The 140,798-nt window shown below is 37.2% G+C and overlaps 3 protein-coding genes and 1 pseudogene across 3 annotated transcripts; 3 read left to right on the top strand and 1 right to left on the bottom strand.

Moving 5' to 3' along the window:
- The first annotated feature begins 35,344 nt into the window (after positions 1-35,344).
- LOC149819233 (AT-hook motif nuclear-localized protein 23 pseudogene) lies at positions 35,345-36,223 on the top strand (annotated as a pseudogene).
- Positions 36,224-56,421: 20,198 nt separating this feature from the next.
- LOC149819232 (AT-hook motif nuclear-localized protein 10-like) lies at positions 56,422-89,189 on the top strand. Its single transcript, XM_089985343.1, has 5 exons — positions 56,422-57,943; positions 58,034-58,086; positions 86,114-86,245; positions 88,201-88,362; positions 88,598-89,189. Exons 1-5 carry the CDS (start codon positions 57,529-57,531, stop codon positions 88,892-88,894), a joined length of 1,059 nt encoding a protein of 352 aa, XP_089841469.1. The 5' UTR covers positions 56,422-57,528; the 3' UTR covers positions 88,895-89,189.
- A 546-nt stretch (positions 89,190-89,735) lies between these two features.
- Positions 89,736-110,814, bottom strand: LOC149819231 (AP-2 complex subunit mu). Its single transcript, XM_089984537.1, has 13 exons — positions 110,433-110,814; positions 107,216-107,393; positions 106,547-106,637; positions 104,283-104,377; positions 104,100-104,189; positions 103,980-104,028; positions 103,759-103,897; positions 103,020-103,136; positions 97,843-97,933; positions 97,617-97,759; positions 96,487-96,601; positions 90,242-90,286; positions 89,736-90,149 (listed from the first exon to the last, which is right to left on the bottom strand). Exons 1-13 carry the CDS (start codon positions 110,513-110,515, stop codon positions 90,069-90,071), a joined length of 1,317 nt encoding a protein of 438 aa, XP_089840663.1. The 5' UTR covers positions 110,516-110,814; the 3' UTR covers positions 89,736-90,068.
- A 13,383-nt stretch (positions 110,815-124,197) lies between these two features.
- On the top strand, positions 124,198-137,366 carry LOC149819230 (uncharacterized). The gene is made up of 2 exons (XM_089984027.1): positions 124,198-124,528; positions 137,020-137,366. Exons 1-2 carry the CDS (start codon positions 124,304-124,306, stop codon positions 137,254-137,256), a joined length of 462 nt encoding a protein of 153 aa, XP_089840153.1. The 5' UTR covers positions 124,198-124,303; the 3' UTR covers positions 137,257-137,366.
- The last annotated feature ends 3,432 nt before the right edge of the window (positions 137,367-140,798 follow it).

Genomic DNA, 140,798 nt, shown 5'->3' with positions numbered 1-140,798 from the left:
TCTTAATATTAATGGTAAAGCCTTTGAGGTCCACCTTGCTCACAGGAAAGTACGACCAGGTTCAAACCGAGGGAGGATCAGGTGCAATCACATTGCACACCAAAAGTGTGCCGCTGCACCTTATTACCCTCCATCTCACTCATCTCACACTAGCAGTGCCTGTCAGTGGTGGAGCCAAAATTGAGATTGAGAGCAGTCAGGTGCAGCAGCATACTTTTGGTGTGCGATGTGATTGCACAAGATCGGTGCTCCTTCAAGGCAAGAGACACATACACTTCAATGGGTTTCGAACTCAAAATGTCTCATCCCATGTTTACAAGTCACACCTATCTGACCAGGGGAGCTCTTACAGGTTAGAAAGTTTTTTTTTTTTATGAAACACGAAATATGAAAGAGCGGATCCCATCATTTGCCATAGGATATGTTCCATCTTACATTCAATCCTAGCCATCCAATCAACCACTAAAATTTGTCTACATTTTTACCTGGATGTGAACTGATCCTATCCGTCCAAATGCTTCAGCTGGAAGACTAGGATTGACATAGGATTGGACCCATCTTACGTCAATGGATAGGATCCTTTTTTGAGAAATATTTACCTGTTCTCAACAACAAGGAACTTTTTATTCAAGAGAGAGAGAGAGAGAGAGAGAGAGAGAGAGAGAGAGAGAGAGAGAGAGGACGTGGTTTAAATCTCGACGCTCCATGTTAGTGAAAGGTGATCATTAAATGTGTGTGGAGACGTGTTGCAGGCGAGCATAGATGTCAGGTCGTCTTCCCTGCATGGGTTTATGTACCAGACTCTGCATCAGTTGCAATTGACCTCTCTTGCTATATAGTGTCTGTTAGTGGAGTTTGTCCTTTTGAGTCCCCCCCCCCCCCCCCTCCCTGACCAACCAATCTGCTCCTTTGTGGAAAAAAACGAAAAAAAAAGAGAGACAAAAAGTAGGGAATCTTTGTCTACTGACCACAATCCTGTACATGCACCCTGGAGTGCCAAGCTATGGCCTGAAAACTTATTAACCTTTTCTTGCAAGGTGGCTTTTACAATATTAAAGTTTGAAGAAATGCCAGACCTGGTGGCTCAGCTATGAATAAAGTTTTATAGGGTTAACTAAAGGGAGGATTAGGTGCAATGTGATTGCATACTTTTAGTGTGCTGCTGTACTTCATCACCCTCCATCTTTGGGACACAGTGTCAGCTGTAGAGACCAAGCAATGATGAAGGGTGATCCGGTGCAGCAGCATACTAAAAGTGTGATTACATTGCACTTGATCCTCACTCGGTTAAGTAGGATACCTTAAGAAAAAAAAAAGTTAAAGTGGTATGGGATCAGGCCCTGCTGTTAAACCAGGAGTCACACGAGCTGACATGGATATAATCTCTAAAATATCGTGATATATTCAAAATAATGCCTGTTTTAAACTATTGCCATATTAATGGGTAAACCCCATTTTTAACCTTTTTCATATTATTTATACTTTTATTTTTTGGTATTTTATATTTTACCATATTTTTACTGAGATTTTCTCAATAGACATATTTTACTTCATCACAAGATTTTCCTAGACAAGAAAATGAGATTTGTGACATTGAGGCCCTTCAAGCCCATACCTTGATCCGTGCCAGCACCTTAAGTTGGCTCGGTCCTTACATGAGAGAATCTTGCTCAGTTCTAATCCGATGGCAGTCCTAGTAGGAATGCAAAGTCCATAATGGCCACAAGCTAACAATGATACAACTATGACCTTACACGTGATGTGGATTCTACTCGCAAGTTTGATTTTTTTTTTGGAAAATAAGACACATGGATATGGAGTTTTTTAGCTTTTTAATCACTAAAAACTAATTTTTGGTATTTTAATATCTTAAATGTGTTTTTATTGAAATATTATTAAAAGTATTAAACATTAATTAAAAATATTAAAATAATATTTGTATGTGTCAGTGTCTCTAGTCATGCCAGGTCTAGTCATGTGAGATAAGCTGCCAAAATGGTGTATCCCTATGGCATATATGCTACAAGCATAGTGACAAATATCGCAAGATTTGCAGTAATATCGTGCGAAATTACCTGAAAGTTTAAAACGGCAATTTCTCGGGAGATTTTCAAAATATTGCAAAATTTATGAAAAAACATAAATACTGTTATTTAAATGCGATATTTATGTTTTAAATGGTTATTTATTGTGAAAAAAACATGATTTTTTATTTTTTAAACTATTTTATTATTTTTATTATAAAAACATTTTTTTATATTTTTTAATTTATTTTTTATTGCCGATATTTTGCCAAAAATGCAAGATTTATGAATTTTTTTCAAATTCTAGTAAGTTTTTTAAAAAACAAGATTTTGCTGTTTTTAACATTTGTCACTATGGCTACAAGCAAGAATTAGTGACTTAAAGCTAGTTCAAGTTTTAAAAGCTTTCCCTTCCAAACGGTTTTGGATCAAATGATATTGAAAATCACCATTGATGGTGATTTTCAATTGTTTCGTACCAGACACTAAATCCCCCAAAACTCTTTTGTATGGGAGATTTGGCATCTGGTCCTTGATCCACCAGGATGGGTGGCGGATATTGAAAATCATCATAAGTGGTGATTTTCAATATATTGATCGTTAGCGACAAACTAGCGACGAAATTTTTTCGTCGCTAGTCCGGCGCTAATCAGCGAGAATTTACAGCAGCATTTAGAGACGGAATATTTTCATCGCAAACTAGCGATGGAGGTATTCTGTCGCTATCTCCGTCGCTGCTAAGCGTGATGGGTTTTGCGACATAAAATTTTAGTCGATAATCCGTCGCTAAGTAGCGACGGAGTTGACGACGAAAATTTTTTCGTTGCTAATTTTGTAAATATTTATGAACTTAGCGACAGATGGTTTTCTCTCGCTAATCCGTCGTAAATTTGCGACGGAAAAAATTTATCGCAAAAGTCTGTCGTTATTTGGCATTTTTCTTGTAGTGATATCACCTGATATATGGAAGTTGGGTTGCAGATTAATGGAACAAATAAGGGCATGATGTCGTGCTATATATGAGGGCTAACGCTAGTAGTGAGTGAAAAAAGTTCATCTTCATCGTGATGATGGACTAAATCAAGTGCCCTGGAAGGCTTACAAGCATAATGACAATATATTGGTCTAGAATAGGGTCTCCATGCCTATTTTCAGGCGTGGCTTTGGAATAAAAAAGTTGGGTATTCTGAACCAAGCAATCTTATGTGGCTGGTGGTGGTGGCTTGCCACCGAAGAGTCACCAATGTTGGATTTTATCATGCACAAATATCACATTGATGAAGCCTCTACGTCATGGCAACCACATACAAGTGCATCGCGACCAATGGACAGGAGCTGATTTGGACCCTCTGCAGCAATGGTTGTTACTCCATCGCGTCTGCCTACAGGGCCGGACTTGCGCACGGTGCAGAATGGTTGCCACACAAGGCGCTTTGGTCGAGAGACCACTCCCCCAGGCACTGTTCTTCTCGTGGTTGCTGCTCACTAGATGCTTCAACACTCAGGATCGACTAAAAAAGCTGAGACTCCATCTTTGCAAATCGATGCCCACTGTGTGTCTGTGATGAAGAAGTACCCATCTACATATTCTGGTCTTGTTGCTGTACCCAAGAGATTTTTTGCATGTCCTGGACAGACATCTCATTCTCCCCAAAAACTGATATTACAACCTTGCTGCTTACTCCACCCTCTCTCTAACATTCTGGGAAGTGGTTACAAATTTGGAGATGGTGGATCTGTGCAGCCTGGTGGCGTATCTGAAAGGAAAGAAATGGCAGGATATTCAGTGAACTGATGCACAACCCATGTCAAGTTGCTCGGTTAATTAGGACGGACGTTGTGGATGCTATCAGCGTTTGTTGGCTGAGGGAGGGGTTGGACTGGGTGAAATTTCATGATCACCACCCTCTATTTGCACAAATAAATAAATCATGTATTCGAACAGTTCTGTTTGGTTTTTTTTTCTGTGCTTTGTTGATCTTTAAACACAAACTGTATCGCATGTGTTGAGGACTTCTTGTCCTCTTCACTACATATTTTCTTTTAATTTCATTCACTTTTCTCCTAATAGAAATCATAATAACAAATATCACTAAGATTTTGGTGCTGACAGAGTCACATATTTTCATGAGAAAATAGTAATTGCATCCGCTCTGCTATCATTATCTTGTTGTTTTTTTTGGATAACTGAAGAAAACAACACATCACAGACCGCATATTGGCTGGCCACTTGTTGGTAAAACCCTCGAAATACCCCTGCCCACACAAGAGTACACCTAGCTTCCACCTTGCGGCAAGAGATAACAACTTGAGGGTCAGTATCCTCTTACATTGTAATGATTACAGTGTTGGAGAAGCGTGGAACCTATTTCTTTCTTGAAATACATTTTTAATTTTCACGAAATTGTTTAAAAGGTAGTTTTGTAATTTTACTTCAATAGGTTGTCCTATCTCAATCTAATAGTGGAACTCAGTGAGGGGGTAGACGTAGACAACTCGTGACAAACTATTCTTTGTATGGTTAATATTCTTTCTCTTTTTACTGTTTTTTTTTCTTTGATAAATCTATCGATATGATAGGTTGTTGAGTCATTTTCCTAACATGTAGGACTTCTGAGATTCATTTATTTGGCATGTGATTTATTTCTTGGAAATGTTTAGTTGGTTGGGCCTCCCAATCCAATCATTGTTGTTACTGAAGAGTTAGTTGGCAATTCCTCACTAACCAACTCTTCAATTGTAACTCAAGTTGTTCTTAATTATGCTTCTTGGGTTCGCACTCGCCATGATCTTCTTACCAACTTAATTCTAAAGTTGGATGTTGCAGACTTAAGAATGAACTGCTGATCTGGTATGAGCAACTCGTGAACATATATCATCAAATTGACAAGACATCACGAGTTTGAAACTCACCGTTGCGAGTTATTTGCCGCGAGGCTAAAACTGGGTGCACTAAAATCAATTCAATTTTTAAGGTGTGTTTGATGTATTCGCGTGTTAGAAAAGTCCTTATCCTATCTAGTTGTTTGTTATGAAAAGGACTATCCAGCCGTTGGTTATGATATGGTTACGATAAGGAAGGGCTTATCCTATCCAGATGATTTCCCAAATGGAGATCATGTCTGGATAGGATAACATCAAATGGAGAATAGGTAAGGTCGATCTCCTTCCTTGTTCTTTGAGATAATTTCCTAACTGCGTCACACAGTTTTCTAATCCTCAATCTTTTATGTATTATATAAAATGTATAATGTATCAAGCAAGTCAATGATATCAAAAACATTTTTTTCTCTTTCCCTGGTCTCTGAGCATTCTTTTATGGTATCAGAGCAAGAGTTGGATCCAATTTTTTTGTTGTTTCAGAAACAGTGCATCGTGCACAACAATCATATCACATCAATTTTTCCCTGTCGCATCGAGATTCAGTCTGCAGAAACTTGAGGCTCGTCATTCATGGCTTCTAGCAATCAATTGCAAAAGGATGAAGATGCAGCAGATTCGAATCCCTTTTATACACATCATTCCTATAATCCAGAAGCGTTGTTTGTATCGCAAGTTTTTATGAGAGAAAATTATTCAATGTGAAAGCAGGCGATGACTATGGCGCTCAGTGCCAAGAACAAGATGGGTTTCGTCAATGACACCATCATGAAACTCGCAAACCCACCAAAAATGGTAGCCGCCTGAGAGAGGTGTAACAATATGGTCCTCTTTTGGATTCTCAATGTCATTCATAAAGATTTATCAAAAAGTGTTATATATGCTCAAAGCACCACCCAGGTATGAAAGGACTTGGAGGATCGATTCTCTCAATCAGATGCTCCAAGGATCTATCAGATCCAACATCAAATAAGCAATATGAAGCAAATACAATCTTCAGTGGCAGAATACTTCACAAAACTAAAGGACTTATGGGACGAACTTGATTCACATGCCCCCCCTTCCTGAATGTGCTTGCGGTGCCATGAAGATCGTGCATGACCGTCAATACTTGGATTGCCTCATTTAGTTTCTAATGAGACTGGATGACAATTATGACACAATTCGTAGTCAAGTCCTTCTCATGCAACCACCCTCAACCATATCAAAGGCTTATTCTCTAGTCATGCAGGAAGAGTGACAACATGGCATGCACATCATTCCTAATGTTGTTACTGAAACCCCTCTTGTCGCGACAGTCGAGACACAAGAGAAATCACGTCAAGGCCAGTTTTGACCGTACTGCGATCACTACAAAAAAGTCGATCACATCAAGGCTAAATGTTTTCACTTACATAGTTTTCCTAATCAACAAAATGAGAGGGCCATGAATCAATTGAAATCAAGTGATGGGATGCCCAATGCAAAACAGAAATCCTTGGCTCATGCAAGCATAGTCAATGAAACCACACCAAACTCATCATTCACCAAAGATCAAGCAGTTTTTTACTTTTATTAATCAAGATAATCAAGCAAGTCCACAAGTGCATTTAGCAGGTAATGTTTCAAACTTCACTGTCGTCGCCTCTCTTTCACAACAATGAATTCTTAAAAATGGTGCAATATATCATATGACCAAATTTTTTCATAATCTCACCTCACCAATACTAGCATCTTGCTCTCCTGTTAACCTTTCGAATGGGATCCTAACTCATGTCTCTTATATCGGAAATGCCATAATATCTTTCAAAATTAATCTTTCAAATATTATGCATTCTTGAATTTAAGTTCAACATAATCTCCATAAGCAAACTCACTCAAGATCTGGATTGTATAGCTATATTTGACAATGACCATTGTTTGTTGTAAAATTGTGTCTCAAAACTGACGATTAGAGCGGGTAGAAGGCAGAATGATCTTTATATTTTTTAGAATACCAGTGAGATAGCCTTGGCTGCCTTAACACCTGCCCACATTTGGCATTCTAGACATTGTCACATTTCTAATAAATGTTTACAAACTCTCATTAATTTCAATAAAATAGATGCTTGTTCATTTGATTATCATTGTGATATTTATCATTTTTCTAAACAATCTCATTTACCATTTCTCATAAGATCCACCTCAACTAGTGCCCCTTTCTAATTGGTACATTGTGATTTGTAGGGAGGATACCAAACCCCTTCTAATTTGGGTGCTTATTATTTTTTAACCATTGTTGATTATTTTTTTAGAAGCACTTGAGTTTATCTAATGAGATATAAATATGAAACCTTGTTGCTTATGCAAGATTTTTTTCTATGATCAAAACTCAATTTAGTATTCAAATACAACATCTTCGAAGTGATAATGAAACTGAATTTTTTCTAACAACATGCAGTCTTTCCTTTATAATCAAGAGGTAGTATATCAACATAGTTGCATCTATACACTAAAAAAAATGGAGTGGTAGAACGCAAGCATTGTAATGTCTTGAATATGGCACGTGCCTTATGGTTCCAAGGTAATCATCCCATAAAACTTTGGAGAGAATGCGTTCTCATGACTGCATATTTACTTAACCGAGTTTTTACCAAAGTCCTAGTTGTTAAAACTCCTTATGAGGTCCTTTTTGACAAAAAAACTACCTACAACCATTTACGTGTATTCGGATGTTTATGCTATGCTCACAATATTCATCATTCGCATAAGTTTGACATTCATACGAAGTTATGCATGTTCATTAGATATCCTTATGGCCAAAATACTTATCGAGTATATGATCTTAACAATCAAACTATTTTCACCAATAAGGATGTGATTTTTCATGAAAATATTTTTCCTTTCTGAAAAATACTTGATGCATCAGAAGATGATAAGGGCGTGGTTTTACCTATACCAATTTCTGATGTATCTCAAGAATCCAATAGAGACCAAATTTCGTTAACAGACACCATGTCCCTTCACCACAATCCAACTTCAGATCCAAACAACATTATGCTACCTGACCAAGCCCCTACGCAAGACTCACCTCATGACCCAATCCAAGAACTAAATACCGATTCAGATCTGGACCCAAGGCGTTCAACCAGGACAAGATATCAACCTAGGTATCTCAAGGATTATAGATGCTGCACCATCATACAAGCCCTTCCATCCAGGACAGACACGTTCAAAGGAACTTGGTATCCACTCACTCATTTATTATCTTATGATAAATTTTTGGATTTTCACAAAGCCTTCTTAGCAGCCATCACCTAAACCATTGAACCTAGATCTTTCCTTCAAGTGGTTTAAGATCCCAAGTGGAAAGATGCGATGATAGTTGAAATTCAGGCATTAGAAGCTAATAATACTTGAACACTTGTTTCCTTGCCTGTTGATAAAAAGCCCATCAGATGCAAATGGGTTTATAAAGTTAAATATCGTTCAGATGAATCCATCAAGCAATATAAAGTCCGCTTAGTCACCAAAGGTTACACTCAGATTAAAGGGCTCGATTACAATGAGACTTTTGTACCAGTTGCTAAACTTGTCACTATACGATGCTTCCTATCTCTTGTCGCCATCTTCAAATGGGCTATCTACCAATTTGATGTCAACAATGCATTCCTACATGGTGATTTAGAGGAGAAAGTATATATGAGTCTTCTTCCAAGATTTTTGAGTCAGGGAGAGCCGAAAGTTGGTTGCTTAAACAAGTCTATTTATAAACTCAAGCAATCTTCACGCAATTAGTTTGCAAAGTTTTCATCATCCCTTAAAAATATTGGTTTTACATAGTCAAAGGCAGACTACTCATTGTTCTTCAGAAACACTCTTGTTGGCCGTGTGTTCATCATTGTTAATTATATCAATGATATCATTATCGTCAGGGATGATGTTGCATATATTGAGAATCTTAAAGTAACCTTGAACAATTTATTCTGTATTAAGGACCTTGGAAAGGTAAACTACTTTCTGAGACTTGAAGTGCCACAATCTAAGCACGGTATTTTTTCTCACAACAAAAATATCTTTTAGATATTCTCAATGATAGTGGTTATCTTGAAGCAAAACCACTAACCACACCAATGGATCTATATACTAAACTCGACAATGAGCATGGCGACGTTCTGCATGATGTCATCACATATCGATGACTTGTTAGGTGACTTATTTATCTCACCATCACCAGGCCTGACATTGTTTATTTAGTGCATATTCTCAGCCAATTCATGAATCATCCCTAGAGTCCCTCATATGCAAACAACCCTCTATGTGTTAAAATATCTTAGAGGGATGCCTAGCTAAGGTATACTCATTTTTTCTTCTTCGCAGATCCATTTGACTGGTTACCATGATTTAGATTGGGCGTTCTGCCTGATGATCCGATGTTCCACATCAGGCTATTTCATCCTCCTTGGAGAAAGTCTCATCTCATGAAAAATGAAGAAGCAAACTACAGTTGCTCAGTCCTCGACTGAAGCAGAGTATCGGGCCATGGCTTTGGCGTGCTATGAATTAACCTAGCTAATATCACTACTTACTGATCTTGACATTCATTATTCACAACCCATGATGATATATTGTGATAATCAAGTTGCCCTACATATTGCAGTCAATTCAGTGTTGCATGAACGGACAAAGGACATTGAGATTGATTGACACACCATTCATGACAAGATCCAGTGTGGTGACTTATGTACCCAGTTTGTTTCGTATGTTTCACAATGTGCAAATATCTTCACCAAACCACTGGTGTGTGATCTCTTTCATCGACTCAAGCATAAGTTGGGGTAGTTAAACCTACACACCCCACCTTAGGGGGAGTGTTAGAAAAGTCCTTATCCTATCCAACCATTTGTTAGGATAAAGACTATCCCGTCGTTGGTTATGATACGGTTATGATAAGGAAGGACTTATCCTATCCAGATGATTTTTCAAATGGAGATCACGTTAGGATAGAATAACATCAAATGGAGAATAGGTAAGGTTGATCTCCTTCCTTGTTCTTTGAGATAATTTCCTCACCGTGTCACACAATTTTTTAATTCTCTATCTTCTTTGTATTGTATAAAATATATAATGTATCAAGCAAGTGAATGATATCAAAAACATCTTTTTCTCCTTCTCTGGTCTCCGAGCATTCTTTCATATCTCAATGACAAAAGTTAAAAATGGCAAAAATGTCATTTTTTAAAAACTCATGAGGATTTAAATTTTTTCATAAATCTTGCATTTTTTGGCAAAATCTCGACAATAAAAAAATAAATTAAAAAATATAAAAAAATATTTTTATAAGAAAATATTAATATAAATTATTTAAAATTTAAAAATATATAGTTTTTTCATGATAAATAGTTGTTTAAAATGTAAATATTATGTTTAAATCATGATATTTATGTTTTTTAATAAATCTCTCATTATTTTGAAAATCTTGCAAGAAATTGTCGTTTTAAACTTTCAGGCAATTTCTCACGATACTATCATCAGATTTTCATAAATCTTGCAATATTTGTCACTATGATCTCGATTAAAGATTCTCGAATTTCAAAGATCTCTAGTATGAACATCTCCCCCTTCTTCCAAAATGGGCATGCCTGCGTGCACACACACACAATGAATAGAGATCTAATTAGGCCTAATGTCTCCCAGATCCAATAATCGGGTCTGACTTGGATTGCTAATTAAAGCCAGCAAATAGACTAAAGGCACCAACACTCAACTTTGTTAATGTCTTGAACATATATATATATATATATATATATATATATATATATATATATATATATATACATATACATATATATATATTAAAATAAAAGATTAAATTTAATATATGATCATCCTTCCAGTAAACCTTTGACAAATTCTAGCTTCTTTTCTTTTGTCTACTTAAGTATGAGAATAATTAAAACGTATAAATCCATGATTACATTAATCAATAAAAAATAGGAAATTTTCATTTATGACCAACCTTTTGCCCCTAATTTCGATGATGATGGTCTCACTTTTCTGAATTTTCTGATATGGGCCTCTATTTTTCTGAAAGCTGTCAAAAAGGGCCTACCTTTGTTATTGTCTATTAACTCAGGTTATATCTCTTGATCTTAGCCAAAAGGCCAAGAAAGGTATTAACTCAGGTTATATTTTAAGTCAAATTTGAGTAATAGCCTTCATAATTAAATGTTCAAAATACTTGCCTAGATGAGTATTTTCAATGTCAAATGACAATATGGGAAATAAAAAAAATCACATTACTCATGATGGACTTTAACTTAGGCTTCTATTTTCCTACACAAAAAAATACAAAAAATACAAAAAATACTTGAGGCTCTTATTTGATAGTTTTCACGAAACCTGTAGCCCACATCAAGAATTTCAGAAAAGTGAGGCCTACATTTGAAATTTTGGGCAAAAGGTTGGCAGCTAGGGATGGCAGTGGATCGGGGCGGAGGCGGGGGACTAGGTCCCCACCCTGTCTCATCTCAAAATTCCGCCCTCAATCCCCGTCTTCATTCCCTCACCGGTTTTGATTTAAACCTCCATCCCCGGTTTGAGGTAGGACGAGAGCCCATTTCTCTCTGATCCACTGCCATCCATAAAGGTATTTTAGTTATTTTACTAATGGAGATCGATGATGGGGTGGGGGAAAGCATAAGTCCATCCCCGCACGGGTTTTGATTTTTACTTTCATCCCTGTTTCATGTCCTCTATCCCCGGTCCAAATGGAGAGAGGCGAGGTGGAGCTGCATTTTCCCCCAGTCCACTGCCATCCCTATTGGCAGCATAAGGTAAAAGTGCTATGTTGTGTAGATAGAATACTCAGTTTCAATCTTGTTTTTTTTATATGAGAAGTATGTCATCCTTGTGCCATCTTTCATCTAGCTTTTTCTTCTGGGATAGCAGGAAGAAACCAATGTTTTCAGTATCCGTGCATATCGGCAGAATTTGGATACATTGCAGGCCTGAATGGGCTATTTCTTTATAAAATTTTAAAAATACAAAAAAAAATCTTTAATATTTTTTTAATGGTTTTAGCATGTGTCATGTCATGATTGACACAGAATAAGTTTTTATTTATTTTTGGGCTGATACAAAATGATTCAGTTGAGTATCAATATCAGTCGATACAGCTGAATCTGTGGCCAAACCATTCAGGACCGATACTGACAACATTGGAAGAAACCACCACTTTGGTTTAGACGTTCCATTACAAGTTGAGAAGAGCTCCATGAGCACTCCCCTCTTGGCTTTGGTCTTGTTGTAGGGAACACATACCCTGGTATTGTACTCACCATGTCCTTCAACTTGATTGAAAGCAGATTCAATGATCGGGACCAAACACCTATAAGATGTTCTGCTCAATCAGGTAGTGCCATGTAGTGACTGCACGTCCATTAAGAGGGGCTCCACACCTCACCCTATTCAAAAGGGACATACATATTTAACGACCCGATCTCACTGGGGTTAAATGATGTCAATCACTCACATTTTTCTATTGGGGTTGATAAGTTTTTTCCACTTTTATTGGATGGTATTTTAGTTATTTGACACTTATTAACAATAGAAATAGAAGGTGGGGCACCTTAAAGATTAGGGCTAACTTTTTCTCATTTTAGAAGCTAAGAATAGATTGGGTTTTGCTTTCAAAAGTTGTTCACATCCCTACCCTAAGGGCCTAAAGTTTTTAAGGGTTTTTGCCCACCTTTCTTTTCTTTCTTTTTTTTTGAAAAAAGTTAACTTGTATTTAGATCATAGCTACGGGTGATGAGATATCACTTGCAGTGTGTACGGAGCAACAAAAAACATAGAGAAAACTGTAATAAAGAAAGACAAATCATGTTCTTTGGTTCGCCCAACCAGTTAGCATTCTTGTCGAACCATTTAGTTATAATTATTTTCTTGAATTTTCATCCTTTCCAACCAAATGCCTCACCTGATGAGTTGTGGAGCCTGATTCAGAGTTTTTGCCCTTAGAGGAAGGGGGGTCCGGGGGCTCCCCCCGACGCAGGTCCTAGGGGGGGCCGCGCCCCCCGAAGAATTTTTTTTAGGCTTATGTTTGAGACCAGTTTCTTATGTATCAAACCCATTTTGTTTAGTTTTAGGGTTGTCGCTCTTGCCTTGTATAAATACTTTTTTTTCTCTTATAACAGTCGAAAAAGAGCAATAAGATTTCTCTTTGGGCGGCCATGGTTTTTTACTCTCTTTAGTTTGAGGGGAGTTTTTTTTTACGTAAATCTATGTGTCCCTCTTCTTTGTGATTTGATTGTTCTTGTTTCTTTGTTTTCTTGCTTGAGCGTTTCCTAACAACTGGTATCAGAGCGAGGTTCAAGTTTTTCTTTTCTTGTGAGAAAGACTCGTCGACAGTAGAACATGAATTTTTGTCGTTCTGTGGCCTTGAGTCAAAGCGGTTTGTGAGTACATGAATATCTACCATACTATGATCTCACTAAAACAGGAAGACATTTATCGAAACAAGAATGAAAGAAGGGAAGATAAAGATCAATCGGTTCGATGGCAAGGATTTCGATTTCTGGAAGATGCAGATTGAGGATCTATTGTATCAAAAGAAGTTGTATCAGCCTCTATCGGGAAAGAAACCAGAAACAATGGGGGAAGAAGAATGACTATTGTTGGATCGACAAGCTTTAGGTGTGATTCGTCTCACCCTGTCTCGCAATGTTGCATTTAACATTATAAATGAAAAGACAATGGTATATTTGATGGCGACATTGCCAAACATATACGAGAAGCCATCCACCTCTAATAAGATTGTACTAGATGCACCGGTTATTCAATCTGAAGATGGCCAAAGGGGCTTCTGTGACCGATCACATCAACGAGTTCAACACCATCATGAGTCAGTTGAGTTCTATGAGTATCGATTTTGATGATGAGGTAAAAGCCCTTATTTTACTCTCCTCCTTACTCGAGAGTTGGGGTGCGACTGTAACCACGGTTAGCAATTCTTCTGGGCAAAAGAAATTGAAACTTCTAGAAATCCAAGAACTAATTCTTAGTGAGGATATTCGCAAAAAAGAGTCAGGAGAATCCTCAGGTGTTGCCTTGAGTACCGAAGGCAGAGGAAGACCCTTTCAACGGGGTCAAAATTCAAACCGTGAAAAGTCGAAGTCGAAAGAAAGGAGTAAGTCAAGACCTCAAGGTGATCTTTTGTACTGTAACTACGACAAGAAAGGTCACCTAAAATGAGATTGCAAAGCCCCAAGAAAGAAACAAAACCAGAACCAGAACCAGGAGAATGATCAGTCTGTAAATACGCTGGTTAAAGAAACGACATTTGAGGAAGCTCTGATCTTGAGCGTGGATAGTCCGATCGAGTCGTGGATTCTAGACTTAGGCGCCTCCTTTCACTCCACTTCGTGCAAAGATCTTATATACAGCTTCGTGGCCAAAAAGCTCGGTAAGGTTTATTTAGCTGATGATGAGCAGTTAGATATTATAGGTAGGGGTGATGTACATATTAGGACTGCTTGTGGGTCCAAATGGATATTGCATAATATTCGTTATATACCTAGTTTAAAGAGAAATTTGATCTCAATAGGTCAGTTGGATAGTGTCGGATATAGAACGGTATTTGGTAATGGCTCTTAGAAAATTATGAAAGGAATCCTAGTTGTTGCATAAGAACGAAAATTGGGGACCCTTTACATGACTGATAACAATAGGGACATTGTTGTATCCTTGAGTTCGGAAGCAGATGCTAAGTTATGGCATTGTAGACTTGGCCACATGAGCGAGAAAGGGATGAAAGTACTAGCATCAAAGGGGTTACTGCCAGATCTGAAGTCTGTACATGTTGGTTTCTGTAAGGATTGCGTGCTAGGCAAACGGAAACGGGTCAGTTTCTCTAAGATCGGAAGAGAACCGAAGGTAGAGAAACTGAAGTTGGTGCACACTGATGTTTGGGGGGCAGTCCCTGTTTGCTCTCTTGGAGGTTCACGATACTATGTGACCTTCATTGATGACTCCACCAGGAAGGTATGGGTTTATTTTTTGAAAAATAAATCTAATGTGTTTGTCACTTTTAAGAAGTGAAAAATGAGACCGGGTTGAAAGTCAAGGGCTTATGGTCTGACAATGAAGGCGAGTATCACAGTGCAGAGTTCAAAGCATTTTGTGCGGAGAATGAAATCAAAATAAGCCAGACTGTTCTGAACTGACCACAACAGAATGAAGTTGCTGAGAGGATGAATATAACTCTCAATGAGCGTGCGAGGAGCATGAGACTGCACGCAGGTTTGCCCAAGGCATTCTGGGCAGATGCTATCAATATTGCAGCCTATCTGATCAATCGAGGTCCCTCAGTCTCGTTGGATCTGAAACTACCAGAAGAAGAATGGATGGGGAAGAAGGTAAATCTATCTCATTTAAGAATTTTTTGTTGTGTTTCTTATGTACACATTGATTCTACAAATAGGGATAAGCTAGATGCTAAGGCTCAGAAATGTTATTTTATTGGATATGGTTCTAATGACTTTGGTTATCGTTTTTGGGATAAATAAAACTGAAAAGTAATAAGAACTAATGATGTAACATTTAATGAGAATGTATTTTATAAAGATAGGTCTAGTATAGAATCAAAGGAGACAGGAAAATATGGAGATATGACAAGAGAGATTGACTTAGAGGAAATCTCAACAAATACCCCTATTGAGAATTCTGAGACAGTCGAGGTAGACTCTAACACAGAATCAGTCACTCTTGCACCTGAGTTGAGGAGATCTGTTTGAGTACCTATACCTTTAACTCAGTATTCCCCATCTTTACACTATTTACTATTGAATGACTCTGGTGAGCCAAAATATTTTTTTAAGGCAATGCAGGTGAAAGATTCAGTTAAGTGGGAGTTAGCAATGCAAGATGAAATCAAGTCTTTGCAAAAGAATGAGACTTGGGTGCTAACCAAATTACCAAAGGGAAAAAAATCATTGCTGAACAAATGGGTGTACAGAGTGAAAGATGAGCCTGATAGCAGCAAGAGGTACAAGGCAAGATTGATACTTAAGGGATTCTTGCAAAAGGAGGGGATTGACTACACTAAGATATTCTCCCCCGTGGTGAAGTTGACTACCATCAAAACAATTCTTGGTATTATGGCTACAGAAAACTTGTACCTAGAGCAGTTGGATATGAAAACTGCTTTTCTCCATGGGGACTTGGAGGAGGAAATCTATATGGTGCAGCCGGAAGGGTTCAAGGCTCTGAACAAAGAAGACTTAGTGTGCAAACTAAAGAAGAGTTTATATGGCCTAAAACAAACTCCTAGGCAATGGTATAAAAAGTTTGACACCTTCATGTGTAACTGTGGGTTCACCAGATCCGAGTTGGACCATTGTTGTTACTATAAGAACTTTGGTGAGTCTTACATTATTTTGCTTTTGTATGTGGATGACATGCTTGTTGCAGGTTCTAGCATGCAGGAAATCAACATACTTAAGTGACAATTGTCAAAAGAGTTTGAGATGAAGGACTTGGGCCTAGCAAACCAGATTCTTGGTATGCAGATCACTCGGGATAGAGAGAAGGAAGCTCTAAACCTATCACAGGAAAAATATATTGAAAAGGTGGTGGAGAGGTTTAGAGTTCAAGATGCAAAGCCTAGGAGCACCCCGCTAGGAAGTCACTTCAAACTCTCGAAGGAGCAGTCACCAAAGACAGATGAGGAGCGAGAGAAAATGGCTAAGGTCCCATATGCCTCCGTCGTTGGCAGTCTCGTGTATGCCATGGTGTGCACTAGACCGGACATTGCTCATGCAATGAGAGTTGTGAGCCATTTTATGGCAGATCCTGGACCAGAGCATTGGGAAGTTGTGAAGTGGCTATTGAGATATCTGAAGGGGACATAAGGTATGTGACTTTGTTTTAGTGGAAGAAGTGCAAACTTGCAAGGTTTTGTAGATGCAAACCTTGGTGGAAATATGGACGAACGGAAGAGCACTTCTGAATATGTGTTTACACTTGGTAACATAGCGATCAACTGAATGTCAAGACTTCAGAAATGTGTTGCCCTCTCAACCACAGAAGCTGAATATATTGCTATTTTCGAGGCTGGAAAGGAGATGGTGTGGTTGAAGAATTTTCTGAAAGAGATTGACAAGGAATAGGACATAAATGTTCTCTTCAGTGACAGTCAGAGTGCTTTGTGCCTTACAAAGAATCCAGTATTTCATTCAAGAACAAAGCACATTCAATTGAGGTATCATTACATTCGAGAGATGATAAATGATGGGACGTTGTCATTAGAGAAGATCCTTGGTGCCAAAAATCCAACAGACATGTTGACAAAGGGTGTGATCACTGAGAAACTGAGGTTGTGCATTGCCTCAGTTGGACTCCTTCATTGAGCATGAGGGAGGGCTGCCATTCCAGAGATGTAGATGAGAGATTGGGAAGACAAGGTAGATAGAGGTCTTTTTTTGTATCAGTCTCCAAGTGGGAGATTGATAAGTTGTGGAGCTTGATTCAGAGTTTTTGCCCTTGAAGGAAGGGGTGTCTGGGGGCTCCCGTTGGCGCGAGTCCCAGAGGGGCTGCCATTGGCGAGGGGTCATCGGGGGCAGCGCCCACCAGAAGAATTTTATTTTGGAGGGCTTATGTTTGAGACTCAGTTTCTTATGGATCAGACCCGTTTTGTTTAGGTTTAGGGTTGTTGCCCTTGCCTTGTATAAATAATTTCTTTTCTTTCTCTCTTGTAACAGTCGGAAAAGAGCAATACGATTTTTCTCTGGGCGGCCATGGTTTTTTACTCTCTCTAGTTTGAGGGAAGGTTTTTCCACGTAAATCTGTGTGTTCCTCTTCTTTGTGATTTGATTGTTCTTGTTTCTTCGTTTTCTTGCTTGAGTGTTTCCTAACATCGCCATGTAAGGATGCACCAACAATGCCACACAAGCAACTACTTGTTGCCTTTGTCTGTCATAACTTTGGTTATAATCAAATCCATTAGTATTGTATTGATTTTCCAAAATATTATTATGCTTGCCTAAACCAATTGATATACAAACACTGTGCAAATAAGTGCATATTTGACTCGTTTGATTGCCCATACAAATAACATCTGTTTGCATGTAGAGTTCGCGACTCTTAGTAGCTAAACTGTTTTAACTCCCTCATTCAATATCAGTCATCCAAATGAACATACTCTTGTAGGTAGACCATGTCCCCACAAGGCATTAATAGGCCATGAAACGGCGACTGAGGTGTTTGCCATCATGAATCTCATCGAATTGTGTATACGGTGGCCATGAAATGGCGACTGAGGTCTTTTCCATCATGAATCTCATCGGATTGCGTATACGGTGGTGGGAATATGTTGTGGTGGCCTCTTTTGGTGGAGTTGTTGGTTGTGGGATGTTAGGTGTTCATAGGATTGTGGAGGTAAGGTTGTTAATTTTTAATTTTATATTCTTCTTGTGATCTCTTTATTGATAGTGAAATCTTGTTTGTCGGCTTTGCCAGTGGATGTAGCTCTTTGTGTGTGAATTAAATCTTGGTGTTGTGGTTTGTGCTCTCTTATTTCTTTACCACTTTTATGTGCATGTGTTTACGATGAGTTGCTTAAATTGATTTGCTGGTATTAGAATCGATTTGAACAGTCAAATTAGTGATAGTTTAGCCAACACTCATACCCACCTTTAAACTTTGATGGAGACTTCGTGGGGGGCTCATCTTTCATCAGACTTAATTGTTTATATTCTTGTTTTTCAATGGGATTGGTTTTCTTGATATTAGAGGGAACGAAGAAAAGTGAAACGCATGTGACCTCTGCTACATATGGCATATATTTAACGTAGAGTTAATAAATGTTTAGCTTTAAAAATAACTAGAGCAAGGCAACCGGCGAGAAAGGGGCGAATCCATTGTAGGTCCGTCACCGGCCACTTAAGAAAGATCTACATCAGATAGGACATGGATGAGCACGAAGAAGCAAGCCAACTCCGACCCTCAACTTTAAAATAACTAGAAAAAGAAAAGGCAAACTTGCCCATATGAAAATGATGATGATAAATGATAATTAATGATTATTATGATCATATATGCCAAGTATTTATGATCCGTGATTGAGAATAGGAACAAAAATGGGCTTTATTTTAAACATCAGTTTGGATGCCTTTGTTTTTCTAGGTTGAACTAACTTTGGACCACATATATCATTGTCTTCGTCGTTCCAAAGCATATCAACACCATCTGCAAAATGTGAAATGTGGTCTAGATAGAAAAATTAAGTGCCACATGCAATATGTTCAGTTGTCCAAATTGAGCCCCATCTTAACCAGGTTTACCAATGGGGGATAATGCCCTTGTCTGGTAGGAGCAGCTAGTGCACGTCACCTTGTGTTGGGACGTTGTAGGTTCAAAACCCAATGGTATAGTTGTATAACTGGTAGGGGTCTGCCTAACCCCAGCTCACCTTTCAAAAAAAAATGCTCCACCAACTTCAAGCAGCCTGAGGAAAAGCTCCCACTACAAGACCGGCCAGTGCACATACGTTGTTGGACTTGTAACTTGTAAGCGTGCATGCATGCAACCCTCTTGCCATGTTCAGCTTCTTCTTTTTTTTGATAATGAGGACAAATCACTGTTGGACATCCCCTTCGGGTAGAAAGGTGTCACATTGACCATGGTCTTGTTTTTATGTTTACGGTGTAAAATGACCCCAAATCAGTTATGACATCGATCCCAGTCTTCATAACCTTCGTTGGATATGATTTTATTGATGCAAGTTGTTTTGATCCAATCGGACTCTATAAAAGTGATCTACATGATTCATTTAGTGAAGATCAACATTTAAATCACTGAAATCGAACTTGTGTGCTGGTTTTTTTGGTGATTAAAAAATAAATGGTTGATAAATTAGTAAACTTTGCGATTTAAAAAATCATATTTTTCATTAAAAATTATGATCTGAAAGTTGATTCTTACTAAATTGACCATGATGAATCCATCTACAGAGTCAGATTTGATCAAAACAACTTGCATCATAAGAGTTAAGAGGGTGTGACGATGGGGGGATGCCACAGAGGATGAGTGAAAATGAACTGCAAGCACGCTCTCTTTACCAATCAGAGAGAGTTTTTACTGGCTTTAACCTTGCTACAAGGTACTCTAGGTTTCGAGTTCTCAACATCTAACTATAGGTGCGCAGAGCCCTTGTGGGCTTGCCATCTGAGACATTTTTTGTTCCCATATATATATATATATATATATATATATATATATATATATATATATACATATGGGTAATGGGTCGAATTGTATGGTACCCTTGATTCACATACATCTAAGCTCCAAAAGCAAAATCTAACTATTTGATCATGTTTAACAAATTTTATTTGCTCTTTTCATGTGTTAAATTTGACTCAAATGTTATATTTTATACAATTTCTAAACCACCCTTATTTTCATGAATTGAGTAATTGATTTTCACTATCTCAAAAATAAAATCTTATGATAGTAAATAAATCTTAAACATTTAAAAACCTAATATAGTAAATAAATCATCCTAAATACATCTATATGTTTAAATTTACCATTTGGTGGCTAGATCTATGCAATGATATCATAGTGCAAAACCACTATAATATATATTTATTTATATATTTACATTCCTCACCCAAGCAAAGGAAACCCCAGGTGTGGCCCACATCTGAAAGTGTGTGTATATATATAATGACAAAATATGAGCACTAATGTGTGAACAGTGATTTCATGGATTTTTTGTGCTTTTCTCTTGAATTTAAGAGCATGGATGTGATCTACAAGCTTGGCTTTATAAGAACCCACTCTTGAATCATCCTATTTTGATGCATAATCAAGATTTTTTTAAGGCTTTAAAATCAATGGCTCATAATCTTCATAAATATTCAAGCATTCAAAAAACTTATTTTTTCATGGAAAATACATGATCAATGGTTGGTTCTTAGCTAATTCACCATGCCAAGCACATTCACACGATTAGGTTTGCAAAAAAACTATTGAAAATGCTCATATATATATCTAGGACCTTTAGCAGCAGTCAAAATACCGTCACTAAAGCCCCAGTTTTTCGTTGAGGATGCGATGGAGGCAGCTGCACACCTAAGGGTTGCACCACTACCACTATATATATATATATATATATATATATATATATATATATATATATATATATATATATATATATATATATATATATATATATATATACCAGGAATATCTACCAAGAATCTTCTTTAATATATATATAGTGGTAGTGGTGCAACCCTTAGGTGTGCAGCTGCCTCCATCGCATCCTCAATGAAAAACTGGGGCTTTAGTGACTGTATTTTGACTGCTGCTAAAGGTCCCATTTTCCGTTGGGACCTTTAGTGATGATCAAAATCATCGCTAAAGGTTCTAAAACACCAAAAAAACATGTTTTAGACTCTTTTTCACTTTTTTTTAAGTGTCTATCAATGCTGTGATGGACGACCAGCAGATAATACAGGAAATTTGTGTTTTACTGGCGCACCTCTGTAGCGCCAGTGTAAAACGTGGTTTATTGGCACTCTATAACTTTGATGCCAAGATTTACTGGTGCAGTGTAGATCTGCGTCAGAGAATGGTTTCACTGGCGCAATATCTATTTGCGCCAACGATTATTAGATTTCACTGGTGCAGTATATACTTGCGCCAGTGAAAATCCTATTTCACTGGCACAATCTTAACCTGCACCAGTGAAAATCATATTTAAATGGCGTAGTCTTAACTGGCACCAGTGAAAACCTAGTGATTTTTTTCTCGCCCTTTCTCCCTCCCTTTTTTCGTTTAAAGATCAAGCTCAAGTCCCCTTTTCTCTCTCCTTCTTTAGGCCTCCACACAGAGAGCTGAGGACGCCCCTTAGCTCTCCCTCTTTCCCCTGACAACTCCCTCTCCCTCTCCCTCTCCCTCTTTCCCCTGTCAACTCCCTCTCCCTCTCCCTCTTTCCCCCAATGACTCCCTTCCCCGCTAGTCTCTCCCTCTTTGCCTCTTCCATGACTCTCTCTCTCTCGCGCATTTTAGGAAGGTCACACTCTCCCGTTCGTGTTAAGAAGGCCACAATCATTCAATTGAGGGTGAAAAAGGTATGCTTTTCCCTCTAGTTTTTCTCTTATTTTGGTGATTTGGTAGGGTTTCATCTGTATTTATTCTTGATTTAGGTTTTTTCTTTCTTTTTTGCACTTGGACTGTTGTCTACTTAATAGTTGCATTTTAAATTTATGTTCAATTTATAAATTTGATTAAGCACTTCTCAAATTTGTTTGACATGAATATAAAACTCTCCAAACATATACAAATTTAGGATACAATATAAGATTTGGGATATCTTAATGTTCTGATAAGAATGTGTGTATAGGGGTATGATCGAGGAACAAAAATGTAGTGTCCATGTTACACATATCTAAAAAGAGATTGTTTGATTTTATGTTCTTGTTCTAGTAGTCATCTCTGGCAAGCCGTTTGATTTTATATTCTTGTTCTGGTAATTATCTCTCGCAAGCCTAATACCTGACCTCCTCTAACATACTCTGATTTTTGTTGGACTTATTTTTTTCCATCTTTTTTGTTTGTCTGTTGCAGATGACTCTTCAACAAATGGAATTGATTACTAGTACACATGTTGTTTGGAATCTTTGCAAGGAAACGACTCCACCTTTAGTGACTCTTCTTTCTGCAGAACCAGAAATACAATATGTTGCTTTACGAAATATCAACCTTATTATTATTCAGTGGCGGCCTACTATTGTTGTACACAAAAATCAATGTCCTTCAATTTTGCTCCACTGAACGAGGTCAATTGGTCAATTCATCTTATTTATAATAAAAGCTTGAATACTGGCAGGTTTTCTTTTGCAAGTACAATGATCCAATATATGTGAAAATGGAAAAAATAGAAATTATGATAAAGCTTGCTTCAGATCGGAACATACACTAGGTATTTCCATTATAAGATACCAACATAATATTTATTTCCCCTGAATATGTAGGTGCAGAAATTTGGACTAAGATTCTCGACAACTTTTGAAGTGCAATATTTTTTTATTGCTTTAAAAGTGAGGATTCTTTCCCCATGTTCTGTAAAACTGTTGTCAAAATAGCAAGTTCTTCTTGGCCTAACCTTATTCAGGATAAAAGTCAACTTCAAGAGCAAGTTCTTGTCAAAATATTACTTGTAATAAATGTTAAAATCTTCTTGGACAAACCTTGGTGGATGAGATTATGTCCAATCCTATAATTAATTTTTTGATCTTTCATATACAAACTCTTTCTCTAATAATTGAACTTTTGTAGTTTCTTTAGGTTAATAACTTCTTATATTATTTCAGGAATGCTCAAAAGTTGTTAAGGATGCCTTAAATGATTTTGTTGGAGGGAGCAATCTGCTATGTGAAAATTTTGTCAGTCTGAGTTTTCTCTTTCTACTAGAACAAGCTATAGGTGAAGTTGTCTGAAAATTTTAGCTTCAGCCTTTTGTTCTCAAGATCATTCTTTTGCATGTGATACTATAAAAAAGACTTCTTGATAACTCAATACCAATGGGATCTTCTCTCAAGCTCTTCTTTTATTTTTTTGTGTAAGCCAAGGATAAACCCGTTGTGTTGGTTGTTTCCCTTTTACAAGTGATAACTTTAGTATTTGTTCTAAGTGGGAAAAATTTCCATGTTGAGGCATGAGCTATGAGCTTCCTATCAGAAATTGTATTTTAAATTCTTCCTTTTTTCTGCTATTATGTCATTGACATTCTTAGATTTTATGGCTTCAAAGTTGTTACAGAATAGAAACTTTTTCCTTTTTTGTAAAATCTTTGTTTTCTGTTTTTGTGGAACTAAGTTATATTTGGTGGTTGATAATGAGTTGTTGGGGATCTGCAAGTGTGTTCTGCTTGCTCATGGGATTGTTTCTAGACTTTCTACATCCTTAGGTGATTGGTCTTTTCTACATTTTGTTGGTGGAAGGGATATAGATTTGAATTTGGGGTTTGATTTGTGTGAGTTGGTTAATCACTTTGTAGAATATTATGGATGTTTTTGATGTGATACATTTAAAGTTTTTTTCGATTGAACATTTTTTGCACTTGGTTTTCTACAGATTCATGTACTTGTGCCACAAATTTCTAGTGATATGCACTTGTTTATTCTTATTGTAATTGGTGTTTGAACGTGAATCATTTCTTGTGATCTATGTTGGCCTTGGATGTTAGAATGTAGAAATATGGTGGCTTTTATTTTTCAACTTTACATAACTGTCATGCACATTGATATTCTATAGAGGTACACTTCATGGTAGAAGAGTTGGGGTGTTTCTTGTCAAAATGAGGGAGTAGATAAATTAGTGAATAGTAAAGGGGTTTGAAAGTGTTATATGGTTAAAGAGAGATTAGAGCATGATGAAAAGAGATCACTAGGAATGGGAGATGAAGTGCATCTTCAGTAGACATAGAAAGTATTGGTTGGGGAGCTTAAGGTGTGCTAGGGTTGGGTATTAGACATAGAGGAAGACAAAGAGAAAGAGGTTGTGGGGGCATGGAGGGACTCGAGAAAGCAATAAGTTTGAGATGCTCACTAATAGTATCAATAGCTTCCTGCAAAGGATTGCAAATATAGAGGAATGAAAGAATCCAAACAAAAACTTTAATTTTAAATAAAAGGTAAAAAATTAAAATTTGAAAAATGAAAAAAGTGTGTTTTCTTGCTTTTCAAATATTATATGTAAAAAAAATGTTCTTGGTAATTTTCTTCCTAGGAACCCAATAGGGCTCACATTTCATCTAGATGGTGAGTCACCAGGCCAACCTAGGTTGCTTGTGTGTGTGCTTTTATCTTCCTAGGTAGGTGATCAACAAGTAGCCATGAGAGGCCAATATTTTATAGAATTGGAAACTAAAAACTTTCATTTTGATTAGAAAGAAATCTCTAAATTCATGATCCGCTTTTTCATTATTACATATATGAATTATGTTTGTTAGAACTTAGATTTTATATTTATTTATTTATAAATGATATGAATATTAAATATGAGGTGGCACAAGACCCGATGTGCAACCGATGAAAATATACTAATTCATCCATCAAATTTTGCAGCATGTCTCCATCACAAGCGGAGAAGGAAGACCCTATGTTGCCAGAAAGTCCTAATTGGTTGAAGGACTCATGGCTAGACCCAGAAAATCTACATATTGAAGAGTTGACAAAGCATCTAAAGTCAAAAAGGTAGTGTAATATAAGTGCATGTGTTATTACTTTATTTTCTACCTTTGTATTTTTTTTCTCTTTTAAAAACGAGTTCAAAAATATATATGGTCTTTGTTTATATTTCATAATTCTGTGCTATCTTTACTCCATGATCTTGTTGTTGTCGTTCATTTGATATATCTATAATTTATGAATCACTTCTTCATAATATATATCAAATTTAACATTCTTGTATGATAGTGAATATTCTTGTATGATTCTATTTTATACAATGTAGTCATATCGATCTAATATTATTTGCATGAAATTAATAGATGTTGATATATCAAACACGACAAGGACGTGGGCATTCTTCCTCCCCGTGGTTTTATTCACCACCCGCCAGCAAAGGTGAACACTTAGACGGGATTAACTTCATATCAGAGGTGGGTGATACTTCAAGAGGGGAAAGAGGTGACCCCCCACATACCACAGGTCACTGTAGCTCCAGAGTCGTCCATGACGGCCTTAGGTAAATATATTAATCTAGTATTTTTTTAGTACAATTAATTAAAATTTTATTATCGTTATTTTTATTAATATTTGTTTCTTACTATAAATTAGCAACTGCAAAATCTTTTCAGCACAAATGTGGGAATAACAAATGTATAGGTCATCATAAGCAAATCAAGCAACAAAAGGCTTCAGTAACTATCAAGCCTGGGATGTAAGGAGTCGTAGGCGAGGACTCCTCCATATTCTCTAAGAGGCTTTTGTGTATCATCAAGGAGCAGGCCATACTCACTCACAACTCATGAAAAAAGGTTTCAGACGATAAAAAGATGGTGTTGTGTGAGGCGATTTATGTAAGTATATTGCCTAACTATATTTTGATAAACATATTAATCAATAAAATGAGTGTTACTAACTATATTTTGATAATTTGGTGCAAAAAGAATTTGATTTAGACAAAGATATACCTAAACACTAGTGGTGCATGGAAAAACAACTTCAGCTATCATACTCAAGGGTGCGAGAAGGTTTTCACAAGCATTATCAGAAGTTTTAAAACCATGACGTAGCAGAACAACATACTCTCAAGGGAGTCAATTCTGTGTGGAAAGAGATTTGCAAGTTTTTCACTGGAGACTATTGGATGATAAATATTAGATATATATATTTATAAGTAAATAAATATTCAAATTTTTAGATTTTGGCGTTGAAGAAAAAATTGAGGAATAGAGCAAAACGGACAGTCCAACATACAAGTGAATCATCTTCGTACCTTTAGAGGTTTCATACAAAGGTAAGTTTATTTTTTTTATATAATATAGTGCTAAATATGTTTGATCTAATAGATTCTTAATAAGGAAGAACCGATGGCGAGTGCATTCTACAAAGATATTCACAGGCATTCAGATCACATGGCATTTATCTGTAGCAAAACAGAAGACACATTTGTAAGTAACTCACACTTTTTTGTGTCACATTCATTTATTCTATTTTATACATTATTGTTAGTTACTAACAACCAATTATTAACGATTTACAGTCGAAGTTGCAATATGTGAAGATTGAAAATTCAACTTCTTCACAAGGAGTCTCGTCGATAACGCGACAAGATAGCTTTGCCAAGGTCTTCGAATGGGTGCATTTTTTCCTCCATCGAAACAATTCTACTCTAGTCAGACCCAAATTTTGCAGTTATCTTTTCAGCTAGAGGCTATACAAATGAAGCTCCAAGAAATAAAAGAGAAAACGAAGCGAGGAAGAAGCAATTAGATAGAAAATGGAGCAAGAGGTAAGCAACTAGGAAGCTCAGAGAAGAGATGCATGCCTTCATGGATGCGCACAGACAGAACCTTCCATCCTAGATCCAAAATTTTTAAACTCTTTGTTTATATGAGAAGTGTATATATTTTGATTTTTAAACTCTTTGTTGTAATTGCTATAATTAAATTTTGATTTATGTGAATATTAAAAGTGTAAATATTTGTTGCAGGCTTGGAGATGATGTAAAGAGTGTAAGGGGTTTGTATTTGAAATGTGTTTGTTGCAGGCTTAGAGAAGATGTAGTGGGTTCGCATTTAAAGTATGGTTGTTATAGGCTTGAAGTGGATATAGGGAGATTATATTTTTGAAGTGTACGTTTATTTTTTGAAGTGTATATTTGAAGTGTATTTGAAGATTTTGTTGAATATATGTTTAAAGTGTATTGAATGTTTGAGGATGTATGTTTGAAGTTGAATATTTGAGGATGTATGTTTGAAGTGTATTTGAATTTTTTGTTGAATGTATGTTTTAGTTATAAGTTTTTTAATGTAAAAATAATTTTTTAAAACTAATTTTTTTAGTTTTCAATTTGTAGGTTTATAGCCTATAACAGTGACATTCTTGTCTCGTGGTTATAGGCTCTAAACCTATCTCGTCATTATAGCCAACCTATAACAACAAGTTCATTCTTCCTATTATAGCCTACAATTAATGGTGAGTTAATGCTCATTGTTATAGGCTATAATAGTGAGACTAGAATGTTATAACCTATAGGTAGCTTATAATGGTGACTCATAGATCTCGTCGTTATAGGGTATCTTGTCGTCAAAATAATCTCGTTGTTATAGGCTACCTCACCGTTATTATTGTTTCTAGTTTCAACGAGTAATCTCGCTAGTGTTGGGTCACCTTTAATGGCAACCTATAAATGTCACAGTTATTGGTCAACAAAGGTCATTTCTTTATGGCAACTTATAGGCAAGAAATATTATCGTTATAGGCCAATAATGGTGAGAAATAGAGCAATAGTGGTGAGAAAATTTGTTGCTATTGACCTGCATCCTTGTAGTGAAATTTAAGAAAAAAAATATGAAAATCTCATTTCATACTCTAGATGACTGTCCAACCAAAGGAAAGTCTTAAATTTACAACCGATGATAATCGACAATGTTCCTTCTATAACGATCAAGTTTTTCATCAAGAAGACTTTACATATTGGATTTTTATCATTCATTTAATTGAGTGACATGTTTTGCATTATGAATTTTCGATGTTTAGATGCATTTTTATAAGCTTTAAAAATCAACTACCCACAGTATTATATATATATATATTAGGGTATGCTTTCTGGCACTTTGCAAAAGCCATTTGGAATCACTTTTTAATCTCTCTGGAAACAGAGTCACTTCCTCCACCACGTGACTCCCTTTCTCTCAAAAGTGGGGAATTGTTTTCTTTTTTTATGCATTCCCTCTTGCAATCACGTGAGAAAATGGTCCTTCTCAGAATCATTCTCTCAAAACTAGAGGGAATGATTATCCTTTGATCTAAGCAATTAAACGCACCCTTAATGTTTGAAAATTAGAGGGCCAAAAATTTTCCGTGCCTGTAAAAAAAGAAAATAAAAGCTGTATAAAGTTGTCATGGTATTTCACGAGGAGCTACTTACTCCAAAGGTTTTTCTTAAATATCTCTCCAGTACTTATGCTGATATGAAATTCTAGTTGGCTCAATTTGAGTTGATGTAGATCATAAAGAGACAATGCTGGTTGTATTTTATGGTCATCGCTTATGTTTTAAAAATTATTCGGTTTTTTTTTTAAAGAAAGCAAGTATTCGGTATTTTGATTTTCTGTAATTTTGGTGTTACAGTTTTCTGTTGCCACTGTTTTGTTTGTTGCTAATCCTGTAATGATTTCGAAAAAAGAAAAACAGTTGGCTTGAATCATAGTTACAAATCTCGTTACTGAGATTTTCTTTGGAAAGGAAAATCTCGCAATAAATTAAAAAAATTCTCTTTCTCAGAAAAATCTCTGGAGATATCGATATATCTAAATTTTAAGTGTATAAGAAATTATATATTATATAATAGTATAAGAAAAAAACATTAAAATTATATGAAATATACAAATCTATTGTTTTAATAATGTGGTAAGAACGTCATAAAAATAGGATATTTTCAACATAGGCGATATTTTGAAAATATCACATTTTCTCATTATTTTATTGGTTTTTTTGAAAATTTTGGCATAAAATCACAAGATTTTCAGAAAAATGACTGATTTTTAGAAAAATGACTAATATTGTGACTATGGTTTGAACAAAATAACAGCTTTCTCACAATAACAAATCAGTGCTCCTCTACCTCATGACCATAATGATGATGTTGATCATCATTATCACACAAGCAACCAAAATCCGTTCATCATCAACCAGATAGGTATGAGAGAGAGAGAGAGATTACTAATTTTTTCTTCCAAATCAATTAAATGTAGTCAGAAGTCATCGGTTACGGGGTGGGGTGGGGTGGGGTGGGATGGGTTGGGATTGGATTAAATTATGATAGCAAACAAGTTGGACCAACATGAAGATTAAAATAATGATCCAGTCAGTATCGATCACGTGGCACATCCTAATCATGGTTGCACACCCAATGTGCGATTTTCTTAACCTCCCCCTTTTATTAATTTATGTCCTTCCTTAACCAAAGTGATGCCTTAGTTGTAGCCTTTCTTTAGGCACACTTGATGTGGTCCCTTTATAAAGTAGATGGTGCCTTCTTGTTTTATTGAATATTAAATGCAAATTCCATATTGGTCATGGCATATGATACTTAAAAGTAGGTCCAAAGTGCTTGTCAAGAAACTGCAGATAAACCCCAATCCCAAAACTGAACCTATAAATGTGAGTCTTAATAGAGAATCGGTTTCAGTCCATGGTGATGAGTTCTAGTTTTGAGAGATCTTGTTATTTAGTATGACTGGTTCTAATGGTACTTAAGGTGCTTGGTTTTAATTAACAACCTGCAGTACACTTTTGGATCAACCATTTTGGTTCCTTAGTCAGGATATTTGTTTTGGAACTCAAACTCATAGTGGATACATTCACCTTTTTGAAGATAACATTGTGTGTGATATTATACTGTAAGTTCAATGAAGCAAAACCGGCAACTTTATGCATGCAATTGGATTCAATTATGAGCATTCGCGTTATAGTTTTACGCGTGGTTGAAATGATTAAGATGGTAATGACAATGCACTTTGCACAATATTACTTTTCTTATGTATGATTGGGCGCAGTTTCGAAATTCACAGACACCCTTTTATGTTTTAATTTAAAGTTTTAAACTATGTACCTTTCATTTTTCTCTTGTAGACAAGATTGGCTTCTTTCAGTATCTAATTTATTAATGACTGAACACAGAAATTTGAAGGTGATATGAATTCTCACTTGAATGCCAAATGTGTAATTTGTTACTGTTGTCAATTAAATAATAAATGGTATGTGTTTTCCTTAAACTTTATCATCATGCAATTGAATTGACTATGTAGATGAGCATAAAGTTTAAGGTTCTTTGACAATAGAGAAAGTATTCTGGAGCTGGGGGTTAACCCCGTTGGGTTCATATACTTGGTTATTTGGAAGTTCATGTAAAAATGCAGGTGTTAAATGTGAACAAGATAAAATGTGCATACGAATCTTATCTTGTCATGCACTAAAAATTGATTTTCTCTTAAAACTAAGTTTACTTTAGATCAGTAATAATCAAGGAAGAAAATGAAAACGAAAGTGATCAAAAGTTACTCTTCGCAATTCAATTTTTTCTTCCACATATAAGTGATAAGCCAAGTAACATTGATAAAGATTTAGGATTTCAGCTCTAGTTTTCTTCACAGTTCAATAATTTCATGCAAATAGTTGTTTTGCCAATTGTAGTCTACAATCATGTGATTCACTTTCACTCTTCATATGGTAACATCTTACATATCAGAGCATGCCTATAGTATTGATTGGTGCCTTGTGGAATATCTCAACCTACTGTATCACTTCGGGATTTTATGATCAGGATTTTTCCTTGTAAGAAAATGTCTACTATATCCATAACCCTGATGTAGGCTAGTCGTAATTGTTGTATTGCTGAACTTAATGACATACGAATGAACGGTGAGTCCCGACCAATAGCATAAATTACTTTGGAACTACTGACCTTGATCTACATAGGATCTCTCTCTCTCTCTCTCTCTCTCTCTCTCTCTCTCTCTCTCTCTCTCTCTCTCTCTCTCTCTCTATATATATATATATATATATATATATATATATATATATATATATATATATATATATATATATATATATATATATATATATATATATGCTATTTCATGCAGAGAGTCCAATTTAGCTCAAAAACATTTTGTTCAATGGAGATGGGCCATTCCTTTTGCTACGATGTTGATTGCATTTATTGTGTTTTAGCTGCATGATTTTTCTAAATCTTCAAGCTTGTGGGGATAGAAAGGCTAAATTCTTTTATATAATACAACGATTTTGCTTCCTTCAAAAAAAAAAATACAGCGATTTTGTTGTGGGACCATAGAATAGGAAATAGCTATTTGATTTAGGAGCCCTTTTGTATATATGAACTACCTGTTCTAAAGAGGATAAGATCATGTAACAATGAGAATTAAAAACCTAGGTTTTTGGTCCTTATAATAATGGCTAATTTAGCTTCTTGTCATACCAAAATTTATGTGGTTTTTTATATTTATAAACTCTAACCAACAAAAATATGCATATCATATCCCAGCCTGTACCTGAGGCACCCAAAAGTGTCCAACATCAAATGATTGAGGAAGAGAATCTTCTCAAGGTTTAAGGCCCTTATGTTATTTATAGAGTTTCAACAGGAAGCCCTAGAGGACATGCAATATAAAAGGGTTGAAAATTTTAACAGAGATTTAAGTAATATTCAATACTAAACGTTACCTTGTAGCTTTTTTTTTATGAAACAATAAAATTGGTCTTTGGTCTATGTGATACCTTTTAAAGTGTAAAACAAAAGAGAAGAAATCTTGAGAATTCTATTATATTGTTCGTTGCATTCAAGAATGCTCAAATTAAAACATAGCCATGTTTTAACGCACGGCTGTTTAAATTATGTTAGTCACCTTTTAAATTGTGTATTTGATCCGAAGATTGTTTCTTTTATTAAAGATAGACTGCACTACTCAAAGAATTCCATTGGGATGTAAAGAAATGTGAAGGATTAAAAGAACATGTTAATTCTACTTGATCTATGCATGAAAAGCCTAAGAAGAATCAACAGTAATGTTGAAAAGTTACAAAGTAAAAGCAAAATGATGATTAGGAAGACAAATTAGAGAATGGATTCCATATGCAAGTAAACTCCTTTATGCCTACTAACCCCTTTCTTAGTCAACATACCCTTTTTTGTAAGGACAATCATAATGTTTTTTAATAACGATGCTATTTTTTCAGTGAAGAAAATGGATTTAGGAGTCTTTGTAATGTTGTTAAAATCGGTTTGAATAGGCCTATTCAGATCGAATCGGCCCTTAGCTGATTCAAAAGGGGCCAATTCATATGTCATTTCAATTCATATTTTTATTTTTTTTAAGAGGTTAAAAAATTGTTAAATATTTTTATTGTGTAATGACACATGTCATCTGATGATAAAAGGTTGTTGATTCACAAATGATTCGATTTGATTCTTAGGTTCTTTTAAGAAACCCGATTCTCATAGTGAACCAATTTTTTTTTTTTTGAAAGGCAAGCTGGGGTTAGGCGGACCCCTATCAGAACAACAGCCGCCCCCATGTGGCAGAGGGATTCGATCCTGGGCCTTCAGCTTGACAGAGGACCCCGCTTACCACATGGGATACCACCTCACTGGTAGTGAACAAATATTAACAACATTGTTTTGTGCAAGCCGTATGCTGTGAGAGACACACTATTTCATTCCTCAAAAGAGGATTATTAAAGTTAATCACTATAATTTTCTCCTTTTTAAGAGTTGTGATATCGTGTTAAAAACAAAATAAAAGAACAAATATCAATCTCTTTAGAACTGCATACACGATTTCTATTTTTAGATTTCTTTTGCTAAAATAATTACAAAAGAAACAAAAGCTTTCTGAAGAAAGATGGTACATGTTAGAAGAATTTTATAAAAAAAAACTTCATTTTTAGTGAATTTGTAATTTGTTCCTCCAAATGACAACAAGCGAGTTGACCATAAGCTCAATGATCTCTTTCCACTAAATCTTTAAAGAAAACAAAAAAAAAATCTAACTTCCTATGCCCTAATTCCTAATCAAAATAAAATAAGAAACAATCACCCATACAAAAACTATTATATTTAGAAACATCATACAAGCTCATGCTTGCATCCTCTCCCCACAGTGTCTCACTACGTTCAAAAATTAAACCAAGCTAAATACAAGAGAAAACATTGAAAATAACCCGAAATGGCGAGTCCAGATCGGGTGCAACATGATTGCACAAAAATTTGTGCTTTAAGCGCCTGATCGCCCTCCATCAGGTCTTGGGTCCCATACCTGACAGACCCTGTCCCAAGATGGAGGGTGATCAGGTGCTTAATGTACAAATATTTGTGCAATCATACTGCACTTGGTCTTTTCACAGGATTGGCTTGTGAAATCATCCCGTAATTTTAGGCCTCCCACGCATACACATACACGAATACAGAGATACTCTCTCTCTCTCTCTAAGGGAGAGGACACCTTTGCCTTAGGCTGAGCAACAAAGAGAAAAATTTGGTGATGTGATCTTCTTGGACGATCCACTAAACCTCATTCCCTACCATATCAATATCCCACGTCAGATCTCTCTCTCTCTCTCTCTCTCTCTCTCTCTCTTTGACTCTTTATGGGAAGGGGGTGGGGGCACAATTTGGACAATGGGTGTTTATCTGTTTGTGGGTCTCTGTTACCAAACAGGACCGGTGATCTTTTCAGGTTACGAAGTACAAGCTCTGTGCCTGCGTGCAGCGCCCTCCCCGGAGAGGGGGGACTCGTGGGGAAGGACAGCCTGCCCAGGTTTTCCGGGCAGGTTGACCAATTTCCGATGACAACGACTGCTGGCTCGTGGCCGACACTTCTAGCTGGGCCTGCCCCTCTTTGACTTGTAGACTACACGTTCCACGAGAACAAAGCAGCAGGGAAGGGAACCCTTCCTTCCCCCCCTTGGCCTTGATTCATCAAAACCACCCTAGCACTTGGGACATGTCCATACCCCTATATTCATCATTTTATTAATTCAAAGCATTCACGTATGAGTTTGACATCTCTAGAGGTGAGTGTTCAAGTCATGGGATTCAGATTTCAGTCCCTACCCGGTTCATAATCATCATCAAGTATAAAAGTTCAAAGAACTATTAAAATTAATCAGTAGAATATGGTAATAGTGCCCTTGTGGATTTTCAAGTTATTGATTTTCTCTTTTCCTTTTGCAATAAAATTAGTGCTTGTGAAAGAACACGTACAGTGATGGTATTAACAAAGCCATAAAAGCCATGGTAGACTAGAAAAGTTAACAGTTCAATTCATCGTTGGAAACGAAAGAAGGCCGCAGGTATGACAATGACGACTTGCATGGTTACATGGAGACGAAAAGAAGCCCACGCTCACATAAAATAAGTCTTGTTATCATCTCATATATAGGAAGGAAGCGGATGGTTATATATTTTATTGTATTGATTTTGTTCATTTTTGCTTCATGGCCAACATGCATGTTAACGATGTGATTCGAGTCTTCAATTGGATGGCTGGTTCATGTTGGTAAAATCATGTGGGGGTTAAAGCTAAAGGACACATGCAGCCAGCCACCCTCAAGATAAGTTATTCTTTCTGTAGCTGCACAAGGGACTGCTTGGCTTGATCTTGTAGTGGACAAACATGCCATGTTAGGCTTTGAAAGGGAACCCTTATCTACACGAGGTTGGCCAAGGAGAAACCCTAGCCACAGATTAATCAAGCTTTAGACAAATTTGATCCCTTTGTTTAAGGTCCCAACTTGAGAAGGCAAAGCCAATAATGCACCTGCAGTGACGACAGAGGGCCGTCCAAAGTGACAACATGGGTCCCCCCCCCCCCCCCCGCATCACCCCCACTCTCTCTTTTACTTATTGGAGAGTTTAATCATTACAATAATTATATACACTCAACGGCTCTTGGCTGCCTGCCCTTCTGTTTCTCTTTCTATCTTCTTCTTTCTAAGGCTTCACACATACGCCCTTCTCCATCACCACCAACAGTTGTAGAATTCAAATCCCCGAGTTCTTTCCAATCTTTTATATATTTCTCCACTAAAAAAGAAGAGATAGAAAATAAAACAATTGCACTTCTTTCTCTTATTATATTCTTTTTCTTTTGATTATCGTGGTTTGTTTTCTTTTTCCAAAAAAAAAAAAAAACTCCTCCTTGGATGTAAAAGAGATCAATGGCGGGGCTCGATCTCGGCACCGCAACGAGGTTCCTCCACCACCAGCTGCAACACCTGCCGGACTTGCACCTGCAGCAGCAGCACCACGGTGACTCAGATGACGATGCCAGAAACCACGAGGCGAGCAACGGCCGGCTGGGAGCGGACGAGGAGGAGCGGATGGGTTCCGGCGGCGGAGGAGGCGGGCTGGACCTGGTGGCTGCGGGGGGGTCCGGCGACGTGGTGGGGCGGAGGCCGAGAGGGAGGCCGGCCGGGTCAAAGAACAAGCCGAAGCCGCAGGTGATCATCACCAGGGAGAGCCCAAACACCCTCCTAGCCCACATTTTGGAGGTGGCCAGCGGCAACGACATCTACGAGTGCGCCGTCAAATACGCCTGCCGGCGGCAGCGTGGCATCTGCGTCCTCAGCGGCGGTGGAACCGTCACCAACGTCACCCTCCGGCAGCCCGCCGCCACCGGGGCTATCATCACCCTCCAAGGCCGCTTCGAGATCCTCTCACTCTCCGGGTCGTTCCTGCCGCCCCCAGCGCCGCCTGGCGCCACCAGCCTTACCGTGTTCCTGGCCGGCGGCCAGGGCCAAGTCGTCGGCGGCAACGTCGTCGGCCCACTCATCGCCGCTGGCCCCGTCATGGTCGTCGCCGCGTCGTTCACGAACGTGGCGTACGAGCGGCTGCCGCTCGAGGAGGAGGAGGAGCTGCCAGCGCAGATGCATTCACCGCCCGTCAGCCAGCCAGTCGGGATCCCGGCCGCTGCAGGGCATTTCCCGGACCCGTCCTTGGGGCTGCCTTTCTTCAATTTGCCACTTAATATGGCCAATTGCCAGTTGCCCGTCGACTCACAAGGCTGGGCCACCAATTCCGGCCGGCCACCGTTCTGAATGTGACGGTGGTGGTGGTGGTGGTAGTAGAGAAGGGTAGGGTGGGTCTTCTTTTCCCTCTTCCTGATCTCCTTCTACCTCTCTTTGTTGCTTCTTTTGTATCTGTTGTTGGCGGGATTTTCAAATATGAGTGTGTTTTCTTGAATGGGTGTTTAGTAGAGAAGGGAAAATGAAGGAATCAATGAAGGAGGTTTGATCGGTGGTGTGGAACCGGGAGCGGAAGAGAAGAGAGAGAGAGAGAGAGGGAGAAGGAGAGTTTTGATTATTGAACGAGAAACGTATGTCCCCAGCAAAGGTTAGCATGCAGTTTCATGGATTTCATGTATAATCTCTCTCTCTCTCTCTCTCTCTCTCTCTCTCTCTCTCTCTCTCTCTCTCTCTCTCTCTCTCTCTCTCTCGTTGTTTTTAGTTTTTTCTATTTTGTTCTTTTTATGTATCAGACACTTATGTTTCATAAGCAACAGGTTTGAGGCTTTGCACTTGCTTGGAAGCACCATCTCTTTTTTTCTGTTCAATGAATGGGAAGCACCATCTCATGCTCGTTAAAAAATCGTGCTACATATACATTCATGGTTTCTTTCAAAAAATTTTGCAGCCATCATTGATTCTTGGAACTTGTTCTGAAACTATGGTCAACCTTCACTGTTTCATAACAATAGCCGTGAAATTTGTTCATGTTTGTTATTGAACTTTGTGATATTGGAAAATCAATGGAGTGGACGAGTGCAAAGTAGTGTAAGACCAGTCATATTAATTAAAGACCGCTTGCTAGCCATGAAGAAATTTATCATAGTTCTCCATGTCGGTTGAGAATGGCTTTTGCATCAACTAGTTGATTTACTAAAATCTTAGTTTTTTTTTTAATCATCATACAGTTCAACATACAGGAAGAGGATTAATTAAGAAAGACTCATATGCAAACTTTGGCAGAGCTATTTTGATGCTACTAGGAAGGACAGATGTAGTTCAGCTTTGATTTTTATGGTGAAAATATATGCATAAACTTTTCTTTGGCATTGTTTTCAAATATTATGATTTGTTTCTTTCCATTTAGATTGTGCATTAATCCTTGGCTTCCCCTTACTTTATTAATCCCCAAAGAATCAGGTACTTTATTTTCCTTTAGCGTTAATTAGTATTTTTTTATTGTTCACTACAAGCCTTTAAAAATTTATTGCATTGCTTTGATTCATCACAGTTAAAGTTATCGAAAGCTTCTTAGGTAGGTGGGAAGTGAAATTTCTAGAAATTCGCTTTGGAAGCCTGATATTGCTTGTTTTCGAAAGTTCATTAGAATCTCAGTTCCTCCACACTTCTTCTATGCTTTTCACACGCATTGTTTGTGCTTCCTGTATGCTTTTCTCACATTTCTATTCAAGTTTTTCATGTGCTTTCTCACTCTTCCACTCACATAGTAATCAATTTTATTTTAATTTTTATTTGTTTTTTGTTTGATTCCTATTCAATTCTCTTATTGCCTCCTTTTTTATTCTTGTTTTGCTTTCAATTTGATATTTCATTGCTCGCTTTCTATGAATTTTAAAATGCCTCGCTTCTCTCTTCCGCTTTCTGTATTGTTTCCTATATCTACTTCCTAATCTGATATCCTTGATTGATCATTATGAAATTATATAAAGTTTGTCACTCATAATCCATGTTTCAAATTTTCGTTGAGCTGCTACTCTTCTGCAGATTTTCTCTCAGATTATTTCAAGAGATAAAACTTTCCTGGAAGCAACCTTTTGATAATTGTTTCGGAATTGCATCAAACAGAAAAATGATTAAAAATAGTTCAAATCTTTCTGTCTAGTATAAGTTCAGGCTTTATTTCTAAAGTGTGTCGTAATAGAGATCATTCAGATTTTTTTTTTTACAGAAAGATCATTTAGATAATTTTCATTGCAATCCTTTGTGCATTTTTTATCAATCTTTTTTACTGTTTTGTTCCATCCTGAGAGTGGATATAAATGTTAACAAGCTGACTGCAAGCTACACATCTTTTAGTTTTTTAGAAACTAATGTGTTCATTTCTCCCACTCTAATTTTTACATATATATATGTTGCAAATGGCTATCATCATTTTAACTTTTCTAGTACATTTTCACCGCACCATTTCGTTTCTTTCAAATGATTGCTAGCATAGTATGTTAGATGTTTAGTTATATTTGTAACGATGTTTGCGCATACTATAGAAACCAAGATTTTTTTTTTGTATAGAAAGATTTCATAAATGTTGTTTCATAAACCAGCAATCTTGATATACAAGCACAAATGGCCAAATATATTTTTGATAAATTCTTGTAACTGAGAATTCTACTAACATAGAAACTTAGTATCCAAATGCATTGTCATCATAATTGGCCCAGTCCATCTACATATATGGGGTTCTTTGATTATAATCAGTCCTTTTATTGGGATATGTGAAGGTTTACAGCTAACTTTCAACCTAGCTAATGGTATACTCCTGTTTCCAAAACCTCAAACTAGGATGAGAAAGTGCTTGCCTATGAATGTCTCCCAACAATGTCCCTGGTCCCTCAAAAGATACTTTCTTGAAAGTTTTTTTAGCAATTGAATATCATACTTAGCACAGCTTCTAAAACAGAAACTTTAATATCAAACAATTCATTTATAATATATGTAGTACTCACATAGTTCTTTGTGTTATGGTGTGAAGAACATTCTAAATGGAGTTTCTATGTAATATGAGTAAACAATATAACTTGTCGAGTCCTGTATATTAAGAAAGCAAGTTTCTAAAGACCAACTTCTGTTAGCTGACATGCTACATGTGTCGAAAGAAAAAGCAAGCTAATCCATGGGTTCTCTTGACCCATACGATCCTGATACTATGATCTTAAGTGCCCCCTCTTGTCAATGACTCTTTAGTGGTTTCGAAAAGTGATAAGTTAGTGCAGTGGAACCTTGAAGTATTGAAATTAACCTATTTTTAACGTATTATGTTCCCCCATATCCTTCATAGAAAGGAGAAAGATGCAGTATCACAAACCACATGTGAAGGGACTGTAAATAAAAATTTCATTTTTCTTTATTGATATAGAACAATGTATTAATGGTTATAGTCAAACCTTTGATTAAAATATGGGAAAGGCATTGGTGTTCAGCATAATGTTAAACAAAAAGGTTGAATGAAAAAGTAAGGAGCACTTTGAAAATTTTAGCAGAAGGTTGTCAAATTTCTAATACATGAGAAGGACCACACTAATTAGGCCATCAAAAGTCTTCGGCCAAGCATTAGCGGCATTGAACATTTACATTGTAATCATATATATAATAATAGAACAAATGAGACTATGAGAGGATCATGTATAACACAACGCATCATTGTCTATTCTACATAAGTGACCAAGTAGAAGGCAAAGCTTCTCTTGACTAAGAAAATGAAAATAGCATATAAAACATGAATGTTCAAAATTGTTGATATTAAGAGAATGTGTCAAGAATTGATTTATTTATAGTATAATACTTTTAAAATAGTCATCAATATCTGTAGGCACTGAATACAGATTTAAGTTTAATTTTACATCTAGAGTTTGCAATACCAAACTTAAGCTAAAATATATAAGCCAGGAAAATTCTCCATGCTACCAAGAACACACACACCCACATTATTTACTATCTCATTGAACTAAAATAAATTCAATAGAAGATTTCTTTCGTAATATTAAACAATATTTAGTGTATTTCTAAACCATTATAGATAAGACAGAGTGAAATATCATACTCATATTTGACTAGGGGAACTATAGTAGAAATGGACAAAGGTGTTCAGATATTAATTACCATTTTTCTTCTTCTAAGCTTCATGTCTTCTTAATTATTTCTTGTTTACTAAACTAAGTTTCATTTTCTTATAATTCCCTTTTCTTCTTTCTTATAATACACCGATTTGCTACCATGTTACAAACTATAAAGTGCTCATTAATCTGTTTAATACATCAGTACTATCATCACAAAGGACTCTTGTTTGTCTTCGGGCATATGCATGATGGAGATGTTTGTTGACTCAAATCAATCATCTAACAAACATGAGTACATTTTTTATTTGTTCACATAACATCTTTTATTTCATCTTGGTGGGCCAAGCATGAGTCAAGTCTTGTATGGTAAAATTACCTTTTTAAGCAAAAAAAACGAACTTTTAGTATTTTTAAGAGGCATGGGAGAAACCATTTCACCAATGAATCTGGCAAACGTCAATGTAGAAAAAAAATGCTGATTTTTAGGTTATTTTAGTTATTTTAACCAATTAATTCTATGTTGTGACAACAAGAGCATAGTATACATACATTGCAAGCAATAATTAATTTTATTAAAGGACCAAACATATTGAAATGGATTACCATTACATTCGTGAGAAATTTCTGAAGAAGACTATCACTCTTATGTTTTCGTCACCTAAATTTCACTTCCTACTTGAATCTTGGTTGTTACGCGTGAGTTTGAACGGAATGAGTGGTAAGATATATATATATATATATATATGTGTGTGTTCATATGTATTTAAACCAAAATACCCATTAAGGGTATTTTGGTTATTTTACCTTGTAATAAAAGTCAAACAAAGGTTAATTTTATGGAAATGTGTTTTTGATTATTGGATCTGAAATTTAGGTTTGTCTGTTAACAATATCCAAAACTTAGTTGTGTTTTTGAAAATTTTCCTTTACTAAATTCAAGAAAACTAATTAATAGTCTGCAGTGTTGGACGCCTTGAGATCAAACAACCAAAGTTTGTGCCCATGACTTTACTTCTGAGAGCACTAGATTCAGAGGTCTTGTGATTGAAAGCGGTTTCTAGATGCACTTAAGGCAATGGAGATCAACATTAAATTTATAAGCATAGGCTTAATATTCTTTTTTTATGACAAAGAACCCTCGCTGAAGCGAGAAAAACCCCAGGTAGGGCCCCATGACCACCCTGCCCTACGTGGCCACCTGTGAAAGCTACTGACCGTGCGCCAGTGGGGTTTGATCCGGTGACTTCATCTTATCCCCTTGACAACACCCTGCATAGGTGTAATATTCATGAGGCATTTTTTTTATATTTACACTGAGACCTTGCCACGTTGGCTTTGTCTGCCGTACTTAGGGCTACTATCCTGGCAGCGTGTGCTTAACCCTTGCTCCCAAGGAGTCGCCATACTTCGGCTTGCGTAAGGAGTGACGCCCATGAGATTTGAACCTAAACTGCTTGCTTAGCAGCCTAGACCCCATCCCACTACGCCAAACCCCTTTGGGGCACTCATGAGACATTTACTTTGGAGGTTTTTAAGCTGCACAGCTATACGGTAGAAGGTCAGCATATTGAGTCATTTCCTTATGGTTAAGAGTAATTGCTTTTGTATCATCCATATGGGTGGGTCTGGGTCTTGCGCTAGCTGTTAGTCTTTCAGGTAAGACTGAAAACAGATTCGATATGGACTGGGTGCTGCCTGATCCGACTCCGAATTCAAATTATGCATATACGATCCCCATGTCCAACATGAACAAGATCCAATCATGTAAGATTAATTTGGATTATGTATGGCGACACTGGATCCGGTAAAAGAAGAGCAAAATCATGGTTTATTTACATGTTATAAAATGTTCAATTTCGATCAGATCAGATCTGAATGCGAGAATAGATCCAACATGAAACACCAACTGAATCTGAAAATTGGTTCGAGCATGTAAATTCCTATCAAGTATGATCCTTTGGATCTTACTTATGATCTGTATCTGGATTTGGACCTTACTTTAATGATCCGTATCTGGAAATCAAGTTGTCGGATTCAGATCAGAGGTCTGACCAAACCTGATCTAGCTGTTTGCACCCCTACTTTCAAGAGAAATTTTTATTTAGGCTTGTAATCAAATATTTTAACATTTTCAACTATTTTATGGAAAATATTAGAAGTTCAGGTGCTCCCAAAAGAGGACTAACCGGCTAAAGAAACATATGAATACATTCTTGTTAGGTAATTTATCTATTTTCTGAAGGATCATTGTGCTAAAATACACTCAAATGATGGTGGTGGAGCATACACATCATTTTCCTTCACAAAACTTCCTAGTCGTCTATACCGTTGGATCGCGTATTTTGGATTTTGAATTCCATTATATTTGGGTATCCAAGACCATGAAGTTCCCTGGACCAAGATGTACCATTTATGCATCTTCATGATGTTTGGAATTGGACTGCGTGCTAATTCCAACTTTGAGGTTCCAGGCATTTCTTAATTGATCCCTTATGTGCCACAGCCAATCACATGCCAACCTTTTGAGTGGGGCCTGCATTCTATTGCTGTGGGGCCCATGGAATGCTGTTATGTTATTGGCTGAGGGCACCTAAGAGATCAGTTACCATATAGAGATCGCTAGAACCCATATTATATATATATATATATATATATATATATATATATATATATATATATATATATATATATATATATATATATATATATATATATATATATATGTGTGTGTGTGTGTGTGTGTGTGTGTGTGTGTGTTGTTTTCACTTGAATCTAACCCTATGGATGTGATCTAAATGCTTGGTTTTATAAGAACCCACTCTTGAATCACATGACTTTGATGCATAAATAAGATTTTTTTTAAGGCTTTAAAATCAATGGCTCATAATCTTCGTAAATATTCAAGCATTCAAAAATCACATTTTTCATCAAAAATACATATTCAATGGTTGATTTTTAGCAAATTCACATGCCAAGCGCATCCACATAGTTGGATTTGCAAAAAAGAAGTGTTGAAAATGCCAATATTTTGAGTTCACATATTCTAGTTCTTGTATTCTAGTGAAACTAGAAATATGGGCATTTCCAACACCTTTTTTGCAAATTCAACCATGTGGATGTGTTTGGCATGGTGAATTTGCTAGAAATCAACCATTGGATAGTATATTTTTGATAAAAAAAATTTGATTTTTGAATGCTTGAATATTTACGAATATTATGAGCCATTGATTTTAAAGCCTTAAAAAATCTTGTTTATACATCAAAATTGGATGATTCAAGAGCAGGTCCTTATAAAACCAAGCATGCAGATCACATCTATATGGTTAGATTCAACAAAAAAAAGAACAAAAAATACATGAAAAGCATAGCTCACACATTCACTCTCATATTCTAGTGATTATATATATACAAGGTATCTAAAATATGTAAACTGGTATGCACCGAGATTTTTATAATTTTTTTCTAAAATTTCACCATATGGATGCGATGTAGATGCATGGTTTTATAGAAACAAACTCCTGAATCATTCGATTACAATGTATAAGAAGGATGTTTTAAGGCTTGAAAATCAAAGGTTCAGAATTTTCATAAATATACAAGCATAAAAAATCAATATTTCTTGGTTCGATTATGATGATCCATTAGTCGATTCCAAGCAAATAAACCATGTCAAATGCATCTGCAGGGTTAGATTTGCAAAAAAAGCTATGAAAATCTTAGTTCATACCAGTTTACATATTTTGCTACTTTATATATATAGAGAGAGAGAGAGATCAACTAAAAGAAAACAGGTTTACTGACACGCCAGTAATCTTTTACTGGTGCTATTTTATTTAGCATTAGTGAAAAAGTGAGTTATATTGGCATGTGATGTATTGTACCAGTATAATAAAAAAAAATCGTGCATAATAAAAGTGTGCAACCGTATTAGATTTTTTCCGGTGCACAATAGAAGTGCGCCAATAAATACTACAAGAAATTTTACTTTCCTGGTGAGTAAAAGAATGTGTTCATTGGCGCTATTTTGCCTAGTGCCAGCGAACTATGTATTGCATCAATAAAATTCATTTTTATCGGTGCATGTAAGCTAGCAAAAAAAAAAATTTCTTGGTACACTGAAATAATGCGCTAGTAAATGTATTTTTTTTAGCAAAATGTTTTTCGTGCCAATGAAAAAACAATTTTATTGGCACACTCCAAATGTGCTCCAGTAAAAAAATAGTCATTTCAAAAGCCACATACCTCTCTCTCTCTCTCTCTCTCTCTCTCTCTCTCTCTCTCTCTCTCTCTCTATATATATATATATATATATATATATATATATATATATATATATATATATATATATATAATTCAAAAAATTTTTATGTATGCTTTAGATTTTAGTGGTTTTGCATTTTAATTCATAATTTTATAATTTATTGAGTGAATGCATGTTAAATAAGGTTTTTGGTTTTAAGTATGCGTTAATAGGGGTTTTGAATTATAATCTATATTTTAACAATTTGTTGAGTAAATACATGTTAAATCTGATTTTTTTATGTATGTTTTAGATTTTAGGAGTTTTATATTTTAATCTATATATTTCTATTAGGTGCTTTTATTAGCACACTTATTTTTAGCACCAATAAAAGTATTTTTATTGATGCTATTTTAGTGCCTTTAAAAGTGTTTTTACTGGCGCTAAAAATAAGTGCACCAGTAAAAGACATTTTTCAGCGCTATTTTAGAGCAAGTAAAAGGCATTTTTTCTGGCACTTTTTTAGTACTAGAAAAGGATTTTTTTTCTGGCGCTATGGATACATGACAACACTTTTACAAGTCTTATTTTTTTGTAGTGGCAACTCATTCCTTCTTTTTTTTATAACTAAGGAAAACAACATCATTTACTCTCATGCTCATTATGCAAAAGCCTTAGGTCCTGTTTGCCCACTAGGGAGTACACACAGCTTCAGTCTTTACTACAAGAGGCATGCCTTGCTTGAGTTTTGAACTCATAATGTCCCTTTGACACAGTGACATTTGCGACTCTCCCTACCAAATGAGCAGAACTATTGGTGGATGACTCAATTTTTCACTTAATCAATGCAATAACTTCAATAAATAAGTGACAAAGGCTCTAGATCATCTGGTAAGGGTGACTTGTGAATGACTCCATAAGCCTGTCAACGTGCGTCAGGTGATGAAAGTTTCCCTTGGCCTAATAAAAAAAATGGTCATTAATTAAGACCTTCTCTTCCTATGTCCTTTTATAGCAGGTTCTATTATGTTGGATTCAGGTATTGGATCCAGTGGCCATAGGGTCTCACATATAAAATCCATATCATATAGTATTATGGATCTAAGTATAGGATCCAAAGTTAAAATCCAAATCTCACAAGAAAATTCAATGGCCCAGAATAGTGAGACAGGAATCTTATGACCCACTTATAGTTGTGGGGCGATCTAAATGGACAGTTATAGTTGGGTAAGGAATGGCTATACCAAGAGAGGCTTTAAGAGCCCAACACCTACACTAGTGTGGATATCTGTTTCCCAATTTTTCCCTATATATCTCCTTCTTCTCTATTCTCTCCTCCCTTACAATCTGCTCCCACCATGGTCCATGAGTATAGTCCCACCATCTAAACACGTCTCCAAATCTTTACTTAAAAGAACACCCATTAAAGGGATATTTTTCGCCTTAAAATAAAAGGGCAGGAGGCATAGCTACACCTTATAGCAAGCATGACTGGGTTGTCTTTGAATAATATTTTTTTTGGAGAGGTTCATTCTTGTGCTAACATAAGTTTAATCCATTGAAGAGCTAGTGGCATATATAATATTGTCACCCCATACGATGCCTTGGAATTGTTTGTTTAAATTAGTGGGAGATGGCGATGGTGATCATGTGAAATTCTATCCTTTGTCTTCGTTGCTTGCACAGGAAGAGGCCACTTTTGGGACCATGTTAAATGTCTGCATGTGCTCACGCGTGAGAGTTCGTAAAATGCGTGTTGCACTTGACCTCTTGTGGACTGGAAAGGTCGTTCTTGAAGCACGGTTTCTGTCTTTACTCATTTAACTCACAAACTTTGCAGTCACCAACTGCAAAGTCAAGAGAGAGAGAGAGAGAGCACGGATGTGATCTAGATGATAAAAAATCTAAGAACGAGCACTTGGATCAAGTTTTTTTATGTGTAAATAGAATTTTATAATGCGCTAAAAATCAATGATTGAAATTTATAAAAAAAATGAACTATAAAAATCTTATTTGTGCAATAAGAAAACTTCATCCAACTGTTGGTTCTTATGTTTTTTATCATGTAAATCACATCCTATGCTTAATTAGATTTGCAAAAACAAACACATGTAGACTTGATTTTGAAAGTGGTTTTGATTGTTTAGACCTTCCTTTGCCCAAAGAATTGATCTTGAGAGTGGTTTTGATTGTTTAGATTTTCCTTGGCTTGGGCAGTCCCTTATATACATAGCATGATTTTAAAACTCATTGATTCGTCACTCAGCTCATCCTAAAGTGACCCCTGACTCGGCCGGGTCAACTTGGTGACTCGGGTCATGTTAACTTTATATTTTATATAAAATATATAAATATATGCTTATACTATATATATTTTATAGTATTTTATCAATATATTATATTAACATGTATTATATGATATTTTTTATAATATAATTAATGTATAATTTTATTATTATATGTATAACCATATTTTTATATATAATATACATAATATTTATATTTTATTTTGTTATATGTAAAATTTATTATACATGTATATATGCATGACTCGCTCATGTCTCGGTCCAGTGAACTCGATGAGTCGGCTGAGTTTCGTACAAAACGAGTCTGTACTCGTTTTTGACCCAGTGACTAGGCGATCCGGGCTGAGTCAACCAAGTTACTGGGTTGACCCAGCGAGCTTTTAAACTATGATATACAGAGAGAGAGAGAATGTGTGTTATGAGTTATCTTAAACCATCATAAATACTTTTGAAAAACATATTTGTACATGTTTTTTGCTTAAGCCTAACCTATAAATGTATTTGTTATTACTTATTTACGAAAAGACATGCTTTAAAGTGAATTGATTCGATAAGAAACTTTGATTTCTATTTCATCAAGTTTGGTGCAATATGAGCCGCCATTTTTTTATTCTTTTAAATCTTACTGCTTCTTGAACATGGAGGAGCACTGGTGCACCAAATATGTTCTTTTTGAAAAAAAATTAAAAATTACATAGAGGTTTTGTTTGGTTCCACTGTCATTTTTAGTTTCCAATATATTTTTTAATAATGCCCCCACCAGGCACGAAAGAGAGAGAGTAGGTAAAACTTACCAAAATTACTAAAATTAAAACTGTGAACTATATTAAGAGTTACGTAAAGTTACATCTAAATAATTTTAGTAATTAGCACGAGAGAGCGAGTGTATCAATTATTTAAAAATTAGTTCAATTAGAGAAATATTAATATTTTTTAAAGTTATCAAATCTCAAAATCTATTAAACATGGGATTCATTAGGCTCTTCCAAATCTTATTTATTAAGATGTGAGATTTAGGCTCTGTTTGGCAGAGGGTAGCTGGGTAAGGAGTACTAAATCTTTGAAATTTGTAAAGACAACAGTTGGACTTTCTGAAATTAGCAATTCCACTTGCTTGTTTGGGAGTGCTCTCAGTAATCTAGCAACATAATTGTCATTTTCTACACTTAGGTTGTTTGGGTGACATTTGAAAAGTACAAAACAGCTCAAGTAGCCTCTTGTCAGCTATATCAGACTATAGTTGTGCAGGTAATCAAAGAATTTGAATACGCAGTCGGAGTAGCAATTAGCATGAACTTTGGTAATTACCACCTCCTCATGAATGCAGTCGGTTTGAGCAAATGAGTGGGGTTTAGATGAGGTGGAATGCTATGGCAGTTACCACGGTTCCTATATGGCCCTGTTTGGAAACTAGTAACTGGGATGGGAAGTGGCAGCTGCAAAGTGGTAGCTGTCAATTCTATGCTTTAGTATAAATACAATGCACTTCCCATCCCAAATACATTAACTCCCATCCCAGCTACCAGTTTCCAAACAGCCACCAGGTGGTAGTTTGACCAACTTCTTGCCAAATGCCTTCAACTCCTATCCCAGTTCCTAGATTCCAAACTGACCCCAAACCTTCCTCCCAAACAATTTTTGTAGCTGTAGAATTCCCTTATCCATCCTCCGATGATGGGCGCACAAACACTGCCTTACTATTCTTATGGATTTCATGTCTTTAGTCAAAAGGAAGAAGTATTTTAAGATAGCCATTAAGAAAGGGTATGCTCTTCTTCTAGGTAAGTGATCCTATGATAACCCTCTTCATTTGAATTGAGGTTTTTTTTTAATGCCGTTGATCTAGTATAATTTCAACACAAAAAATGCCTAGTCTAATATATTTTTTCTGCTAAGTAAAGCTATAGAAAATACATCTGTAAGTTTGGACTAAGCAAAGCTATAGAAAATACATCTGTAAGTTTAGAATGCATAGGAGAAAAAACTATTTAGGAGCTGCTCATTACTCTCTCTCTCTCTCTCTCTCTCTCTCTCTCTCTCTCTCTCTCTCTCTCTCTCTCTGTGACAGTTTATTCTCAAATCCAGCCCTCATATTTGTTAAGGGCATGGTCCTTTTGTTAGAAATAGCCACCTAGATTGTGATTTCTAAATGAAAATTACATTTTTTAGGCTCAAATATATATGAAAAATCTGAACTGTCGATTTTAAGCTTTAAAAGAATAAACTCACATTCCCCAATGGGAGGAGGATCCAAAAACTGGTTCCTACAAAATCAAACATGTAGATCACATTCACACTTTCACAATTCAAAAAGTAAATATAAAGATATCATATTTTTCCACTAAGGGGTTTCTTACCCACGAGGGTAGCAAACATTACCCGAGAAACCTGCCTAAAATGAGAATCACTTAATGTCTCCCCCTTAGTAAACTCTAGGTGAACGCTCATCTGGTAGGGGCGACTTGTGAATGTTTGACACAAGTTTAAAACCTATGGGTGGCATCTCTTGCCACAAGGTCAAAGCTGGGTGTACTCCGTGGTTGGTAGGGGGACCTCAAGGGTTTTACGAATCAGAGGCCAGCTATGCAGAGCCAGTGATGAGGGGGTTTTACCCTTAGATTATTATAAAAAAAAACGTTAGGTGAACGCTCTATATGGCAAAGGAACACACCAAGCAAGAAGAACAGTTATTGTCATATTGTATATGACATTATATTCAATCCCCACCGCACATCATGCCCCACTCTCACATTTATCCCAAGGTTCCCAAGTATGATCTTAGAGGGAATTGATCCTACACAAGATGGGTTCTATCACCTTCCCAATAAACAGCCCTGACCACTTGAGCAACCCAAGGTGGGCTCAAAACAGCTATCTATATTAGAGCAATACCTGCAGAACTTTAGTGAGAGCCTGTTAAATAAGATAGCTTCAATATTTCGTTGCTTATTCTTTTCTTAAAGTTTAATTTCAAGCAGGAGAAACCAATGAGACTCAAGTACAGAATAATAAAAAAAGTATCTCAATGAAAATGACATTGTGCGTCAATGTTGCACCTCTAAGGCCATCTGGTTAAAGAATTGAAAAACTGTTGAAAAGAAAACTTTGTTTACATTTTATTGAGCATGGCTTTGGATCGTCCGAATTTGACCTGTATACAGGTTTTTTGGGGGATCCAAAAATCAATGGCTATAAAGCCATCAAATTTTTCTTGCTCATAAAATTATATTTTTCTTCAAAAAAACTTGATTCAAGAGTCTATTCCTACTAAAGGGAGCATGATAAACACATCTAATAGTTCAGATCTATCATAAAACACTTCAAACTATGGAGCCTAACGAAAAAAGGGGCCTAATATATTCAGTTCTCATATATATATATATATATATATATATATATATATATATATATATATATATATATATATATATATATATATATATATATATATATATATATATATAGAGAGAGAGAGAGAGAGAGAGTATTTGCTACCCTTGTGGGTAGGAACCCCCTAGTTAGAACTCATGAGAGAGGTTGTTTTGACCAAATTTGACCTCATAGATGTGGTCACCATGGTCAACATAGTAAGAAACAACTCTTGGATTATAGATTTTTGACATAAAAGCATGTGTTTTGGAGGTTTGAAAATTTAGTACACTGTAGGCAATTGATTTTTCAACTCTCGTAAAATGACATATATGATAGAAAAACATGATCTAAAGGTCAATTTCTACTAAACCTGATACGTAGATCACATATGGAGGGTTCCATGTACAAAACAAATTGTAAAACATTTAAAAATAATGCATTTTTCTACTAGGGGTTCCTTACGATAGTAGCAAACATTATCCCATATATATATATATATATAGGAAAATTGGTTCCTCTTAACTGTCCGTAAAATGTGGATAGTGCTGACCTTTTATGTTTCAAGTTATATTTGGCAAATCTGACCTCTCAGAGGTGTTTAGCATGATCACTTTACTAGGAATTAACTTTTGGATTATATTTCTTAATTAAGTTGTTTTTTGGTTGAAAATTTTTTGGGTTGTTTTTCATAAAACCAACCTTATAAATATCGACATGTTTAACTTAGTGGGGATCGACTTTTGAATAGTCTGATTAGGCCGCTTACAATGTGGGATACTTTACTGAGTCATAAAATCATGTTAATTTTTGTCCAAAAAATATGATCCAAAAGCCAATTCCCACTATTTTGAACATGACCATGAGTTAAGTTTGGATCAAAACAACTTGTGCACACAAAATCCAAACTCATTTATAGGTAATGGTGTTGCTAAAGGTCTCAGTTCTATTGAGGCCTTTAGTGATGCTTCAAAATGTCGCTAAAACACCCCAACCGGCACATGCGTTATTAAAAAAATTAGCGACGTTTTGAAGCACCAATAAAGGTCCCAACAGAATTGGGACCTTTATGCGCTTCAAAACCGCCAAAGCCCTTGTTTTTTCAGTTTTACACAAAAAAACAGTCAACGTAGAGGCGTTTTTATTAAGCACCTATGGATCAAACAGCTACTAACTTTAAGGAGTTTGTTAATGTATTGGATCTTTTGAGATCCAATGGTTGTAATTGCATGCTTTGCAAATTTCCATTAAAACGAAAACTTAACATTTATGGCTCTCCCTCTTTCTATCTCACACACTTGTATACGTGGATCTCTCTCACACACATGACATGGACGACACACATACATCCATGTCCATCCACGTTGGGCATATATAGATGCATGTGAGCATGCCATCATGCTCACACATGGATGCATAGATGATGGCATGCTCTCACATTCATCCATGGATGATGCTATGCTCACACATGCATTTTTGTCTAACAACCATGTCCAACGTGGAAGGGCATGGATACATGTGTAATCATGATATCATCAGTGTCTATCCACATATGCATGTATGAGAGAAAGAGAGCTGCAATATTTAAGAAACCCATTTTTTCTTAAATATTCATCCTTGAAATAGGCCATGTTAATTTCTCTTTTAGTAAAAATTTGGAAAACATGTAGGTCCCATTTAAGTAAGCTGCATACATATTTAAGGTTCATCAAAGATGTAGAATCTCCCAAGATCTAATGGCTATTACAAGGGAGTAGGCACTTACTATATATATATATATATATATATATATATATATAGTAATGATGCGGTGCTGTCGGTACTCCTATCTAATAAAAGCTTCACATTTTCAAAAAAGCATTTTTTGTTGAACAAACCCTACATATATGATCTACCATCATTATTTAGTGAAAAACAAGTTTTTGTTCATGTGATCATAACATGCATGCGTGTTTTTTATTATCTTCAAAAATCAACAAGTCGTAATATATCAAAATTTAATGTTTTAAAAATTTTATTTTTATGTCCAAAAAACATGATCCAAAACATATTTTCTGTCAAATAAACTGTGTTAAGTATATCTATAGGGTCTAATTGAGAAGATGCAACCTACAAGTATAATTTGTAGCAGGTAGAAGTAGGTGCTCTCGGAGCAGCATAGCATTATTTTATATATATATATATATATATATATATATATATATATATATATATATATATATATATATATATATATAAGAGAGAGAGAGAGAGAGAGTAATATTGATAGGGTGCTCCCGAAGCCCCTACTCCCTAATCACATTCATTCGATTATAACAGATCCAACAGTTAGCATCAAGGGGTAATTATAATACTGCATGCCTTTGTATTATTATTGGAAACCACAAATTAAATGAGTGTGGGGAGCCATTTCCAAATCTGAAATATAAATAACGTATTCACTTTTGGTATCTCTCCCTTGCATACATGATGAGTAATCGATCATGACTCAAGATTTTTAGGTCTCTCTCCCTTGTCTTTTGTTAGTATGTACAGACACCTTTGTTTTACCATGAGTTCATCGTGACAGAGGCATACTTGATAAACCATCATCCATGATGAGGCTCCAGTTAGTTTTTGCCAACATGTACATGATTCTTGTTCAGTTCATCCATGACCTAGGGATGAGTAATGAACCAGCTAAAAAAAAGGAGGCAGTCATCCTTGTATGCATGAGAGAGAGAGAGAGAGTTACATATAATAGTGGGAGACATTTTATTTTCAGCTTTGAAAACGGTCCTCCCCCCCCCCCCCCACACACACACACATACACACACACTCATTTAATGTTCGGTGCTCAACGATAATGGAAAGACATGTATTATTTAACTCTTCATTGTAACAGTTGGATCTTACGGTTGTGATTTAGGAGTAGTGCTTTAAGAGCACCATGTCATTACTAATATATATATATATATATATATATATATAGAGAGAGAGAGAGAGAGATAGATAGATAGATAGATAGATAGATAGATAGATAGAGAGAGAGAGAGAGAGAGAGATGAAAGTCATGTTAAGTAAAATATATTAAATGGGTTTTTTGAGCTTTTCAGTAAAAATTTTCACAAATTTGACCCTATAAATGTGTTCGGCATGGTCGGTTTACTAGTAATCGTCAACCAGATTATGCTTTTTTTATGAAAAAAAGGTTATTTAAAGCCTTAAAATTTTACAAAGATTTTGAGTCTTTTATTTTTCAAACCTCTTAATAACCTAACCATGTATCAGAATCAAATGTTCTGAAAGCAAATTCCATAAAATCAAGTGCATAGATCACATTTGTACCGTCAAAATTTTAAAATAAAATAAAATAACTCACAAAAACCCATTTAGAATGTTTCATTTAGCATATTTTATTTAATATATTTTCATTACTCATATATATAAAGACAGAGTATATTTATTTGTTAAAATGTTCAGCATTTTATTTTTCATTTTTAAATTAAAATGGAAAGCCCAAAAGATGATGGAAGAATAACTTTATGCCTAATTAACCAGGACGATCCGTTTGTGGTTGCAATAATGATATCAGACACCTCAGCCCCCATCATCTTGTGAGATGATATACAACAGAATGTGAAGATGATGCCAATGCACAAAGCATGTGCCTCACAACAAATTTTGGGTTTGGTCAAATGCCAAAAAGAGACAGGTTTGGAATGTGAAGACCAAAAGGTTATCTTTGAAGTACATGAATTAGCAGAAACCCTACAATAGAAAAAAACAAAACCCACAAACCCCTTCCCCCACCTTAAAATAAAAGGGCATAGGCATTGAAAGCTGGTTGGAGGGAAAGCAAGAAAGCTTGAACTGAAGAGAGAGAGAGAGAGAGAGAGAGAGAGGAATCAAGCAATAGTAGGGCTCCACTAAAACACTCAAGTGTCACCAGGTGAGTCTCCCATCATTCTGGTAGACCACATTAACAAGACTAGCTTCAGTCAGTAGGGTCTTGATTTTCAGTCAGGAGTTCATGACTATAATCCGCAAGGGCTAGGTTTTTCTCTATTAGTTGAAAGCTGGATTTTAATAGTTGCTTTTTGAACTTGGCCTTCAACTTTGATCATTTGAACTCATTAGGGTTTCTATAGCGTCTCTACAAGATCAAGGGTGCATTTGATTGCCTCAAGTCTCAAATCCAATCCAACCAAAGTTCTTTGATTTTTGAAGGGGTTGTGGGGATATGAGATCCCCTGATTCCTTGATGGTCAGATCTAGAATGGGCACGATGATAGATCCAACATCGAACCATGAATCTACAGTATTCAAACACAGGTGACCACTAGGGATGACAGTGGACGAGGGAAAGCAGAGATCCTTTAGAACCCGCCCTCTTTGGGGCAGAGATGGAGAACATGAAAAGGAAAATGGACCGGAGATGAAGGTGAAAATAAAAACCCGTGCAGGGATAGAGGCGGGGATCGACTTACACTTTCCCCATCCGGCCCCATCTCCAATCCTCATCAGTAAAATGATTAAAATACTCTTAGTTATTTAATAAAATTATATAACTTTTATGTATATTCTTAATACTAAATTTTTTACCCTAAAACCTAAAATGACCCTTTTGGCTTTTAAATTTTTTCTTCCACTCCTTTATTCGGTTGTCGTGGTTGACCCTTTCAGCTACGGGTGGCAATCAGGTTGGGTTGGCGGGTCAGCATACCTCAACCCGAACCCGACCCGTTTATTAAACGGGTAACGACCCGCCAACCCACTTAATAAACTGATTGGGTCAGGTAAACGGGTTGGTAAGCTAGCGGGTCAGGTTGGCGGGTCAGCAGGTTGGCGGACGGGTTGGTGGGTTGGCGGGTTGACCCGCCCCGCCTAACCCGTTTATTAAACGGGTCAGCCGGGTTGGCGGGTTGGCATACCCCTAACACGAACCTGACCCATTTAATAAACGGGTTAGGCGGGTCGACCCGTTCATTAAACGGGTTTGTTTTTGCCCAATCCAAACCCGCCTAAGAGGCGGGTTGGCGGGTCGTGTCAGGTTTTGCCACCCCTATTTTCAGCCTCCTCTCAAGGCTCCTTTTGCTGTTTTTCATGACAACTCGACCCTCTCAGTGTACCGGTAGCTCTACCTCTCCTCCTCCTTCTAAGGAACACAAAGATAGGAAACGGGGACAGTAAATTTGGTGAAATGCGAGAAAGAGGACAAGATAGGGGCAGGAATGGAGACAAGAACGATAAATTTGAGATGGAGGTCCAAAGTTTTCCTATTGTGGAGATGGACCGGGGATAGAGGTCACTATTTTGAGATGGGAAGGGGATAGATACCTTGCCTCCCACCCCGGTCCACTGCCATCCGATCACCTGCAAGCACTTTTATTTAAATTCTATTAGTGGGTTAGTTTTAAAAGACAATAAGCAGGGTTTTCAAACTTACCACTAGATTTTCTCGATGAACCACTACGAAGGCGAAAATGACTAGAGGGCTGACTTTGCAAGTCTAGTCAATTTAGTAATCTGGCTATGCTCTAGGGTTTGGTTCCTTAGTGCCATCAAGAATGAGGTCTCCATGGCATTTCGAGAATCAACCCTGATTCAGGCCAAGTTGGGTCGGGTCTAGCAGCCAAGTCCTGCTCTGTGGGGTAGGTTACCAAACTTGCACTTATGGAAGGAAGAGTCGATAGTATAATCTTGCACTTATGGAAGGAAGAGTCGATAGTATAATGTGGTAGCCTGTCACTAGGAGTCAAGCCTGGTTGGGTCTAAGCCTATTCCTTGGTCTGGTGAATTTGGTCTTATAGTTCACCCCAAACTTTGAACCTAGAGAGAGTGTGTATGTATGTGTTCTACTTGTACCCAACTAGAAAATGGGTGACCAGGGATAATTGTACCTAATGTAAAAGTGGAATAGGGTGGGAAAAGGGTTAACATTCAAAACTAGGAGGGAAGGGACAAGGCTGGGACATTTAAAAAATATAATATCATTTAACCAAATGAAAAAGGAACACCCAGAAGGTATAAACCCCCAAAAAGGGAGTAAAAATATATAAAAGCAAAGGCGTACTTGTAAGAAAAGGTAATGGGAATGGGAAAGCAAGCAAATGGGGAAAAAGGATACTATCCCAAAAATAATAAAAATTCATGCTTCCCTTGAAAAGCAAGAAAACATTACTATTACTAATAAGACCAAAGGTAGGAGGGTTTCTTTACTCTTTACTCCGAAATTTAAACTTTTCTTTATTCTAATTTTTTACATTTTCGCAGCACTGTATTTTCAACCGATCATAAAGAAACGGTCTTTAAAATAAACATAAATAAAAAACAGAAAACCCTTCTAAAACCCTAAATCTTCGGGTGTTAAAATCTAAATCTCGGCGATTCTCTCCGGATTGTTTTCCCCTACAAAGGTATGATGCTCACTTCTTACATCCCTACTTCCCATTATTTTTTTTTCCATAAAATTTGTGGGTTTTTCTTAATTATTTTTTACCTCTTGGTGATTTTTTATTCTGTGATTCATTTTGGTACCTTTTGTTTTCGCTCACCAATAAACCCCAAGATTTGTCAAGAAAATACTTCTTTTTTTTACGATTTTATTTTGTTATTGCAGAAGAAAAAACAGTTTTTTTCCATTTACTTCAATTGGTTCATTAAATTTTTTCTTTGGTATAGTCCTCTTCTCTTGAGTTGAAAGATGACATTCTTTAATGGGTTTCCATTTAATTTCTTATATGTTTGTTCTACTCCATAGTCAGTCTCAAAAAGGGGAAAAAATGGTGTTGTAATTAGTTCCCAACGTCTATTTCACGGAAAAAAATAGTGGGTACTCCTGAATCTTGGTATTAGAAAATTATGTGATATTTATGTGAAGTTTCAAAGTAGGTGGGTGGTAATGTTTTTTTATGCCACTGTTTCACGTTTCTTTGTAGTAATACTCTTTGTTTTTCTTTTATGTTGAGGTTCACGCGTAGAAGTTCCATTCTTTTTAATCTCATGTTTTTTAATTTGTTGGTAGCAAAAAATGGTTTTGTATAAAAAAGTGTAAGAAATTATCCTTTTTTTTATTTTTGTTCCATCTGCTGAAGCTCATTGGAAGTTTCAGCTCCTTTTTTGCTTTTTGTGGTCATTGTCATGTCTTGTGATTTCTTTTCTTCATCTGCTTTTGGGTTTTCACAGGTGATAGAAGATGCTGATGCATGGCTTCTGGCCTTTTTTCACTTGGGTTTTTGGTGAGAAGAAGAAGATGGGGACTTGAAGTTGTGTTATTGGATTGTAGGGTTTATCGGGAGAAGGTTCTTTCAGAGCCTCTGTAAGTGTTCACAGTGTCCACTGAAGCCTGTTATTTATGCCATTGTAGGCTTCGTCTAGTGTGATTTAGTCCACAGCTGGCTATTTTTTAACTGTTCCCCATAGGGAAACAACACCCAGAAAAGAAAAAAGAGAAAAGGGGAAAAAGGGTTCATCAGGTTTTTTATATAGACGGTTTCAGACTGCTTCAGTTGGCTCCTTCAGTCACAGTTTGGTTTGTGAGTATTGTGGGTGGAGGAAGCTTTTGCCTTTGTAGGCTTCTTTGCCTGCTTAGTTTAGGCAGGAGAATAAGATTCAGTGTAAGACCAAGCTGTGGTTTGATTTCTGTGTATGGAAGGTAGGGAATCAGCACGGTTAGCATCGTCTGAGTCCCCTGTCATGATGATCGGCTCTGATACTTACGGTTCGAGCTTTCAGAATAGTTCCATGGTTTCCCCACCTCAAGGTGGTGTGATGCAACACACACGTATTCCATTTAGTTCAGCAGTTACTTCTGCATCTAAACCATCTGAGTCTTCATCCCCATTTCGAGGGGATTCTTCAACACCTACCATGTTGCATGGCATGAATCTGAGTGATCCAGTTAAGAAAAAGAGAGGTAGGCCTAGGAAATATGGTTCTGATGGTACCATGGGACTGGCTTTATCTCCACTGGCTTCAGTTCCAAGTTACTCTACACCATCATTTAAGCGGAATAGAGGGCGGCCACCAGGGTCAGGGAAGAGGCAGCAACTGGATGCATTAGGTGACAAACTGTTTAAATGTGGCAACTTGTTTCAGGCCTAGCCATGGACTGCCTTTGAACTCTTGTTCTGACTGGATTGCTAAATAACAGGTTCTGCAGGAATTGGTTTCACTCCTCATGTAATCACTGTCAAAGCAGGGGAGGTGAACATTTCTTCGAACCATTTATTACTCTTCATTTCTTGTCTGTTATATTGTTAATGAACTCTGATTGTTAATCTTATGTAAGCTGCTTCCCTTTACCAAATTCAAGAGTGTCAGATAAGAGCTGTCATGTTCTTGACCTTTTTGTCTTTCTTGTCCTTTGCTTAAAGATGTGCATTCTGTTCTGCAATGCACTTCTATGTCTGAACTTTTTTATGAAGTCTCGTACTTTCTTTCTTCTTTGCATGCTTATACGTGCTTACTACTTACATCATGTGCACAGGTTAATCATGCAATTTGAATTGCTAAAGATCAGATTGTGGAAACTATCTGGTTAGAAGAATGTAGAGCTGGAGTTATCCAATTTCTATTTAATTAATGCAAAAATTGTAAAACACTAAAATCTCTAATGTTGGCATTTAGGGGAAGAAAAAAAGAAATCTAAGCGCAATTAAGTCCATGTTTGTTTGTTTGTCAGATTGTTTCTTTCGTTGTCATAGTAATACATAACCAAGTTTGATACAGTTTTCAACATGCCACGAGTGACTTCTTATGAAGCTTCTATATTGGTGGATTGGAAAACCTGAAATTTTTCTGAAGCCAATTTAGATGGAAATTACAAAGATAATCTCCTGATAGTGCAAATTACCATACCATACATAGGGCCATTTTTGCAAGCGGGGACATGACCAGTAATCAACTTTACTTTTAGCATGTTTTTAGGCATATTATCAAGTATCGGACTTGATTATACAAGAATATGAAGTTTGGCATTAAGGACATATTTTGGATTTTCCGCAAGTCTGCGTTTGAATGTCTTGGATCTTAAATCCAGCGAGGATTTAAGATATGAGGATCTCAAGAATGCACATATTAAAGTTTGGACTAACATATCTTCCCTGATTTCCCTTTGAAAAGCAATCTCAAATCCCTAAAACAGCATGGATTTGAGATCCACAGTTTGAATTGCTCAGGTCTCTATGTGGACCCATATACTCAGATCTAAAAGTCTGAAGCAATTGAACACCCCCTGAAGTTTTTAGAGTTATCCGAAATTTATTTTTGTTTGAAGATATCAACTGTACATCAGAAGTGTATCTAGGTGGGTGACTAAAAATAAAATTAAAATTTTGGAATCTTTCATTTCAATTATAAAAAGTTATAACCATTATTTAGAAATTTCAGCTATTTTAAAAGCTCTAAGATGTTTTAGAATTTTTATTTACAAATGAACGAATATGTTTCGGTGCCTAGGCACTGCCTAGTGATTTTGACTACATAAGACAGAATTTAAAATTTTTGACCTTTCCAGAAGCTGCTTAATTATGTTAAAAGATAAATTTAGTGGAAGTCGGTCAATAAAAAAACTCAGGGTTGAAGAAGATAACTGAAATGGTCAGAGTTACACTATCCTAGTTGAGTGTTCTCAACTTTGATCTTGTGGGTGGTTATCCCCAGCTTATCAGGAAAAGAGAAAAAGAAAAGGCAATCAATAAAACTCACTGGAACCTATGTAGTCAAAAGCGCCGACTAGGCACCGACCTATGTCACCTGGGTATGGGTACGGAGGGTACAACACGGCAATTCCAAAAAATGTGGGTATGGGGACACGGCTATATATATATCACATAAATGCAAAATAAATTCAAAATAAACTGAATATAATCTAAATATATATGTTATATCTAAAATATATATTATATACTGAAAATATAATTATAAATTATTAATTGAATACAAACTTATATGTACAGAGGGTAAAATGACTTGTTCTGTGTTAAATTATGTATATATAAATATATATATACATATACTTATATATATACATTTGTATATATATAAGTATATATATGTATATATGTATATATACATAATATATCTCTTTTTATTTTTCTGTACAAACCAAAAACCCGATAGGGGTGTTTTGGTAAATCCACATGTACCTTTTCTTTTTTTTTGCTTTTTTTCTTTTTCTTTCTTTTTCCCCTTTTTCCTTTTTCTTTTTACTTTTTCAGTTTTTGTTTTAAAGGACCATAAGGGGCCCCACCTAGCTAGTCGTTGGGGCCCCAACAGTCATATTTATGACCGTTGGGGCTCCCAACGACTAGAAGGGAGCCCCCTTTATGGTCTTCCTTTAAGCTCTCCTCCTCTATATATAGAGGAGGCTCTCCCTTGTAAATGTATTGGGTTTTCACCCTTCTCTTCCTTTTCTTCAATAATATCCAACTTATGACTTTAAGTCATTTTCCACTTTTGAGAGTTTTGTGTGTGCACATTTAGTGTTTGTGCTCTTGGTTCTAGTGGTCACTCTTAAAGAGTGCTTTTTGCTCTATTGGTGCTTCCGCCTCTTTTCATTACATGGTATCAGAGCTCGGTTGGTGATTGGGCTTTTCTTTGTTATCTTGGAACGTGTGCCTCTCAAATTTTTGAAGGAAGGAAGGATATTTGGTGCCGATGGAACGTGACTCTAAAGTGGAGCTTTCTTTTAAGCTAAATGGGTTCAACTATCTCATGTGGGCCTCCGCTATGGAAAATCATCTAAGAGGTAAGAAACTTTGGGGTTTTATTATGGGAACTACTCCCGAACCCTCTCTTGTTCTCACCAAAATCGAAAATGAGGTTGAAAAAGCTTTAGATGGCGATGAGCGCATCAAAGCTATTAATGACCATCAATCCAAAATTGAGGATTGAGAAAGTAACCATGCCAAAATTTTGGCATGGTTTATGAACAATGTAGACCTTAAAATTTGTGCTAATATTGCCAAATTTAGAAGGGCCAATGAGGCTTGGTTTTTCCTTAAGGGTATGTATACCCAAAAGGATCTTGCTCGACAATTTTTTTGTCAAGAAAAAATCTGTTTCACCAAACAAATGGATATGAGTGTCTGGGACTATTTTAGCTCTCTAACCCCTCTTTGGGATGAACTTGCTCTTCTTGAGCCTAAGTGGGTGGCTCCGGAAGATATTGAGTTAAGAAGGGAACAAATTGAAAAGGAGCACTTTTTTTAATTTCTTCATGGTCTTCGCCCGGAATTTGAACAAGTTAGGGCATATCTTCTCCATAGAAGCAAAGCTCTACCTATTGAAGACGCTCTTGCCGAAATATGCCAAGAGGAAACTCGACTTGGCTTAAGTGTTAAGAGTGATGAAGTTTTGGCCGTTACTAGGCCCAGATCAAATGTTAAAGCATATAGACCTCCTCGCTTTAACAAAAATAGCAATGGGCCTAGAAAGGGAATAATATGCCATTATTGTAATGAACCGGGGCACATTAGACCGGTTTGTCCCAAACTTAAGGGAAAAGTAGCCGCGGTTGGAGAAAATTCTCCAAAGAAGGAAGGAGAAAGTGCCAAAGAGGGAGATATCAAAGAAACTCTTAATCATATCTCTGAAGTTCTCCAACATCTTCTCAAGACTTCTTCTTCAACTTCCGGAGCCGCCATCGCCTATTCCTCATCACCTCCAGGTATGTGGATACTAGACTCTGGTGCTTCTTTTCATATGACATCTCATAAAAACTCTCTTTCAAATGTTTTTTCCGAACCCATATCCTCTTGTGTTTCAACGGTCGATGGAACATCATTGAAAATTGAAAGTATTGGAACACTTGATTTTAAAAACTTTTTCATTCCTAAAGTAAGAATCGTTCCAAAAATTAATTTAAATCTTTTTTCTGTTTCTCAAATCACCGATCATGGATGTCAAGTCTCTTTCTCACCTAAAGATTGCACCGTGCAGGATCTCCAGTCAGGGAAGCTGATTGGGCAAGGCCATAGAAGGGGTGATCTCTATTTTATGGACTTTTTGACTCTTTCATCTAAGTCGTCTTGCAATCTTGTAAAAGACAAAAGTATTGGAATTTGGCATGATAGACTTGGCCATCCAAATTTTATAAAAATGTCTCTTTTTCCGTTTTTGAACAATACTTGTAAAGACAATCACATGACTTGTAAAGATTGCATTTTTGGGAAATCTAAAGCTACTCCATTTCCTCAAAGAAGTTAGTTTACCACTCGGCCATTTGAACTTGTTCATTCCGATGTGTGGGGACCTTCCCCTATTTTGTCTAAAGGAGGATTTTCGTATTATGTGGTCTTTATTGATGACTTCACTCGATTTACGTGGATTTACTTCCTAAGTCGCAAATCCGAAGTTTTCTCCTTCTTTAAAGAATTTCATGCAATGGTTAAAAATCAATTTTTGAGAAATCTATCTATTCTTAGGTCCGATTCGGGAGGCGAATATATGTCCAATGATTTTCAAAGCTATTTAAAAGAAAATGAAATTTGTCACCAACGCTCTTGTCCCAACATTCCGCAACAAAATGGTCTTGCGGAAAGAAAGCATAGACACATAATAGAAACTACAAGAACGTTATTAATTTCAAAAAATATCCCAAAATCCTTTTGGGCCGAAGCGGTTCTAACCTCAACATATCTTATCAATAGAACTCCTTCATCCTCTTTGAAAAATCTTTCTCCATTTGAAAAACTTTACAATATGTCTCCCGATTATAAAAGACTAAGAATTTTTGGATGTAAATGCTTTGTTCTAACTCACAAAAATGATAAACTTTCTCCTAGGGCTATTGAATGTATTTTTTTGGGATATGGCGAAAAACAAAAAGGTTATCAATGTTTTGACATGCTTAAGAACAAACTTTATATCTCAAAAGATGTCACATTCCTTGAAGAGGAAAATGGTTTTTCGCACAAACCAAATGAAAATATTGATTATTCCTTTCTATTTGACTTGTTGCCTTAAGAAAACATCATAGATGATCATACTGATCCTAGTGAATCCCTTAGCGAAGAACATTTTGAACATCCAAATGATGATCAAAACTTAGAAGAAAATGTTTCAAGTCAAATACAAGTCTACTCTAGAAGAAATGAAAGGAATCCTCCTTGTGCCCTTGAAAAATTCTCTCAAAGTGAGTCAATCGAAGAAACCTCCCAAAGAAAATCAAATCGTATTTCCAAAGTACCAAATAGATTTGTTTCTTATGATTCTTTTTCCCCTAACTTTCGAGCATGCCTACTTGCTCTTCACTCCTTTTATGAACCATCTCACTACAATGATGCTAAACAATATGCTCATTGGAATGAAGCTATGGAACTAGAACTTAATGCTCTTAAAAGGGCGCAAACTTGGGAAATCATTGATCTTCCCATTGGCAAAAAATCCATTGGATGTAGATGGGTTTTTAAAGTAAAAACTAAGAGTGATGGTTCATTGAAAAGGTATAAGGCTAGGTTGGTAGCCAAAGGATATGCCCAAGAGTATGAGGTAGATTATGATGAAACTGTTGCCCCAGTTGTTCGAATGACTAGTGTTTGAGTGCTTATTGCTATAGCCTCGGTTAAAAAATGGTCAATCTTTCAACTTGATGTCAAAAATGCCTTTTTGAATGGTAATTTGAATGAAGAAGTTTATATGGAACTGCCTCCAAGTATGAATTTAAATGGAAAAATTTTGAAATTAAAAAAGGCCTTATATGGACTTAAGCAAACTCCTAAAGCTTGGTATGACAGGTTTAGTAATGTATTAATCAATTTAGGTTTTTCGTCTTGCTATACTGACACTGCTCTTTTTGTTAAAAGGACAGGTGACTCCATTATTATGCTTCTGTTGTATGTTGATGATATGATCATCACTGGGAATGACAAAAAGGGAGTAAATGATGTTAAGTCTATGTTAAAAGAAACTTTTGATATGTCTGATCTTGGATATTTGAGATATTTTTTAGGAATTGAAGTGGCTTATTCCGCGCGAGGATACATCTTATCTCAAATGAAATTAGCTGCAGAAATTTGTACCAAATCAGGAATATCTGATGAAAAGAAAGTTGAGACTCTCGAAGTTATCAATGCGAAACTGAGACTTGAAGATGGTGTTCTTCTTGAGGATCCAACCCCCTACCGACAATTAATCGGATCCCTCACCTATCTATCCATCACATGTCCAGATATAGCTCATGCGGTTCATGCAGCAAGCCAGTTTCAGCATGCACCTACTTCGGTTCATATGGCGGCCGTAATGAGAATTGTGCGATATATCAAAAATACCATCTCCAAGGGGCTCTTCTTATCCTCTTCCTCGTCTCTTGAATTGACTGCTTTTACTGATGCTGACTGGGGAGGAAATCCCAATGATCGTATCTCAATTACGGGTCTTTGCATTTTTTTAGGTGAATCTCTCATTTCGTGGAGATGCAAGAAGTAGCAGAAGGTCTCACTATCATCTACTGAAGCTGAATATCGGGCTAAGGCAATGACAACTATGAAAATCGTATGGCTCAGAAGTCTCCTTGGTGACATGGGCGTTCCCATTTCTACTCCCACCAAGCTCTGTTGTGATAACAAAAGTGCGATATACATTGCCAGCAATCACACATTTCATGAGCGGACCAAGCATATCGAAATGGATTGCCATTATGTTCGAGACAAATATCTCAAAGGGACCATCACATTACCATATGTCACTTCAGAATATCAACTGGCTGACTTCTTCACCAAGGCGCTCCCAACTCCACGATTCATGTTTCTTCTTGGCAAACTTTCGGTCTTCTCCTTGTAAAGTTTGAGGGGGCATGTTAAATTATGTATATATAAATATATATATACATATACTTATATATATACATTCGTATATATATAAGTATATATATGTATATATGTATATATACATAATATATCTCTTTTTATTTTTCTGTACAAACCAAAAACCCGATAGGGGTGTTTTGGTAAATCCACATGTACCTTTTCTTTTTTTTTGCTTTTTTTCTTTTTCTTTCTTTTTCCCCTTTTTCCTTTTTCTTTTTACTTTTTCAGTTTTTGTTTTAAAGGACCATAAGGGGCCCCACCTAGCTAGTCGTTGGGGCCCCAACAGTCATATTTATGACCATTGGGGCTCCCAACGACTAGAAGGGAGCCCCCTTTATGGTCTTCCTTTAAGCTCTCCTCCTCTATATATAGAGGAGGCTCTCCCTTGTAAATGTATTGGGTTTTCACCCTTCTCTTCCTTTTCTTCAATAATATCCAACTTATGACTTTAAGTCATTTTCCACTTTTGAGAGTTTTGTGTGTGCACATTTAGTGTTTGTGCTCTTGGTTCTAGTGGTCACTCTTAAAGAGTGCTTTTTGCTCTATTGGTGCTTCCGCCTCTTTTCATTACATTCTGGTGTCGACACAGGGATACGCTTGTCGACATGGGTACGGAGGAAAAAATAGTGTCCGGGTACCATAGGCACCGACTAATCCGTCTATGCATAAGTAAAACGCCTAGGCTTTGCAATTCTACGTGAGTACCCTAAAAGGTAACAATTTTTCCAACTAGGTGCACCCTAGTCGATGACTAAGCTGCCCTCGCCAAGACACAAGGGCAGTTTAGACATTTATTATTATTATTATTACATGTATTCCGCTATTTTCGTATATATAATTATATATATGTGCGTGCATTTTTTGTGATTTGTTCTGTGAAATGATGAAAGCATGCTTAGTTAATTATATACATATTGATTATGTTTTAATATATGTGTTTTTGTTACTTTCCTTTTGGGATTTTTTCTGTGAAACATTAAAACCATGCACAGTTAATTTTAATTGATTATGTTTTTGTATATGTGTTCATTACTTTGTTTTTGATGAATTTTTCTGTTAAAGGCTCAAAGTGAGATATATGTGTGCTTTTTATTTGTACATATGTGTGAGTTTCTGTGAATTTTTTCTATAAAAGCCTAAAAGCATGTTTGGTATTAAAGGTTCAGAGTCACTTGTGGCATGTTGATTATGCTATGAATATAGCATGTGTGTATGTGTGTTAAAATCAATTTTTCTGTGAAAGGCTGAAAGCATATTTTGTTAATTATACTGAATATGTTATGAATAATTGAATATATATATATATGTGTGTGTACAGTTATATATGTATATTTTGTGAAAGCATGCATAATTTTGTACTTGCAAAATGAAAATATCTTATTACAAAAAGAATTAAACATATTTTTATGTATATTTGTATACTTTCGTATTTTTTAACTAGTCCGACTAGTCTCGCCAAGTTCTCAACTAGTCTTTTTAGGGGTCTACCGACTAGGCACCGCCTAGCCCTTTTGACTATATAGACTGAAACCCTGTTGCAAATGGACATTGCCTTTCCTTTTTCTTTTTTATTTTTCCCTGTTTTATTAGCAGGCTTGAAACTTGATAATCGCATTGAGATGGCTTCAGAGCTAGACTTTTGTTGTAGTTCAGACATGGATGCAGAGGCAATGGAAGTTTAATAGTTCTCTTGTGAAATCACTTGTTGGATTTACGCTTTTGAGTCATGAACCAAACAACATAGCGCTAGTTAAATATGTGCATCACAATACAGATAAAACATGCCAAAGAAAATGAATTGATGGAAGTTTGGCTCAGTAACTGACACTATGGTAATTCAAATGGTAAGAATAAATAGAGTTGTACTTTAATTTTAATGTGTATATCAGTTTTGCTGGTTGTCACTTTGCAAGCATGCCTTGGTATGAAACTTTATGCGAACCTTTGATATGGGCTATGGACTCATTTGTCACTTCAATATCCAGTTCTATGTTATCGGTCACTAGAATTATATGGTGTCCTCCCAAAAGAGAAAAGTCGGATTTATTTGATGGATGTTCCATAACATGCAATTTTGCTTATGACTATGGAAAGATAAAAATTATATATTGAGATATTGTAACTACTAAGTTGAAGCCTCTTAACGCTAGCAATATTACTGGTGCATTTATAAAGACAATATATTTAAACTGTGACAAACTTGCCAAACCATGACCTAAATTTACAAGAAATGGACAAGTCAAATGGATTAGCTTGAACCAAGGTTGTCTCTATCGTGCCGTATCATACAATACGGTATGATGCATATCGTTACTTTTAGGGTTTACGATACGATACACACTCGTATCGTGATACAAGTGTATATCGTATCCTTATCGGGTGTATTGTACGATACACCCATGTCAATACACTCCTGTATTGTGTTGTATCGTACAATACACCTTCAGCTCACTTTAAAAAGGCCAAAAATTATTTTTTTTATTTTGGATTTTAAATACCTTTTGAGGACCAACTTTTCCATTTGTCTCGAGATCATTAGAAGTGTATTTCCACTCTTTTTCACCCAAATAAGTGGGTTAAGATAAAAAAAATGCATTTCCACCATTTTTTCACTCAAGAGAATGGGTTAAGGTAAAAAAAAATTATTATGAGTAGAATTACAAAGCTACTCTTCAAAAAAATTTGCCTCAAGGGCGCTGCTCCCCTACAACCCCCCCCCCCCCCCCCCGCAAACTTACCGTGAAAGATTTATATCAAGGTAAAAATCAGGCTCCACACTCTTCCAATAAATATGACATTAGTTGATCCAACATAGCAATGGGACACTCAAGTAATGAGTGAAAATCGAGTACAACTATTGTCATAATATTTTTGTTTAGTAGTATGAAAGTATGAGTCTTGTAGCATGTTCTTAATTACAAGATATTTAATATTTTGCATTGTTCTTGTGAGATAGTTGATGTTTGATGATGTCTTATGCAACTCATAGAGACATAAATGCTTCATAAATTTTATAGTTGCATTTTGTACAATTCATCATTATTTGATGTGATGATTTTTTTAGAATTTTTACTAATTTTTTCTGTTTTTTTTTGTTTTTATTTTTATTTTTTTGGATTAAAAAAAAATCTATTACAAATTTACGATACGTTTACGATACAATGCGGTGTTACTATTGGCCTGACCGATACAAGTAACGATACGCTACTTACAACCTTGGCTTTAACATTTAATAAAGTAAAGAATCAACCTTGAAAGTGGTTGTAATGAAATTTGCGGAAATACAAAACAAGGGCCTCTAAGGGCTTACGAGATTATAAACACAAAGTGAACATGCACGTGCACACAAGTCCAACTATGGGACAATACAAGGGCACAAAGGCACTACACAAGCGCTAAGTGCATTCAAGACAACAAAGAATTTAAAAAAGGAACACAAGACCATAAAAAATATATATTTTATTGGGCAAGAATGCTTAAGAGAAGCATTAAAGAACAAGAGGTAGGGGGTCACTCCTATTTATACACGAGAGGTAATCTCAAATAGAGTTGTTGGACTGTTTTAATAGTTATAAATATAATTGTTGGACTGTTCCAACAACTCTATTGACTAGTCAACTCTATGTTGACTAGTCCAAAAAGAACCCAATAGCTCTATTTGGTCTTTAACCAAATAGTTTCTATAAAAAAATGACAAGAACATAATAAAGTAAAAGTACTAATGTGCCTCTAATGGGTGCAACGCCGCAACTTATCACAAGGATTAAAATGACCAAAATACCTTTAATAGGTATTTACATATTACATCATTATAAATAAATATATATACATATGTATATATATATATGTGTGAATACATACAACTTAATACACTCCCTCAAACTTACGGTGTGATATATCGAAAGTTTGAAAATACAAAAATAATCAATGAGAAGGATTCAAGTCTTCAAGTATCTCCAATGGAAATCTCTATCTTTATGACATAATGGAGAATTTTGCAATTACAAGTCTTTAAATGTCTTCATTGGTGATCATCCTCAAACGCCTTCATCGGCTATCTCTATTTTCACGATGCATCGAAGATTTTCATTTCTCAATCCATCGCAACTTTAAGAACATCTGGAGAACACAAAACAAAGGTCCCAACTACACAAAAGAATGTATTCTAACCAAATAGTTATAAAGTTTCAAAACAAATATGTATATATATATATATATATATTGAACAAGAATAACACTCAAGTAGATTTTTTCAAACAAAGTGTCAATATTTTTTAAACAATCATTAAGAAAGAAAAGAGGAGCATACCTCAAAGAGAAATTTTTATAAAATCAATTTTAGACAATCATAAACTCAAAATCAACATATTTTTCAAGAAAACATAAATATTGATCATAAGAAAATTTAATCATTAAAAACGTATAAATTATCAAGAAGAGATAAACAATCATGTATTAATAATATCCCAATTTTTTAGAAAAACACATCAAATAAAACAAAAACAACATGCATATAAAGTATAACATTTCAAAAAAAGAACCTTAAAAAAAAAGAGTTAATTAAATTTTTGCATGCAACAATGTAAACAAGATAATCAATACGAAACATATATATATATATATATGCAATATTTTTAATGCACATAATAATGAATGAGAGCAATCTCATAAATCACAACCCATTAGAATTCACTCACACAACCAAGAATGGGTTTAAGTACAAGAAACCAAATAACAATCTTTAAAACATATATATATATATGTTATTGATGCAGAGCACGCCCCCGATCCAACAACACTCAGAAGTCGTCTCGGGTCTGAGACCAGACCTGAGACCCGGATCCAACTGCAGCCAAACCCTTTTAAATAGACCCTCTTAGGGTTGCGTGCGCAGAGAAGAATCAACTTGGAGCAACCGTCTCTTCTTCTGCAGCTTTTCTCCTTTTCCTATTGCATGTTTCCCCTTGTCTTTACGTTTTCTTATTGGTTATTTTATCTGTCATGTTCAACAGCCTTTACATTTCTTTACTTGTTATTTCCTCTGTCACGTTCAATTGACAACAACCTTTTGAGTAGCTGCATTTATGTTTCATCCCTTTTTCTTTAACTTTATTTCTCTCCCATTGTTTATTCCCCTTTATTGAAGTTTGTTCCCTTGTTTGGTTGAAGACCATATTGAAAATATAAAAGAAAAGGTATCATCGGTGGTTATTCTTTTATTACTTGCATACTGCATACGATTGGGAAGGTCGTGCCATCATCCCCACCCAGTCAAGTGCGTGTGCGTCATAGCTGATCCTTCCCACTGCATACGACTGGGAAGGTCTTTATTTTTGCGCATCGCACGAACACGAGGATCGTGACTCGTCAGTCAACATCAAGGAACGTGAAGCCCGGTCCCTCGCTGCATCAAAACGTTCGTTATTCATTGTTTCTTTGAAGTTACATTGAAATCAATAAAAGAAAACAAGCACCATAGAGTTATCGGTGGGCATTCCTCTCTATTTCTGCACAACTCACGATCGTGAGGATCGTGCATTCATCAGCCACTGTCAACGATCGTGAAAGGCCGCCTCCCGCGCTGCATCAGTTATCAATGAAATGCATGAAATTTTACATTTTTCCATATAAGAAAAGAACTAGTAAAAGTTTAATGCACATAATAATAAATGAGAGCAAACTCGTAAATCACTACCCATTAGAATTCATTCACACAACCAAGAATGGGTTTAAGTACAAGGAACTAAATAACAATCTTTAAAACATATATATATATATATATGTATGTTATCAATGAAATGCATAAAATTTTATCAATAAACATTTTTCTATACAAGAAAAAAAAAGTAGTAAAAGTTTAGAAATTTCATTGAGAGATTTTAAAAATCCCACAAATATTAAGAAATAATATTTTGCAAATCTCAACAATAGTTCAACCACCACAAGTGGTCACTTCACTAGACCTCCAAACCTTAAAATTCAAGTTTATCAACTAATAGAACAAGACAATGCCACTTATGAGCTTTTAACAAATACACAAAAAGTATGAATAACCAATGGGTGCACATAATTCACCAAGTTAACAAAACATCTCTTGTCTACATAAAATAAGACTTAAATAAGAGACAAATCGTGTCGTATTGTGCGATACGATACGTATCGTTACTTTTAGGATTTACGATACGATACACACTCGTATATATTGTACTTGTATTGGGTGTAGCATACGATACACCCATATATTGTCTCGTATTGTATGATACAGGTTTGGCATACTTAAGAAGACCCAAAAGTCTATTTTTTTCAATTTGGGTTTAAAAAGCTTCTTTAGAGTTAAGTTTGTAATGAGATATTGCGGAAATATAAAGAGTGCATACAAGCACATACAACAATGAATAAAAGAGAAAATATCACAAGTCCACGAAGGGACAATACAAGCACAAGCCTTTAAGAAGGCAACAATATACAAAGCCTCTTATTGAAAAGAGAGAGGAGCTCTCCAAGATAAAAATACACAAGGGGATCACCCCTATTTATACAAGAGAAGGAGGAGGAAAAAGGAGGGCCAAAGGGCCTCAAAAGGAGAGCCAAAAGGGGGCTCCCATAGAGTCGTTGGGAGCCCCCAACGGTCACATTTGTGACCGTTGGGGGCTCCAACGACTTCTATGTTGGAGCCCCTTTTGGTCCTCAAAAATAATAAAAAGAAAAATAAAAAAATAAATAATAAAAATTACATTTGATCAAAAAGGAAAAAATAGTTGTTTTCTAAAACAACTGTGAAATTACAAAAATACCCCTATCGGGTATTGATGTAATAAACAGAATATATATATATATATATAATAGGTACATTTTAACACCCCCCCTCAAACTTTACGGGGGAAGGACGGAAAGTTTGCCGAGAAGAAACATGAACCGAGGAGCTGGAAGAGCTTTAGTGAAGAAGTCTGCCAACTGATATTATGAAGTGACATATGGCAGAGCAATAGTTCCTCGTAAAAATTCGTCACGAACATAGTGGCAATCCATTTCGATATGCTTCGTACGTTCATGAAAAGTATGATTGCTTGCGATATAGATGGCACTCTTATTGTCGCAACACAGCTTGGAGGCTTCAGTAATATCAACTCCCATATCTTTAAGCAAACTGCGAAGCCATACAAGTTCCATTGTTGTGGTTGCCATTGCCCGGTACTCAGCTTCAGTGGATGAGAGTGAAACTTTCTGCTGCTTCTTGCATCGCCAGGCAATCAATGAGTCCCCTAAAAAAACACAAAAACCAGTAGTTGAGACTCGATCATTGGGATTACCTCCCCAATCTGCATCAGTATAAGCAATAAGATTCAAAGGGGAAGAGGAGGATAGAAATAGCCCTTTATTGATGGTATGCCGAATATAGCGAATGATTCGGAGAACCGCACTCATATGCACGGTTGTAGGAGCATGCTGAAATTGACTGACTGAGTGAACCGCATGAGTGATATCTGGTCTGGTGATGGTTAAATATGTAAGAGACCCAATGAGTTGTCGGTACGGTGTAGGATCTTCCAGAAGAACCCCATCTTCTAACCGTAACTTGGCATTAATAACCTCGGGAGTCTTTACCTTCTTATCATCAGAAATCCCAGACTTAGAACATATATCTGCAGCAAGCTTCATCTGTGACAAAATATATCCTCTAGGAGAATATGCAACCTCAATTCCAAGAAAATATCTGAGAAAACCTAAATCAGACATATCAAAATTATCTTTTAACATATTTTTAACATTAATAATACTACTTTGATCATTTCCAGTGATAATCATATCATCAACATAAAGCAACAAAATTACGATACTAGAACCTGCATTTTTAACAAAAAGAGCAGTGTCAGTATAACAAGAATGAAATCCTAATTTTATCATGATATCACTAAAACGATCATACCAAGCCTTAGGAGCTTGTTTAAGACCATATAATGCCTTTAAAAGCCGAAGTGTTTGACCTTGTTTAATATTTATTCCGGGTGGTGGATCCATATAAACTTCTTCACTTAAACTTCCATTTAAAAAAGCATTTTTTACGTCAAGTTGATAAATAGGCCATTTTTTGGTTGATGCGACAGCTATTAAGGTTCTGACACTTGTCATATGAGCTACGGGGGCGAATGTTTCTTCGTAATCAATACCATATTCTTGGGAGTATCCCTTAGCAACCAATCTTGCTTTATATCGTTCCAACGAGCCATCGCTTTTAGTTTTAACTTTGAAGACCCAACGACAACCAATAGGTTTTTTGTGTGAGGGTAGATCAACTACTTCCCAAGTATTGGCCTTTTTTAAAGCATTTAGTTCAACTTGCATTGCTTCAACCCAATGAGGTATAGATTTAGCTTGATTATAGTGGGTTGGTTCAAAATAAGAGTGTAGAGTTATCAAACATGCCCGATAGTTGGGAGTTAAAGAGTCATAGGAGACAAACCTATTTGGGGGTATTGATATTCTAGAAGAATGCCTAACTTGTGGTTCCTCAATGGATTCGGAAATTTGAGAGTATTTTTCGAGGGCACTAATAGGTTTTTCTTGATTTCTTCTTGAGTAAACATTTATATTGGCATTGCTATCATGAACATTTGTATTTGAATTATTATCATTTGAGAGTGTTATGTCAAGAGGGGATACCTCGTGAGTGTCATCTATGTTTTCAAGAGAATCTTCTTGTATGTCATCAATAAGATCATATAAGAATACATAATCAATTTCATTTATCTCTTCTATTTTATCAAAACCGTTTTCTTCTTCGAGAAATGTTACATCTTTTGAAACATATAGTTTATCATTCTTAAAATCATAACATCTATACCCTTTTTTATTTTCACCATATCCAAAAAATACACATTCAATTGCTTTGGGAGATAACTTATCCCTTTTATGTAGAAGGACAAAACATTTGCAACCAAAAATACGAAGTCGATTAAAATCGGGTGAAAACTTAAAGAGTTTCTCATAGGGAGAAGCATTTTTTAACTTAGAAGAGGGCATTCTATTGATTAGATAGGTTGAGGTAAGAACGGCTTCCGCCCAAATTTTTTTTGGAATATTTCTAGACACAAGCAATGTTCTAGCGGTTTCTATAATGTGCCTATGTTTCCTTTCCGCTAGGCCATTTTGTTGAGGAGTCCTAGGACATGACTTTTGATGACAAATGCCATTTTGGCTTAAATAGTTTTGGAATTCGTGAGATAAGTATTCACCACCGGAATCGGATCTTAAAATAGATATGTTACTTTGAAATTGATTTTGAACCTTTTTATGAAAATCTTTAAAAAAAGTAAATACTTCCGACTTATGACTAAGGAAATAAATCCAAACATACCGAGTAAAGTCATCAACAAACGTAACATAATATGAATAACCCCCTTTAGACATAACCGGAGAAGAAGGACCCCAAACATCCGAATGCACCAATTCAAAAGGCCTTGATGAGAAAAAAGATCTAGTTGGAAAAGGAATAGACTTCATTTTTCCAAAAATGCAATCTTTGCAATTAATTTCTTTTTCCTTACAAAATTTGTTTCCAAAAGGAAAGAGATACATTTTGGAATAACTTGGATGACCAATTCTTTTATGCCAAGTTTCCATATTTTTTTCTTGGACATAAGAACAAAAAAAGTTTGTAGGGAGATCAAGATGGTCCATATAATAGAGGTCTCCCTTTCTATGGCCTTGCCCAATCCGCTTCCCGGACCGGAGATCCTGCACAAAGCAACCATTAGATGAGAAAGATATTTCACATCCATGGTTGGCAATTTGAGAAACCGAAAAAAGATTTAAATTTAATTTGGGAACAACTCTTACTTTTGGAACACAAAAATTTTGAGAATCTTTAAAAGAGCCAATACTTGAAATTTTCAAAAAAGTTTCATCGGCCGTTGAGACACAAGAGTCCTTTGAATTGATGCAAACATCACTAAGTGCATTCTCATGAGGGGTCATATGAAAAGAAGCTCCGGAATCAAGGATCCAAGAATACGTACCGGGTGATGATGTCGAAGCAATGGCCGCACCCGATGTGGAGGAAGAAACTTTAAGCATTTGTTGGAGAGCCATAGATATTTGTCCAAGAGTTTCTTTAATGTCATTGTTTTTGCCTTCATCTTCTTTGGAGGTGGTTTCTTCAAGAGAGGCTACTTTAGGCTTGAAGGCTCCCATAAGCTTTGGACAAACGGGTCTAATGTGACCCGGCTCATTGCAATAATGACAAACAATCATTTTTCTTCCTCCATTGTAGTTCCCTTGTTTCCCAAAATGAGGAGGCTTATAGGTTCTAACATTGTTACCCGGTTTGGATACGGCAAGGACTTCATCAACATGCTTACTCATGCCAAGCCTTGTCTCCTCTTGAGTGATTTCGGCAATAGCATCCTCAATAGGAGGAAAAATAGATCTATGGAGAAGTGAGGATCTCACTTGCTCAAATTCGGGGCGTAGCCCAAAAAGAAATTGAAACAATCGCTCTTGTTCCATTTGTTTTTGTCTTAAATCAACATCTTCCATAGAAACCCACTTTGGCTCTAAAAGAGCCAATTCATCCCATAGTGGGTTAAGGGCACTATAGTAGTCTTGAATGCTAGAATCACCTTGCTTGGTGGTTCTAACTTTTTCTTGCAAGAAGTATGCTCTTGCAAGATCCTTTTGGGTATACATACCCCTCATAAAGGACCAAGCCTCATTGGCTCGACGAAATTTAGCTATATTAGCACATACCTTAAGCTCCACATTGTTCATAAACCACGCAAGGATTTTTGCGTGATTGCTTTCTCAATCTTCTACTTCCTTTTGATGATTTTCAATGGCCTTGAGACGAGCATCTCCCTCAAGAGCTTTTTCTTGATCTTCTTCCATTTTTGTGAGCATAAGCTTCGGTTCCGGAACGGTCCCCATGACATAACCCCAAAGCTTCTTCCCTTTGAGATTATTCTCCATTGCCGATGCCCACATCATATAGTTCTTTCCATTGAGTTTGAAAGAAAGATCAATCTTTGTTTCCATGATGTTGCCAAGAAGTGAGAAGATGTCCACCAAAATAAGAGATACACGAACCACACCTTTCCTTCAAGAATCGAGTGGCTCTGATACCATGTAATGAGATATTGCGGAAATATAAAGAGTGCATACAAGCACATACAACAATGAATAAAAGAGAAAATATCACAAGTCCACGAAGGGACAATACAAGCACAAGCCTTTAAGAAGGCAACAATATACAAAGCCTCTTATTGAAAAGAGAGAGGAGCTCTCCAAGATAAAAATACACAAGGGGATCACCCCTATTTATACAAGAGAAGGAGGAGGAAAAAGGAGGGCCAAAGGGCCTCAAAAGGAGAGCCAAAAGGGGGCTCCCATAGAGTCGTTGGGAGCCCCCAACGGTCACATTTGTGACCGTTGGGGGCTCCAACGACTTCTATGTTGGAGCCCCTTTTGGTCCTCAAAAATAATAAAAAGAAAAATAATAAAATAAATAATAAAAATTACATTTGATCAAAAAGAAAAAAATAGTTGTTTTCTAAAACAACTGTGAAATTACAAAAATACCCCTATCGGGTATTGATGTAATAAACAGAATATATATATATATATATATATATATATATATATATATATATATATATATATATATATATAATAGGTACATTTTAACAAAGTTCTCTATATGTCTAGAGGTTGTTAGAAGGGAACCCACACACTCTAGGTTTGGTGAGATCGATTTGGAGACCGATTTATGTGCAAGGGAGATGGTTTTTGCAATTTTCTCAAGTAAGATTGCATTTTCACCTATTTTTTCACTCGAGGAAGTGGGTTAAGGTAAACAATCCCTATTTTTTTATTGTTATTAAGTGTTTTTTGGGAAAGATGGCATCAGAAGATCTGGCATGGCAATGGTGCACTCAAGTAACGAGTGAAAACCAATTAAAAATCAAATGCAACTTTGCCAAAATAGTTTTTCGAGTGGTATCTCTCGGTTGAAGCATCATTTAGCCAGGACAAATCATATTGTGCATGCATGCATGTCAAAGAAATTGACGGATGCCGTAAAATGACAATATCAGCAATTACTTGATGATCTGAGAATAAAAAGATAAGAGAGATTAATGAGGCTGAAATCGGGTATGTGAAATCCTGGAAGGATATGCATTATGAAGATGAACTCCCTACTTCTAATCCTACAACCCATAGTATAGAATCAAAAGTAGGAAGTTCTGCAGCGAAAGGAAAAGGTGTGGTGGGTACCAGTAGTAGTGTCGTGGCTATCGCCGCGAACACAAAAAGATTTGGAGAAAGAAGAAGAGGAGGGAGTTCTTTGAGAGGAGGACCAGGAGGTAGAGCTAGAGGCTCTATTAGGAGCGTTTTCCCTCCTAAGACTACCCTTAGCACGCATCTCGACATCCGTACTGTTATGACTCCTCAACATTTAGTTGAGCAGATGGATGTCACGGTTAGAAGATGGTTTTATGATGTCTGCATTCTTTTTAATGAAGCAAATTTCTTTCATTTTCAGGATATGGCAGATGCCATAACCAATATCAGGCTTGGATATAAAATGCTCATATCATGCTTTTAGAGGAAAAATTCTAGATGCTAATATGAAAGAAGTAAAGGCATATTGTGATGAAAAATTTTAGATGCTAATGTAAAAGAAGTGAAGACATATTGTGATGAGATGAGGTAGTCATGGAGAAAAATTGGGTGTAGCATCATGGCATATGGGTGGACAGACAAAAAGTAAAGGAGCTTAATAAATTTCCTTATCTATTGCCCCAAAGAAACCATGTTCTTGAAATCAATTGATTTGTCTGATGCGTCCAAGACAACAAATGTATTGTTGAGTGTTTTTTATTTGGTTGCAGATGAGATTCAACTTCAAAACATTGTGTAGTTCATTATTGATAATGCATCAAAACATTATAGGGAAGCAAGTAAAGAATTTGAAGAAATTTATGGGTGATTCTTTTGGACCCCGTGTGTTGCCCATTGCATAAACCTCATGTTTGAGGACGTCAACAACATGAATAAGGTACATCAGACGGTTAAATGTTGCCAAAAAATTACTAAATTTATTTACAATCATGCATGGGTTTTGAGCCTAATAAGAAAGTACATTGGTGGTGCTGAGTTGATTCGTAGTGCAATTAATAGATTTGCTACGAATTTTTTGACAGTGCAAAGTTTAGTAAATAGAGTTGCACTAAAAATATGTTTTCATCAGATGCCCTATGCACAAAAAAGAAAGCCCATAGAAATTGTAGATATTGTATTCATAAGTGAATTATGGGATTCATGTCTCAAGTTATTGAGAATAACTATATTTTTGGTGAAGGTGCTTTGAATGGTTGACAGTGAAGACAAACATGCTATGGGTTATCTCTATGAGACTATGGATAAAGCAAAAGAGGTCATTAGAGATAATTTGAAGTGAAAGAAAAAATTGTACATACCTATATGGAATATCATTGATCATAGGTGGACTGGGCAACTTCATAAACCTCTTCATGTTGCGGCATATTATTTAAATTATGTATTTAGATACTCTCCCTATGTTTAAAATGGATAGGGAAGTCAATAAGGAACTTTTGGATTGCATCGAAAGGTTGAACCCTGATTATAACATTCAAGATCAAATTCATAAGGAAATAGAAACTTATGATAATGCATTATATGATATGTGGAGATCTGTAGTAGTGCGAAATCATGTCACGATGTGTTCGGGTAATTTATTTTGTCTATTTCGATTTTAATTTCAAATTGTTATTTAGTTATGATGTTTTATATGATTGTATCTGTTATTATCTTATTGATTTCTCATTTTCTTGTTTTTTTAGACATGTAGCGGGTGAGGTTTGGAAGTGATGTTTCAAATTTGAGAGCTTTTGTCATTTGCATTCTTAGCCAAACATATAATGCAAGTGGATGCGAGAGAAACTAAAGTGTCTTTGAGCAAATCCATGTCAAAAGAAGAAATAGATTAGAACACAAAAGGTTCAATGGCCTCATCTACGTTCGCTATAACTTACGACTAAGGCAGAGGTATATAAAATTATAAAGTTTATTTATCATTTTCATTCAGAACCCAACTAATTTTAATTTTTTTATGCCATCTTTTTAAGCAAAAGTTATCAGCATGGAAGCACAAAGAACAATTCGATCCCATCAGTTTGGAACATTTTGATGAATTGGATGCATGGGTTGAAGAAGAAGCAGAGATTTTTTTGAATGAAGAAGACATTCAGTGGATTAACATGAAAGGAGTACAAAAAGTAGATGATGATGACCCCACGTATCTTGGAGATGATATGGATGTCGAAGGAGAAGATGAAGATGATTATGATTATGATTATGATTATTGATGTATCATGTTTTATTAAAAAACTTATTTTTGTGAGATGTTTTTATTTATATAATATAAAAGTATGAGTCTTGTGGTGTGTTCTTAATTGCAAGATATTTAATATTAGTTAGTTTGATGATTTCTTATGTGGCTTATAGAGACATTAATGCTTCATATGTGATTTTATGATTGTATTATGTGCAACTCATCATTATTTCATGTGATGTGATTTTTTTAGAGTTTTTCTGATTTTTTGGATTTTTTAAAAAAAATTATTAAAAATTTATTAAAAATTATGATGCTTTTACGATACAATACGATATGGTGTTACTATTGGGCCGACTGATACGAGTAACAATATGCTACTTACAACCTTTACTAGAGCAAGAGCATAATACAAACATAAAAAAAGTATGAATAATCAATAGTTACATATAACTAAGTACAAAATAACATCTCTTAGAAGACACAAACCTCAATATTCAAGTGTATCGGCTAGTAGAACAAGAGCATAATACAAACACACAAAAAGTGTGAATAGTCAATGGGTGCACATATCTCACTACAAAATAACATCTCTTATCTACGTAAAATGACACTTAAATAAGAGACATAATAGAACACACGAGGTAAGAGAGCTTGTAATGAAAACAAACTAGTGTCACTAAAAAGAATAAGGATATCAATTTTAACAATCTTGATTTCAAAAATAGATAGTCATCATAGATAAACATTATTATAAGCATCCACCATAATAATAATGGCTAAATAAACAAATGAGTGATACAATACACATAAAACTAGAGATCAAACAACTGACAGTTAGAGCCAAATTATAAGCAAACAATCTAAACCGATAAAAAATGAGGTGCACACAACTCACCCCAATAAACATCTCTGGTCCAACAAAGCCAACATGGATGTAGAGGCCAATCAATTATTAATCAGACCCAAGACAAATGATAACACATCATTCATAACCCTTGGGAATCTGAACTAAGAAGATGACATGAGGTGCACACATATCTCATCTCAATGACTAACCCTAATCCAATAATAAGGCTAAAAAGAAATGAAATCTGTGTTGGACAAAACAAATGTCATAAGAAGGCAATACATAGTCACGGAAATCAATTTCCAAACAAGTTCATATATAGGAACCAATTTGAAAAAAACAAATTTTCAAATCAAATCCAATAAAGGTAGATGAAATCGTAGAATAAATATAGTACAATAATATGCACAACAAGATGTCAATTGATGCGCATGGTCAATACAAGCAAAACAACAAAGACATACAACATTAAAGAGGGTCAAAACATATATAGAGATTATCAAAGAACCATATAGGAAACCACAAGCATACACAAGTACAACTAATCATAGATACTCATAAAGAGATCAAAATTCATGCATATACAATAATCTTAATAACTTAAAGCTACATATCCTATACAAAAGCTACGAAGAATCACATGAGATATGTATAAGAACACATTTAAGCATATATGCAAGTAATAGATTGCTCTAATGTAATATATATATATATATATATATATATATATATATATATATATATATATATATATATATATAAAGTAACATATGATATGTGACAATTATCCATAAGGGATGATCACAAGGGCCACAAAAGAAAGACCAACAATAACATAACTATTTTTAATAATTTAAAAAACATTCATAAAAGTGAATAGCTCTCTTAAGAAGAATCCATACTCAATACCTTATGCATAAGGATCATATATCAATTTAAAAAATTTATTTATTCAGATTTCAAAAATAGCAAAGTATCTATGATCACCTATGTCACATGGGTGCGGGTGCGGGGGTGCGGCACTTTCAAAAACCTTGGGTGCGGGGGTGCGGCGGGGGCAAAAATGTAAAAAAAAGAAATTTAAAAAGTATATATATATAATTTTGAAGTTTTAATAGTTAGCATTGTCATAATATCATTCATCATGCATGTAATATATCAACCTAAATATCAATCAAATAAGTAAAGCAATTACATAAATTAACCTAAATATCAATAAAATAAGTAAAGCAGAAAAGAACTAAATTTCATACCAAAGTATATCCTGATGAAGTAATCGATCTTAATAATTTACTTCATCATCAAATGCATCATTAGAAGGAATACTGGGCTCAGCTAAATCCATGTTTGTTATGTTGAAATCATGCTCTCCCTCGAAGTCACACTCTTCTGGGTTTACATCCCAAAATTTGGATGTTTCTTGTCTGCGTTACAAACCCAATTTGAAAATGTTAAATACAATACAAGTATATTTAAATGAAAACTAAGAAATAATCAAATAACTAAGAGAGCAAATTAGTACCTGTATTCATCATTGGTTCGCCAAAGTAATCGAAGATTTGAATGAACATATATTAAATCCTCTGCACGCTTGTTGGTGAGTTTGTTTATCTTCATGTTGTGGATTTGAGAATGTGTGCTCCAATTTCTTTCACAACAAGATGAACTAGCAAGTTGCGATAGCAATCTTAATGCAAGACGTTGGAGAAGAGGTGTTTTTGATCCAAATGTTGACCACCATGTGATAGGATCTATATTATCTTCTTCTCTCGCGAATAATGTCGGTCCATATAATCTCGAAGATGAAAATTTTTCAAACTCTTGTGTGACTTGATGTAGAAGATATGCTTCTGGAAAAAGTCTTATCATACACATATTTCTATGTCTTGATAGCTTTGGGTCTAAATTTGGAGGGACACGACTAATACCACTAGTCGGCACTTATTTGCATAATATTTTGGATTAAGAGAATGTGTCGTGCAATGCAAAGGAGTGTTGCTCTTATTTCATCTTCTGACTAAAATTAAATGAATATGATTAAAAAATTCAGAATTATCCAATGCTGAATTGTTTTCTTCATGCTTGAAAACTATAGCTTGTATTTTTTCAATCATATTATCCCACATTTTATAAACTCTGTGAAGCATGGGCTCATCCTTATCAACTTCTCTTAACATTTCCCAAATAGGTTGCGTAAATTGAAGGAAGTATACCACTCTGTCCCAAAACTCATCATCAAGAATAAATTTTTTAATTTCTTGAGCCTTGATATCATCATCAGCACGATAGAATGTCCAATTTTCATCGGTCACCATGTTAATCAAAGCATTCTTCACTTTTTTAATCCTCTTCACCATCACAATGATGGACGCAAAACGTGTTTCAGCGACCTTCAACAATTTCAAGTCAGAATGCCTATTAAATATAGCATTAGCACGATGGTGGTTAACGACAAAATTCCTAATGTCTTTGACATTTCTTTCTAAATCTTCAATCCATGAACATAAAGCATATGCTTGTGAATTTTCTTCTTCTTTGGGGTTGTAGATGCTCTTTAGGGCCAGGTTTAAGTTGTGTGCTACACAGGGAGTCCAAAAAATATGAGGGTACTTACTCTCCAAACTCAACGCTGCACTTTTACAAACTAGAGCGTTGTTTGTAATGATTTGTACCACTTTCTGATCACTCACTTCTTTTATGACTTCTATAAACAATCCCTTCAAATACTCTGTATTTTTATATTCCCCAGATGCATCAACTGCTTTCAAGAATATTGGGTCACTAAGCGAACAAGTAATGAAATTGATCAGTGGATGCCTTTGAATATCTGACCATCCATCAGACACAATAGAAACTCCATTTTGCTCTCATGAATATTTTTTAATCTCCATCAACCTCTTCACATTTGCCCTCTCTTCTGCAAGAAGTGTGGTTCGTATTTTTTCTGAACTTAAAGGCATATAACCACTCAAATCACAATTTGCCAAGGATGTTACTAAATCCTTCCAATAAGGATTTTTAGCCGTATTAAATGGGAGTGAACTAGAATAAAAATACCTCTCAACTTTTCTATCCAATTCTTCTCTTCTATATGTATTGAATGTTGCTTGTATCGTTCATCTACCTCCTACATTGACTTTTTTTTTTCAGTATTTTCTTGGTGGCTTGCAAATGGCACACTAACTGCACAAGAATCGGTCATTGCCTTTCTCTTCTCATATTTTTCTTGTATTTTCTTGTATTGTCTTCGCATTGCCTCATCAACTTTTTTGCATCCTGAAATGCCATGTCCTGGTATCTTCAACAAATGAGTCTTTACTCTTGTGTAAGACCCAACAAAATCTCTTTCGCAGAGCTTGCATCGAAATCTCTTGTTTCTACTGCCTCCTTCTCCAGTTTTTGCAAGTTTTTTTACATGTACCCATAGTGGCCCCACATCATCAATCCCACTACAACTATCAGCAAAACTAACAGCAGAACTCACATGTTGGGATGACGCAAGTTATTTCCCTTTATCCGTCATTTTTATCCTAAAAACACAAAAAAAATATATTCAAAATTTCAAATCAATTATACAAACATTATCTTGATATAAAAATATATATATATAATATATATATTATATATAATAAAATCAGGAGCAAGGAGGGGGGATCTGCCCCTCCCCTGCCAAAAACAGGGAGGGACTTAGCCCCTCCCCTGAAATAAGAGGGAGCAGGGATGGGGGCTCGACCCCCTCTCCTGCCGAAAACAAAGGGAGCAGGGGGGACTCAGCCCCTCCCGTGCCGACCCAACAAGAGAGCGAGAGGGGGGGCTCGGCCCCTTCCCTGCCGAAAATAGAGGGAGCAGGGGGGGGGGGGGGGGGAGGTCGGCCCCTCCCCTGCCGACCCAACAAGAGAGCGAGAGGGAGCCAGAGGGTACGTACCTGCGATGAGGGAGAGGAGGAGCCCAGGAGGTGGCGTCGGGATGAGAGGGCTCGAGCTGAGCTGCACGGGAGAGGAGAGGAGAGATTAGGCCAAAAAAATTTTTTTGCCCTAATCCTCCTTTTCATTTGGGTTTTTTTTAACGCCCGAAACGTGGACGAAAATGACCTTGGGTGTGTTGACTGCACCCAGAGTTGTGTTGACCGCACCCGGTGCTGCACCCGCGTCGCGTTGACGTGGGTGCGGCACCTGCTTTGCCGAGTCCCTGTGACTTATATATATAGTCCAAAATTTGGACATAAATGACCCTGGGTGCATTGAATGCACCCAAGGTTAGGTTGATCGCATCGGGTGCAGGTGCGGGTGTGGCACCTAGTTGGAGAGTCCCTGTGACATAGATGATCACTAAGATCCTAACTACATAATTTTTTTTAATATTTCATAAAATATTTTATGTTTCACGTAATAATACATCAAAGCAAAATCTCATAAAGCATACATGTGAATGACACATCAAACCATTTTAAAATAAATATTTTAAAGTATTTGGCAATTTTTCAAAAATAAACAAATTTCAATGTAACAATAAGTACGAACATGATTTGACATTTATAACAATGAAGTGTTCAAATAAAACATCTAAATGCCAACAATACATGCTTAAGAATACTATATCATATACATACATATAAAACAAGTTCAAAAATCTAAGATTCAAACTAGATCGCGTAAAAGTATACACATCATTTCACAAGATCAAACAAATTTTATAAACCTTATAAAACATTTAATAAGAATAAATCCAACAATAATTTTAAAAACATTTAAAGATTGTAGTTTTTAACAAAAATAACCAATAACTTTTCAAAGATAAGAAAAATACGTGTTTTCTCGTGCATAATGCATAAGATAGATAACTTAACACTAAATATTTAAAGATACATACCGGGTCAAGATTTTCCTTAAATCCAAGCCGCACAATGATCACGAACCTTCACAAAACATGAACTTGAACCAAAGAATCCCAAGACCCAAAAATAAAAATGCCAAGAAAGATTTCTTGGCTCTGATACCATGTAATGAAATATGCTAAAATATAAAACATGGGCAAACAAGAGCCTCGAAGGGCTTACAAGATCATAAACACAAAGTGCACATGCACGGATACAAGTCCAACTAAAGGACAATACAAAAGCACAAAGGCACTACACAAGCACTAAGTGCATTTAAGACAACAAAGAATTTAAAAGAGGAACACAAAAACATAAAAAATATATATATTATTGAGCATGAATGCTTAAGAAAAGCATTAAAGACTAAAGAGCAAGAGGGAGGTTCACCCCTATTTATACAGCTCTATTGACTAGTCAACTCTATGTTGACTAGTCCAAAAAGAACCCAACTCTATTTGGTCTTTGACCAAATAGTTTCTATAAAAATAGAAAATGACAAAAATAACAAAATAAAGTAAAAGTACTAATGTGCCCCTAATGGGCACAACCTATTACAAGGATTGAAATGACCAAAATACCCCTAATGGGTATTTACCTATTATATGTATATATATATATATATACATACAACTTTACAGTGGCGTTAAGCTACAAAAAAATGAGGATAATTTTATAATGAAGGGAAGGAAACTTTTGTCAATCGTTTAAAATAACATGAAATAATAGGGATAACTAACTTGTAACTGACCTTTTGCATCAACAAAATACAACTAGATAAAATATTCATGGCTGCAGAACCGTACAATATATTGATATTCTAAAAGTTTCCTAAAATTTGCCATTTTCGGTGGAAGAAGGTTCTAATCTTAGAGAAGAGGAAAAGCAATATTGTAGCTAATTTAGTTAACTTGATTTCTGTATTGACAGTATGAGGATGCAGTCTAGAAGTAGTTGAACCAAGGATGTATAGGATAACCTCCTCAGAATATCCAGTTCCCATTCTTCTTTTCTCTCCTAAGTTTTTTGATTTATAACCCGAAGAAACCGCACCCGGCAAGAAGACCTGGTCTTGCAGGCTCAGCCAGCCATACCTACGGTTGTCGTGCCGGCAGCGTAAATAACCCCAGGATTGCTTGGGGGAGCATTTTTCACATGCATGCTATGTCTTTTTCTTTACATGATTTCTTACATTATCTTCATATTCTAACGAGATGTTTTAGGACATTGACTGAGATCCAGTACTTATTTCTTGTGTTAGTTGTCTTCTTTCTTTCTGTTATCAAGTATGCAGTTTTATCCATTGCAATTTTCATAAAATATACTAAGTATGTGTTTTGTGTTGCTAGGATGTTGCTGCAAAAATTATGTCCTTTTCACAGCAAGGTCCCCGTACAATTTGTATTATTTCAGCAAATGGTGCCATCTCTAATGTAACTCTTCGTCAACCAGCCACTTCTGGAGGGACAGTGACATATGAGGTCCATATTAGTACTATATTTTGTCATTTTGTAAGCTAAAGAATGTGCAAGTTAAGTTCATTTTAGTCCGTCATATTGATGTGAGTGCAAGCATCGGGTATCACATGGGTATGAAGGGTGTGATACAAAATTTTCTGAAAAGGTGGGTATGGGGCTATATATATATACATACTTCATTTCTGCCTTTAGCTCAATGACAGTAAGATATGTTATCAAGTTAGCATCTTTTAACATAGATTCGAGTGGGGTTGAATAAGATAGACTGGTTACATATCCTAAGGGATCTTGAATTTGAATCCCCTTGATGCTGTCCCTCATCTTGGCTATTAAAAAAACAAAAAAATATAGATTTTACTATAGCTACCTAAGCTGCAAGGTCTGATTATGGAAGGATGCTTGTGTTGGTGATCGCCCATTAGACATATCCGTCAACACTGTGAAGTTCATCACTCTTGGGTGTAGTTGGCATACATAGTTTAACAGAGAGTTTATGGATGCAGCAATAAAGTGAAGGCTCTCACTCTTAATGGAGATAGCAACATATGCATGGGGGCACTGTCTGACACCTATTAAAGTTGATAAGAGAGAATTATAATGTTAATTATAATCTTCCTTCTCTCAGTATGTATGTACAGTTTCTTGAGCATGCTACATGAGATACTTGGGTATTATTGCAACACCCATGCCTTGCATTCACACAAGGTGCAAGCAAACTTGAAGAATAGGGTGTTCTTTAAAGTAATTTGGGACTAGCCATGCAGGTATATTGTCACATATTTACCTGCATTCAGGTTGTTTCTTCTAACAATAGCAGTTGCTTTAGGGACTCATTCTTCTGTTTTTGTTAGGGTCTGAAGTCGTCATACGCATGGTAGGGTTTCCCAAATTTCTCTTAGAATAAGCTTAGCTTAAGCCCACTAGGGATCTGCACACCTGGCTATAGGGATGCACAACGAGCCAAGCTAGCTCAAGCTCGACTCAAACTCGACCGTGAAGATAAATGAGCCAAGCTTGAACACAAGTCCAGTCTCAGTGTGCATAAATGAGCCGAGCTTGATCAAGTTGCTGAACTCGGTTAGGCTCGATTAAGCTCATGTAGATGTATATATATGGCATGTTCGCAAAATAAAGTCAAAAAGTCATTGTTACCTTAATGGGTAGGGTGTTCGCCTCTTATTCAAAAGGTGCTGAGTTCCCTTACACTTTTTCGCTGTATATCAATCTAGAGGATTTTTAGTATTTGTAAATTTTTCTGGGCAACAGTAAACAAAACAAATGATCTAGTGTAATGGTGGGTCATTTGTGCAACATTTGGGGAGTTCGGGGATCGAGTCTCAGCTTCTCAAAAACCCTTCACCGCATACAACTTTTTGGAATACCGTTTAATCTTGGCTCGAGCTCGAAATTGAGCCAAGCCTGGGCAGTGTCGTTCAAGCTCAGCTCCGGGCTCGAGCCGAGCTTGAACATAGTCATTTTGAAGCAAGCCGAGTTCAAACAGCCCAAGCTCAGCTCGTGTGCATCCCTTACCTGGCTAGGTGGGTCTGCTTAAGGCGTTCAAGTTGGACATTGAGGGTTCGATATCTGGATATCTAGGGTTGGATGTTGAGTACTACTCATTGAGGTTCACATCACAGACACTGAAACAGGGTCACGGTCAATGTGGGTACCTTTCGACCCATTACAGGTCATCCAAACCAAAGCAGTGGTTTCTCCTCATTGCCACACCCCACGCACACCCACACAAAACCATATCTGGGTGCTTTGCAGTTCTATCTTTTAGTGTAGGAATCATGTTCTTCCATGCATTCTGTTATCTGCTTATCTATACAGATTTTATATAAACTTTCCATTCCTTGCCCCATTTAATGTTTTTAAGCACAAATTTCTGCAATGTCACTTCTCTGACCATATGTTTTTCCTTGTTAAATGTGAGATAATGTTTGACATGTATGCAGGGTCGTTTTGAGATCATCTCTCTATCAGGCTCCTTTTTGCTTACCGAGAGTGGGGGTACTCGTAGCAGAACTGGTGGACTGAGTGTGTCATTAGCAGGTCCAGATGGCCGTGTCTTGGGTGGCGGGGTAGCCGGTTTGTTAATGGCAGCAACGCCTATCCAGGTTTCATTTAACTATATCCAGAAGTCTTTGATCTCCCAATTTGGAGTTATGGCTGTTCTTTCCATCTTGGTCTAAGTTCAAGTGGAGACTCTTTTGAGTCCCTACTTGGATCAATTGATGATCTTAGACATGCTTGAAACTTTATTCAGTTTTTTTTAACATGTTACAATTTCTAGTTCTTTTCAGGGAAATATGGGATATCAATTATAGTTCTGACATTCAAAAAACTCATCAGGTAGTTGTAGGAAGTTTTATCGCTGAAGGAAAGAAGCCTCGTCCAAGACCACCACCTCTCAACCATAAGCCGTCATCTGCAACACTGCAAATGTCTAACTTAGGTGCAGATGCTGCAGCAAGTCCACCATCAAGAGGGACGATGAGCGAGTCATCTGGGGGTCCTGGTAGCCCACTTAATCAAAGTGTCAGCACCAGCAACAATACCAGCCAACCACTTCAGACGATGCCTTATTCCCCTGCTGGCTGGCCAGGCTCTCAGTCAGCTGGTGATCACCGACACGAAGTCTATATGTGATATCATACTGACTACTAGTCCAGACTCCAAACGTTCTGATTGCATTTGAGATTGGCTCAGGAAGCTAACAAACTAGTTTCTGTAGGGCCTGAAGTGGGTAGGGGAAAGACCTATTCTAGTCCAAACTCTGTTGTGACTTTTATTTTCTGTACCTTTTAAACTCTTAGGTGTTTCGTCCCATAAGGGTGCAGGAGCATTTCTTATTTAAGGTTCTTTTGTGTAACTTTACTAGTTAATTCTCTCACTGTATCACTGTTCTTAAGATATAAAAATCGGTGTGTTTTGATTTCTGCATCCATTAGTTATTCTTTCCTGGTTTACTTTGTGGTCATTTTACCAGTCCTAGTTATCTATTGCTAGTTGCCTATATGAAATGTGATGAGATGCAATCAATGCATACTTCTATAAGCTCGAGATTATGTGACTGAGAGGTCTTATTTTGACAAAGAAAAGAAAAAAAATGCCATGAATTTCTCAATCCAATAACTTAACTACGGCCTTTTGGAACAATGGCTCTGACCCAGGTCCAATTCAATTCAACCATATTATAAACAAGGCTAAAGTCTACCTGAGTCCGGGTTGGATCCAGATCAGCAACCAGTGTGACCTGAGTCGGACTCAAATTTGAATCCAGACCTCTGATGAAAATGGATTCTTCGAGGTAAAAAAAATGCCATGAATTTCCAGCAATTGGATGATGGTACAAACAATAATCTCAATGTTTAATGCTTTCAGCAATTGGATGATGGTACAATCAAAATCTAGTCGGGAGACTTATCATTCCAGAAATAATACTAATAACAAACCCATCAATCTAAAAAAAAATACATTGATGACCTGATGCCATACAATAAAAACTTATCATAACATTGAAAAATCGATTTCACTCGAGATTAACAAAAATTCTTACACAGCGACCAATCTATAAAGAAAAACTTTACAACAGAAAGTGTAAAAGGAAAACTCCCCCACCCAAAGAATAAAATGCAGAAAATTTATGTTTGAAAGATGAAACTTTTGAAGGTACAAGACCCACCAAGCCTTCCATAACCGCAGAACATGTGCCATCTCGCTAGTGAATGTCCGGGGTTAATGGCAGAACCTCGTTTTCTGTTCAACTTGATCTCAGCATTCACTTTGCCGAATACCAATCAGAATGCTCATCAAGCGGCCACTAGCATCTAATTTCGTAAGATCCAGCTTTGGTGATGTAACGGACCCATTCAACAGTGTTATATCCACTCTTCTCCCACACCTGCCAATCAGGCAACACGGCGGTTTCATAATCTCATTCATTTTTTTTGTTTGTGTGTGTGTTCACATGAATATGAGAGAGAGATTCTTTACCTTGAGAAACCGTACTCTTAAGCCGGATGCTGTAAACATTGGAACCTGTTGGAAAGAGCTTGTGAAGTCAGACATAACACAGCCAGCCTATGGCTTTGCGCAAAGGTAACATAATCAAAAGCATTGAACTGATGAAAAATAATGGAAACATTACTGATACGTCTGAGAGGAATAAACTAACCAATATATAATTAAATGGGGAATGTAAACCTACCCAATAGAAAACCTCCCAAACCTACCCAATAAGAAACATTTACAGATGTGATCTTCGCACTTGTTTTTACAGGAATCGATTCTTGGAGCATTTGATGGATGGATATGTTTTTATAAGGTTTCAAAAATCAATGGCCTATAATTTCATAAATTTTTGAGGCTCCAAATACCATTTTTTTATCCAATATGCATGATCCAAGTGTCGATTTCTAGTAAATCAATCATGCTGAACACATCTGTAAGGTCAGAATTTCAAAAAATCACCGAAAATTCCAATAAATGTTTCTCATTGGGTAGGTTTGGGAGGTTTTCTATTGGGTAAGTTTTCATTTTCCATAATTAAATTACTTTGAAAGATCAAGCAGAAAAAAGGAGGAGCTGACACGTTATTCTTTAGTAGGACGTTGGCGTTGTGTTTTTGTTAAGTTTTGCATGAAAGAACAGGATCAAAAGCAAGAGTTGAGACAAAATCAAATCAAAGATGTAGGCCCACACCTACATGAAGCACAAGCCTCAAGGCTGTGATGCATTGCGCAGTATGCCTATTACCTCAGACCCTCACCCACGCCACAAGCGTAAAAACTAAAAAGCTTGTGCATCATAACATAAACTGCTATTTGTTATACAACCATGCAGCAGACCTTAGAAACAAGGATATGTTTCATATGGTCAGACCAAAGATGAAGCGGCCAATCAATATTATTTTAGGCTGATCATGGGCTGATGGAGGTCCCACTATGCAGGCCCTTTCCATCGTCAAATGCACAGGGCAGAATCAAGGGCAGCAGAGTAGCAGACTGCTGCAACAATGCTATTGGGTGGAGCTAGGTGGGAGCAGATCCAGAGGTGAGCATCATAGGGATGCTGAGATGCTGCTGTCAATTCTGCAGAGCTTCAGGCTGATAGGTCCAACGGACAAACTAGTATGGAGTCATCACAATTCAGGAATATGCTCAGTGTCATCCTGATATTTCACTCTAAAACCACAGGGATATGTCCCATTTTCAGAAGGGACATTGTGGACTTCTGGGATGTCTCCTAGAGCAAGTTCTTTTGGATTGGTCGTATCACAAGATTGAGTCTTCATCCAGAGGGATTTGAAATTCAGAGGATTCCTTTTTTCAAAAAAAAAATAAAGAAATTCAGAGGATTCCACATGACAAGCAGGTGTGCTCTGCGCAGCCATGAGGAGAGATGTTCAACACATGTTCTGGAGCTGCAAATTCTTTCAAAGATTCTTTAGATGTTCAACACGTTATGGAGCTGTGAATTCTTTCAAAGATTATTTCCTATTGCATGGTCAAACTGTTATACAGATTTGCAGGTCAGCTCCTTTGCCCTTTGACCTCATTTTAGGGAGGTGGCAAGGAAAAAAGGGCAAGAGATGGATGCTTGCATGGAGCTGGTGGCTATACCTAGCATTGGTAGATGGTATGGAAGTCAATAGGACAACTTTTCAGGATTCAAGATTAGAGCGACTCGCTATTCTTCACAGTATAGTATGAAATCCGCTTGTATGATGTGAATAAAACAGGGAGATGCTATTATTAATTGGATTGGATTGAACAGGCCAATTCTTTTTCTCAAAAAGAAAAGGATATGTTTCACAACGGGGTTGGTTTTGGTTCCAGTTGCATCCAATAGTTGGATGAGTATTTAAGAAGCACAAACACTACCTTTTAGGTAAAGTTGGGCCTAAAGGTACCAAGGAAGGCTAACTTACGCTGGCAGGTAAACTAGTTTTAAGTTTGGATCTATGTCATAGGGATTCGGCCAACAGGGTGCCACACCCGCGTCGATGAGACGTGACTCGGCTGCGGGTGCGGCACCCAGTGCAGTCAAGCCGACCCCAAGGTCATAATTGTCCAGACCTGGACTCGAAAAAAAAATGATGAAAGGGACTGGGCAGGGGATTAGGGCAAAAAACTGACCCCAACACCTCCCTTTCTCCTCTCCTACTTTTCTCCTTTAATGGACTCATCCTCTCCTTCAACCTGAGCTCTCCTCTCCTCCAGCGACTGCAAGGTATGTCACTCTCTTTCAATCTCTCTTTTTGGGCAACCTACTCTTGTTGAGCTGGTTTTTGCGCTGTCGAACCCAACCCTGCAAGGCTGGGATGCTTGCTGAGGTGGTGAAAATAAAATATTTTGATGCAAGCTTTATGAGAGAGATTATGTTGGGTCTTAGACAAAAGTTAAGACTCATTTGTTGAAGATATCAAGACATGACATTTTAGGATGCAAAAGAGTTAATGAGGTAATGCGGAGACAATACAAAAAAAATACAAGATGAATATGAGAAGAGGAAGATAACGAGTAATTCTTGTGCAATTAGTATACCCTTTTTAAGACACCCAAAAAATGCTAAAAAAAAGAAAAGAAAAGAAAAGTAGATGTACGAGGTATAGAAAGAGGAACGATACAAGCATCATTCAATACATATGAAAGGAAGGAGATTGATAGAAAAGTAGAGAGGTATTTTTATTCTAGTTTATTTTCATTTAATGCAGCTAGAAATCCTTATTGGAAGGATTTAATTACTTCACTGATAAATTGTAACTTGAGTGACTATGTACCTCCAAGCTATGAAAAATTACGAACGACAATTCTTGCATAAAAGAGGGTAAATGTTGAGCGATGGCTAGAAATTAAAAAAAAAATCATGAAAACAAAATGGAGTTTTCAGTGTTTCTGATGGGTAGACATATATTCAAAGGCGTCCACTGATTAATTTCATTATTTCTTCGCTCAGTAGCACAGTATTCTTAAAAGCAGTTGATGCATCTGGGCAATATAAAAATGCTGAGTATTTGAAAGCAGTGTTTTAAAACTCGTTGACTCGGCTCGGCTCGGCCCTTCAGCGAGTCAACCCGGCAAGGCAAACTCGGTTTGCCAAAACTCGGGCTTGACTCGGCCTGACTCGGGCGAGTTTTGGGATGTTTGAAATTTGTTTTTTGAGTTTCGAAATATATAAGTACATATATTTTAACAAGGGTTACCCCCAGATTTTGTATAAAAAAGAAAATAAAAAACATTTAAAGATAAAAAAGCATTTAAATCCATAGAATAAAATCGCCATGTTGTTCGAACTATTGTTCACCCTGTGTTATCAACTTATTCTAGCAAAATATTTTAAAGAAATGATTCTCACTATATATGGCGGGTCAACTGTGCCTATGGGAAGTCACATTTAGGTTTCATCATCCATTTGTTATGTGAACAAGCATTGTACATATTCAAATATTAGTAGTCTTTTTATAGTTGTGTCATTAATATATTTCTTGCATAGTTTTATACATGAGAAAATTGCTTATTTATGTTGATATTGGGCATTCTGTAAACTTTCAATATGCACATATATCCCTGTTTTACATTTATGGATTTGTTAGAGAGGGAATTAAAACTTTTAAAACAAGCTAGCATATATGATTGGCCATTTTAGGAACCTTAGGTAGTAGCAGACTGAACTCATGGTGACCAAATCCTCTAATTGAAGTCATGAATTAGTCAAAGTGCTTGTATAAATATCAAATTCAATTATTCAAGCAAACCTCTATAGCTCTTTGCAGTTGTTTTTATATTCTTACAGACATTTGGAGACTATGTTTACTAAAAAACATGGTTTCAGACACATTATATATTGTTTTTCTTTTAAAATCAAAAGTTAACAAAACCCGGTCCGAGTCACCGACTTGACCCGCCGAGTCACGAGTCAATAAAGAACGAGTCGAGTTCCGAGTCACGGGTTTTAAAACCTTGTTTGAAAGAATTGTTCATAGAAGTAATAAAAGAAGTGGATAATCAGAAAGTAGTGCAAAACATCACAGACAATGCTCAAGTTTATAAAAGTGCAACATTGAGTTTGGAGAGTAAGTATCCTCATATTTTTTAGACTCCTTGTGTAGCACACAGCTTGAATCTGGTCCTCAAAAGTATCTGCAACCTCAAATAAGAAGAAAACTCACCAGCATATGCTCTATGTTTCTGGATTAGGAATTAGAAAAAAATGTCAAAAGCATTAGGAATTTTGTTGTCAACCGCCATCATGCTAATGTCATATTTAATACGCATTATAATCTGAAATTGTTGACGGTTGCTGAAACATGTTTTGCGTCCATCATTGTGATGGTGAAAAGAATTAAGGAAGTCAAGAATACTTTAGTTAACATGGTGACTAATGATAATTGGACATTCTATCGTGTTGATAATGTTGTTAAAGTTCAAAAAATTAAAAAATTCATTATTGATGATGAGTTTTAGGATAGAGTCGTATACTTTCTTGATTTTACGGAACTTATTTGTAAAATGTTGTGAGAAGTTGACAAGGATGAGTCAATGCTTCACAAAGTTTATGAAATATGGGATAATATGATTGAAAAAATACAAGTTGTAGTTTTCAAGCATGAGGAAAAAAAATCTGCATTAGATGATTCAGAATTTTTTAATCATATACATTCAATTTTAGTCAGAAAATGAGACAAGAGCAACAATCATTTGCATTGCATAACACATTCTCTCAATCTCAAATATTATGCAAAAAAAGTGGTAGGAAGGTATTCGTCGTATCCCTTCAAATTTAAACTCAGAGCTATCAAGGCATAGAAATATGTGTATGACAAGATTTTATCGAGAATCGCATATTATAAATCAAGTCACACAAGAGTTTAAAAAAATTTCATCTTCGAGGTTATATGGACATGCATTAATAGCGAGAAAGGAGGAGAATATACATCCTATCACATAGTGGTCAACATATAGATCAGAAACACATCTTCTTCAATGTCTTGCATTGAGATTGCCGTCTCAATCTGCTAGTTCATCTTATTGTGAAAGAAATGGTAGCACATATGCTCAAATCCACAACATGAAGAAAAACAAACTCACCAGCAAGCGTGCAAAATATTTAGTCTATGTTCATTTCAATCTTCGATTACTTTCGCGAACTAATGATGAATATATGTACTAATTGCTCTCTTAGTTATTTGACTAATTCTTAGTCTTTAAATATGCAAGTACTTAACATTTTCAAATTAGGTTTGTAATGCAGACAAGGATCATCCAAATTTGAGGATGTAAACCCAGAGGAGTGTGACTTAGAGGGAACGCATGATTTTAACATTATAAACATAGACTTATCTGAAACTACTCTTACTTCTTATGATGAATTTGATGATGAAGCAGAAAATTATTAGGATCATTACCTCATCGTCATATACATTTTGTAGGATATACTTTTGGTATGTAATTATGCATTGTTTGCTTCTTTTATTAGTATAATTTACTTCTTTTATGCTTTACTTGTCTAATTGTTTTCATAATATATTTAGGTTGATTTAATTGTGGTGTTAGTTTTTATGATGAAGAATAGAATTATAGATTATTAATTTGATTTATTACATGCATGATGAATGGATAATATGATAATTGCTTTTTATTTCATTAGTGTTATTGTTAACTGTTAAAAATTATATATATATATACCCTCCCGCACCCAAGTTTTTTTAAAGTGCCGCATCGCCACACCCGCACCCGCACCTATGTGACATAGCTTTGGATTAGTCCTATGACAGACCATGTGAAAATCTGCCAATAGAAATCCCAACCCAGAATCCATGGTTTGTATATAAAATGCCAAAGACTAGAAGAAATTAAGGACGAGCATATACATGGAATCAATCAACAATCCCAGATCACAGCAGAAGCAGATCAGGAGCAGTTGGGTATGTGTGAAAAACCAAACTCTAAGTTGCAAGTTCCAAAAGCCAGTTCAATGTTTCGGCAAAATTCATTTAATCTTTGCCTGCCAGATGATTAACATTTAAACAAGCCTGTTCCAGTCTTTGATGCCATCTATTTGCCACACATGAAGAGAGAGAGATCCCTATGTAGAAGTTAACTAACAGGATATATATCCATAGAATAGTGATAAAGTTCCTTTGGCAGCCTAAAAAAATCAGTAAATACAAAACAGCTATGAGCATGCCATCAGTGAGTAAAAATTTCCAGTATCTATCCAAATAAATTGTTAGGTACCTGAAATTCCATTTGAATTGGTGGCCTTGTCCAAGATTTCTTCTCTCCCATTGTAGAGATCAGTTCGACTTCGGCACTCATGGTCGACTCTGTTTGTCCAGGAAATTTTCTTATCCTGAAATTTCAGATAAACACATAAATATAAGATTTAAAGAATTCTGCATCTCACTCAGCATATTAAAGTTGTATCACATGGTCAAACATGAAGGAAAGATATTGAGGGAAAAAAGAGAAACTTATGACAGGTGTCAATGTGAGAACTTTTTTCAAATGGAATAGGCACGTGAAATTAAATGCCAAGAATATATATTTCAGTTAAAAAATGATACGTGCTATGAAAAAAGTGTGATTTGGAAGATAAGGAAGAAAATAGTGGCACTCAAAGACATGGAAGAAGAAACATTTGTCCATATGCTGTGAATGTGAAACCACCGTGCAACCCCTATATATTTTTGTAATGAAATACAAAAATGTCACTTTTGGACATCCACAATCACAATGACCACTTATGGGACAATTACATGAACACAAATCAGACACTTAAGGGCACACAAACAAACATGATTTGTATTCCAGAAATGCTCTAAGCAAAAGCATATTTTTGAGGAGGATTTTCAACCCCTAATATATACAAGAAGAGAGCCATATAGCTGTTGGGGCCTCCCCAACAGCTAGAAATGTAGCCGTCCGGGAGATCCCAACGGTTCTATGGCTATTTACAATAAGGCCCATGGCCTATTTAATATTTACACTCAAAATAAAAAATAAAAAATAAAAGGAAACTACTACTATTTCATAGATATGTACAATGACCAAATACCCCTACATAAATAAAAGACCAAAATACCCTTATTACATTGGCAATTTTAAGTGTTTTAGTTAGAGATCTGATAGCACAGTTTCACATGTATCAATGTTTTTTTTCCAACAGATAAAGCAAACTAATAAAACTTGCATGCATGTACATAAAAGAGATCATGGTAATGATGATGATACCATTTTTGGTAATTTTCCCTTATCAATAATTATTTCACTTAAAATTATCTAAAGAAAACACTAAAATCACAAAGACAAGCTGCTAAAAGATTCCCAATGCATCTGAAGAAAGATGCAGGCATTCAGTTACTCACTTCCAAACTAAGCAGTCGATAGAAGCATTATACTTGGCCCGGCCTGAAGTTACTTGGAAACTTGTCTTGGCTGTCTGCTTTGGCACTGGAACCTTGACTACAACTCCAAGGGCAAACATTTTTGCACCAAATACACTCTTCACCTGTAGACAGAAGAATGCGTCTTTATATTACCAAGCATGCCGTGATCAGATAGAACTATTACCTTTAGAAACAATTCACCAACCTTCACATTTACTTCCATGCGTGTCCTACCCAATTCCTTGATTGTTGGCAACACTCGGAATGGAAGATTGACACCTTCAGTAATGCGATACCTATGAAAAATAGGCTTGCTATAACAGACCCTGAAGAATCCATATTTCTGCTGCTCATTCAAATGGCAGCAATGCTACAAAACATAATATAGTAACAACAAACAAATAAAAAGACGAGGGTGTACAGTTTGTAGATAATGAAAAGAGATTATCTACATCAGTACCTTCTCACCAAAATTCTAGTCCTGGTATCATGGTATTCAGACGCAGTAACTCAGCTTCCAACACAGCCAAAAGTTGAGGCAAGGTAGGGAAGCTCAAAAGAAACCCTCAATTCAAATCTGAAACTCAGCCCAACCATGAAAGAGAGGTTTTGAAATAGGTGGAAAGCAAAGTCTAGGTGCATAATTTTTTCAGGTAGATCCTCACCCACTTGGTTGGAAAGTCGTGCAGGATACTGTCCTTTCTGGATGGAAACCCCCAGATTTCCTAGCCAGCCCATGGCCATCAAGGGTTAGGAGTTCTTTGGTACCCAGTCTTCTATATGCACCCATGGGGAGAGAGAGAGAGAGAGAGAGAGATGGCTAACGGAACAATAATCAAATACAGTTTGGAACTGCTAAATGATACTCCAATCTAAATGAAGGCAAAAGTGACCAAATGCAACTCAATCCAATTTAAGTACTAGGCATCACTACACACATTGATTGTAATCAAGGTTGCCAAACTAGGAAGCGGGAGAGGAAAAAGATACGGGAAGCGGAATGCGAGGCATTTTAAATTTTATAGGAAGCGGAAAACAAAGTATCAATTTGAAAGCAAAGTAGGAATAAGAAACGAAGCAATATGATAATTGAATAAGAATCAAACAAGAAGCAGATAAAAACTAAAATAAAATTGATTATTCTTATATTTCATGATTTTTCAGTAAAAGAGCTAATCTTTTGTTAAAATCTAACAATGATGGTTACTACTTTAGAGAAAGTACATGAGAAGTTAGTGGAAGGGTGAGAGGAAAGACATGAAAAAAGTGAAAAGAAACGTGAGAAATCATATAGGAAGCATAAACCATGCATGTGGGAAGCATAGAAAAAGCGTGGAGGAATCGATGTCCCCATGAAATTTCGGAAGTGAAGAGTACCGGGCTTCCGAAGCGAGTTTCTAGGAAGCGCGCTTCCGAAGCGAGTTTCTGGGAAGCGTGCTTCCGAAGCGAGTTTCTGGGAAGCACGCTTCCCACCTACCTAAGAAGCTTCCGGTAACTCTGATTGTAATATTATGTTTTCTTCATGTTCTTTAATTATCTTGTTTTTTCTTTTTGAGAAAACATATAGTGGAAAACTTTGTAATTCAAAGTTATAATATACTTTTGCATGTGCGATTTGTTAATTAAGAAACTAGCAAGCTGCTTCTCACACTCAAGGTCATTAGGGTTCATACTAGCTAACCTTTTCTCTTCTTCATCCCTTCCTAGCTAATATTATAACAGAAATATATGCCCCGAGGAAGCTGTGAAATAAACTCAATAAATAAGTTGAGACGCCGAGTTTGTGGCTCTCATAAAGTTCAAACTCATCACCTTCACCATCGTTAAAATGTAGGTCTACAAAGAACACCTGAATGCACTGTGCAGAAATATACTTGAAGGTATTGCCTGCTCACACCACAAGATCATTGACAAACTTCAGCCTTGAGCTTCATCACTCCCAGTTCTCTAGATCTTTCTTTTCTATTATTATTCAAAGCAGAGCTTAGAGCAATTTGTTCAAACTCCTTGGGTCAAATTTAAATTTCTTTTATTCTTGGAATAGATAGTAGATTTAAATGTTGTGTGAAAACATCATTTGTTCACCTCTTTTACGTTTGCCATCCTTTTCTCTTTTTCTCTTTACATTTATTTCCAAGGCCTTGCCCTATGAATCTCAATTTTAAGAGAGGTTGAATGTTCAATTAATAAATCTCATTCTTTCTGAGAAAAGAAGTACATATCGATCTAAGATGTATCTCAGCAAGGTAATTTTTCGCATTAATATAGGTTAGGTTGATCAATATCAGGAAAATCTTCGGGCTCAAAATTTTAAAAACAAATATATAAAAAGAGCAAAAATAAGTAAGAAAAATATACAATAAAATACATAATATAACAAAAGAAATAAGTAAAAATGTATAATTAAGAATAAAAAACATATTTAAGATATGGAAAATAAATAAAAATTAAAAATAATTGATAATATCATGATATTATCACAAGAATATTGTGATATATATAAATTTTTTATATTCTCAAAATATTGAGATATTTTACCTTTAAGATCACTTGTTGATTTTACAGCAATATTATTATGATATTTTGAAAATGTCGCTGATATATGTGGCTATGGTACAAACTAATGACCAGTGTTATTAAAAACGCGCCTCAAGGCACAAAAAGCGCGCCTCGCCTCAAGGCGAGGGCCTTTGTGCCTTGAGGTGCAGGTACAAAGCGCAATACCCCTGAGGCGTGCGCCTCATAGGCCTTGAGGCGCACGCCTTGAGGCGAGGTGCGCCTCAGACTGAGGCGCACACCGCCTCTGTCATCGATGGCTTGAACGTGATGCGTATCATCAACGATCCCACCACCACTGCTATCACCTACGGTCTAGACAAGAAGGCCACGAGCGCGGGCGAGAAGAACGTCCTCATCTTCGATCTCGGTGGCGGTACCTTCAATGTCTCTCTTCTCACCATTGAAGAGGGTATCTTCGAGGTCAAATCCACGGCGGGAGACACCCATCTTGGTGGGGAGGACTTCGACAACCGGATGGTGAACCACTTTGTTCAGGAGTTCAAGAGGAAGCATAAGAAAGATATTACCGGCAACCCCCAACCCAACAGTGCCTTCTCCCGTCGGAACTTGGCCACCCACGAGTTGGACGCCTGCCGGAGGTCAGCCACCGCCGACGGCACATTCGGATCCGACCTGTCCATCGTCAGTGTCGCCCTCACCTTCCCGATCTCCTCCGTCATCTCCCTCGTGTACTCCTCGTCCGCTGCCACCGCCACTGGTGGTTGCCCTAGCAGTAGCAACAGGGCTGCCACCGCTGCTGTCGTCGTCGTTGTGAGGAGGGTTCGCCGGGTTAGGCGTGTGTCCGAGGCGATTGGGCGCAGGAGGGCACGGTGGAGGTTGGTGGTGGTGTTAGGGGGAAGTTTGAGGTGGCGAGTTGGGGGTGAATAGGGAGTGGGTGGCTTATTTGCTTATCCACTTCCCCTGCTATGGTTGGGCGCGAGTGTTCCTTGAACTGTGAGCAGGGCTCAATGGGTCAGGCTTGTATCGAGTACCCGACCCGATCTGAATCTGAATTCTGGGATATGGGATGAAAAGTACCAAGTACCCTAATAATATTCAGGTAGTGCAAGACGGGTTTGGGTTATGATTTATGCCGGGTATGAATCCAAGTATTTTATGTGTTTTGAGTAAAAATAAATTTATGAAATTATGCAGGTCTGAGTTTGATATTCCATTATCGTGACCGGGCAAAAACTGAACCCAACAATTTATTATATGGGCTGGTTTGGGTATACTCTGGGTCGAGTACACAACCCGTTGATAGCCCTAATTGTGAGCGAAGTTGTCAGTGGATCGGTTCAGGTTGAATCCATTTTGTAATTGAAACTGAAAGAGGAATTGAGGAAGTGCATGGGCTGTCAATATTATGTCAGATATCCAATCCATTCTAGGTGTATCTGAATTCAACCAAACAAAGTATAGTTGGCTCCTAGTAGGGCTGGGACTCAGCTCGTCGTTCAATGTAAGAAGTAGTGTCACAAATCTCATAATTTTCTTGGCAAAGAAAACACAATAATTTATGACAAAAAATTGTTTTATGAAAATTCGTTTGTTTTTCTGCAGTTCATGCGCGTTTGTTTTTCTCATATTTTTCAGTATTTATTTGAGATTTTTTATTTCCTGTTGGTTGTTGCTAGGGATGGCAGTGGGGCGGGGCGGGGCGGGGGACAAGGTTTCCACCCCCGCCCCGCCTCAAAATTTTATCCTCCACCCCCGCCCCGCCTCCGCGGCGGGGATGGATTTTATCCTCCACCCCCGCCTTCATCCCCGTTTCATGTCCTCCACCCCCGCCCCGTCCCCGTCCCCGTCCCCGCCCCGTCCCCGTCCCCGCCCCGCCCCCGCCCCGTCCCCGTCCCGACCCCGCCCCCGTCCCCGACCCCGCGGGATGAGCGTGCTCGTCACCGGCGCCGCTGGCTTTGTCGGCACCCACGTCTCGCTCGCCCTCCGGAAGCGCGGTGACGGTGTCGTCGGCCTCGACAACTTCAACGACTACTACGACCCCTCGCTCAAGAAGGCCCGCCGTCGAATCCTCGGCGACCACGGCGTCTTCGTCATCGCCGGCGACATCAACGACGCCCGGCTCCTGGCCAAGCTCTTCGACCTCGTCGCCTTCACCCACGTGATGCACCTCGCCGCCCAGGCCGGAGTCCGGTACGCTATCGAGAACCCGGCGTCCTACGTGCACAGTAACGTCGCCCGGCTCCAGGGTTAGGAAATTAGGGAAGGGAGTTAGGGTTAGTAAACAGTTCATCTGAGTTGGGGGCGGGGATGGGGCGGGGCCGGGACGGGGATGGGCCGGGGGCGGGGCGGGGATGGGCCGGGGCGGGGCCGGGGCGGGGATGGGGCGGGGCGGGGCGGGGGAACGTGCCAGTCCATCCCCGCCTCCACCCCCGGACGGGGATGGATTTTAACCTTCATCCCCGCCTCCATCCCCGTTTCATACCCTTCATCCCCGGTCCAAACGGGGCGAGGCGAGGCGGGGCCCCGCTTTCCCCCGGTCCACTGCCATCCCTAGTTGTTGCTTCATCAATAAATATTTTTTTTATTTATTTATAATTTTAGATATTTTTTATAGTTTTTTTAAAAAAAAACTTTGAGGCTTACGCTTTACGCCTTGAGGCTTACGCCTCGCCTCAGATTTTAGTGGAGCGCCTCGCTACGCCTCAACGCTTTTCACAACACTGCTAATGACCATGAAAGCAGCAAAAAATTCTGCAACTTATGGCTTAAAATCATATGCAGCCATTGTAAATGGATTTCTATATTTATCAAAACTGAGATATAAGACGAATGAAAATATAACATTAGGATATGCAAGCTTACTTCATCAGTTCAAATTCCCCATCAGGTGGAACAAAACTGACCGTCTTTTCTGCATTGAACCTTGTCAAGTTCACGCATTGGTGGAATGTAACATCATCAAGCTCAATAGTCTTTCCACTGGAGAAAAAAAAAGGAAATTTTAAGTCATTAGTTAAAATAAGCACTTATCAATGAGTTTCAGGAGTGGGTTCATCACTTCATAGATTGAAGATATCAATTGGTTTGATACAGTAAGTGAAACAGATCATGCCATGCAAGCACTGTGAAACAGCCAACAAATGTCAAGGCCTACAGAACCCAAAGAATCTATAGAAGCGTCACCATCACAGTCAACAATGTTTCACATGAAAAACCAACAGATCACTCCATGCAATCTAAATTGTTTTCACAGTATCAGCCTAAGTTAATGTGGTTTTTGTCAACTTATTTATTTGCTGCTGGCCTCCTACCTCATATGTATATATGCCTAGATATTCATTGCTCAGGGACTCTATTACACATGTTTGTTTCTTCTTGTTCACAAACCATCATATACTTTGCAGTCCGTTGACCTTGACCTTTTATCTGAACTTCCTTCTACCTTCTTATTGAACTTTCTTTCTTACATTGTCTTTTTTACAGTCAACAAGCATGATTTCACTGCAAAATAAAATAGGGGTCGTCTCCAAATAGATGGATCAGTTTTCTACAATATAAATTACACATTTGCAGAAAATAGTGTGAGTTGCAAACATATCACCTCTTTGCAGGCCGAGATTTGAGCTGAGATTCCTTTTCAAGACCAATTTTGTCATTCAATCCCAACTTCAAGTCAGGCATACCAGAGAGAAAGCACTTCATCAGAATCTTCCCAGTCACATCACAGCGCAAAACACTACCTACATCAATATGATTGTGTGAAGAGAAAGCCGCAAAAGGAAAGATTATCACTAAGCAACAAGCCACCAAACCAACAAGCACCTTTTGAAGACATCAAAAGATTCACGCCTTCCACAATGTCAAGGAAAACCTGTCATATATAGAGCTTGAGAATTGCGCTGAAACACATGGTTACATACAAACAAAAGAAAATATGGATACCTCATTCTTTTTGTAAACAAGGCCTTCACGACGCCAGCCAACAGCACCTGTAACTTGCAAGGTTGCATTTGGCACCGGCTTTTCTGCTGGCTATTTTTGCATCCACAGTGAAAAATGAAGAGAAGAAGTTAACTTATGCTCAAAACTTGAATATATTAAATTTGAGGAGGTTAAAGACCTAACCTTAGATGAAAATGGAGATCGAATTCCTTCTTGTGTAATATACAACTTCAAAATTTCAGGAGAAAGATTTTGAGGGTAACCAAAATCCATAATTTCTACACAAAAGTTGGCAGCAGAAGTAAGCGATTGATAATAAACACAAATGATGATGCTGATGCTGATGCTACTGGGTGATGAGGACTATAATAACAATAAAACTTAATGAAACAAGGACTTCATCAAGCATAGTCAAATAAACAAACAAACAGCAATAGGTTGAGTAGTACAAAGAATGCATAGCTCACAGTAAGAACCAATGTGACCTGTGCCATTTACTAAGCAACGGTATAAATATAAGCATATAACAGCCTTCTACCCCTCACTGAGTGTCATCGATGATCGGATAATGCCATATAACTATGGATAATGAAAACAGAAACAAAATCAAAATTCCTAGATAAACATCCAAATAATGCTCCATCAATTTCACATCCTTTACATGCACATGATATTAACCGATCACCATCATTGTGGATAGGGTAAAATAAAGAGCATGTTTCCACAAAGGATTCTAGACCATGGTTGCCAGTTGAGGAAGCGGGAGCGGGAAGTGATACGGGAAGCAGGAGCGGGAAGCGAGGCACTTTCAAAATTTTAGGAAGCGGGGAAGCGTGGGACCACTTAGGAGCGATTCGGGAAGTGTCTCGAAAGCGACCTAGGAAGCGTCTCGGAAGCGAGGGGGAAGCGAAAAAAAAAATAAAAATAAAAAATACAAAATAAAAAATACAAAAAATTGAAAAAAACAGGGGAAGCGAGGGGGAAGCGTGATGGGAAGCGTGCTTCCCATTAAAGGGAAGCGTGTCCCCCATTAAAGGGAAGTGTGCTTCCCAAAAAAGGGGGACGCTTCCCCCCACGCTTCGGAAGCGCGACGTTTCGCACTTCCGAAGCGCGCTTCCCCTTTTAGCTAGGCACTTCCGGTAACCCTGTTCTAGACTTCCAAAAGGGCACAAGTAAGACATGGCAGATTATGGGTCCCATTCAACACAAAACTTGAAATATCCAAACATAATAGCACCAATATGGTAATTGCAATGAACCTATTGATGGTTAACATTAACTAACAATGGCAGGGACCGTTCTCAAAATTCTGAAGGATGTCTCTATCCACTATCCAAAAGTTCCGATTAATTCTGAAGAATACCAGCCACATTTTAAACATTTGCTGTTAAATAAATCCATCTCTTTGTTCAAAGAAAAGAATGATAATTTATACAATTATACATGTTTACATACTAAAATCACTATGATGGTCAATGTTGTCTTCTTTTCTTTTTCCTTTTTGTAACTTAAATAGTTTAGCAGTACAAAATCCCTACTTGTACATGGTAGTTTAGTTACTAGAGACTCTCCACCAAAACAACTATCTTCACATTGTTACTCCTGTGGTTCAAAGCACAATTAATATAACAATCATCATCATCAACATAAATCCTCTCCAATCTATGAAGAATCCGTTTTAAGGATCCTATTTCTCCAATCATTGCTACAAAAAATCTAAACCTTGTGTTACTCCACTTTTTCCATGTCATCTGTCTCTCCCTTCCTCCAAACCTTGTTGATTTGCCCTTTTTCACTAGTTACTTTGGCCCTTATCATATTAAACCTTCAGAGTGGTGATGATTAAAGTCTGCATAGCAGATAACCACATCACCTCAAAGGGTATTGCTTAGTTTTTCCTTTTCATGGTGCTACCTGCAAACCCTATCTAATATACCAACCATTGATGCTACAAATATTAACTATTCTGGACACTCACCTTCACATGCAAATTTCAGAAACATGCAGTTCATCATCTTGCAGCTTCTTTGTTGCTAACACTTATCAATATAATAGCAAAAGCCTTAATGTTGGATTGCACAAATGTCTCATCATGTGACAGACACTGTTCATTACGTAATCTACTAGTTAGCCTCCAATTCATCGATCCCACCCACTAATTAATCCTCCCTAAATACAAGTGTGAAATAAAGTAGCAACGCTTTTCCAGCAAAATTTTAAAAAACAAGAAAACAAAAAATTAAGTGCCACCCCGAATGCTAAGTACATGTATAAAAGAGGCAACCATATGAAGCTTGGATAATCATAGAACAAAGCAAATCAATATTCAGCTGCAAATAGTGTCATGGAAATGAAGATCCATGTTATGACAAAAAATGATAAAAGGGACAAATTCCCCAGTAGATCCAAGATTTTTTTTTTTACTGAATAGAGATTCAAATGCATACCATCCAAAAGCTCATATATTAGAACAAAGTTATTCCTAATTGCATCCTCATCAAAGGCACCACCAAAATAAGACTTAAATAGAGCAACCGCCTGTTCCACAAAGACAACACAAGGTCAGAAGGTCAGACTATTATAACTTGTCAAGAACACTAAATCATGAAAAGCATTAACATGTAGCACTGCCTCCAAGGTTCTTAGTCAAATTTGCCAAGAGGTGCAAAAACAGAGGTGAACTTCAAGAAGCAGCAGCCTAAAGGATGAGCATATCAACATACAAGTAGCTCTTAAAAACAATCAAGACACAAGGGAAATGAAGATTATCACCAAGTTGTTCAAATATTCCAAGAATAGAATGAATTTCTGAGGTTAAAACCTAGGAGATGACAAAAAGGCCAAATAATGGTTTCAATGTGATGCTGAATTGTTCAAGATGAAGCATACCAGCCAAGAGATCTTGTGCTCACTCCAAACACCATCCAATTTATAAAAAAAAAGAGATTAGTGTGTAATTAGATCTCCAGAAATGAAGTTAATGTTATCATGCCACAATAGAGAAAATATTCTCTAAGATAAACATTGGTCTCAATTATGAATACTACTATCACTAAAAGTTCTCAGAAGATTAACTATGACCACCTTCCCAAAACTTATAACAGGTCTATACATACCTCAACAATAAACTTGAATCCAGAAGCAACATTCGCATTGCTGCTGACAACAATCACAATGTACACATTGCTTATTCTCATGTATAAGAAAGAGCAACCGCCAATCTGCCGAACAGGACAGGTACCAAGTTCCTTTGTTTGCATTATATGCATTCTGAATGCATCCACCATATTTCCACTGAAGAAGTTGACCACAGTGAGTTAATAAAGCTTGGAAAGTATGATCAGAAAAAATGAAGCAAGATAAAATAGCAGCCTGTTCCTTAATGAGGCAGGAAGTTGCAAAAGATGTACAATAAAATTTATTTAGAAAAAGGTAAACAACAAATGATGAATATACACCATCATAGGAAGGTAAAACAGCATAACTCTTTACAATGAGTCCTTTATCCCTGAGTAGGTAATAAGTTTATGCCAAAATGTTTCAAGGTTATAATACTGTTAATCTAAACATTGAAGTTTTTGAATTCCTCTATCAATCATTTGCAGCCTCCAACAAATAAGATACAAAAAGTAGTTGCACTGATAAAAGAAAAGAACACCTGAAATTTTCAGTTAAATATTATTGTCATGTTACACCCATGAATGATTTTTCTTCAAAAAGAAAATTTGAAAAAGGTATACAAAATCTCCTCTGACAGAGACGTTCCATAAGGTAAAATACTGTTGAAGAGTTTTCTACACTCACTCAGTCAACATCACCACTAATGCATGTAGAACTTGCACTTTTACAAACCATAAGATCCATTGATTTATCATTTACTGCAACATTTCAAGGACCATTTCTTGCAACTGACATTAAACTCCAAGCTGACCACTATCTCATGTAGTCATCAAACTAAGTCTGACACAAGCAAGTATTTTACGATAGCGATTAACACCAACAAAAATGCAGATCCAAGAACAAGCAATTGAAATATGGAAACAACAATATCAAGATGAATTTAACAAATGTCTGTTTACATTTAATAGAACTCAGCTTTCTGCAAATAATAAGAAAAAGTAACTGAGAAATACACTGAAAAGTTGAAATGATCTTCAAGACAAAGTAAAGTTGCTGAAAAAACATGTTTAGGTGAAGATCTATGCCATCATATTAAGGATTTTATTCAATGGGATCTTGGAGTCATATAGCACCCATGGTGAATTATATCATCAGGTCATCAATGAACAAGTATTCTGGTTAATTGAATCTAGCACTGCTCACCACATGGCTATAGTGTTCTCTACTTGGGCTTCAAAATGTCACTCAGGTGTTTTTGAGGAGTCGGTCACCTAGGGCTAGGTGTTTCAAATGATACCTGTCTTTGGGTACTTGGTAATCCATAACTGATAGTGCATGACCTGGTGACTGTAGCTCACCGTGCAACACTAGATGATCACTTATTTGGATGATTCTATCCTCCAACATTTTCACATCGCATTAAAATGGTATCTCTCTTTGAAATATACAGATTGCACATCTATATTGCTTCACAAATTTGTACATTCTCTGTACTTTGGGTACATAGACCATATGTAGACTTTCTCTTTTACAGTATGCTTATGATAATTGTTGAACAAATGTACCTTCCTATGTCACACGGAGACTCCATTTTTCCCTTCATACCCATGTCAACTTTGCCCTCCATACCCATGTCAACACGCATGTCCCCGTGTCGACACACGTCAACACCTGGACATGCCATTTTACCCTCCGTACATACAAGTTTGTATTCAATTTATAATTTATAATTATATTTACAGTTTATAACTTTATATTTTTAGTATATAATATATATTTTAGATATAGCATATATATTTAGATTATATTCAGTTTATTTTGTATTTATGTGATATTTAATATATATAGCTGTGTCCCCGTACCCACATTTTTTTGAATTGCCATGTTGTACCCATACCCGCACCCATACCCAGGTGACATAGGTACATTCCAATTGTGCCATGCAATCTGGAGAAAGATTATGTGTAAACCAGGTAACCTATATCATGATGTTTACTTTCTGGATTTAGCCTTTAGAAAATACCTCTACACCACAATGTTATTCTATTCCATTGTTTGATGCATTTTCCTTATGTTTCACGCTATTTTGCACCAATGTTGCTGTTTTCCCTATTCAGGGTGCAACCCAGCAAAATTTTGACCCTCTGGGTGACTTGCATCACGCATGCAGTATCAACTGCCAGAACACAGTTATCACAACCTAGTCTGCATGGATTCCACAAATTAATGTTAAACGATTGCAACTCCCTTAAATTCCATCTAGACTCTTCCTCTAGTATTACACGTGTATTTTAGAGTTCATGAGATTATGCCTATCTCTTGAATGAGGGAGAATAACCCATGACTTGTATTCCAAACACATTTTCAACTGGGCACCTAAGTCTTTGCTTTTATGGAGAACATATAAGCATCAGGAATTGTCAAGATCACACATGGCTTTTGCCTTGGTTAACTGAAGATATGCTTTCAGTTGTCATCAAGTTTGCAATCTGTTGATTTAAATGACAAAAACTCTTCCATTTAAACCATTGGTGACCAGCAAAGAGAATGATACTGTTTTCAGGGTGAAAAGGAACTTTGCACAACTAACAAGGCCTAGGCGTGCAGCAACCCAAATTTAAGGCAAAGGATCTGATTTTTCCTGTTAATAGGAAAAAAAAATAGGCACGATTCTGGGCATTCTTTTATTGGATATCAAAACCCAAACGGCAGAGACGAGATAGTGTAAAACCTTAAATACTTAAAAATACTAGAAAAATAAATCCGTCGTCCACAAAGCCTATTCCCTTGGGAAGATGAACTCATGGATCTGCTTTTATGAAAAACTCCCCAGTCAAACAACAAGTCGATCAAGGGATCAACTTCAGCTCGAAACTAAACAATAACACGGCCAAAATCTTTTCGCTAATCAGCCACGAGACGACGATTCAGCTGTATAAAACCCTAGCTTCTCAACGTGTCCAACCGTTAACCTAAACAAACACAACAGACGCCAAATAACAAAGGAATACGCCTATTTTCCAACGCCTATGCTCAAAACAGATCTCTTAAACAGCAATCGCAAAGGAAATAGTTGAAAAAAACGTAAGGAAGCCATAAATTCCCAACCTCGACTCGATTTCATGCATCGACCGAAGGGAGGAAATTTTCCAGAAGAAACGAGAACTAATTCGGGAGAAAAAAAACATACAGAAGGAAAGGGAATTTGCTCACCCGACGTCGTCGCGATAGAGGCGATTGATGAGGACATCGCCGCGGAGGTTCAGGAAGTAGATCGCGGAGGCAGCGACCGGCATCTGGACGTGCGGAACGATGCGCGATCTCGAGATCTTTTGCTTTTTCACCTAAGAAGGATCGAAGGCCCTAAGTTCGCCGCCTTCCAATCGTATCCGGCAACAACCGGCGAAAACCGATCGGACGGTAAAATCCGTCGGAAAAGAAGGAAGAGAGGAAGGATTCTCAGGTCTACGGTTTTCTCCGACTCCGAGATCTTCACCGGAATGGGTTTCCCCGGGAACAGATCGATACGACGCAGGGACGAGAGAAGGAAGACGAGAGGAGGGACGTTCTTTTATTTTTCTCCCCTTTTTTTAACGTTTGAACTCCGTTGACGTCCGGGAGAATTAGGCGTGCTCCTTCTCCCTTGACTAAAACAACCCTCGGTTTTCGGAAGTTATTACGGGAACACCACTCCAATGGTTCTGCGCTTCGCAGGATTTTAGGGGTGAAATGGATCGAATTATTTCACAACTCAGATCCGAAACCGATAATTTTTTTCATATGGATATCAAAAATATAATCTACATGTTTCCTAGAAGGACTTAAGACCTATACTGATCATGCTATTTTCAAACTACGGTTATATGGTTAGATCGAATTGTGATCGTTGGTTTATACTCGGATGTCCCGTGTTCAATTTCCCACTAGGATTATAACCATGACTAAACTAAGCTGCCCACATGGGCTTAGCATCAAGAGGGCTTAGGTAGGTCCTATTCCTAAGCAGGTTGCTTGTTACATGTAAAATGCATGTTTTCATTCAATCCTTTTCCGGTAGATATTGTCATACAAAAATGTAGATGTGCAGTCAATTCAACATCAAAAACAAGTTTCAGTTGGGCTCGGATTTGAATAGACCCAAATGATACCAAATCCGCATTTTAACGCTCATCTCGGAGTATTTTAGTTTCAGGTTAGGGCAGTCAATTCACAAAGATCCGACCCATTGACAGCCCTAGATGTCATCACCAACTGGGGGGAGGGGGCCTTCACCAACATATTCTAAGCGCGTGGTTTGTAGGAGCTGTCAGTGCAAGTTCCCTTGTGGCGGGATGTTGGAGGTTCAAAACCCAGTGGTACATTGAATAATAACTGGTGGGAGTCTGCCCTAACCCCAGTTTGCCTTTCAAAAAAAAATGGCACTTTTCCCTCATGCTTGACAAATACTAGTATATGTATGAGGTACGCGATAACTTCAAAAGTTTTGAGTAATTTTTTAATTGAGGCACGATATACAAATCTGGTGTGAGTTTCTAATAAACATTGATACGCGGTTTTGTAAACATTGGTGAGAATTCTGCGTGGTTTGTAGCAGCTGTCAGTGCAAGTCTCCTTGTGGTGGGACGTCGCAGGTTCAAAACCCAGTTGTTCATTGAATAATAACGGGTGGGAGTTTGCCTAACCCCAGCTTGCCTTTCAAAAAAAAAATGGCACTTGCCCTCATGCTTGACAAATACTAGTATATTATGATAACATCAAAGAAGGAACCACCACAAGACAAGGTTAACGTGGTTTGGCATAGATCTGCCTACATCCACATAGATCTGCCTACATCCACGATGAAAAACTAGTCACTCTCTCTTCATATCATTCATGAGAATGAAACAAAAAATATAAATAAGGGTCGATACTTTCCTTCCCTTATCAGGATAGTAACTATCCAAAACAAGATATACTCAAGAAGGCAATTTCCAACAGAAATAAAACTCCTTCCTACAAAACCGAGACCGATAGATACGAATAACAAGCTCCCCCTCAAGTTGGTGCGCATATACTAGTTTGCCCCAACTTATTACATATATCAATGTGTTTATCACGATGAAGAGGTTTAATAAGAATGTTGGCAAGTTGTTCATTGCTCCCAACATGAGATATGTAAATGACTTTGTTTTGATTTTTTTCTCTCACGAAGTGACAGTCAAATTCAATGTGCTTTGTTCTTTCATGAAAAATAGGATTTGCACCAATATGGATAGTTGCCATATTATCACATTTTAGCTTCATCGGTTCATCAATATCAATCAGCTTGTCATAAAGAATGGATTTGATCCAAACCAGCTCACAGGTGCATGTGACCATGGCCCGATATTCGGATTCAACACTAGATCTAGCCACTAGATTTTGTTTCTTACTTTTCCAAGTGACTAGATTTTTACCAACGAATGTACAAAAACCAATCGTAGACCTTCGATCATTTGGGTCACTCGCCCAATCGGCATCACAGTATCTCATTACACTAATGTCTTTGTTCCTTCTCATGAGAATTCCTCTGCCTGGACTTCCTTTCAAGTATCTCAAAATACGGTGGGCGGCTTCAACATGTGTAGATCTTGGCTTATGCATAAATTGGCTTATCACACTAACTGTGTAGGTTATGCCAGATCGAGTAATAGTCAAGTAAATCAATTTTTCGACTAACCTTTGGAAGCTTTCAACGTCATTTACTATTTTTTCACCATCCATTCTCAGTTTTGTATTGGCCTCAAGAGGAGTATCCACGGCTTTGCTTCCCATCATGCCTGTGTCTTTTAGAAGATCCATAATGTATTTTCTTTGACATAGAAAGATACCTTTGTCAGAGTGCGCCACCTCAATTCTCAAAAAATATCAAAGTTTTATAAGGTCTTTGATCTCAAATTTAGTATGAAGAATAGTTTTCACCTTCGGCATCATCTGCTCATTGTTACCTATCATAATAATATTATCTACATGGACTAAGAGAATAACAATGCCTTGTGACATACATGAGATAAACATAGTGTAATCAACGGTACTGTGTTGAAATCTGATATTAACAAGAAGAGAGCTTAACTTAGAGAATCAGGCATGTGGAGACTGCTTCAAGCCATATATGGATTTTTGAAGTTTACATACCTTGTCTGGTTCGTGATCATATCCCAAAGGAGGATCCATATATACTTCCTCTTCCAAGTCACCATGGAGGAAAGCGTTTTTTACATCAAGTTGAAAAACTCCCCCAATTTTCGTTGGCAACAACTGATAGAAGAATACGAATGGAGTTCATTTTTACAAGTGCAAAAGTTTCAGTAAAATCAATTCCTTCTTTTTGGGTATATCCTTTTGCAAGTAACCTAGCTTTATACCTTTCCATTGTAACATCACTGTTATATTTGATCTTGTAGATCCATCTACACCCCATAGTTGTTTTTCCTTTTGGTAGATTCACCATGGACCAGGTATTATTTTTTAGCAAAGCTTTCAATTCTTCTTTCATAGCAGATTTCTATTTATGTTCTTGCACGACTTCTTTGAAAGACGTTGGTTCTTGATGACTATAAGTTCTTGCCAAAAAAGAAAGGTAATTTACTGACAATTTTGAAAGATCAAACAGACTTTCTATGGAATGCTTTCTGGGCATTTGGTCTGAACAGTAATAATAATAATATCTCAATCTGACAGGCTGTCTAGATACACGATTTGATCGTCGTACACTTTCTTAAACTTGCACATTAGATTGAGCAACTTCAATGTGTTCAGAGATAACATTGGGATTGTGATTTGTACTTTCTTGAAGGTCTTCACAAATCAAGTCAGGATTGTGGGGCATGGGTAATATGGTGTTTGGCTTTTGGCTTTTATTTTCTTCGTGATGTCGACTATCATATGAATCATTTTCAAAAAACTTGATATCTTGAGATATATATAGTCTCTTAGATATAGAATCAAAGCATTTAAATCCCTTTTTTGAGACTGAATATCCAACAAATATGCACTCAACTGCTCTTCTTTCAAGTTTGTTTCCGATTTTTTCTTGAAGATGTACAAAACATTTACACCCAAAGACCTTCAAATGTTTTATGGAGGTCTCTTTTTGATGAAGTAGTTTCATGGGAATTTGATTGTTTAAACTGAAGTTGGGAATGCGATTAAGACAGATTCAACTAGTCATAGACTGGATCAAGACCCAGTTCTAATATAGATCTAGAATCGTTAGACTTGATCCAAACCCAGTTAAATTCTAGATCTAAGATTGATATGTCAAGTTATAAATAGAATCCAAACCAAGTTCTGTTTTGGGTCCAAAACTGATCCATCTAGCCTAAGACTGGATTCAGATTCAGTTCTAATCTAGATCCAGGATTGATCCATCCAGATTCATATTGGATCCAAACCAAGTTATGTTTGGATCAATCTAGATCGAACTGGACCCAGACCCAGTCTGGTTCAGTTCGATCCAGACCCAAACAAGGAACTGAAACTCTATTAGAGTCATCTTGGTCTAGGTTCACACCAGACCAGTCCACTCAGACCAACTCGGTCTGAACCAGTTCGGTCGACAAGACAGGCACAAGGGCATATTGACCAGACTCGGTCTGGACTGAACCGAGTTGGTATCAGACAGACCCAATCCGATATGGGTTTACACCCATACTGATTTCGTTAGATTGACTCGATTCGGTTCTGCCCAGACTGGTTAAATTGGCCGAAACATTTTTTCGAGTTGGTTTGGTCTGAGTTTCATCCACATCGGCCTAGTTGAGTTTTGACAGATCCGACTTAGTCAGATTTACCTCTAGACCGAGTCGGCTTTGCCGACTCACCGAGTCGACGGGTTGAGGTTGTTAGAAACCTCTGATGGATGACTTCTTCCCCTACCTTCTCTCTGTCACTCTCTCTCTCTTTGCAATGATGTCAGCAGCCATAGCTACTGGCCTCCTCTCAATGGACATAATGGTAGACTGATGGTCTTTCTCTTAAACAAAAAGAAGAACGAAAAAAAGGTGAGAGGGTTTACCTCTCTTGATGGTGACGCTCCGATGGTGGTGGCTCTCTCTCAATCGTTTTTTCAAACTCTCTTCATTTTCAACTCTCTCTCTCTCTCTCTCTCTCTCTCTCTATATATATATATATATATATATATATATGTGGTGGGGCAAGTAGGCTCACCGTCGGGGATTTAGATTTTTATAGAGCCCTCATGGTGGGTGAGGATAAGACTTACACTCCCCATAATAGGGGGTGAGATTTATTTTCATCCTCCTGCAGAGAGGGGAAAGTGGTTCCTCAATTTGGAAAACCGTTTTTTCCAATCTCATCTCCTTTTTTTTTTAAGATTATCTTTCCCATGGTGGGTTATACACTTACACGCCCCAACCGTGAAAAAACAGTAGCAGCCCCCGTGCGCCAGTGGGATTTGATCCGAGGCCTTCAGCTTGACACAGGACCCCGCTGACAACATGGGTAACACCTGCACTTTCACTCCAACACTCATTCACCAAACAATCCTGCCACTTTGATCATCATCATCATCCCCAGGATCGTTGTAAAACCACTTATCTCAGTCTATTCAGATATATTGGATCGGATTTATATCCACTGTCATTGGATTCAACTTAAAGAGTGCCGTTTGAGGATGATCCATTCAAACTTGGAGAGAACTTGATAAAAAGAGTTCCATTTGAGGATGATCCATTCAAACATGGAGAATTTGATAAAATATATCTAGAATAACATTTAGAATAAGTTCTGGTCAAAATGGAAATGCAAACGCCTGAATCTTAACCACCACCATAAAAGCATAATAGAAGGGAGCGTATGGGCTCTGATTACATGCTAAATAAATTTCTAATATCTGATGAAGTTAGCCGAAAAACAAAGCAAAGAACTGCATTGAAATATTGATTTGCAAATGTTCAATGATGCAGAGACCAAGTAGGTATCCACCACTCAAAGTGACGTTATACAGAGCACAGTTTTGGATTTTCTCTAGCATTCAAACAATCTATACCTTCAATCTTCGATCTCCTTCTCCACTGCATTAAGCTTTGCTTGGCACCATTGGATGATCACACTCCCAAGATGCAAAAAAATGTGGACGAATTTTTGTGAATGGAGGAAAGAAAAGGGAAGCAGAAGTAAGATCACCTTCCTAGACCTGTAGTGAACCATAGGGCTTCTAAATATGGTTTTTTACCATACTACCGTCAGTTTAATGTGGTTTACATATTCAATTCATTGAATGAATTTAACTGGTAGTGGTGAACATATGTTGGTTTAATCAGTGGAGAGAGAGAGAGAGAGGTAGGTTGCCTCATTTGGGAGGGGAAAGGAGGAGAGAGAAAGATATATAATATATATTGAAAGAAAGTTAAGACTAAAAGAAACGAGAAGGATCTTGTTGTATTATTTTTTATTCATTGCTCAATTATTGTAAATCCTTATCTTCTCAATTTGTATCTTTGATAACGTCGACCATCACATTTGATCCTTATCTTCTGATAACGCCCTTCACGTTGACCCTTGAGGATAATATCGATAATGAAGGATACGGTTATCCTTGATTATCGATCTCATGATCTTCACATTTGATAATGTATACGGTTATCTTTGATTATCGATACATGATCGTCACATTTGATAATGTAAAAGATCATGTAAAAATATTTTACTCTCCCTCAAGTTGGGGCGTGGGGATTGAGAACGCCCAACTTGGTTTTGAGATGAGAAAAATTGTCGGTGCTTAGTGCCTTAGTGAAAAGGTCCGCATACGGAGAATGCAAAGGAATAAAGCATGTTTGAATGAGACCACTTTGAATTTTCTCACGCACGAGGTGGCAATCGATCTCGATATGTTTAGTGTACTCGTGATAAATTGGATTTGTGATAATGTGAAGGACTGCTTGATTATCACAATACAATGTCATGGGTTGAGGATGATTAATGTTGAAGTCCATAAGCAAGTACTTGATCCATGTGAGTTCACAACATGATAGGGCCATGGATCGGTATTCGGTTTTGGCCGATGATCGTGATACAATGGATTGCTTTTTAGTCTTCCAAGAAATCAAGTTGTCTCTGGTCATGGTATAATAACCAAATGTGGATTGACGAGTCATTGGGTAGAAGACCCAGTCTGAATCACAATAACCAACCACTTGAATCTTGCTTGTGAAAGACATTAGAATTCCTTGTCCTGGTCAACTTTTGATATATCGAAGGACCTGAATGACAACATCCATATGAGGCTGTTGTGGCTGACTACTAAACTAACTTAGAATATTGACCACGAAAATGATATCGGGTCGGTTATAGTAAGGTATAACAATTGACCCACTAAATGCCTATACGGCCCTAGATCCTCCAACAAAAATCTATCTTCATTGCTGAGCTTGATATGTGGTTTCATGAGGAATTGACTTGGCTTGGCTCCAAGAAAACCCATGTCCTGCAGAATATTAAGTGCATATTAATTTACGCTGATATAAGAAAATACCATTTTTGGATCTTGCAACTTCACTGTCGAGAAAATATTTTAGTCATCCAAGTCTTTAAATCAGAATTGTTGATTGATGTGAATTTTAAGTTGCTCAATGTATGTAATGTCATCTCTTGCAATGATGATATCATCCACATAAATTAGAACAAAAATGTTTGACCCATTAATAGCCTTTAAAAAAAGAGAATAATCAGCTTTAGATTGGGTGAAACCTTCTTAAAGTAGATAATGTGAAAGCTTGGCAAACCAGTTCTAGAGGATTGTTTGATTTCGTATAATAATTTATGCAACTTGCAAATCTTACGCTCCTCCTAAACAGAAAAACCTGGTGGCAAGTTCATATACACCTTTTCATCATGGTCCCTGTGGAGAAAGGCATTGTTAACATCTATTTGATAGAGATGTTAATTCTTTATCGCTGCAATAGCTATCAAGCATCACACTATTACCAACTTGGCGACAGGTGAAAAAGTCTCATTATAATCCAATCCTTCAATTTTGGTGTAACCCTTGGCCACTAGTCGTGCTTTATACCTTTCAATAGAGCCATCAAAACGATATTTAATTTTGTATACCCACTTGCATCCAACTGAGTGTTTGCCCACAGTTAAATCCACAATCGTCCAAGTGTGATTCTCTTCCAATGCTCTAATTTTTGCAGTCATAGCATCACGCCAATACTGAAACTTCATGACATGGGAAAAGGTTTTGGGTTCTGGATGTTGAGAAATGGCACTTAAGAAAGCACGGTGTCCTTTGGAAAAATGATCATATCTTATGACTTTTGACAACTCATGTTGTGGACCTACTTCTTATGTCGATCGATTGGAGTATAGGAGCAACCATGTAACAACTATAGTCTTTGAGATGCAGTAGCAGTTGACGATTTCTTTTAGATCTTCAGAGATGAACTTGAGTAGGCCCAACGGTTCCAGAATTTGGATCAAGGTGAATGGGGTTAGTGATCTCATTGTCCGGAGTGTCACTGGGTTCTTGAATCTCATAAGACTAAGGCTCAAATATGGGAATTGGTAGGATACACCCCTCCCCTTTATCCAGAGTGTTGTGATCTTGAAAAGGAAACACGTTTTCATAAAACTTTACATCCTCACTTACAAAAAACTTTTTTGTTTCAAGATCATATACATGATATCCTACTTGACCATATGGATATCCTATGAAAACATCTTTGTGTGCATGATTATCAAACTTATGAGAGTAATATATGGTATGAGCATAGCACAAACATCGAAAAACACATAAATGGTTATAAACTGGGTTTTTTCCATGAGCAGATCTCTATACTTGCGCTCGACCACGCTATTTTGTTGAGGTGTTATAACACAACTATGTTGGTGCTCAACGCCCTTTTTCCTTAAAAAACTTTGCATGTCATTCAAGAAAAACTCAGTTCTATTGTCTAATCTAAGACTCAAAATTTTGTTATTGAATTGATTTTCAACAATAAAAAAAAATGATATGAACTATGGCTTCTGATTTGTGCCGCATAAGGTGAACCCATGTAGTTCTGGAATAATCATCCACTGTGGTAAAAATATATTGTTCTCCGGATAATGAGGTAGTTTGGTATCTCCTTCCCATATGTCACAATGGATTAGTTGAAAATGTTTTGACGAAGAAACTGACCCGCTAGGGAAGGGAAGATGAGTTTGCTTGGCCATGTGACATATATCGCAATGATCATGATGAACACAACCACGCAATTTATTATTATTTATAAGAGTTTGCAATCTAGTATTTAAAAGATGCTCAAGTCTTAAATGCCAGATGATGAAATTAAATGAAGAACTATTCAAGAAAAAATTATCACCGATCTCAAAAACATAAAATCTATTACGTTGCTTACCCACTCCAATCTTCCTCTTCGAGAGATGGTCCTAAAAAGCACAATGATCATGATAAAAGAAAATATCACATTTTAGATCTTGGATCAATTTACTCATAGAAATAAGATTAAATTTGAACTTTGGAACAAAAAGGACATTTGAGAGATTGGATTTTAGTGCCAAACATACACTACCTATGTGAGTCGCATGCGTAGAAGATCTGTTTGGCAATCCAATAGGAGGGAAAATGGTGAACTTTGAGAACATTAAATTTGACAATGAATTAGTAATATGATTTGTTGCGCCCATGTCTATGATCTAGTTTTCGGGAGCTATGGAGCAAACAAAGGAAAAATCAAGATTACCTGTTAGGTTTACCGCAGGTGCTGGTTTGGGATTACCTAAATTTATCGCAACTAATATTTGGTCAAGTTATTCCTGGGTAAGTCACTGAGGCTTTGGACAGACATTGACTTGTTGCATTCGAAAGTCACAGAACTTGTGCTGGCCTAGCTCCATTGGCAGGCATTGGCAGAGATACCAGATCGATTCAGAAAACTGAAGAGGTGAAAACATTTGGCCTTTATATAGCTAAGTTTTTTATAGTGATCGCACTTTGGGCGGACATGATTTTGCCGTTTTTTATTAGGATATGCATTGGTTTGAGCATTAAAACCTTTTGTGATTGCCGCCACTAATTCTTGATTAGTCATGACCCTAAGGTCACGTTATTTTTTTTCTTGCACAAGTAGTGCAAAAGCCTTAGATATATTCGGAAATGGTGTCATCAAGAGCAGTTGGCTCCTTATGACACTATATCTCTCATTCAAACCCATTAAAAATTGCATAAGTCTTTCCTGGTCTTGTTGTTCATTGTTGTTCTGCATGTACATGGCAGAATGATCATGTATGTGGGCAGCTCATCTCATAGACCTTTCATGTTTGTGTAGTACGTTGTCACAGAGGTTTGCATCTGTTTGAGATTAATGATCTCTTACTAAATCTGATATATGCACGAGGCATTTGATTGAGATAATCGCTCGCAGAGTTCGGTCCATACTTTGGCTGTAGTTTCAGCATAGATGACGCTTGAGGATAAATCAAGATGCATTGAGTTGGGTAGCCATGATAATACCATGTTATTTGATCGTTCCCAGGCAGCAATGAATTTTGCGGGAGAAGTCAGTTTTTCGATAGATCTATCTACGAATCCAAATTTATTTTTCGCAGATAGTGCCATGGTCATGGCACAACACTGTCTGTTGTAGTTGTCACTGGTCAATGGTTGCGATATTGGCGTCATACCAGAATTGACTGAATAATGGAGGAAAAATAAGCTCTCAATTTCTTCAGGATTATGAGTTGATGCACTTTCCATTCTGCTAAAAATAAAGTTAAGACTAAAAGAAATGAGAAGGATCTTATTGTATTATTTTTTATTCATTGTTTAATTACTAGGTACAAACGATATATATAGAGAGAGAATACACACAACTTAGAGAAAAAAAAAACATTTACAACAACCCATTGGATGTCAATAACAAAGATAACTGCATTATCTTTTCATTTATTGTTGATAACGTCAATCTTCACATTTGATCATGTAAATCATTATCTTCTCAATTTGTATCTTTGATAACGTCCTTGATAACACTGACCTTTACATTTGATCCTTATCTTCTGATAACGTCCTTCACGTTGACCCTTGAGGATAATATCAATAATCAAGCATATAGTTATCCTAGATTATCGATCTCATGATCTTCACATTTGATAATGTATATGGTTATCCTATTATAAATCTCATGATCTTCACATTTGATAATGTAAAAGATCACCTAAAAATCTTATATATATATATATATATATATATATATATATATATATATAGAGAGAGAGAGAGAGAGAGAGAGAGAGAGACGAAAGAGGATCAACATTATCACACATGAAGATCAACAAAATGTTGAACCCAACAAAATAGAAAACAAAACTAAAATATAGAAAAACAAAAGCAAAAGGAAAAGAAACTACAGCCAGCTAGCAACAAACAACAAAGCCAAGCTCAACCAGGATCCTTTGGAAAAGAAGGAACCACAGATGAGTGAACGTTGTTCAGACGGAAGGAGAGGTCTCTAAGATGCATACGTAGAATCGCGTATACATCAACCAAGATTTTATGGACAAGATTGTTAAGGATGACCGAAATTTGACGGAAAGTAGCATCATTGCGTGCCATCCAAACAAACCACCAAGTAGTAAGCAACCATGTCTTCCAGATCAGTCTCCACCGCTTGCAACGTCTAATTTCAATAGGGCCTAGGAGCAGATCAAGCGCAAAAGACTCCTCTTTAACAATTACGTTCGGAGATCTCCACGTGCTATTAAATAGGGCCACGAAGATTGGGCAGGACCAGAATAAATGAAAAGTAGTTTCTTCAGCAGCTTGACACAGCACACACCAACTTGAGAACTGAAAGCCCAACTTCTTTAAATAACTGTGAGTCTGAACCCTATCATGCAAAATTAACCAAGCCAAGACCTGAGATCTTGGGGTAGGGTCCTTACCCCATAACGCACACTCAGGGAACCAATCTGCCCCTGGGGGGAGCAACGATCTATACACTTTATGGGTGTGGAACGCACCATTTGGTGCAATAGCCCAATGCAACCACTGATCATAATTACCTGTATCCCCAATTTGATCTCTGAAGGACGATAAGGCTCTCAGCCACATGCTTCGCAAGTGCGAGATCGCCAGCCCTCGGGTTCCATGACGAAAGTTAGATAAATCAGGAGCACCATATTTAGCATGAAGCAAACGAGCACAAGGAGAACCTGGTTGATGGGTCATCCAACATTGCTTGGCCACAAGAGGAATATTCCTCTGTCTTGGAGCAAAAACACCAAAGCCAGCCATACGCTTAGGTAACACCAACGTTCGCCAACCAACCAAATGACGCTTACTCTTAAGCTGACACCCAGACCAAAGAAAATCCGTCATTAAACGACAAATCTGCTTCTCCACGCCCAGAGAGAGAGAGAGAGAGAGAGAGAGAGAGAGAGAGAGAGAGACTTATTTGTGTGGAGTTAGAGAGCAGTTCGTCACGCGGGCTCAGCCTGTCATATATACCTACAGTAGTCATGCTGGTTGCATAAAACTCCAAGGTTAGGACCCTGCCGTTGGGGCTTATGTTGACTATGACTGCAAACAGATCAGATATGGTCGGATATCCAATTTGGGTTTGACATGTTTTTGAAATATGTGTCTTTTAAGTAAAATCCCCATATTCAGATTTGTTCAATAAGATCACCAAATCAGCATTTTAAGTTAGATTTAGAGTTGTTCTAATGCATTTTTTTACATGTAAATGGCTTGTATTGTTCCTTTTGTTTGGATCCAGTATTACCATACACACTTCGGATTCAGATTCAATCTAGCCTCCCAGGAGCTGATCCAGATCTGAATATGGATTTGGATCTGACAGGATCCAGCCTGAATCCAACCGTTTGCACCCCTAGTGTTCAACATTTTTTGTTGGATCAGAAATCATTTTTGGAACAAATCCAATCTACATATTTATTCTTTTAAGAATAAAATACAAGTTTTTTATATATTTATGGTGACCATAAAAAGTTTATAATTGGATTCATGTCCACAACATCAAACCCATTCTTTGTTCCAAATCTCAGATTGAAACTTAGAATTATTTAGGGGTGGCAAAACCTGACCCGACCCGCCAACCCGCCTCTTAGGCGGGTTCGGGTTTGGCAAAAATGAACCTGTTTAATAAATGGGTCGACCTGCCTAACCCGTTTATTAAACGGGTCAGGTTCATGTTAGGGGTATGCCAACCCGCCAACCCGGCTGACCCGTTTAATAAACGGGTTAGGCGGGCGGGGCAACCCGCCAACCCGATCCACCAACCCACCAACCCGCCCCACCAACCTGATCCGCTAACCCACCAACCCATTTACCTGACCCAACCCGTTTATTAAGCGGGTTGGCGGGTCATGTCGGGTTACCCGTTTAATAAATGGGTCGGGTTCGTGTTTGCCACAGCCGACCCATTTAATAAACGGGTTGGGTTCAGGTTGAAGTATGCTGACCCGCCAACCCGACCCGATTGCCACCCCTAGAATTATTGCTTAAAATCCGGATTCAGGTTCTAATAAATCATGGTCCGAAGATCAAGCCTCCATCTATCCGCAGCTGTACGCCACTACTAGATCCATTTGGTCCAAAGATCCACTACTAGATCAAGCCTCCATCTAATGAATCATGGGCTGTACTAGATCCATTTGCACTCTTAGGCCACTATTAAAATGGTGAGTTATTGAATCCGAAGATCAAGTCTCTATGTGTCTGCAGCTGTTTGTAAAAGTATGAGCAATTTTGAGAGAAGGACCAGAAAATTTGAGAATGTATTCCACATGTCCACACGCCTTCTCACGGCTTAATTCTTTTACAAACTCCTCTTTCAAGGAACCATTGATCTTACCCAAAGCGCCATCAAGAAATCCGCCCGCAGCTCTTCGCTATCCAATGATTGTTCGGTTCAAGCAAAGCAATTGACCATCCATAAATTCATCATTTGATGTATGGTGTTTCACCACCATCATCACCATCTTTGATAATTTGATATACCCAACATGGGTATCTAGAGCGCGCGTATTCGGAAGTTCTCTTGGGTAGAGAGGAGGATCGAATCAAAGCAAAAAGGATGCGTTTCTTTAAGAAGATCGCTAGTTTATTGGGGATCTTCAAGGACGAGAGCCATGATCATGATGGCGGTGATCATGACGATGGTCATGTGGGTGTGTCCAATGCAGATGATGGCATCGTTAGGCCCTCCATAGGGTTCAGCGTGAAGGTGCCTGTGCCGGTGGAGAGGCCTTATACGGGGCCCGTCATCACCGAATGTAATCTTGGAGAAGGTGGAGTCCAGGTAGTCAGTTTTTCCTTTGTTGGGGTCTTCTTTTTTTGTTGAATGATTGTGTGGTTACATTGTTAGTTTGGGTATTCAATATCTTAAGATGTGTTTCTTACGAAGTATTCGATTGTGTAGCGCGTTTCTTGATGTGGGTTTCGTTGATTATTTTGAATTTTATGCAAATTTCGATGCTTACGGGAGAATTGGAGCACGGTGGGTTTTGTGGTGTTTGTTTTGTTTTTCTTCTTTTGGAAGATTTCTGTTTGTGGTTCTTTCTTTTCTTCATGTAGAGTTTCTTGTTATCTCATGCTCCCGTGTTGAAAATAGAAGGTGCTCTCCTTGAATAAACTTTTTGATGTTTTTGTTGATGGGTTTTGTCATTGAACTGCTGAGTATCTTGTAATTTTCATCTTCCTGCCTGGAAGTATAGTGCTTCACTAGTTGCAGGATTTAACATTTGGGCCGGGTATATTCTTGGATAGTTGTGCTTATTTCTTTATTTTAGTTACTTCTCCTGACAAATATGGGAATTTGGAAGTATAATGCTTGGCAATCTGAATAATTTGTACAGGGGGTCTTGTCCATTCAGCTGCTAGATGCATATTCGATGCATTATTAGTCTTGTTGAGATGTCCCTTGAATTCCATGTTACAACCCCAACACGTCACTTGAAGAAAACCATATTGAGGATTTTTTGGAAGCCTGTTGTGGTAGCACAGGGGCCCGGCCGTTAGGCCCGGGACTGTAGCCCACCACTGACTTGGTGGGGTTGTGGGGGCGAAGCCCCCACGTATAAATACTCTTTTAGGGTTTTCTTGCTTAGGTAACTTTTTTGTGAGTTTGGGTGTTCAGTGCAGCTTTAGGTTTTCTATGACAGAGAGCCGTCATCTACCTTTGTAATCCCTTTTTGACAGTGAATCTCTGCTCCTCCGCCGTCCGTGGTCGTAGGCCATTGGCTGAACCACATAAATTGTGTCATTGTGTGTACTTGTTTTCTTCTCTCTCTCTCGTGTTTATTTTGCTGTGCAACTTTCTAACAATCCTCTTGAGCATTTTAGTTTTTTCCTTTTCGCCAAAAACCCTGCTGTTTTTGCAAGTGGGGAATGGTAGATATTACTAACAACCTTCTTGGTATCAACTATTTAAAATTTTGGTGGTAACGTCATCAGCCGTCACAGACATGATGATGATAATGTTAGAAGTGTTATCATGCTGACATACTTGTTCGATCGATGCCCTCTATCATTCAAAAAGTTTAGAAATTCATGCTCTCAGAAACCATGAAAATGCTTTCTTGTAGTTCTTTAAAGGGGCTGGGTTAGAACTAGGATGGTCAGACATTGATGCAGACCAAAGACTAAAGGAATGACGAGGCTGATCCTCGTTATTTTGTCCACAATAATGTATAAAATGAAAGACACATCACAGATCCAATTGGTAACGACTGAGATATGTATAGTTTATGTTCTATAATTGCATCACCTGATACGTGGAAAAAAAAAAAGAACAGCTTAGCTTGAGTGGAAATAATAGAATTAGTTGTTCCTTTGCCTAACCAGAGAGGAGCAGCCATAAAATATCTAGTCATGTAATAGATAAATGGGTGTTATGCATGTTTGAATTGCATAGTGTGTAATGGTCTGATGATATGATGTGCATGGACTAGCTGCACAAATCGTTAGCTAAATAATTGTTCTGATCTGCATATATTCTGCATGATGATTGCTGTACTGCCTTGATGCATTTTCATCTCCAAACATTTTCCCCTTCTTTTCATAGAAATTCATGCATAAGTTTTTTTTTTCTTTTTGGTCTTTTTCTTTGCATGTTAGAGAAAGTTTTGTTACCCTCTCTATACAAGCACATACACATTTGACTGCTCTAGTTTTCCCTTTTAGTTGTATGCTTTTATCTTTTTCTGCCTTCCTTTGTCACCATAAACCAATAAAAAGTTCCCTTTTTGCAAGAATCATATACTGTTATTAGTTGCTGAGTTTGATTTTATATGGCTAGTACATGTTCTCTAAAAGCCTTCATGGTTCCTTCTCTGAAAACGGCTAAATTTCTTGTTGTTAAACTATTGGTTATATAATCAGTTTATAGGCTCATAGGAAGCCTTTAATAATGCAGTTGTTCGACCATTCTTATTTTTTAATGAGACCATATTCGACCTCTTTTATTATGTTTTAGTAACTGAGAATAAAATGTAGGGTTCCATCTCATTGAGAAGTTGACTGTAGGCATGACTTTTAGTAGGTATTTGGAAAGCATTTAACTTGTGCCCCGATGTTGTTCTCTCCCTACTTTTGACATACTCCTGTAACATGGTTTTCTATGCAAACTATTGATAAAATTTTAGGACATATCAGCCATTGGAAATGTAGCTTTGTAATTCTTGTTGAGGAGGTTCATGCTTGACAGCTTTGAATGCCAAAAGATGTCACTCTATGTGATGCTCAGGCTTATGACAGTGTGTCAGTTCCAATAATTAATGTCCTTCAAGTCTTGGAAGACAAAATCTGCAGGAGTTTTAACATGGCAAGTTCCATGCTTTCCCTATTAAAAGAGTTGCATATATGTGCATAAACAGAAACGTTGGTGTGGTGCGTTATATAACTTTTGGCCATAGGGGGCTTTGAGACTCGTATGATGTTTTATAGAACTTTATCATTGCTTAGGAGAGCAGAAAAGAAAAGTATTGATGTTTTGAATTCAAGTCAAGCAGGTTCATCCTGGAACATAACATCCTTATGCATCCACTTCACATGTTGGGTGTTTCTGGTGCATTCAGCAGCTCTGTGAATGGTTCCCTGGTAACCTTTACTTCGATCAGAGAAACTACTGAAGAAGAGTCTGCACAGGTTGCAGACACGATCAATAGGAAGAAACCTATAATGTCATAACAGTTTATTGTTATTTTAGCTGTTTGATCTTCCATCATGCTAGTTTCAACAACTCTTATTCCACACAGTTCTTCCTAGCTGTGTGGCCTGTTGTAGCTATCTGGTTCACAGGTTCAGGGATTGGCACTATGCCATTCATGATTCAACCTAAATACATGCAGTCTTTGGTTGAATGTTCATGTTTGCTATGATGCATTTGTAAATGGTGCTATTGTTTTTGCTCATGAGTAGGTCTAAACCAAGGTTGCCAAATTAGGAAGTAGAAGCGGAAACGATACGGGAAGCGAAAGCGAGAAGCGAGGCATTTTGAAATTTATAGGAAACGGGAAGCGAACTATCAATTTGAAAGCGAAATATAAATAAAAAATGAAGCAATATTGCAACTGAATAGGAATCAAACAAGAAGCAAATAATACCTAAAATAAAATTGATTATTCTTATATTTCATGATTTTTCAGTAAAAAAGTTAAATTTTTGTTAAAATCTAACAATGATGGTTACCAATTTAGAGAAAGTACATGGGAAGTGAGTGAAAGTGTTAGAGGAAATACATGAAAAATATGAAAAGAAACGTGAGAAAAACATATAGGAAACATATACCATGTGTGTGGGAAGCATAGAAGAAGCGTGGGGGAATCGAGATTCCCACGAAGTTTCGGAAGCGAGGAGTATTGCGCTTCCGAAATGACTTTCCGGGAAGCGTGCTTCCCACCTACCTAAGAAGCTTCTGGTAACTCTAGTCTAAACAAATGACAGGTGATTACATGGCAAAGTTTATGCTTTTAGAGCTTTATGCAATTTGATATGCCTTGAAAACCATAAATACCTGGTTCTTGCTTTCTGATTTAAGTAAAAATTTTGGCCTGAGCAAGGTTGCCAGACTAGGAAGCAGAAGCGGGAAACGATATGGGAAGCGGAAGAGAGAAACAATGCATTTTAAAATGTATAAGAAGCGGGAAGCGATGAATAAAAAAACAATATAAGAATTGAATGAGAATCAAAATGGAGCACAAATAAAAACTAAAATAAAAGTGACTATTCTTAAATTTTATGAATTTTTAGTGTAAGAATTAATTTTTTATCAAAATCTAAAAATGATGATTGCCAATTTAGAGAAAGCACATGGAAGCGAGTGAGAGGAAACACACAAAAAACATGAAAAGTAGAGTGAGAAAACATATAGTAAGAATAGATGAAGTATTGAAGTGTGTGGAAAGCATAGGAGAAGTGTGGGAGAATCAAGATTCCTATCAAGTTATGGAAGCGCGGAGTATCACGCTTCCGAAGCGAGTTTCCGGGAAGCGAGCTTCCCACCTATCTAAGAAGCTTCCGGTAACTCTAGGTCCGAGTGAATTGCATGCTTTTGAGACAAATATACCTGCACAATTCACATAAATAGCGGTTTATTGGGTGGATGTCGAAACGAGCCCACTGCCTATGACTCGAAATGTAGAATCCATTGTTTGATTATCAAGATAATGGCACGTGCATCACATGGCTGTGTCCACTCAAAAAAAGAAAGGGAAAGGTTGACAGGGCTTTCACATCCAAAAGTTGTCAAAATAAAAATTCAATTATTGGTAGCTGGTTCACTTACTGCAAAAGTTAATCCGTGAAGACTGTATGCTCAGGAGTGGATATGGGCCTTATGCTTGATAGTGAAGAATTTGATTTTGATGATATAGATTATAACTTTAATAAGACAAACATATTTCCTATTTGAATGCTGATTATCACTCCTTGGTTTAGTAGTAGAATTTGCACATGAAAATGTGGTCGGTACATAAACTGACAAGCTAAGCAAATAGGGAGACGGGTTCCTGGTGCTTTGTAGTTTGGAGATAGTTAAATGCATGGGGGGGCTATACTTCCTCTTTTTCATAGTTCAGATTTCAGCAAACATGATGCTGTGAGCTGCAATTGCTTCATCTACTGGAATAACTTAGAAGCCATAAAGGAAAATTAGGAAACATATTATTCAGTTGGAGAAAGTTTGCTGTGAGTTGGGAAGTGTGGTGATACTAAAAAGATTTAGAGAGTGGGATGGGAGTATTTTTATGAGAACATCTTTGAAAGCTCACCTACGCAGAAAAGGTTGGGGAAGATGGAAAAGGTTAAGAGCTCAGGGCTCCCAAATGAAGCTTCTTTAAGCATAAGATTGTCACGTATTAAGAACAATCACGGGGTTATAACTGCTTGTGATGGTCACACGATTGTAGGTTTTATATAGCAATTTTACTGGTTCTGATGGTGAACGGTGATGGTGGTGCTTACCTTAGCAGCAGAACAGCACAGCTTCCATGCTACCAGGGCATGAATGACTGTCCCTGCAGAAACAATTAGCCTGAAGTCCTGAATTGCATGAATGACTGTCCCTGCAGAAAGTGGTTTGGACATGAGTTCAGTTGCTGTGTTAGTGTTGGCTCCATGTTTGTTGTGTATCATGTGGGTATGAGACTGCTCTTAATATTGTCCCGTGATTTAGTCGAAAGATGATCAACATTTCAAGTTACTGTCCTGATTAGAGACACATCACCCATTTGATGATCTGACACGACTCATGCTATTCGTGCTTCGAAGGCACTAATCCTCATGTGCAACAGGATGTTGTGGGACTCACCTAAGATTTCTCAAGTGACTTGAGTCAACAATGGCCCATATCATGTTCATTGAAGAGGCTCAAAAAGTTTATACGGTATAATGGTCGTATACTGATTTGAAAATGAAGACACTCCATTCAATGATAAAGCTTCCATCAGCGTGGATGGAATAAACACAAGGCAAAATGTTGGTGAAAAAGGAAAATTTTAATAAAATAGCAAAAAATAGGATAAGTTCAGCTCTATTCTACGAGTTGGCTTGTAGTTTGTGCAACCAAAGATAGGAATGATTAATCTCAACATCGTGTTGAACATGACATTATGGATATGTTTGGCTGCTTTTTTGAAAAATGACATGGAATCACGTGAGAATTGAAATCTCATTAGATTCAAAATCACATGATCTCAATTCTTGTGATTTTGTTTTTCATGTTTGTTTAGTGTGAAGAATAAAAGGATCACACCTCCGCTCCACCTCACTTCAGCTCACTAAAAAACAAGGGAGGGAAGAGAGTGGAGCTCACAGTAGGCGAGTTCCATCTTGCCATCAAGGAAGAAAAAATAGAGTAAGGAGTGGTGGAGCTCACTGGTGGTGGTTTCTGGCGAGCTCCACCCCACCTCAGCTCAGGGAGGAGAGTGAATTTCACTGATTGGCGAGCTCCATCTCGCCATCAAAGAAGAAAGAACATAGCAAGGAGGGGGATGGAGCTTGTTGTCTGTGGTTTCTAGCAAGCTCTTGTGAAGAAAACCCTTGGAAAACGTGCCCTGCACAACCACCAGAGAGAAGAGAAGAAAAGGAAGAGAAGAATTCTAAAACTGCAATGGGACGTCTCACCCCAACCTAGGGTGACGTCTTTTCTTATATATTAAGATATATGAGAAATTACAATAATGCCCTTTAAGTGCTAAATACAATATTAATGTTATATTTGGATTTGGATCTGGATATGATTCAATTCAAATATATTCTTAACATGCCCCCTTAAACTGATCATGGTGGAAAACCATGGACAATTTGGATTTCAAGTGCCAATGATGGTTCACAGTAAGCGTTTTAGTAAACAAATCAACCACCTGGTCTTCGCCTCTAATGAACATTGGTTGAATCTCCTTAACCTTGACCTTTTCCCTAACAAGTGTTGATCTATTTCTACATGTTTCATCTTACCATGCTCTACTGGATTCGTAGAAATAGCAATTGCATTGCGATTATTAGAACACAATAATGAACTAGAGATGTGTTGATGTAATGTGTTTAATCCATGCAACTTCATCAGTAACGGCTGCCATGGCTTGATATTATGCTTCAATACTAGAGTGTGCCACAATTTTCTGCTTTCTGCTAGCCCAAGACACTAGGTGAGAATCCAAATAAACCCCATAGTCAATGACTGACCATTTTGTAAAAGAATCATGAGCCCAATCAACATCAAAATATGCAATAACTTTAATAGAAACTTGATTGCTCACCGAAACGGGCCTAACATATACAAGACCATATGAAAGAGTACCTTTAATGTACCATAGAATTCTCTTCACAACTTCCATGTGCTTCATTTGAGGTTTATGCATGAACTGTGATACCTGATTTACTGAAAAGGCTAAGTCTGGATGCGTGAAAGTCAAGTACTATAAGGCTCCAACAATGCTACGATACTTTTCTAGCTCAGGAAGTTCATCATCAACCGAAGAAGCATCACCTAATTGAGTGTGAAGAGTCATAGGAGTGTGCACAAGTTTACACTGTATCATTCCACTGCACTGAAAAATATCTCTAGCGTACTTATGCTATGATATGATAAGACCAAACAATCTGGTCTTTGATCTACCTGTAGACCAAGAAAAAACCGAATGGGCCCTTAATTTCATATAAAATTTACCATACAAAATAGATTTCAGCTGCTCAATTTTTGCACCATTCTTCCCTGTAATGATTATATCGTCCACGTATACCAAAACAATGGTAAGATCAGACTTATCATTGTGCACAAACAAAGAGTAATCACAATGGCTTTGCTCAAACCCAAGAGATCGTATCACCGTGCTAAAAGTATCGAACTAAACCCGAGAGACTTGTTTAAGTCTATATATAGCCTTTTTTATCTTAAGCACAGTGGACCGTGTATCTCCTTCAGGATAACTAGGTGGGGTACCAAGGATAGAACAATATGAATTGTGCCCATCCGAGCAACTGGGCTGAATGTTTCATCAAAGTTTAGTCCATGTTCCCGAGTATAGCCTTTCACTAACCTGGCTTTAAAACGTTCAATGCTGCCATTAGATTTTTGCTTAATCTTTATACTCCCAACAACATCCAACTACATTCTTATCTGCAGGTCTAAGAACAACTTCCCATGTGTGGCACTCATGAAGTGATGCAATCTCGTCATTCATAGCATCTAGTACCCAACTAGAATTTTTACTAGCTTCAGCAAAGGACCTTCGCTCTTGAGTATTATCAAGAGCAGCAGCATATACCTGAAAATCCAACAAAAAAGATTTATAACTGACCCATCTGTTAGGAGGGTATCTGCTAGACATAAGAATGGAAGGTTCCTGCTATTGGATTAGATTATCACTGTGTAAACTGACTGGCTGCTGAACTAAGTCGCGATCAATGGATGAATTATTCTGTATCACATCATTAGAAGCACCTGAAACCAGATCTGTAGTAGATTTTGTATGCTGCTGTACCACTTCACCATGTATGACAGCTGGCTCATTATGCATAGTTGACTGCATGCCTTTTCTTCTATTATATACATGTTTAAAGAATTGAAAAGATGGCACTGTTGCTGGCTGATCACTATCAGCTAAGGGTGCGTCTGCTGAACCTGATAATCCAGCTGCAGCTGTGCAATTTTCAGCATGCCATGCCATTTGTGTGGAAGGCCAGAAGGATTGTAACAGGTTATTGTTAGAGGGCTGTATTATGCCATGCCATCCTCATGAAATATAACATGACGTGAAACAATGATTTTATTAGCAGCATGATCAAAACACCTGTAACCCATATATTCCTCATCATATCCAACAAATTGTTACATGGTGGCCTTGGGGGATAACTTGTTTCTCAGTGCACCTTCAATATGAACAAAACACCGGCAGCCATATGCCTATAATCGTGAATAATAAGGATGTGTTCCATACAACAAAAAGTAGGGAGAGTTTTTTCAAATATTGGATAGAGGCATTCTATTTATCAAGTAAACTATTGTATGAAATGCCTTTAACCACAAACCATCCTTAGGATTTGCATCATACATCATTGTTAGAGCTGTTGCCATAATATGATGGTGTTTATGTTCAACAACACCATTTTGCTAAGATGTCCTGGAACAACTCAACTCACGTTAAATTCCATTATCGTGTAAAACTGTGTAAATTGATGTGATATGTATTCACTACCACCATTACTTCTTAAGGATAAGATTTTTCGAGAAAACTAAGTTTCGACATACGATTTAAATCTACGAAATATTAGAAGGACCTGATCCTTGGATTTTAAAACATATATCCAGGTAAAGCGTGTAAAATCATATATGAAAATTACATAATACCTGGATTTTGACAAAGACATAACAAGGAATGGCCCCCAAACATCCAAGTGAACAAGGAAATGAAGCTCTTTTATTAGATCTAGAAAAAGAAAGTTCATGGCTCTTATGGATACAACAACTAACACAAGAAGATACATCAATAAATCCTCTATTACATAGATTATCAAGGAGAATGGAGTTACAATGATCTAATCTGCGATGCCAAACATCAACCCCTTGGTGAACTCGTGCACTTGACAACGCAAATAAGGAGGTGATGACAAAAATTCTGGAGCTTTATTCAGGACATATAGGTTCTCGCATCAACGAGTGTCTGATTTGTGTGAATTCTCTTCACATAAGCAAAAATGGAGAAAAGTAGAAACAAAAATTAGTATCATGACAAAGTTAAGAAATTGAGATAAGGTTTTTTTGAAGATTGTGAACAAGCAAAGTATTAGACAAAGAAAGAGACCCTTTACTAGTAGGAACAACTGTTGTGCCTATATGGGTAATGTGGTGGTGTTTTCCATCTCCTGTTATCATTCTTCCCTATTCGCAATAAGGTTTAACAGGAGAGAGTTTACCTTAATCCCTTGTAACATGGTGTACTGCCCCAAAATCCACGAGCCAGTCTTGAGAAGAAGAAGTTGGGTGATGTCCTAGCATGTGAGGCATTCCTGTTGAAGGTGAGGAATGCATGCTGGCAGCCCACGAGTTCCTAGGGTTATGACTCTATTGGAAATTAAGTTGTCCAAAACCTTTACTAAGAGTCTCCAAATCATATGTGGGAGGCCAATACATTGAATTATATCTTTAGTAACTATTAGAACACGTGTGATGCAGTTCGGTCAAGATACGTTCACCGCACTAGCCAACGACTCACTGGTACATGCAGGTACCTTGCTGACGGACGCACACAAGTACACTTATGGCACAACGCTCTCAAGCGCAACTTGGCACACAACACACGCAGGTGCTCTTCTTATTAGATTATTGACGCACGGAGGTGCTATGTCACTCACAACGCACACAAGTGTTAAGTGTTTCACTGTGCTCATAGGCACTAACAAACCACGAGATGCACGCAAGTGTCACTGCGCTTGCGCACCGCAGTTCTTGTGACATTGCGCACTGAAGATGCGGATTCGTGGTCTGCACTAATTGCTAAGTCGCACTTCATGACTAACAAAAGGCAGAGATGGCATTTATGAATGACAATGGTGCATGGCATAATGCTGAGTGCCATGGTGAGACTTATAAAATGCAATGTTCATGATGACCTAGGTCTAAAAGTGATGCTCTATTTTTTTTCAAAGAAAGAATGAACTATCCCTTGCTAAAAAAATTTAGAACAAATTTTGAAAATGAAAATTTTCATCTGACTGGATGCTTGGCATGTAAAGTGTTGCAGACATGAGAAGAGTGAGTGCGTGCAAAAGTGAGTGTGTGCAACTTGTAATACTCAACAACAGTTAGTTTGATTCTTTGTTAATGTTGATCTGATTTCACTTTTTAATTTTTTTTCCTTAATTGAAGTCATCATAAAATAAACACTCACTCTTCTTCACTAGAATAAATCTTTTGTTGGTCCCTCAACTTTCAAAATTCATACCAGCACACATAAGATCATGCTTCAATAGCTGCCAATCTAATATAGGATCTAGGAAATTAAGGAGAACATATTCCTTGCATGCCATTTGTGGGCTACTCTTTGTTTCTCTCTCTCTCTCTCTATATATATATATATATAGGGGAATGAAAACCTACCCATTAGAAAACCTACCAAACATACCCACTAAGAAACATTTTATCGGATTTTTGGTGTTTTTTCAAAATTTTGACCTTACAGATGCGATCTATGCACTTGTTTCTATAGGAATAAGTTCTTTGAACATTTGATTCCGATGCATGGATAGTTGTCACCTAGGTACGGGTGTAGGTGGGGGTACGGGTACGGGTACTGAGGGTACAACACGACAATTCAAAAAAATGTGGGTACGAGGACATGGCTATATATATTAAATATCACATAAATACAAATTAAATTCAAAATAAACTGAATGTAATCTAAATATATATTACATACTGGATATAAAGTTATAAACTGAAAATATAATTATAAATTATAAATTAAATACGAACTTGTATGTACGGAAGGTGAAATGGTGTGTTGACACGGGTACGGAGGGCAAAATGGAATGTCCGTGTGACATAGATGGATAGGTTTTTATAAGGTTTCAAAATCAACAGCCTACAATTTTCATAAATTTTTGAGGCTCTAAAGACCATTTTTTCCATCCAAAATGCATGATCCAAGTGTCAATTTCTAGTAAATCAATCATTCTGAACACATCTGTAAGATCAGAATTTCAAAAAAACACCGGAAGTCCAATAAAATGTTTCTTAGTGGGTAGGTTTGGTAGGTTTTCATTCCCCTATATATATCGTTGGTTTTTATAGTTTCTGGCATGTTGTTCTGGTGAGCAAGTTCAGCTGAAGTTCCAACTCGTTTCTCAGCTACCAACCTTAACAGAAACAGAGGAAGAGCACAAGTGAGTCTATGTATGCAACAATGTAATATCCCTCTTTGCTGGTGGCATTCATTTCCTTTCTCGCATTCAAGGAGGAGCCATGCCTTTGTCTTGCTTGCTATTTGTTTTTTTCATTTTTTGCTTTTTTGTGGGTATTTTATTTCTTGTTTAGTTGGTTTCACAATAGCAAGATATCAGAACTTGCATATTGGAAAAATAGTGCCTTGTTGGCTATCTCCATTTGCACATACATATATCTTTGGTTGTTATTGTTTCTGGCATGTCGTTCTGGTGAGCAAGAGATTGAGCTGGAGTTCCTACACGTTTCTCAGCTACCAACTTTAAGAGAAACAGAGAAAGAGCACAAGTGAACCTATGTATGCAACAATGTAATATCCCTCTTTGCTGGTGGCATTCATTTCTTTGCATTCAAGGAGCAGCCATGTCTTTGTCTTGCTTGCTATTCTGCTTTCTCGTGCGGTCTTTTGTCTGGATATTTTATTTCTTTTTAGATAGTTTCACAATAGCAAGATATCAGAACTTGCACATTTGAAAAATAGTGCCTTGTTGGCTATCTCCATTTGCTATCTATTTTTCAGTTTTCTGTTTTCTTGTGTGGCACAGTGCGATATTGTTTTTTTAGTTTGATTTCACAGCAGCAAGAGATCAGCAATCCTGCATTTTATATATAGAACTGGCTCATTCAACTTTGAGATTTAGTTCACAGCATCATATATGTGTGTGTGTGATGTTTGCATACCAGTACGATAAGTGAGCACATAAGCGATTTTGGATGAATGTTTCTTTAACTATTCTTCTAGCGTATTGCTTTCATATTTCATTCCTTAATAACTAGCAGTGGGCATGCAAAATCATGGATTCGGTCTTGTTTCAAATGCTACCAAACACTACTGATATGAGCAACTACAGGGCTTCAAATGGTATGCAAGGCGGCTGCGGGTTGATGAAGATGGAGATGTAGCAGAAGAATTCTTGGATGAGGTCTTGCTGGAGAATTCATCTCAGGTAGCCATGGATAGCACACAGCTGCAATCCAAGCTTGTAATCCGATCGGCCAGGCCTGCAAAAGTGAAGAACCAGGCGATTGCAACAGATGGCAACATACATCAAGCTGTAGATCTAAATGGAAGGTTGACATGGGTGTAACATCACCATTTGTTAATTCACATTTTTCCCATTGTACTCGTGATGAACAAAAGTAAAACTCTAGAATGTAGCTCATTTTGGTTAACGGAAACAGAACTTCAGAACACAAACATTACTCACAGTTAAGCAAAGATGAAACCACCACCACTGACAACTAGACCGGGTAGTTTGAAGCTGTAGTGCTGGTCGACAGGAAGCAGTTGATTCAAAGATGCCATGTATGCATGGAGGAACAGGTGCAATGTGATTGCACACTTTTAGTGTGTAGCTGCACCTGATCACCCAGTCTTTGGGATACATCCTGTCAGCGGTGGGGCCCAATAGCAGATGATGGGTGATCAGCTGCAGCAGCGCACTAAAAGTTGCCATCACATTGCACCTGATCTGCCATCGTATGCCTATTGGCCTCCTTTCTCTATTACATCGATCTTTCTCGGCTTGGGTCATCGTGGCCTTCTTCTATACCTGCAAAATTTCCAAAAAAAAAAAACTTGAGTCGATCTTCTATATAGACGGTTGGCTTTGTTTTCTCTCTCTCTGGGAAGAAACCACTGCTATGGTTCAGATGTCCCATTAGGGGGTAAAGAGGTGCCATGTTGACTGTGACCCTGTTTCACTTTTTGGGCTGTAAAACTCTCTGCAAGTTAGTTTTCCGTAGGCTTCTACCTTGCTTCCAGGGATGCCGTGCAGCTCTCGTGGGCCATGCAACCCTTGCACCACACTAGTTTCTTTCGCAGAAGGACCCATCCCATGCCGCTCTCGTGGAGAAATGTCCTGCTTCGGTCCATTTGAGTTGGTCGGGTTTACCTTCGGACAGCTGCACCTGATCCAAGGCTAGGAGATCGTCCATGGGCAGTTCTGCCACCTTGCTAGGACAGAGTCTCGAATTGTCCAAGACTCGGCATGTGGGTAGTAGGAGCATTAGCACAGTTCACCCCAGAAGCTAATATAATCTGTGGGGAGTTTTTATTACGCTCTTCTTAAGCAAGTGGAATTGGCACAAGGAGTGGTTTTAATGGATGAGAATGAAGTGAATACGGGCAGTAAGATCAACGATCTATGATTATGCGGTGATGATTTTGAATCCTGTAAACCAATCTTCAACCAATGTTTATAACAGCTATTTCAATGATTTCTTATTTTTTTATTCAGTGGGTTATAGATTCTAATTTTCTCGAAATAAAAGCCGCAACTGATTCCCCCCTTCTTTGGCTCCAAAGATTGACTCCACTTTCATTTTCAAGCAAACCGATTATCCAAGTTTAATCAACCATCAATGCTGTGAGTTTTGTGAGAAGAACCTCTCTTATAAAATTTTTGGCATCCCTTTGTAGAAAAAAAAGCCAGGATGCACGTATTCATGTTACTGCACTTGTTTTAGGGTAAAACAGTAATTGCATCACATTTAACAGCAATTTGATGAAAGAAAACCTTGGCCTTTTTTTTCGATTATTAGCAAACTTGGAGTTGGTCATTATCCAATTAGGAAATTTTTTAGGTGTGTTTTTAACAAAAAAAAAATATATCTAAAGCATAGAAGGTCTGTTTTTTATTATTGCAAAAACTTTAGCTGTGCTTTTTACCAATCTCTTTAGCATTTGGAGGTGCATCGTTTTTGAGCTCATTATGTTGCATGTCTTATTCTCGGCAGCCTGCATTCTCCTCCTGCCCTTCTTTCACCAAACCATAAAAGCAAAGCATGAAGTATGGCCATCAACAACAGCATCTCTCTCTCACTCTCAGCTGTGGTTCCGTTTCCATAATCCATCTGCAAATCCAACCAATCCAGTTCCGACTCTGACTTTGAAACCCACCCCAAAGTACCATTAACAAACGTTTTTCAACGAGCACTTGAGCAAAATCATAGCCCAATATTTAACAGCAGCTGTCCTATCACATGTTTTAGACGTTTCCTGCAGATCTCCTGCATCCAGCATTGAGGTCGTTTTGGAGAAGCTGAATGGAGATGGAGCCGAACTCAGGGAAGGAGGATCAGGTGCAATGTGATTGCATTCCTTGAGTGTATCACCCACCATCTTTGTCTGAGGTACAACCTGTCAACTGTGGAGCCCAACAGCAAATGGTGGGTGATTAGGTAGAGGAGGGCACTTAAAGTACGCAATCATATTGCACCTGATCCCAATTCGAACTCACCAGGTTCAGCTAACTGCGTATTTGATGCAGGAGCTCAGCATGGTGCAGTTCGTGTCTAAGAGATTCATTTGGGACTAGTTCTAGTTTAGGGTTATGCATCAATCTTTCTTTATTTTTCATTGCTTCTGCTATGTGGAGTAGTAGTTGATAAAGATAGTTTTTTCTGAGTCCTCAAAATCAAAGGTGCATCAGTATTCCAACGAAGCAGGTTATATGTTCCCCCCACTCAACAAGGTAGCTACATCTCATGATTGGGGTCCCAAAGAGCACCACGTATGTAAGCATGTGCGGCTCGTATCCTCATGTTTGTAAGCATCACTTAGCGTTGGAGTTTGATGCGATTGCAAAAACTTAAGTACTCTTTCCTTCGTTGGTGCCAAAAAATACAATGATTTTAGAAAATGAATGGTTGTAAAGACTTAAGTACTCCGAAAATGGTTATTTAAGACTCAGTCCCTGCAGGATTATCCTAGAAAAGAATCCCCCCTGGAGAAGGCCATGAACATCAACCCTCTCACTCTCTCTCCCTTCTCTTTCTGCTTCTGTGCACATCCAGCTGACGATCCTACATTGCTCCATCAAGCACCGACTGACCCGCAAACTGACTATAGCATCGTTCAACTTGATGAGTTGTGGAGCCTGATTCAGAGTTTTTGCCCTTAATTATAAGAGGGGGGTCTGAGGGCTCCCCCCGGCATGGGTAGCATCATTCAACTTGATGAGTTGTGGAGCTTGATTCAGAGTTTTTGCCCTTACAAGAGTGGGGTCTGGGGGCTCCTCCCGGCGTGGGTTTCGCTGCGCGGTCAGCGCCCCCCGGACCAATTTTTTTGAGGGCCTTGTATAAATTTTTTCTTTTCTTTCCCTCTTGTAACTATTGAAAAAGAACAATAAAGTGTTTTGTTTAATCGTGGTGCTCATGTTTCCTTCGGTTGTTTCTTGCTCGAGGTTTTCATAACACCCTTTCCCACGATTTTTCAGTTTTTTTTCCCCTTTGCGATTTTCGTAAATCGCTACTTGCTTTGCCATTTTTTTCGCTGTGCAATTTTCATAAATCGCTACTCAATTTAGCGATTTGCCATTTTTTTTCGCTACGTGATTTTCGTAAATCGCTACTCGATATAACGATTTACGAAAATCACATAGTGATTTGCCATTTATTTATTTTTTTGCTACGTGATTTTCGTAAATCACTACTCGATATAGTGATTTACGAAAATCACATAGCGATTTACCATTTATTTATTTTTTTGCTACGTGATTTTCATAAATCGCTACTCGATTTTGCGATTTGCCATTTTTTTTCGTTACGTGATTTTCGTAAATCGCTACTCGATATAGCGATTTACGAAAATCACATAGTGATTTGCCATTTATTTATTTTTTGCTAC

The sequence above is a fragment of the Nuphar pumila genome, chromosome 13 (assembly GCF_984573655.1).
Source record: "Nuphar pumila chromosome 13, dmNupPumi1.hap1.1, whole genome shotgun sequence".
In the NCBI taxonomy this organism is placed as follows: domain Eukaryota; kingdom Viridiplantae; phylum Streptophyta; class Magnoliopsida; order Nymphaeales; family Nymphaeaceae; genus Nuphar; species Nuphar pumila.
This window is presented reverse-complemented; position numbering and strand designations above follow the sequence as displayed.

Bases quoted from the DNA above. Each gene is read 5' to 3' on its own strand.
- LOC149819232 (XM_089985343.1), top strand. From the start codon at position 57,529: ATGGAAGGTAGGGAATCAGCACGGTTAGCATCGTCTGAGTCCCCTGTC. The intron at 57,944-58,033 runs GTGACAAACTGT...GCTAAATAACAG, and splicing joins GCAGCAACTGGATGCATTAG to GTTCTGCAGGAATTGGTTTC. The intron at 86,246-88,200 runs GTCCATATTAGT...ACATGTATGCAG, and splicing joins GAGGGACAGTGACATATGAG to GGTCGTTTTGAGATCATCTC.
- LOC149819231 (XM_089984537.1), bottom strand. From the start codon at position 110,515: ATGCCGGTCGCTGCCTCCGCGATCTACTTCCTGAACCTCCGCGGCGAT. The intron at 104,190-104,282 runs GTTAGGTCTTTA...ATGCAAAAATAG, and splicing joins GATCTCCATTTTCATCTAAG to CCAGCAGAAAAGCCGGTGCC. The intron at 97,760-97,842 runs GTTGGTGAATTG...TTCTGTCTACAG, and splicing joins GCATGGAAGTAAATGTGAAG to GTGAAGAGTGTATTTGGTGC.
- LOC149819230 (XM_089984027.1), top strand. From the start codon at position 124,304: ATGCGTTTCTTTAAGAAGATCGCTAGTTTATTGGGGATCTTCAAGGAC. The intron at 124,529-137,019 runs GTAGTCAGTTTT...GAGCAACTACAG, and splicing joins TTGGAGAAGGTGGAGTCCAG to GGCTTCAAATGGTATGCAAG.